Here is a 144,179-nt window from a genome sequence, read left to right as displayed (position 1 = left end):
CTCTTTTAGTGCTTTTAGGTACCCCTCACCCCTAAATAATGTTCTTGAGCTACCTTGGACTTTTTTCCTTTCCTATTCCACTGGCAGGAATCATCCCAAAGGTGCTTTGAAATTTCATTTCTTCATCACATCATTCTATAATTATGTCCTTTGGTTTAGACATGAACGTTTAACATCTTGGGGCTTTTTTCAGCCATGCAACTCCCGTGTTGCTCTAGTAAATACCACTTAGAAACCCAGCTCAAGGAGAGCCTTAGAGGTCCTTCAGTGAGCACTCTCATAGCGAGAAAAGAGCAAACAGATGCTCAAGAGGAAAGGCCTTTAGCCCAAGGGAACAGAGTAGCGTGACTTCAGAGCTCAGACTGGAATCCAAGTCTCCTGAAATTTAGCTCAGCCCCGCCTCTCTGCTTAGCCACACCCACAGGACACATTGCTACCTGATTTCAATTTACCTCTCTTTCCATGCTCCTTGGCTCCAGGGTTCAGCCACAATTCCTCCTGTCTGACAAAGTTTACTAAATCAGCTTATTTTCTGCTTTCATCAGATTTGTTCCCTGGGCACACACTCTCATCCAGTGCCATGAAAAAAATCAAGAATTCCTGGAAGACACCCAGAGCTGGCTCAGAACTCATCCCGCCTCCTTTTTCAATGACCTCCCCTGTACTCGAGCCAGCAATGCTTGATCGGCTTCCCAAAGCCCACTCAGCAGGTTGTTTGGACTGCTCTCTGCCGTTCCTCTCCAGCTCCCCAAATCCCTCTGGAGGAGATGTGAAAGGAGATTCAGCTAGGCACAGAGACATGCTCTCATTCCTGATGGAAACGCAAACATGCCAAAGATGTCAAATCTCTTGTTACTTTCATTGGTTTGATGCCATCCCTGACAACTTCTTAATGGTCCACTATATTATTTATATATTTATCTGGAGAAATAAACAGGTCATGGCTTATAAGAATGTTTTTTTTGAAAAAGAAGAGAAATAAGAGGATATTTTACTTATGAATATCAAAATATTATGAAGGCTCAAGAAGACAGCAGGTAATGAGTTTGAGCAGAAAGTGCGCTCACTGTTAAGATCTGGATACATCCCGGCATGAAGTCTAACTGTGGAATCATCAATCTGGAATATTTTACATGGGGACTGTAATGCAGCTGACCCATGGTGTCTGCCTCGGATTCCAATCTTCCTAGCTAAGTCCCAGGTGAAGGGGCTACAGGCAGCAGGACTCTGGGACACAAGACAAAACAGGGAGGGCTGTTTGGGGGCTCCTGGTACACAGTGGCTAAGAAAGGCCTTCTCTCCTTGTTTAAGAAACATTGCCTGGTTCTAATGCAATGAGGACCACATGGAATGCCAGGGTGCCCCGGCACCTTGCAGCTCAGCTTCTGAAGATGAGATGGGTCCTTTCCACTGACTTAATGCGCTCTCAGAGGGAGTAGCACAGTCAGGCCCCCAAAAGTCTTTATGGAGGATGTGCTGGGACGTTGAGAAGAAGGTGAGAGGATTATTCAAGAACTGGAATGATAACCACCACTGCCTCACGCCCCACCGCAGAGACTCCTAGAGATAAGGGGCTGGAATGTTCTGATTATGGAGGTGGTGGCAGAAGTGAGTTATATCTTTATGTGGGCCCACTGTACCCACAGGCTAGGGAATCCTGGTGAGACTGGAGTGACAGGAGAATTCATTACAAAGGAAGGAGCCCCCATCACTTCTATCACCAAGTATAACACTTAGAGAGAGAGTTGGTGAATCATAGCCATCATCTTACTACGTACTTTGTACTCACATTGTCTACTAGTATTCTTTGATTCAGATAGTTCATTCTTATAGTTTCTTCTAAGGAAAAAAAGAAATATTCATAACACTATAAAATAATAAAATGTAAGAAAAACCCCAAAGTCATCAAAACTGGGTTACCAGTTTCCTAGGGCTGCCGTAACAGAGTACCACAGACTAGGTGGCTTAAAGCAACAGATATTTATTCTCTCATAGTTCTGGAAGTTAAGTCTGAAATCAAGGTGTTGGCAGGGCCATGGTCCCTTTGAGTCTCTAAGTAGAATCCTTCCTTGCCTCTTCCTAGCTTCTGGTGGTGGCTGTCAGTCCTTGGTGTTCCTTGGCTTACGGCTGCATCACTCCCATCTCCGCCTCCATGGTCACATAGCCTTCTTCTCTGTGTGTCTCTGTCTTTATATGGCATTTTCCTCTTATACGGACACTAGTCATATTGGATTAGGACTCACCCTGATGACTTCACCTTAACTTGATTATATCTGCAAAGACCCTATTTCCAAATAAGGTTACATTCGCAGGTACTGGAAGTTAGGATTTCAACATATCTTTTGGGAGGACACAATTTAACCCATAGCAAGTATACTGTGATACATTTATGTATGACGGAATACAATGTAGCTATCAAAAATAGGACTATGAAATCAATCTATGCTGTTAGAAGTCAGGACAGAAGGACAGTGGTTACCCTTGGGGAAGAGAGGTCACAGGCAAGAGCGATTTGGAGGGTTTTGGGGGTGTTAGTAATATTCTTCTTCTTGATCTAATAGCTGGTTACATGCATGTGTTCAGTTGGTAAAAATTCATCCAGCTGTACACTTATGAAATGTACACATTTCTGAATGTACAATATATTTCAGTGAAACGTTAATTAGGACATAGTGCTGTAAAAGTATATTGACTGACATGGAAAGATAGTCATGATACATTACTGAATGGAAAAACATCAGGTAACAAAACCATATTGCAATATGATTCCATTTGTAGGGGAAATGGATGCATCATCTAGAGAAGAAAATGTCTGGAAGGGCAGAGGAAATTGCTAACACTCAACTCAGAGTGGAAAGAAAATACAAGTGTTTTCCCCCTCATTTCCACTATTTGTATTTTCTGATTTTTTTATTGAAGCTATATTATTTGTATAATCCTTTAAATTTCATAAGTTAGAAAAGGGTGAATTAATTACAACAAATAGGAGATTCACCTATTAGGGGAAATCATTAATTTAGATCTTTATTTCACCACTATATTTCAAAATGCAATAAGGAAGGATTAAAGAGTTAAATTCAAAGAATTAAAAACTGAAAGAAAACACTGATAAAAATTTATGAGATTCATGAGATCTCAGAGTGGTAAAGCCTTTACAAAGCAAAAAACAAAAAGGTAATAGATGAACCCCAAAGGCAATGGATAGATTTTTCTACATTAAAACATTTGAAAGTCAGAAAAACCATAAACAAAACTAAAAGATAAATGTCAAACTAGGAAAAATATTTATGGCAAATATTGCAAACAAAAGGTCAAGATCCTTAGTATATGAAGTAGTGTTACTTTGTAATAAGGAAAAAGCTGGTACTTGGAAAGAATAATGGGCAAAATATACAAATAGGCAATTCACAAAAAGAAATGCAAATAACAATAAAATGTATTTTAAAGTGCTTACTCTCACCAGTAATCCAAGAAATTTCATCTAAAAACAATGGGATAAAATTTTGCCTATCAAATTAACCAAGATCACAAAATGTAAAAATGGAAATTGGATCAGTAGCTTAATTTAAGAATTCAAATCAACACTCTCACTTTGGGAATATCTTAAGCTTTCTCTGATTCTTCAGCCTTTACTGCATTCTGCCCAGAGTTGCTTTATAATAAATGTGAATTGATCCAGTTGATTTCACACAACCATATTTCCCCCTTCTGATTTTTAATCTGCCTGACATTTGCTTGAATTTCAGCCAGGAGAACAGCCACAGGCACAGGGCCAAGAAGATGATGTCATTCCACAGAAAGTCAAGTGTCAGAGTTCTGTGCTCCTTGTATGTGTAGAGAAAGGCACAGGAGCAGGCTGCACTCAAATTAAATGTAAAAATGTGTAATTAATCTTTTGCATGGTTTATTGAATAAGTTACAAAACTGTCTTGCATTCAGACCATTTTCAAATTGTGTGTGTGTGTGTGGTGTGTGTGTGTGTAGACGGTTGTGCAGGGGAGTGGGGGGAGGTGGAAGACAAGTGATATGCATGGCAAACCCCTGGAAGCACTTTTATCACTGCCAAAAGCCAGACTATAGTGATATAGCTCATCTAATGAAACTGCTCTCAATGTTGATTAACCAAAAGGCGGGGGAGGGCTGAAAGCCGTGAATATTGAGACAAAGGACTAGGACTTCCTGTAATTTAGGTAAAGTAGAGCAGAAGCCATCACTTGGAAGGAAGGGTCTGAGAAGAGTTGAAGCTGCCCAGACAGAAATGCCACTTTGTATGGCAGCACTTAACCTCCTCATCAGCTTTTTACCTGTTGATGATGTCATCTCATCCATGTTCAGGTGTCTCCAGACTCTACGCTCACCTGCACCTGCTCGTGCTCTCTCTCTCTCCCCACATCAGATACTATTCTCAAGAATAAAGAATATGTGTGTGTGTGTGTGTGTGTGTGTGTGTGTAGTGTTTAATTAGGCATAGTATGTGAAGTATATATTTCCCATGTTTTTAAGTTTTGTCTGTGATCACAAAAGTAATATGTGTTGTTGTTAAAAAAAAACAAACCTCAAACCATACTAAGTATAGAAAATGAAAATTCTCACACTTACCTTTATCCCTAATCCCATTATTAGCAGTTTGGTGTGGGTATTTTCCTAAAAACAGAGTATCTTAAAACAACCTTATATAAAATTTATTAATGTGATACTAGCATATGTCAATGTATACTTTAAATATACAAATAGAGACAATCGACTATAGAGTCACAAATGTTCAAAATACCCACCTCAGGACCAGAGGCTGTTACCGGTGTAACAGTCTACTAGTGGGTGTGGTTCTTTAGAAGACTCTCTGTGTACGTATTAAAGAAACCAGTCAGAATAATCTGTGCTTTGGTAGAATTCCAAGCTCAGACTATTTTCCGTGGGGAGATTGTCTCCTGGAACCCATGAGGAAAAGACAGTAATGCAGCTACTCTGCATCTCAGTCATGCTCAGGCAGGAAATAGGTGAGCCTTGCCCTGCAAGAGGATGGAACTCCTCGGAGTAGGTGGCAGGAGGCGCGGAGAGGCCGTATGGAAGGTCCAGCGGTGGAAGTGAACTGCCCTGGTCTTAGAGAGACAAGATGGTTGTGCGGCCAGACCCTGCTTCTGCTTTTCTGATTGACAAAGGGGACAGCTGTGAGCAAAGGCTTGGCGGTGTGTTGGAGCCCCAGGTGCCAGGCAGCAGGCCTCAGTGCCACCTCTAGCCAGGAAAGCAACTAGAACTGGCCCTAAGCGCCCAGTAGAGGGGAGAGATGCATTCTGGTATCGGAGGCAACAGCGCGGAAGAGAGGCTTCTGCTTACAGTCTCTCAGTTTTGTGGTTTAAGCCGTGACAGTCACAGAACTCAGCTACACACCCCGGTGGAACCAGGTCAGGGAACGGTGTGAAGTCCTCCAGCCTCAAGCTGAGTTCTGACCCCATTAGCTAGACAAGAGCACACAGAACTGGGCTATGGATACCAAAGAGTATCCAAAGCTCCCTGACTCCCCTGCACCATCCTCCTACATCAAGGGCTTCCCTGTAACTTTTCCCCAATTTGCCAGGCTTCTGGATGAGACTGTCCAGGGTGTCTCCTACACAAACTACCCAGACAAGAAGGCATGCAGAGGCTGAAGCCCTGCCCACACACCTCGTGCCAAGCTGATGGCCTTCCTGCGGCCTGAGTCCACCCAGAGGAAGAGGTGCCTTTAGACAAATGAAATGCTAGCAGTGGCCCAGAGTCTGTCTACTGGATCAACACTTGGTCCTTAAAAGTCTTCGCTTTATCAATTCAGCATGCCAGTTGATCATTTGCATCCAACTTTGTATTCCTCCATTCTACATTCTGTTGGGTAAAGAGGCTCCAGGACTAGGCTGGAAGGCTAACATGCTGGGCTCAAATTTCTACCCTGCTGTTGTCTGTGTGGTGGTGTACAGCTTGCCTACCTTCTCTGGGATTCGGCTTTGCCATAATCGCTAAGAATCTCTAAGATCCCTTCAAGCTCTAAAATTACGTGATTCCTTTGGGCATCAAGTTTGAGAGATTTCCACACGGTCAAATTTGCTCCAACTAGTCAGATGATCTCCTTGGGCTTTGAGATCATGGCCTCCACCCCTGAGTGGCTGCCGGGAGAAGCTGGAAAGCGTACCTTTGTTAAGCCGACCACACTCTCACTGAAGCCAGCCACCTTCACTTCCACATCCTTCAGACCCTGGTGCATGTCCCTGAAGATGTCCTGTGGTTGCCATGAGATCCCATCCCACTCCATCTCCCAAAACTTCCAGTGGTAGCACTTAAGCTTCTTTTGTAGCTGGAAGAAGATTTGAGTAGATTTCTGGTTCTTCAAAGACCTGCTTGATGTGGGTGGCCTGCTGCTTGTCTGCACTGCTGGCAAGTTTCAACTACTCATCAGCGTTGTCCTCTGGGATGTTTGTACAACCTCGATCTGTTGTGTAAACTTCAGGTCTTCTGGTGCAGGTGAGCGATAGCAGCCTTTGTGCGCTGAACATCTCGTATTCCATCCATGGAATCCGTTGGATGCTGCCATCAATGCGAGTGGAAGTCTGGGCAAGGCTACTTACTTCCAACTACTCCATTCATTCTTGGTTGAAATGCAGCGGCAACACAAGCTATTTCCGTCACAGTTAAGCTGGTAGAAGCATCAGTCATAGCTTAGAGACTTGGGCTGGCCTGACTATAACAACTGCCATCTTCTGGCCAGATTTCCTATTCCTATTGATTTGGTGACTTCCCCTTGTGGTCTCTGGCTTGCCCCACCTACTATGAAAATTCATCTCTTCCTTTGTCTTGGATGGCAGTTGGATCTGCTGTAGGACTCATTCAGAGCTGTGGGGTGGGTGGAGACACCATCAGTCTTAGCACATGCGTTCTTGCTTTCTAGATCCATTTCAGGCTCGGGTCTACCTGAATTTGCTGCACATCGTGTGGAGACAAGGATGACCTCCTGTGCTGGTGTTGAAAGAGATGCTTCCAGCCTTGGCCCATCACATTATTGTTCTCCAAAGCATTATGGGTCATTTTAACAATGTGTGTTCTGATTCTGTCTGCTTTCTGGCCTCTGCATCCGCAAAGTAGTAAATGTGGCATTTTCTACTTTGATAATTTCTTGATGCTATTTTTCCTTTCTCTCTCTTCCCTCATTAAGGAAGGTTTGCAACTAAGTCACCCTTCCCTGACCTGGGACACTGTACCAACGGTCCAGCCCCTCCACCCTGCCTCCCAAACCATACCTTTTGGTTCTTTACAACACATTGTATCTTTGATGCTGACTGTCACCATGAAAGCTTTCACCTGACTCAATGAAACAACAAGTACTCTTTTGCTAATGACTTAGCTGCGTGATTGGGTGACTAGACTATACTTGGAGGCAGTAGCAGGAAATGACAAGCTACGCTAATTGCAAAATTCTTTGGATCTGTTTTTGATTCCGTGCAAGGGATGTGGTAAAGTAGTGGAAACTGAACTAAATATAGGTTCAGCTCTGGCTCTGCCACTAATTAGCTGTGTGGCCTTGAAAATGCTACTTTACCTTTCAGGTCTCAATTTCCTCACTCATTCAAAAATATCATTTGAGTATCCTTATGTGCCAGGTGCTGTGTTTATCACAGGTAAAGAGAACATGGTCCAGATCCCTTTGTTGGTGTGTAACACAAAGAAAGAAAGAAAGAAAAGTAAGAAAGATAAGAAAAGGAAGGAATGAAGAAAGAGAGGAAAAGATGGAAGAGAGGATGGGGTGCAGGGTGGAGAGATAAATTAGGAGTTTGGAATTAACATATACACACTACTATATATAAAATAGATAAACATCAAGGACCTACTGTATATCACAAGATACCCGGTACTGTATATCTTGTGATAACCTATAATGGTAAAGAATCTGAAAAAGAATAAATATTATATATATATTATATATATATATATTATTGTTGTATACCTGAAACTAACACAACATTGTAAATTAACTATACTTCAGTTTTTTTTAAAGGTCAAAAAAGGGAGCAATAATCACAAATTATAATATAAAACTGAGCATTTTTCAGCTTTTTCTTTATCCATAGAACTATTTACTCAAAGAAAATCTACCAAGGCAGCCCATGAGCTGACCTGGTTGATCTCCACCTCTCTCATACATGGCACTCTGCCCTTGTTCAGCCCATGCCTGCCTTCTCATTCCTTCTGGATCATGCTAAACCCTCTCCCACCTCAGGGTCTTGGCATTTGCTGCTCCTCTGCTTATAACACTGCCCCTACATTCTCAGATGGCCTGATCCTTCGTTTCCTTCATATCTTTGCCTAAATTTCACCTGAGAAAAGACACCTCTGTTAAAACTATCTAAAATAATTCTGTGTCTTCCAGTGCCCTTCCTACCTGACCCTGCCTTGTTTTGCTTTTCTTTGTTTTTCTGGGGTTTTTTTTACATTTAATTCTAGAAATTATATACTCATTCTTTGTCTCACAAATGTAAATTTCATGACAAGGCATTTGTCTTATTAATTTCTAAGTTCTTAGCTACTAGTACAAGGCCTGGGGCAGAGTAGGAGCTCAATTAATATTTGTTAAAAGAACATGGGGAGAAAAAACTAATGTGGAGTTGGTTTTGTTGAAACATTAGGGAAGGAACTAAGTCCTACACCATCCTTTCCCTCCCGATGTAGCCCGTGAGGACACTTCCAGGTCTAACACCGTAGGATTTCATGAATCCATTCATCAGGAAAGAGGTCTCATGTGTTAAACTTTATTCATTATTCTTTTTTTTTTAAATTCCAAAATTTGTACTTTGTTCTAAGAATTATGCTAGTAGTACAAATAGCATTATCTATCCTGTCTTGCAGTTCATGGTCTACCTATGAAAACAAATTAATCACAATTGTAATATGACAGATGAGCTGGGAAGACAGAGTAGCTATATGCAGGGCACCTCAAATTCCTCATCTATAAAAGGCATATTTACTTTTTTTTTTTTTTTTTTTTTAAGGCAGGAAGAGACATGGAATTTTTTTTTTTTAAACAGATGTAACTTTATTTATTTATTTATTTATTTTTGGGTGTGTTGGGTCTTCGTTTCTGTGCGAGGGCCCTCTCCAGTTGTGGCAAGCGGGGGCCACTCTTCATCGCGGTGCGCGGGCCTCTCACTGTCGTGGCCTCTTGTTGCGGAGCACAGGCTCCAGACGCGCAGGCTCAGTAGTTGTGGCTCACAGGCCCATTTGCTCCGCGGCACGTGGGATCTTCCCAGACCAGGGCTCGAACCCGTGTCCCCTGCATTGGCAGGCAGATTCTCAACCACTGCGCCACCAGGGAAGCCCCATATTTACTTCTTGACTTCAAATTTTGTTATAAGAATGAAATGAGAAAATGGATATGAAATTGCTTGAAATACTGCATAACATCTTCAAATGTCCAGTATTGGTATGGTTATTCAAGATCAGATAGGACTTCAGCAAAATGGTAGAGTAAGGAACTCCAAAAAGTACGTCCCTCCATGAAAGCAATGAAAAAAACGTCAAAAACTGTAAGAATCAGTTTTGATAGGAATCTGGAAATTAACCAAAGGCTTGCAATAACACGGGGAGCACTCATTCAAGAAAAACAGCTAAATTTATGTTAGAATGGTTAACTTTGTGGTGTTTTAACTTACCCTAGTCCAACCACCCACTCCCCAGCTCAGTAACAGCCTTGAAAATAACGGTCCCCATTCTCAATACCAGAGAGAGCAGAACAAACCCCATTCACAAAGAATTGTCATTATTTGACCTACTAGTGACTCTTTGGAAGACTGCTTGAAAGGCTATCTTCATCTCACTTGACTCAAAACACAACTAGTACTAAAGCCACTACCCAGGAACATTTGTCAAAAACAATTACAAGGAAATATTTTAGCCACGGCTGCCTGAGGCAATGGATAACAGCTGGACAAACAACAGACTAACCTGGAAGCTTGAAAAGAAAAAGTAAGGAATGAAGAACTTTGAAGAGCTCCTAAACATTTCCGGGAGTATAGAAGGCTACATACATGCCCAGAGCTGTGTACCTGCTCAAGAAAGACCCAAGAAGCCCTACACTCTCATTACTGGCAGACCTTGAGACTCTGCACAAGCATAACGTGAAGCTTAGGACAGAGCTGTAAACTTCCAGACTAGATGCTAAATGTATGCCTCAACACTCACAGAGAGCCTGTTGGCAAAAGCTGTAAGAATTTTTGGTTCTAAGTGTTTAAGGAAATCTCTGTCCAAATCATTAGGTAACCAATAAATGAACAGACCAGAAACATCAGTAGCCATACATGGCAAAGAATACAGACTTTACAGAATTAGTTCAGAAAAGCCACTCAAAAACAAAGACCAAAAGTACAGCAAGCAGCAACAACAACAAATCCTAGGGAGGGAGGATAATCTGATTTCCAGAGTTGCCCACATAATATTCAAAAAGTGCAGTTTTCAACAAAATATTACAAAGGATATGAAGAAACAATACACAGTGAAATATAAAAGCAATCAATAGAAACTATACCTGAGGAAATCCAGATGTTGGACTTACTAGACAAAGACTTTAAATCAGCTGTTTAAAAATATGTTCAAAGGAAACCATAGAGAAAGAACTAAAGAAACTAAGGAGAGTGTCTCATCAAATAGAGAATATTCTGGATTTGAAAAGTACAATAACTGAAATGAAAAATTCAATAGAGTAGCTCAGCAGCAGATTCAAACAGGCATGAAAAGAATCATCAGGCTTGAAGAAAGTTGATTGAAGTTATCCAGTTTCAGAAAAAAAGAGGAAAAAAAAAATGAACGGAGCCTAAGAGACCTGTGAAACACCACTAGGTATATCAACATATGTACAAATGGGACTCCCAGAGGACAGGAGTGAGAGAAAGGGAATGGAAGAACATTTAAAGAAATAATGGTCAAAATCTTCCTGAATTTGATTTTTCAAAATTAAAAAAAAATTAATCTACACATTCAAGAAGCTCAAGAAACTCCAAGTGGAATCACTTCAAAGAGATTCACACAGAGCTGCATTACAATCAAACAGTTGAAAGTCAAAGAGACAATCTTGAAAACCACAACAGAGAAGTGACCCATGTACAAGGGATAATCAATAAGATTAACAGCTGATTTACCACCAGAAACTATGTAGAAATATCATATCCAAAGTGCTGAAAGAAAAAAATGAACAAAAATTAATACAACATATCCAGACTTATGGGATGCAGTAAAAGTACAGTGGAGAGGGAAATTTATAGCTATAAATACCTACTTCAAAAGTAATAAAATCAATATCCTAATCTTTCAAGTTAAGAGACTTGGAAAAAAAGAGCAAACTAAACTCACAGCAAGAAAAAGGAAATGATATTTTAATGGAAATACACAAAATAGAGAATAGAAAAATACAGAGAATCAATGAAATGAAAAGTTGGTTATTTCAAAAGATCAACAAAATTGAGAAAACTTTAGCTACCCTGACCAAGAAAAAAAGAGAGAAAAATACTAAAATCTTGAATGAAATGACTAAAATTAGTAAAAGCAGGAATGTAAAGTGCTAAAAACCACAATTACCAAAACTGACCCAAGAAGAAATAGAAAATCTGAATAGACCTAAAACAAGTATAGAGATTGATTTAGTCATCAATAAGTTACAACAATGAAAAGCCCAGAACCAGATGGCTTCACCTGTGAATTCTATCAGATGTTTAAAGAAGAATGAACACAAATCCTTCTCAAACTCTTATAAAAAATAGAAGAGTAGTGAAAACGTCCGAACTCATTCTATAAGAACAGTATTACCCTGATATAAAAACCAAAGGTATCTTAAGAAAGGAAAATCATAGATCAATATCCCTTATGAATATAGCCATTAAAATCCTCAACAAAATACAAGCAAACCAAATCCAGCAACATAGAAAAAGGATTACACATCATGACACAGCAGAATTTATCCCTGGAATGCTGACTCAGTATATGAAAATCGACAAAGAGACCATATTAATAGAATAAAAGGCAAAAAACACATGATAATATCAACTGATACAGAAAAAAATCTGACAAAACCCAACGCTCTTTCATCATAAAAATGTTCAACAAACTAGGAATAGAGGCAACTTCCTCCACCTTATAAAAGACATCTATGAAAAACTAACATCACACTTAATGGTAAAAGACTAAAGCTTTCACTCTAAGATAAGGAACAAGACAGAGATATCTATTCTCACACTTCTATTCAACATTGTACCAGAAGTTTTAGCCAGGGCAATAAGTAAAGAAAAAAAAAGAAAGAAAAAAAATTCCAAAATAAAATTAAGAAAACAACTGTATTTACAATAGCATCAAAAAGATAAAATCCTTAGGAGTAAATTTAATCAAGATAGTGAAATACTTACACGTTGAAAACTACAAAACATTGTTGAAAGAAATTAAAGAAGACCTAAATAAGTGGAAAGATGTCCCATGTTAATAGATTGGAAGACAATATTATTAAGATGGCAATACTTCCCAAAGGTCTACAGATTCAATGTAATCCCTATCAAATTCCAAATGCCTTATTTTAGTAATGCACCATTATTGTAGCAAAGGCTAACTAAGACAATATATACCCAAGGGAAATGAAAATATATGTTCATTCATTAACTTGTACACGAATGTTCATAGCAGCATTATTCACAGTAACCAAAAACATCCAAATGTTCATTAACTGATGAAAGTATAACAAACGATGTGGTATATCCTTACAATGGAATATTATTCAGCCATAAAAGGAAATGAAATAATTTCTCTTGCTGAAAAAGAAATAACATGCTGCAACATGGGACATCTTAAAAACATTATGTTGAGTGAAAGAAGCCAGACACAAAAGATCACATATTACATTTTTAAGAAATATCCAAAAGAGATATCCACAGGGACAGAAAGCACAATGGTAGTGGGAAATGGGGAGTGACTGCTTAATGGTTACAAGAGTTTCTTTTGAGACGCTGAAAATGTTGTAGAACTTATTACAATGGGTGGTTGCACAACTGCTGTGCAACACTGTATTGTTGCTGCCCGCAGCACTATACCCACCATCTTCATAGGTCTTCAGACTCCTGTTGCTCCTGTGAAAAAGAAGTGTTTCCATCTTTAGCTATATTTTAATTCCTATTCTAGTAACTGCCTCAGAGAAGATAGGATATGACTGTACTAAGGTCCTCTGGCTATGGGCCAAATTCCATTCAATTCAGTTCAAGTGTTTAAAGTACCTCTCTCCCCAGCTAAAGCAGAAATTAACAAAACGTTAAACCATTGGTTATTCTATTTTCTGTAGCCTTACTGCTAGGAAAATGAACATTTAGGTTCTATCACACATGCCAAGTCCTGAACTGAGCCCAGGATAAGGGTTTGTCACAGGGCATGGCCAGTAGACCAGCATTTTCATGGGGCACAAAGGCCTGCTCTGTGGAACCTTTGCAAGAAGGACAGAGACCCAGTTCAAAAGTCAGTAATTTGAGTAATCAGCAGGCAAAAGCTTCAGCAAAAGTAGTTAGTAGATTTTTTCTTTTAATCCGTGTAGTCTTTTATTCATTCAGTTTCATACTCCCTGCCTGGTAGACTTTTCAGATTAAAAAATAAAAATAAACCAAAACAAAACAAAAAACAACAGCATTCACAGTCAATATTTTACCTATGCACAGTGTCTTCGCCTGAGGTGCATTTCCGGAAATGGAGGAGACTAACTCCCAAGGGGAGAATCCAGGTTTTTCTACAGCATTCTTCTCTTCCCTCATGACCTGGTCACCCTTTGGGGCCAGATGCCATGCTTTGTCAAGGAAGGGAGCAAGTGTTCATTGAGCACCTATTATGTGCCAACACTGTACATACACTATTCACTTAATCCTCACAACAACTCTATGAGGTAGGTCCTATCATTAGTTCCTTTTCACACTGAAAAAAAAAAAAAGAGGTCAATGCCCTGAAGTCACACAGGCAGTAAATGGCAGACCCAGAGTTCAAACTCATGTTTCCAGAACTTGAAATTTATGTCCTTTCCATTCTTGTGAGGCAAATGAAGTACTGATTTAGAGAAGAACAGCACTGAACATGGCCTCCCAACTCTCAGGTTTCGGGGCGGGGGGGATTAAGAGGCTTCCTGAAGTTGCATTCTGTTACCTTATTAAACATGATTTTTAATATCTGTCGTGCATCAGAATCACTAGAGGAGTATTTTCACTATACACATGCCTGGAATTCACACACTGGAAGATCTGGTTAGCAAGAGAATAAAATGTGTTTAGATTTTCTTGCAATTTTTAGAAACGATACCAAATAAAAATAGCAAGAGAATGAATTAAGCTCAAAGGAAATGTATCAAATAAAAAAGATTTTAATTAATTGGGGCTAAGTTATTGGCTCTTAAAGACGTCAGAAGATCGCAGTAGGATGGCATTCTGGTTTTCTTGTTTGTAATCCTTGAATCAGACAAGGTTGTCTGGGTCTCCATCAACAGCTATATTCAAAGAGCTGTTCTTTATCCTGTCCTCAATTCAATTCAGTCATTTTTTTTTTTGAATGCCTGTTCTTTGAAAGGCTACTTTTTTACAAGTCACATCAGGAAGAAAAGGTTAAATTCAACCATAAATTTAACAAGCACTTATTGACTGCTTGATGTATGCAAAGCTCCACGCCAGGCAATGCAGGTCTTGAAAGAAAGGAGAAAAGGGGAGACAGAGGTCGGGAGGGCATTTCAGGGAAATCGAACAAAGTGATGGTTCCGAGAACTTCTGCAGATTTTAATTAATACAAATATGTCTATATATATCTTATAAAACAAACAAACACACTTCTTCTAGGCCTTAGGGACTGTGCAGTAGACTGTATTATTTGTTGGTAATTATTTGTTCATACTTGTCTAGGTAGAGTACTTTGCTGACTCCACTAGCTACTAGCCCCACCCCTCCTCAGCTGACTTTGGGCTTGGTCTTAGGACTTGCTTTGGCCAATGGCATGTGAGTGGACATACTCAGTATGCCCACTTGCATGTTTTGACTCGACTTTCTGAACTCGTACTGTCCACCTGCAAACAACAGTGGCTGCTCCTTCAGTCTTTGCCCCAAAACGAGAAGACAGAGAGACCTGGATCTTTCCCACATGCTATCAAGTCCAGCACACCCCAGCAGCATCGAGCAGCTCCACAACCACAGACCCACATGTGAAAAATAAATGTTTGGAATTTAAGCTACTAAGCTTCGAGGTACTTAGTAATGCACCATTATTGCTGCAAAGGCTGACCAATACAGCCTGTAATGGTTTACAAAGACGAGCAGCATGAAATGCTCTAGAGATACTCCCCTAGAGCCCATCTAGTATTAGTTTTCTACGACTCCTGTAACAAAGCACCATGAACTGAGTGGCTTAAAAAACAGAAACTGATTGTCTTGCAGTTTTGGAAGCTCAAGGTCTGAGATCAAGGTGTAGTTAAAATTGGTCCCTGCTGAGAGCTGTGAGGAAGATTCTGTTCTGTGTCTCTCTCTACTTCTGGTGGTTTGCTGGCAATCTGTGACATTGTAGAAGCATCACCCCACTTTTTCTCTTCAGCCTCACATGCGTTCTCTCTGTGCCCAAATGTTTTCATAAGCGTGAAATCTTTTAATAACCAGTCATATTGGATTAGGGGCCCACTCTACTGCAGTATAATTTCATCTTAACTAATTACATCTGCAATGACCCTATTTCCAATTCTGTGGTCCTGGGAATTAGAACTTCAACATATGAATGGGGGAAGGGGGGGGCGGGCACAGTTCAATTCATAACAGTGCTTTTTTATACTTACATTCCTTAAACCAGGGGAAGACCAGAGACCAAACATCATTATGGCTTACACTCCCCCACCTTGGGCCACTGGCCCTTATTGTAATAATTCTCACTTTGAGAGGAGTGGGTTGTTGATGATATGGTATGTGTTTGAGCCTTAGGCTTACAAGGCTTGTAAGTTTCTGGAACCAGGCTGAGAATCCAGGTGTCTGGATATTAGAACATCTTTCCTATTCTATTCTGCCTTTTTAGTGGTCAGTGATTCAGGGAGGTGGCTAAAGTAAACAGAATAAAGAAATTAACAGGAAAGCAAAAAACAACAGTCACATAACATTCAAATCACCTATAAACCTCATTTACCATTACCAAGACAAAATTTCAAAGGCATGAAATCTCTGAAGAAAATTAACAGATCAGTGGTAGAGGATAGCTTTAGCAATCAAAAAAGGAAGTAAATATGGCTGTAGAGGATTTTTTAAAATATGAAAGTAACATTTTATAAACTTGATGAAATGAATCATTTTCTGGAAATTACAGAAATTGACTCGAGAGGTAGAAATCACAGTAATTATAGATAGATGAAAAAGTAGTTAAAGTCTCCTCCTATAAAAGGTAACAAAGCCAGATTTATGCAAAAAGTCTACTGAACTGTGAGGAACAAAGGATGGAAATCTCCCCCAAATATTGGGTTGGCCAAAAACCCGAACAAACATTTTGGCCAACCCAAATATTTACCCATCACCCTTATGAATACAGATCAAAAACTTTTAGTAAATATTAGCAAAACTGGATACAGCAGAAGAATCATGACCAGGATTTATTCCATGAATACAAGCATGGTTCAACATTAAATATCTATTGTGTAATTCATTACATGAAAAGGTGAATGGTGAAGAAATATACTTACCAGAGGCTAAAGAATTTAATAAATTCAAAATAATTTTTTCTTTTTAAAATTCTTTATAAGCTATGAATGAAAGTAAACTTAACTAGAAACTTATTGTGTGAGAAAAAAAACCCAGAAAACAGGCCCACTATCAATAAAACTACATGTCACATATTCCAAATGTTAACCTCTCAGCAAAGAATTACTTAATATTTGACTCCTCTGCACCAACTTTGTGATCTTTTTATAGGTCTTCAGTGTTTTACTCTCCTGGAAAAGATGCCGTGGTACCTTCCCAAATACTCTCCTGGATAATTACTATGTGTGTTATCAATGTTTTCTTTATACAGACCTTGAAGTTTCTAAATTATGACACAAGTGCCACTTTCATCTGCCTTTTTGAGTATCTTGGGTCTTATCTCCCCCACTTGATGTCATGAGACCCCTTTCTTCCTTGCTTACCATAAGGCAATTCTTGAAGAGCTGTTAGGTTATGCTTAGGTTATAAAAAAAAGACCCTGTGATTATTTTTATGTGAAAAAGACTGAATTATTGTGTTTGTTTCCCTCATTTCTTCCTCTAGACAATTATTTAGACAGAGAACAAAAGGTTTGCTTGGAAAATTCTAACTCTATGATCTTTTTTATCTATAAAGGCAGCAAGTCCCATACCTCATGGTAAAACCTTAGAAGCAATCCCATTAAAATCAGGAACAAGGTAAGGAATCTGGCTATAAGTTCCCGTTATTCAACACTTAATGGAACAAGAAAAATAAGTGAAGTGCAAACACTGGAAAAGAATAAACAAAGCTACCATAGTTTGCAGATAGTATCATTGTCTAACCAGAAAAATATCTCAGAATGTGTTATAATAAATACTAAAACTATTAAGACTGTTCATTAAATTGGTCTGATAAAAGATCAGCACAGGAAACTTGGGTTGTTTTCTTATTCATAGAAATAGCCGTAACCAATTAGAAAATGCAAAGGAAAAATATACTCCATTCAGAAAGGCAAAAATAATTATGAAGTACTTAGAAATAAAAGTGGCAAGAAATATGCAAGGCATTATTTTAAAGACTACAATACTAAAGATATAGAAGAATAACCGAATAGATGGAGGGGCTGGTATATTCCTGGATGAGATGAGATGAGAATTTTCTATGTACCCTCCAATTAAATTATAGGTTTTGTGCATTACCATTAAAAATCAGAATAGAATTTTTTTTTGAATTTGACAAACTGCTTCTAAAGTTCATCTGCAAGAATAGCCATGACAATTTTCAAAAAGAACAAGGAGGGTCGTGGTAGGCAGCTTCTAAAGTGACCCCCAATGACCCTTACTTCCTAGTATTCATGACATATGTAATCCCTTCTGCTTGAGCATGGGCTAGTTCTAATGTCTCCCATCTAATAAACATAACATGGCAAAAGTGATGATGTCACTTCTGAGATTAGGTTAAAAAAAGGCTGTGGTTCCATATTAGGCAACATTCTGTTGCTCTCTCATTTGATCTAGAGCCAGGAAGCTGCCACGTTGTGAGCTGCCCTTTGGGGTAAGGGCTCGTGGGGCAAAGAACTGATGTCTCTGGCCAATAAGCCAGTGAGGACCTAAGGCCTGCCACCCAACATGAGTGAGTTTGGAAGTGATTCTCCCAGTTGAGCTTTGAGATAAACACAGCCCCATCTGCCACTTTGATTGCAGTCTTGTGAGAGATCTTAACCCGGAGGCTCACAGCTAAGCCATGCCCAGATTTCTGACCCATAGAAATGGAGAGATAATAAGTGTTTGTTGTTTTGGGTAATTTTTATGCAATAATCAATAATTAACACACCCATAAATATTCAATTCCTTTAACCACAACTGCCTCAATCTCATTCAGCTTCCATTAAAACTTAAAACAGAGAACAGATGAGTCACGGGGCTCTGCAGATACAGGGTCCCATGAGAGTTAGGCTCCTTAGAACTCTTACTCTTACTCCCATGTTGAGGAGTTTTGTGTGGAAAAGCAGGTGCATTCACCGAAGGAATGGCCTGAAGGCTGTCTTACCTTCCCAGGGCAATCTTTTTTTTAGAAACTGCAGTGAATTTATTTTTATTTATTTATTTTTTTAACATCGTTATTGGAGCATAATTGCTTTACAATGGTGTGTTAGTTTCTGCTTTATATCAAAGTGAATCAGTTATACATATACTATATTCCCATATCTCTTCCCTCTTGTGTCTCCCTCCCTCCTACCCTCCCTATCCCACCCCTCTAGGTGGTCACAAAGCACTGAGCTGATCTCCCTGTGCTATGCGGCTGCTTCCCACTAGCTATCTATTTTACATTTGGTAGTGTATATATGTCCACGCTACTCTCTCACTTTGTCCCAGCTTACCCTTCTCCCTCCCCGTATCCTCAAGTCCATTCTCTAGTAGGTCTGCACCTTTATTCCTGTCTTGCCCCTAGGTTCTTCATGACCATTTTTTTTCTTTTTTAAATTCCATATATATATGTGTTAGCATACGGTATTTGTTTTTCTCTTTCTGACTTACTTCACTCTGTATGACAGACTCTAGATCCATCCACCTCACTACAAATAACTCAATTTCGTTTCTCTTTATGGCTGAGTAATATTCCATTGTACATATGTGCCACATCTTCTTTATCCATTCATCTGTCGATGGACACTTAGGTTGTTTCCATGTCCTGGCTATTGTAAATAGAGCTGCAATGAACATTTTGGTGCATGACTCTTTTTGAATTATGGTTTTCTCAGGGTATATGCCCAGTAGTGGGATTGCTGGGTCATATGGTAGTTCTATTTTTAGTTTTTTAAGGAACCTCCATACTGTTCTCCATAGTGGCTGTATCAATTTACATTCCCACCAACAGTGCAAGAGGGTTCCCTTTTCTCCACACACTCTCCAACATCTATTGTTTCTAGATTTTTTGATGATGGCCATTCTGACCCATGTGAGATGATATCGCATTGTAGTTCTGATTTACATTTCTCTAATGATTAATGATGTTGAGCATTCTTTCATGTGTTTGTTGGCAATCTGTATATCTTCTTTGGAGAAATGTCTATTTAGGTCTTCTGCCCATTTTTGGATTGGGTTGCTTGTTTTTTTGATGTTGAGCTGCATGAGCTGCTTGTAAACTTTGGAGATTAATCCTTTGTCATTTGCTTCGTTTGAAAATATTTTCTCCCATTCTGAGGGTTGTCTTTTTGTCTTGTTTATGGTTTCCTTTGCTGTGCAAAAGCTTTGAAGTTTCATTAGGTCCCATTTGTTTATTTTTGTTTTTATTTCCATTTCTCTAGGAGGTGGGTCAAAAAGGATCTTGCTGTGTTTTATGTCATAGAGTGCTCTGCCTATGTTTTCCTCTAAGAGTTTGATAGTGTCTGGCCTTACATTTAGGTCTTTAATCCATTTTGAGTTTATTTTTGTGTATGGTGTTAGGGAGTGTTCTAATTTCATTCTTTTACATGTGGCTGTCCAGTTTTCCCAGCACCACTTATTGAAGAGGCTGTCTTTTCTCCACTGTATATGCTTGCCTCCTTTATCAAAGATAAGGTGACCATATGTGCGTGAGTTTATCTCTGGGCTTTCTATCCTGTTCCATTGATCTATATTTCTGTTTTTGTGCCAGTACCATACTGTCTTGATTACTGTAGCTTTGTAGTATAGTCTGAAGTCAGGGATCCTGATTCCTCCAGCTCCGTTTTTCTTTCTCAAGATTGCTTTGGCTATTCGGGGTCTTTTGTGTTTCCATACAAATTGTGAAATTTTTTGTTCTAGTTCTGTGAAAAATGCCAGTGGTAGTTTGATAGGGATTGCATTGAATCTGTAGATTGCTTTGGGTAGTGTAGTCATTTTCACAATGTTGATTCTTCCACTCCAAGAACATGGTATATCTCTCCCCTCCCAGGACAATCTTTAACTTCCTATGTTCACAACCACTCAGCTATGGTCCTCAACCTCGTGGGCTCAGCAACCTGATTTTGTGGCCAAACAATGTCTGATTCATCCCTTAAGAGTGGACTCGTATTAGTCAAGCACGTGAGACTGAAGAATAAAATCGTTTCCATTTACAAATTTAAAAAGAAAATTCTAACTCACATGGGATCCTGAATACACTGGTCTCCATGAATCATCTCTTCTCTCTGGACAAGTTTCTTGGGCAGCAATGGAAGATGAATAAGGTCAGGAACTTGGTTAAAGGAATCAAATTAAACATTAATTATATTAATTATCGATTGCTACATAAAAATTACCAAAACCGAGCAGCTTAAAACCACTTTGAAACTTTGAAGTGCTTCAGAACCTGAAATGCTTACTGCAGGACCTGGCAGCTCTCAACAAACAGGGATTATTATGGTCATCCAACTCCTGTGTTCTCACCAGTGCTTAGGTACAAGAGGGGCAGCATGGAGTCTTGGACAGAACATGGGCCTTGATATCAGATAAATCGAGGTCCAAGTTCCTGCGCTGCCATTTATCACCTGTACTTTCTACTTCGACTTCAGGAAAGGGAGCAGCAGTTTGCTTCTGTCAGAAGTCCTTGAGAAAGTAAGTAGATGCACAGTAGAGGTATTTGAGACCATCTAGATACAACAAATAATAAATAAGCCTTAGAGATACAATGAACAATATTGTGTAACAAATTGCATTATAATTACCAAACTTGCTAAGAGAATATAACTTAACTATTCCAACTCCAAAAAAGAAAGGATAATTATGTAATGTGATAAAGTTGCTCACTTTCACTACAACGGCAATCATATCACAATATATAAATGTATCCAATTAACATGTGACCCAAGTCAAATATATTTCAATAATAAAAACTAAATTAAATAAATAAAAATAAGACTAGATAATATATTGCCACAAAAAAAGAAAGCAAACAAAAAATCATCTAGAGAAATCCAAGGATTATAAACAAAAATATGCCTTAACAAGGCTGAATGGCAAAAACATTTTAGAACCAGGGCTTACAAACTCAAACGTCTGCCCAGAAGGCAGTGTAAGTAGATGAAGCCTCTAGGGACAGGTAAAGCCAGGTTTGAGGGTCATCTAACTCTTTCAGGTCTTCACCAATTCTGTTCCTGCTGGTTCCTTGGGAAACCAGCCAGTTGTGCCATGGCCCATGTGCTGTGGCCGGCAAGATGCTCCAAGCTTCCCTGCCACTAGCTGTAAGGGTCCCTGGCAAACATGGGAAATGATAGGACAGGTGTGTGGGAACAGAGGCTGAGTTGTCCTGCCTTGGAGTTTATAGAGTAGTCAGTGCTTGTGCTACAGCAGTTTCATCATTTTTGGTATGGTGTAAATCTAGATCTATATATTTATTTTAGTGTTTGTGGGTTGTAAGGAATACTTCTATTACTTAAAATGGTTTTTTTGGTTGATCAGTCTGGTACAGACACAGAATAACACCATAGAGAGGCGCATGAAAATGAAAGAGATTTACTATACTCACAGGTCCCAGAAGAGGTAAACCCAGCACTACATGCAGGGGGCAGCACGGGAGGAGTGCCAAGTGAGTAGACTCAACCAAGCAGGTGGGGAGCCAAGAGAGAATGAGGACCTGTGGACAAGTGCCTATATTGGGGGTCAGAGTGAAGCACATAAGCAAAAAGTGTGAGGGGATTTCATTGGTGTGATTGAACGCCACTAGGTCACAGGGAGGGCAAGAAGGGGACCTTGCAGTGGGGACCAGCCTTATCACACTGGTGCACCTGGTCACCTGGGCAGGGTGCTCACAGCCTATTTATGGGGATGTTCAGGAATCAGAAAAATATGAAGTTTAAAATTTTACAATATGGTTTGGTAGTGCTTTTTAAAATTTATTTTGCAATAAAAACCTCTTGGTAGCAATGAACTTATAGAAAGGAAAGTACTAATTATCATTTTTTAAGGGAAGTTGGTGATAAATGTTCACTATTCTTCCTTTATCAAAAATAAGGTGACCATATATGCATGGGTTTATCTCTGGGCTTTCCATTCTGTTCCATTGATCTATATTTCAGTTTTTGTGCCAGTACCATACTGTCTTGATTACTGTAGCTTTGTAGTATAGTGGGAGGGAGGGAGACGCAAGAGGGAAGAGATATAGGGATATATGTATATGTATAGCTGATTCACTTTGTTATAAAGCAGAAACTAACACACTATTGTAAAGCAATTATACTCCAATAAAGATGTTAAAAAAATAATAAAATAGGGAAAAGAGAAGATAAATATATAAGATAAAAAATATATATAGCTGATAATTGTTAAAAGAGGTTCAAAAAATAAATAAAATAATAATAACAAAAAAAAGAAAGATACTCTGAATAACAGTAAAAGTACCTCTGAAAATATTTTGATTGACATATTGTTCCATTTCAATACAAAACAAAATAGATTTGGAAATAGCCTCCATTTAGCAGAATTGGCTCTAAGTTTACTGGATACCTCAGCATGTATAGATAGAATATTTTCTCCATTAACAATATTATATTCTATGGAGAAGAGACAGATGAAAGTATGAACAATTTCAAATTGATTAACCAGAACAGCAATTTTGAAGAAAATTATAGGAGATTTTATAAAAAAAAAAAAAAAAAAGTAAAAATAAGGCTATATTGAAAAAACTACATTCTTCAGCAAAATACTAGTGTCACATAATAAGACAAAGATATGGCCCTGAAATTGATTAGAGTTCAAGAATATTTATCCAAAATAAATATATTGCTTATGCTATTTTTTAATATTAAAGAAAACCTATAAGGGAATTTTAAATTTTGATCTATTATCACTTATGTATTCAAGTTTTTTAAAAGATTTTTAGTTTTGAAAAATAGTCTTGAATAAACACTTTTGCAGGGCTGCCAATACAATAAAACCAATAAAACCAATATTTTGTTAAATAAATAAATATTTTTAAAATCACTTAATTCTAACAATTTTAGTGTCCCCTTTCACTTTCAAAAATGTCCCAGTGGGGTGGTATATTATGTGGTCACTTTGGCTTTACATAACATGTCTGGACATCCTGCTACCCCACTACAGGCCTCTGAAGTTTATGGGTTTGTCTTTACTTGTCCTTAGACTTAGTTTGGATGAGTTCGTAGAGATGGAGTCCATCCTCTCATTTACAGATGAGGCTGCCTCCTAGAGCTAGCTTAATTCTTGGAGGTGGCATCTTCCACTGTCAGGAGAGGAATGGAAAAATTCCAGGGTAGTTACTTACCAGACAAAGAAAGAATCCCAGGACGTACTGGAAGAGCCAAACCAATGCTGATTAAGGGGGTAGGGGGGATTTTCTCTCAAGAAATTGATTCTCTTTGAAGGATTTGAGAAAAGTGCACAGAAAAAAAAGGAAGGGGGGCAACCTGTAAAGCCCACACAGCTGGAGAACTAAAGATCATAAAGAAGACTCTGGATATGTAAGAAAATAGCAGCAGTTACATGTATCAAGCACCTACCACGGCATGTGTCAAGCACTTGCTGGGCACATTACATACATGGTCATGCCTCATCCTTTCAACACACCTACGAGATGGGTATTAGATCCATTTTACTGTTGAAATCCTGAAACTCACTCAAGCCTGAGGGCTCTTTACTGCTGCACCACCAGGTCTTCCCCAGTAGAGGGGAATGGAGAGCAATAGGGAAACAAAGAAAGAAGGAAAGAACAGAAGATGAAGACAGGCAAGAAAATCAAGGCTACAACTTGAAAAAACTATTCATTCATATAAACCAGCATGAACAAAGACCTTAGCAAAATATGAAAAATCTAGAGGTTCAAAATATATAGGTTTTGAGGGCTCTTGAGAGCAGTGGTCAGCTAGAGCCTTTATTCATCCAATCAGAAACAAACATGCCCTCTTTTGGGTGAAGAGTGTGCAGAGAGCCAAAGCTCAGAATTAATTACGGAGTGGCTACAATACCAGCCATCCTCTGGAAGTCTGCTGTGAAGTGGAATGTAGAAATAGCACGGGTAATCAGATCCACGGGTTGCTGGGGATGATGCAAACACATTATTCTCCCCAAATTAAAGCACTCTATTCATGTCCAGAGCTTGAAACTTCATTTCTCAGTAAAGGTCAAGAAAAGCAAACACTGCTTGAATTCAATTATTAAGCCAGCTGTCAGTCACTGGCAGTGACAGAGACAGGAAGACATATTGAGGCAGGAAATTGGCTGAGATTAGCATGACAGGGTCCTTGCATCTTTAGTCAGAAACTCCTCTTTTAGAAATACTTTATCGCTGAAAGAATGATGCCAAGTTGGCATCTATTATATTCCCTTACAGCTTTATCTCACTTTTTAAGTAGCAAATCTAGCAAGACCTTAGTTCACTAAGAGGATGGATTTCAGAAGGGCTGATAATCGTATTAATCTGTCACTGATTGTCCACATTCAAAGTAGCGCCCTGAAGCAAGATCAAAGCATGAGATAAAAATCTGACCTCCTGGCACTTTGTTTTGTTTATAAGATTAGGTGTGAGAGAGTTGGTCCAGGCATCAGGTGAACCAATTTTATCCCAGAACCCAGCACTACTAACTAGAGGCAGCTTCAGAAGGTAGAAAGGACTCAGTAGGCTGGAAGGGAGTACTTGAACTATTGATGTACAGTGAATGAGAAAAAGGCCTAAATCATCTGCCATCCCCTCCTAGAACCAACCCTGCTACTAAATTTTTCCTCTGTAACTTTGGAGGATTCACTTAACATCTCTTAATTTACATATTATTTGATTTTTACACATCAATATTATTAATATTTCCTTAAGATTAAGTTACTGCCTCGCTACTGATAAATGTTCTGTATTTTTTGATGGTTCTTTATACACAGGGTCATAACAGAGGAAGTAATCCCATCATTGTCTCAAATGATAATGAACGGTCTTCTACAGTCTACCTTGCTTCTCAGTAAACTCTAAAGCTTCTTCCAGCAGTAAAATTAAATGATAATGATACCTTTACTACTTTCAACCAATACATATTCTCCAGTCATTATGATGAAACAGAAATGCTTTCTTAGGCTAATGTCTGACAAGGAGTTAATGAGTTCTATAAAAAAGTTCAGGAATATTAGCTAACCTGTCATCAATTCAAGAAACTACTTAAAGGGCATGATTAGTCACATTTTCAATAGTTATTCATTTTTTTCAGCATAATGATGGCCACAGAGAAGAAATGACATTTTTGAGTTAGATGGAATTAGATAAAAATGACATAACCTTAAAAAGGAAAAGTTTCAAATACACACCTAACACCAAATAAGGTTTAATTTTTAAGTATCTCTTACTTAAAAATAAGTAATTGTGTAATAATATCTCTTACACACATGTATAATTAACACATATTTCATTAATATGTATACAAGGTCCTCATTATTTTCATTTGAAGTTTTTTAACTTTTAATATTTCGGGTGTTATTGATGGTTATAGTAGAAATGTTTATAAGGTTTCTTGTGTTACGGATTTCTCTTTCTTTCAGCTGATATGGATTTGGATTCTGTTGGCTATAGAGTAAGTCAGTTTCTCTTCTAGAGCATTCATCTTCTCAAAGCCACAAGATCTAGATTCAATTCACTGGGAAAAAACCTGAAAATCAGCTACGTATACAGCACGGGGCTAAGAACTGTGTGAGAAAAAGAGAACAAAGGCCCCGTCCTCAAGGAAACTGGACCCACATGACACTCCTAGGATGACCGCCCTTTCCCTGCTGGGACAGGGGCTTCAGTTAGAAATAACGAAACCCCAAAGAGTTCTGAACGCCCTGGTGACGCTTCCTCTCCCCTTCCTCAGGACATCTCAAGCCTCAGCTGTCCACACGCCATGCCCTGTAACTGGAGGCTGCAATTAGCTGCAATTGTTTTCCATCAGATGCGTCTCACCATGCCTCGCACCCGTTTGCCTCAGTCAAGTCTAAGACCATTCCTCACCTAGTATCTTATACCTATGTGTTCAATGTGTACACAAACTTGACTTGGTTTCTTACTCCTTCCCAACCCCCAAACTTACCCTCTGTAATTCACACTCTGTCATCTCCCAAATCTGCTAAATGCTCACCTCTTCTCTGAACATCCCCATGATCTGGCCCTCCGTGATCTGGCTCCTGCCTCCCTCTACGAAAGTGAGAAGGCTCTTATCCCTCCTGACCTCCTCCTACTCCTCCTCTCAGCCTTGCTCGTTCTACCCTAAGCACTCAGGTTTTCTTGATGTTGCTGGAACTCTCTAAGCTCCTTCCTGCCTCATGGCCTTTGTACTTGTTACCTCTGTTGGGAATACTCTTCTCCTAGATCTACACGTGGCCACTGCCTTGCTTCACTCGTGTCTCTACTCAAATATCACTCCTCAGGGACACCTTCTTCTACCACTGATCTAAATTAGCCGCCACCCCTCACACCCACCACAAGTCCCCACCTCACCACTCCCTATCTCTTTTTTTATTTTTATAGCACTTATTACATTGCTATCATCGTCTCTGTTTTGCTGGCTTATTTGCCGTTATCCTGCTGGAGTATAAGCTACGTTTGGTAAAGAACATTGTGCCAAGAACAATGTCTGCCTCAGTTATAGTTACTCAATAAGTATTTGTTGAATGAAGGAGTGAATGAATATTCTAGAATTTCTAGAATGCTCCAGAAAAAAAGTCATGGTTACATAGGTTTCATAAACAGTAAATACTATAAACACAATTTTGAAGATTCACAGAACAAATTTCCTTATGCAAGGCTATGACATGGCTCAGAGTGAGAGACCCTTTTAATCCAGCATTTCACAAACTTACTTCATCACTGTATTCCTTTCTGAGCTTCACCTATAAACACCCTATAGAATCAGAACTCCACTTGGCAAAGGCTGTCGTTGGCTATGGAAATCCATTGAGGATATTTTAGAAGGGGAATGACATCTTCTGACCTTCAAGTAATCCCCTTCCTTCCAGCTCCAATTTTCTAATTTCTTTCCTAGACCAGGAACAGAACCTCAGTCTCAGTAGTCCAGGCTCTTGGAATCTGGGACTCACATGAGAGAACAAAGAGTCTATTTGCTGGTGGCCACCTGGGAGATTTTGTTACCCAAAGAGCCACATGGAGACAAGCAGTGTGACACCCAAGCTTGTCTCACACAGGTCACGGGAACCTTCCGTACGGCAGCATCCAATCTTGCCCAATTCCAGCTTCCTCCCAACACTGAACCACTCTCCTCATTGGTAAGATGTGTGGGTTGAGTGACATTGTTAGGAGAATGAAGATAAATCTACTTGCCATTGCAACTTGCTACTTTCCCCCAGAAGATCATTGTACTGTCTTCCCATGAGCCTTAGTTCCAGGAAGTACTGCAGTCAGAGCCTTCGGGAGCCTTCCATAGGAAATATCTGGATCATGTTACATGCCCCCAAATTTCCACGGGGGCAAAGTGAGTGGTTGAAGACAGAGAAACGCAGTCTAGAGTGCTCTCTTCAACTTAATTCTAACTTCTGATGCTTAAGTGAGAGCCCACCCCAAAAAAACCCTCCCAATCTTGATTGAAGCCCCCTAACAAATTCTTCCTAATTGATTACTCTTCCTACTTTCTCTCTGCTCTGCAAACCCACAACCAGGTTAGTCTACCTGCCTTGGTAGCAGTTTAAACGTTCACCTGGAAATATGAGAAATTTTAAGCATGAAAGTGGTCTCCAAATGTTTGATTGCACACTGCACATGAACAAGAAATTTTGAGCATGTATATTTTTATTTTTTATAAATCTTGAGCAAGTATTCATATAAATACTTGACATAAAGTATTTATATGCACCACCATATTAATATATGCACTACAAAACACACAAAAAATGTTTAATTTTAAAGGATGAGGTCAAATTGAAATAATATTTTTAACAGGATTCTTTTGTCTTCAAATTAACTAGTATAGAGCTATGCATCACTTTCTTTTGTATTTAAGAAATCACCCCCATGTTTTATTTTCTTTGTTCTAAGACTTTTAAAGAAAGTTTTTTCAGACACACAGAAAAGTTAAAATAATAGTATAATGAACATCTGGATACTCACCACCTAAATTCAACATTAATTAACATTTTTGCCACATTATCCGTGTGTGTATATGTGTATAATGGAACCATTTGAAAATAAGCTAAATATATTATGCCACTTCAGCCATAAATACCTCAGCTTGTTATCTCCTACAATTAAGAACATTCTTCTTCGGCATCAAAATGCTATTATTGCAGCCAAAGGAATTAACAATAATTTCCTAATATCATCTAATATTCGGTTCATATTCAAATTTCTTTGACAGTCCTAAAAATATCTTTTATAGCTATTTTTTCCAAAGAAAGATCAAATCAAGATTTATGTATTGCATGTGGTGGTTATAATTTTTTATTCTCTTTAAGTCCAGAGTGGCCCCCCTACAATCTTTGTAGAACATTGTCTTTTTTTAAGAGATCAGGTAGAACATCCCACATTTTGTTTATCTGATTATTTTATTGTGGTGTCATTTACCACGTTCCTCTGTCCACTATATTTCCTGTACCCTGAGAGTTAGGTACAAAGGCTTAATTAGATTCAATAAAATATTGTGGTCAAGAACATCACTTCAGGAAGTACATAAGGTCATATTGGTGGGTGAAACTTATCTCTCCATTGTAAAGCTACATTTTCTCATTTGTAAATTATCTGCAGGATGACACTTTTCAGGATGTGTTGATGGCCCTGGTCTGAATTCATGGTTACATTGCAGGGTTAGAAAATGGTGATTTCCTAGTTCTCTCATTTCTCCTCCTTTTATTAGCTGGCATTCTACTGTGAAAAACAGATTTCTCTCATCTACTGGGGATGAAATACAGTTTTTCCCCAAAGGCAGGATAAATATTTCTTCAAGTTTGCAGAGTAAGAAGTTAATGAGTTTTTTCCTTCTTTCACTTTGTAAGAAATATTATTAATAGTAGTGACAGTAGTATCTCTATATACTCACAAATTTGTATTTATTTAATATTTTGTTATGAATTAGAGTCACTAGTTTTTTGTTTCACTTCCAACTTTGGTAGTTTAAAGCTATACTTAAATCTCTAATCAGCTAAATAAATGCTGGTGCACTGGGATCTGAAGATCTGCAAGAATTTTTTTCCTTTAAGAAGACCCTGTACATATTTGAGCTTAAGAAGCATTGAAATAGCACCTGTATAAAAGAATAAACTTTGAGACTCGTTACTTGACAAAATGCCAAGAAGTTCACCTTAAAGAGTTATATCAGATGTTTTAAAAGACAAACAGTATTTTTTCAACATTTCTACCTCAGTCTGCTTCCTTAAGTACTGACTTTTGGAGAAAACAGGAAAGGAAAGATCATAACAAATATTGATGGCTAAAATTCCCTTAATTAAAAAAAAATTCCCTTAATTAATTGAAAACTGTAGTGTTGATTATATAGCTTAATCACAGTGTACACTTTAGTGTAATAATTAAAAGGGTTTTTGTTTTTTCCTTTTTGCTGGATGCAGCAGACATCAATTTTGGCTAGCTTAAGGAAAATAAAAAAGACCCTGTGGCACTTCAGTCAAAGGTCTGGGGATCTGCTCTCTAGACGGCCACAGTGCAATTGCCCCAGCTCCGGCTCCTCCCTTCTGTTCTTATCCAGGACAAATTCTCTGGAAGGAACACCTGATGGGCCTGTGGGGTCTGGGCTCACCCTGCATCAGTGGCTGAGGTCAGAGAGGTAGGATCCTGGAGCTGGGACGTGGTCCCCAGAGCCACTCTTGGGCATGTTCTCAGAGACAGCAGATCATCACCAGCGGGCAGCCTCTACTAAGGAAACTTCAGATGTTCTTTAAAATGAACTGAGGGTGGCTGTCATTGGCGAGATGGTGTGTTGAGTGAAGATGTGGGAACTTCATTAACTTTGTCATTCTGATTGTGTCGATAGCTCTGTTTTGTTAAAACAAAACAACTTAGGTGACTGTGATTTTTACCATTTAGAGGTACTATAGGTAGGGTGCCAGTTTGGAAAAAGAAGTTTGGGGGAACAAACATGTATCCTTGATTAGGAAAATTTTACCTAAATATCCAGACTGCTACTTCCAGACATTTGTTTATTTCACAGACCAGTAAACGTGCTAAGTCATAAAAGTGTCATCTCTTTATCAGGTGGCATGGTTAATATTTAGGCATAGGTGATTTGTGCCATCTTGAGATGGCAACCATTAATCAGAAATAACAAGTGCTACATCTAAGAAGGAAACAATAGGCAGATTGATCTGTGGCTATTAATTAGACACACCAAGCAACGTGATTTTATCTCCTGTCAGTTAGCACTTAGAGAGCACTGTCCAAAGAATGTAAATCCCTCCAGCATGTAATCAAGGGTGCTGGAAACACAGTTTGCTTCATCTCAGTTTTGGAAGAACAAATTTCTCTTTCAAAAAAGAAGGGATGAATTCCAATTATATGCTTTCATTAAGCTAGCATTAACACAATTAGGGAATATTCTGGACTTCTCACGTAAGCACTGGGATGGGGTGGGGGTTGTTTGGAGTCTTAATTAGCTCACATTCTTCAACCCGCATTTTCTTAGCCAGTGGTCAGTACCAGTAGGTGAAAACCCCCCTGGCTTTTCACCTTGCCTGTTATAATACACAGAATAACAATGATCATGGCTGGGTGCTTGCTGACCTAATGATGCTGACACAGTGGAGGAGCCCAAGCACCAAGACATCTAGGAGAACCCGGGAACTCAGTATTTATGACAGATGTTAAACACCACGGAATGTCCAGAGATTTCCAGGAGGAGGGGTGAAGATTCCTTCCAGAATAGAGGATGAGGATGCAGCACTGAGTGGGTTCATCCCGTTGTACCTTACGATTCTCCTTTTCCAGCTTCCCCAAACTCCTCACCCAGAAGTTATATTGACAAGTGCTTGGAATCTGGAGGGAACTGGGGAAATTTAGCTTAGATTTTTTTTCTAAAATCTATCAGATTTTCTAAAATCTATCAGATTTGGCATGGGGTATGCCTTGAATCCATAAAATCTCTTATATTTCTACTAGCTAAATTGTTTTTGTTTGAATTTATGTTTTGGCAAAACCCCAGGAGCCATGGGCATAGGGGGATTCGTCCTGGTCACTAAAATAGTTTTCATTGACAGAAATGTTATTGACAGCAGCAGAAATAATGCACGTGTCTGAGGACTTTATCTTGAGACTGTACTGCTTATCTCTTTCACTGCCAGCCTCGATTGGGATCCTCAGCAATGATTTTTTTTGGCCACAAGTGGTACTTGAATATATTTTTGTTATAATAATATATTCTGGGAATACATTAGTACATGGGCTGAATTTGACAGTCCACCCTTACTCCCCTACCCCTCCCACATCCATTCCCATTCTCACAGGTAAGTACTATTAACAGTAACCTGTATCCTGCTTTTTTTCTATTCAAATGTAAATAAATATACACAGGTACTTCTTCTTTGCATAAATGCAGTCATACTGGCCTCATTATTCAATGACTTCTTTTTTTTTTACAAACAGCATTTCTTGGAGAGCTCTTCATATTTGTACGTAAGTCAAACACATTCTTCTTAATGGCTGCATAATACTCCACAATATGGCAGCTTCATAATTTATTCAACTATTTCCCTATTGATAGATGGAAATTTAGGTTCTTTCCTTTTCTTTTTCTTATTAGAGACAAAGCTGCAATGGACTTTTTGGAATATTCATCTTTATACTTGGACACAAATTTTTTTGTAGTACTGTTTCCTCAAATATGAACCTGAGTCAAAGGGCTTGCTGTTTCCTCAAATAGGAACCTGAGTCAAAGGGCTTGAACTTTAAATATTTGTAACTATGGCAAAATTGTCTTCCAGAAAGGCTTGACCATTGAACACTTCCTTGTTATCACTGAAAGTTGTCAATATTTGAGATTAAAACTTGGCAGTCAAGAACTCTTTCATCATGTTAACTTGTACCCATGTACAGTGAGGCTGAACGCATTTTCACATACACACTGGCAAACTGCTTATCTTCTATGAATCACCTGTTCATGTCTCTTGTCCATTTTTCTTTTACATTGTTCATAGGAGATTTTTATGTGTATACATTGCATATACTGCAAATATTTTCCCTCAGCCTGTTGCTCTATTAAAACAAAATTTCTTTATTTTTGAGTGATGTGTCGTGTTTTTTCTTTATAGATTCTGAAGCGTGGGTTTTGCTTAGAAGGGCTTTCCTTAACATTAGGTTAGGGAACTATTTTACATTTCCTTCCAATATTTTATTTCCCCCATGTTTTTTCTTTAATCCAACTGAATTTTATTTTTCAGAATCTGAGGCAAGAGTATAATTTCATTATTTTTCACCCCAATTGGTTTAAAATTGCACTTTTATCATAAGTTAAATTCCTATATACACATGGGTCTGTTTCTAGAATCTCTATGCTGTTTCATTCATCTGTTTGTCTCTTCCTGCATTAATAACAATTTTTTAAAAGCACATATACCTCTATTGCTTTGATATAGACATTTTGACTAGGTGGTTGAGTCTTATTGTTCTTGTTCAAAAATTATTGATTTGTGTAGTATATTTTTCTTCAAAGTGAACTTTAAAATTGCAAACTTGTAAAAACTTTAGGTTGTAAAACTCTATAAAAAATACATTCAAAATTTTACTTGAGATTTCATTGAATTTACTGATTAGAGAGATTTATACATTTTTCCACTTCACTGAGGTATGATAAATAAAAATTGTATATAAGGTATACAATGTGATGTTTTGACATAATATGTATTGTGAAATGATTACCACATCAAATTAATTGTCTTTCAACATTGCGTTTTTAATCTAGAAATATAGTGTGCATTTCCATCTATGTCAGTCTCTCATGTCCTATAGAGTTTTAATATCTAATTCTATAGGTCTTACACATTTGTGTTAGGTTTATTACTAGGCATTTTCGATTTTGTTGCTCTTCTGAATAAGATACTCATTCATTACATTTTCTAACTTGTTCCTGCAGATGTATAGGGAAGCTGTTAATTTTTGGTGATCTTGTATCTAGCCAATTTAAAAAATATCCTTGTTAGTTTTAATAATTTTTCAGTTCATGTGTTTCCTAAGTAGCCAAACATGTTGCAGATAGTAACAGGTTTTGTTGGGTTTTTTTTCCTATCCAATATGGAAAACTCTTATTTCTCTTCATTTCTATGACCTGGAGAGGAAGACTGAGAAGAACATGAAACTGTAAAGGTGATCGTGGAGACCCTTGTCTTGTTTCAGACTTCTTCTCTGGGAACACTTCTAATGTTTCCCTATGAACTGCAATGTTTGCTGTAAATTTCAAATAAATACTTTCATCAAGTTAAAGAAGTTTAATTCTACTCCTAGCTTACCAAGCGTTTTCTTCTTGTTAGTTAGTTTTTTGAAGAACAATGTTGAATTACCCAGTACCATTTTTGGCTTTTCAGGAGATCATGATAAGCTGTTCCTTCTTTAATCTGTTAATGTGATGAATCACATTAATAGATTTACTGACACTGAACTACCCTTATATGCTCAGCATAAATCCTGGTATGTCATTGTATCTTAATGCACTGTTGGAGACAGGTGAGTAATTATTTAGGATATTTATGTCTATGTTCAAACTGAGATAAGTCTGTAAGTTTTCCAGTGCTGTCTTTGGCTGATTTGAAGAACTGGAGAGTTTTCCATGTTTTTCTACACTCTGTAATAGTTCTTATAACAGGAGGACTGTATGTTGAATAAAGGTTTAACGGACTTCACTTGTAATCCCCAGCATTTAGTACCACAGTAGGGGCAGATCTTTGAATACTTTCCATTTCCTCTATAGCTACTGATCTATTCAGATTTTTAAATCTATTTTAAAGTAAATGTTGATTAAATTATATTTTTATAGAAAGTCATACATTTATCTAGATTTACAAACATACTGACAAGAAGTTGTACATATTATCTTACAAAAATTTTACAACATTCGTATGTATAGTTCTAACCCTTTTTGTTTCTAATGTCTTTTTTTGCCACGTGTCTATTTTATCAGTCATTTCAAAGAATCTATTTTTGTGTATTATTGATCAAGTCTACTGCTTTTTTGAATCTTTTATTTCAAGTTTTCACTTTACTAATTCTGTCCTATTTTCCTTGGGTTTATTTTGATGCTTTTGTCTTGCTTCTTGAGAAAACTATTTAGTTCATTTACTTGTATTCTTTTTTCCTAATATATACATTTAAGGCTATATATAACTGTAGAGGCCAAAGATTGAAGCAGGGAGCCCAAGCTGATAGCAGTGGAAGTTCAGAGATAGAGTCAGATTCTGGATATATTCTGAAAGTAGAACCATCAAGATTCTGCTGAGTGTGGGAGAAAATGGAAGGTCAAGAATAATATCAGGGCTTCCCTGGTGGCGCAGTGGTTGAGAATCTGCCTGCCAATGCAGGGGACACGGGTTCGAGCCCTGGTCTGGGAAGATCCCACATGCCGCGGAGCAACTGGGCCCGTGAGCCACAATTACTGAGCCTGCGCGTCTGGAGCCTGTGCTCCGCAACAAGAGAGGCCGCGATGGTGAGAGGCCCGCGCACCGCGATGAAGAGTGGTCCCCGCTTGCCGCAACTAGAGAAAGCCCTCGCACAGAAACGAAGACTCAACACGGTCATAAATAAATAAATAAATAAATAAAAGAACGTGAATTTCTTAAAAAAAAAAAAAAGAATAATATCAAGTTGTTTAGCCTGATCAGGAGAGGAAGCTTTGGGGGGTAGCGAGGAGGGCAGTTAGAATTCAGTATTGAACATGTAAAGTTTGAGATGTCTGTCATACATTCAAGCAGAGATGTTGAGTAGACAATTGGGTATGTAAGTCTGGAATTTAGGGAAGAGGTCAGGTCTTGAGATACAAATTTAGGAGTTATCCGTACATAGAAAAAACAAAACAAAACAAAACAAAACAGAAGATTTCATGAAATCACCAAGCAAATGAATGTAAATAGGAAAATGAAGACCAAGGACTCTGCTGCAGGGTACTCAGCATTAAGAGCTCATGGAAAAACTAAATACCCAGCAATGGACACTGGGAGTAAGGCAGAAAAATCTCAAGATACTCTAATTTCCTAGAAGTCAAATCAAGGAAGTGTCTCAAGGAGGTAGGAGTGACTTATTGTTTCAAATGTTGCAGAAAGTTCAAGAAGAATGAGGGCTCAGAATTGATCATAGGATTTTTGATCATTGATGCTCTTGACCAAAGCAGTTGCAATGGAGAGGTGATAAGGAAAGCTTGAGTTTCAAAGGAGTAGAGGCATTGGTGACAACAAGTATAGACAACACTCTTGGGGAATTTTGCTGTTAAGGGGAGAAGAGAAATGTAATAGTAAAGCTGTAGGGAAAAGTGAAGTCAGAGGAAGATTTTCATTTGTTTTCAGGATGGAAGAAATATTCTTTATATGGTGATGGGAATGGTTCAGTATATAGGCAAAAACTGATGAGATGAGAGCAAAAGGGAGGAATTACCAGTGTGATATCCACGAGCATGAAAGAGGTGACTGAATATGGGGGATTGGCTTTAAATAGGAACACAGACAATTCAACTGTAATATCAGGAAAGACAACAGAGAATATGGGAATAGCCGGGAGATAGGTAGATACAGGTGAGTCTGTAAGTTCTCATCTAATGGCTTCAATTATCTCCATGAAGTAGGAAGTCAAATCTAATCTCAGTACTTAGGCTTGTATCCATTCTGTAGCAACTGACAATGTTCGCTACTTTCTCTTTTAATAGTCCCTCAACTTTTAGCTTCTGCAACACAGCAAGTTCCTGACATCTCTTCTCCAATTCCTTTGAAGTCTTATCTTCCTACTCCTTAAATGCTGACACACAAGATCTTGTCTTCAACTCTCTTTTCCATATTTATCACTCACCCCTTCAGTGATTGTAGACATTACTAGTGTTCACTCCATCTGGTTCTCATCTTTTCCGGGCACCCAAACTGTACTTTCCAGGCCCCTTTCAGTGGGCAAGGAGATGTGACTACTTCTGGCCAATGGGCTGTGAGCATGAGTGACACTTCCAGCATGAAGCATTTAATTAACAGGGTACAACCCTCCACTTTCTTTGTTCCCCTTGCAGTCATGATTGGTAAGTTTTCATGTTCCGGTGGTGCAACTACAAGATGACAGAGGTTCTGAAAGCCTGGAATGATGAGTTGCCACATGAAAGACACTGGCCTGAAGTCACCCAACACAAAAACCTTGGCTTATGAAAACTTTCCTTGTGTTCAGGCACTGTGATTTGGGGATTACCCCACCATAACTAGCCTAGTTGAATGGTACAGTGACCTAATTGAGTGGTTCTCAAAACATTTGAGGCTTAAGACTCCTTTAACTCGTAAAAATTATTGAGGACCCTAGAGAGCTTTTGTTTATGAGGGTCATACCTATACTTACCTGTTTTGAAATTATAACTGAGAAATTTAAAATACTTATTTGCAAATGTTTTTAAAAATAATAAATCCATTATACATAAACACAAATATATATTTTATGGAAAACAGTATTTTAATTTCGTGAAATGAGTGGCATTGTTTCACATTTTTGTAATCTCTCATTTTGTAAATCTCTTTAATGCCTGGCTTAATAAAAGACAGATTCTCATGTTTGCTCTCGTATATTGTTTTGCTCAAAGTATATAGAGAAAATTAGGCCTTATACAGATATATAGTTAGAAAAGGAAGTATTTTAATAGGATTTTCAGATAATTGTGACTATTATTTTCAAAATGTCACCCAAAATAGACAGCAGCTTCTGAGATGTTAGGTGCAATGTGTAACCTGAAATCATATTAATGAATTTTACAGACTCTGCTACACTAAGTTTCATTGGTCTATCTTATGCCTTGAATGGATCTTTTTACCCATGCCTGATTTTATAACACACATTGGTCATTTGGAAAATAATGGCTTGCTCAGTTTTGTAGATCTCCTAAATGTGGACACATTTCATTGTATTATATCACCATCGATATCATAAGAGTTTTAAAAGTTTTGGGAAGCTATCAAGCTCACAGTGACATACACAAGTTTTCTAAAATTCTAATTTTTTCTTTGAAAGCTCAATTTTTACAACTACAAAATATACTGTTGGTTGTTTTCCTTGAAAAAATAGGCTAAGTTCATTTTTGAGGAACTGTCTGCCACATACTCAAATTTGAATAACCACAGTATGTCTGCCAGTCACTCTTGAAGATAAAAATTGTGTTCCATGAAAAAAATCTGCTAGTTCAGATTGTAACTCAATCAGACAAAGGCTCTGCCTCAAGAATGAGACTGTATTTCAATATACAGCAAGACAGGACATTTAAATTATACTCCAGCATTGCTTTCTTGGACTATTTCATTTCTACCCATTATGCTATTTGCATACTTGCCTCACTGCCTTTGTGAGCTCTCTGACTGTAGACCCCGTGTCCTTTTCTTCCTTGTATTCGCCACAGTGTTCAGTAGTCACTGTTACTGAATGAATAAATATCCTATCTTCCCAAATAGACTGTAAGGACATTGAAAACAGAAACTCTATGTTATTCTTCTTTGAATCGCCAGCACCTAAGACAGGGTCTTGGGCACAACAGAGTACAACTGTGGTTGTTTATGATAATCAAGTTTATTATGCATATTATATCAAGATGGCCGGTAACGATCTCAGCAATTATTATCATTTTTCTTTCAATACCTACTGTAGAGCGGTTTCATAAGTTAGGTTTGCAGATTGGCAGGAAGAAACCAAACACACACACACACACACACGAAAGAGAAATTAATGGAACAAGGTGGTCACACAGAGCAGGGTTGGATATAGCATGTTGGTGTGTGGTTTCCGCCTCCATGGGCTGTGTTGGCGACACTGAACTCTGCATAGGTAAATCAGAAGAAAGTCACTATCCAGTTATTGTCAGCTTTATATCACCATTCTGGAAAAATTATGCTCACAATCTATTTGCTTTCATTACAATGAATGTTTACAACCACTAGGATCTTCTAGTTCTAGAAACCAACAGTATCAACAAAGCCATCCTCAACCTGGGAGAAATGCAGAATCAGCGCCCATGTGTCACTGAAAAATCTTCATGTCTCCAGCTTCCCAAGGTCCCAGAAAACCCACCTCCCTTCAAGAAGTCAACAAAAAATATCTGCCTTTAGAATTAAACATGTAGGTGAGAAATGTATCTGTGATCATTTTTAGCTTGAAGGAGGAGGCTGGGATATAGTTTAAATTCCATGAACACCACGATAGGGAGAGTTGGCTCTTATCCACGTTCAGGACAGCAATTAACTAAAGAATCAAGTTTTTGTTAATATTGCTTTTGAGCCCACAAATGTCATCAGTTTTCCCTCTATTTTGAGAATCATAGACTTAAATATAGTCCAATTACAAGTGGCAAATTTTTCTTACACCTTAGTCAATTGAGTTACATATTTATACCTTTGTTATACTCAGAAGTGTCTTCAGGATGATTATGAAAGGCACATCAAACTATCCTTAAAAAAAAACTACCATGAGTTATCACATTACTCTACTTCCAGGAAGAATATATTCTGATATTGAATGCTTTTTTTTCTTTCTAAAAGACGAGTGTCACCTTTTGCATTCTTTTTTTTATAATACCCTTATTGAGATATATAATTCATATGCCATAAAATTCCCCCTTAGAAAGTGTATAATTCAGTGGGTTTTAGTATATTTACAGAATTTTGCATCATCACCACTAATTTTATGACATTTTTATCAATTCATAAAGAAAGTCTTCTATGCATTAGGAGTCACGCCCTACCCCCCTCCCTCCTCTAGACCCTGGCAACCACCGATCTACTTTCTGTCTCTATGGATTTGCCTATTTTGGATATTTCATATAAGAGTTTATACAATTTGTGGCCCTTTGTTCTGGCTTCTTTCACTTACCATAAGGTTTCCAAGGTTTATCCATGCTGTAGCATGTTTCAATCCTTCAGTTCTTTTTTATGGCCAAAAAATATTTGGTTGTAGAGAAAGACCACATTTTGTTTATCCATTCATCAGCTAATGGATATTTAGGTGTCTCCACTTTTTGACTATTACGAATAATGCGTCTATGGACATTGTGTACAAGTTTTTACATGGACACGTTTTTAATTCCTTTGGGATAGATCTATGAGTGGATCAAGGAACACTTTAAGGATTAACTTAGTGCAAAATGAGAATAAGTTCAAAGAATTTTCTTCACAGGTTTTTCAAGCCCCCAAGACTAAAGGGACATTAGGAAAGAACGTTAGTTCCTAAATAACAACAGAGAGAAAATCAGAATAATAGACAATAGAGAAATACTTACCTTTTCCTTGCTGTAATTTAAGTAAATTTTAATATTATACAATTTCTTGAAAACAAATTTAAAGACACTAAGAAAACAATTATAAATCTGTCTTGCTCTTTTTAGATATACATTTTTAGGTTCTTTTAGAATAGAAAATATTAGTGTTTAACAAGGAAACTTTTGGTTTATGATTTATGATTTCAATACTGTATCTACTGCGTTGTGCAGATACCCAAATTAAAGATTCTAAACTATATTTCAAAGATTCTAAGTCATCTAAAATGAAGAGCATTACAGAGCCTAAAGTAGTTTAAGAACAGAGATACAGGGACTTCCCTGGTGGCACAGTGGTTGGGAATCCGTCTGCCAGTGCGGGGGACGTGGGTTTGATCCCTGGTCCGCGAAGATCCCACATGCCATGGAGCAACTGGGCCCGTGCGCCACAACTACTGAGCCTGCGCTCTAGAGCCCGTGTGCCACAACTACTGAAGCCTGCACACCTAGAGCCTGTGCTCTGCAACAAGAGAAGCCACCTCAGTAAGAAGCCTGTGCACCGCAACAGAGTAGCCCCCGCTCACCACATCTAACGCAGCCAAAAAAAATTAATTAAAAAAAAAAAGAACAGAGATACAGAGATACACTACATAAAATTGGAGAAGGAGTTTCTTCTTGAAATAAAAGGCCAGCATCTTGAATGCTGGCAGACAACTTGCTACTTTCATCTGAGGATAAAAGAACTAATATCCTTTGAGAAAATTATGGTTAAAAATAATTTCTTTATTCTTAATGTAAAGACAGCACATTGAGAGCTAAAATAATCAGGCAGGACTTCAGTTTGAAAAAGAAATGGTCAAATTCTTTGAGTTTTCCTAAATACTTTTAAACTCAGGCATACAGTAAATTACAGAGTTGGGACACAAAATAACATCCCCAACATGGTGGACATTTCTCTTCTACAGTCTAGTTGAATCTATTTGCAGTATCCATTTGGTACTGATTTCCCTGTTTCAAAGAATAAAAGTGGTAAATGAAATTGCAAAGCTCACATCTAGGGTTCTAGAAAAAATAACAGCCATTATATGATGGCTGTTATTTTTTAAAGCCTGGTTCTGCTTGAAGAATTACTTTAATAGGAATGAAAGCAGCATGCTTTCCCACCAATTATGTAATCTGCCTGGTTATACTGGCATAAGTATTCTATATAAAGACAGAATCTTTGGAAAAAAGAAGAGACCAATGTTGTGTGCAACCTATGGCTTTTACTTTTATTATAAACAAACAAAGTACATGAAAAATATCAATTATTTCTTTTTAACTCTCTGTTTGCTTATTTCCAGATGCTTTAAATAGGATAGAAAAAGCAAAGCAACAAAACAAATTCCATCCACTACACTGAAGGCTGACATTTTAGTGTTTCACTTGTAAAGAGTCAATAGTAAAGTCATAACTATAAAAAGAAGGAAAACAATTATCACTTAAGTGCTTCCTTAGTTCCTGAATTATTTTTCCACAAAGAAATGGTAAATATGAGCCACATATTACTGCAGAGAAGAGTTACTTTTTTCTTTTCATAAACTTTTTTGCTTCTTTCAAAAGCCCTTCCATATCTTCCTTTTCTAGGTCTTCCTTTCCTGGTTCCCAGTCGGAATCTTCATCTGTTGGCTCATATTCTTCTTCCTCATCATCTATAATGCTGTCATTCAGGTTGTACTCACTGGGTTGCCCAACACTGTCATCTTCATCTGAAATGTTTCTCACTGAAAAACAGTTTAGTACATAACACATCAATTGCCACTCAACCTGGGATTAGAAACATCTAACTGTAAAATATCCTTTTCTGCCAAGAAGAATTAATTTTACTTAATACAAAGCTAACTACTACAAATTTCTAGAAAGGGGGCTAAAGCTCTCATTTGTTATAATTCTAACTTTTTTTGAAACATTTGCTTAATTCTAACTTTTCCTACCATGAGGCTCCCAAGACTAAAATGTCCTCTGAGATTCATCATAATGGTTCCTTAATAATATCATAATCATATTCATGCTACCCTACCTTCCACTGTGGTAGAATATATTTTTGTCCCAGTAATCCACTGTCGCTCCCTGTGATGTGATTCTATTTACCCACCCCCACTGACATCAGACTTGGCCAAAGAAAAGTGAGTGGAAATAACAGCTTCCATGGAGAAGCTTTAAGGGCCTTTCTGTGGTTCTGCTATTGCCATTTCCCCTCTGCTAGGAGAACAGTGTGTCCCAGATAGAGGCTGGTCCTTCAGCCTGGATTCAGGATGAGAACACACATGAGACAGAGCCACAGCCAACATGCAGCTACATGCATGTAACATGAAGGAGAAATACACCTATTTATTGTTGTAAGGCACTGAAATTTGAGGACTGTTTGTTATCGCTGCAAACCTAGCACAATCTGATTGACACACCAGGGTTGTGACCAAATGAGGAAATATAAGCTTACATACCTTGGAAAATTTAGCTCATGCTTCAATAAGATTAGGATTACTATGGTAACAGCCATTAGAATTTACAGATTTCTAAATAACATTATAATAGAATTACAATTCTAGAATTCTTCTGTCTCAAAACTCATTTCTTCCCTCATCCCCCTCTGTTTTATTTTCTTTCCACAGTGAGCAACAGAGTTGGTTTAAAATAAGGCAGTGAGAGACTCTAGGATGATGTGGAGCATTTAAGAAACAGGTAGGAAGATTCTATCTGGAAATCTTCTGAATGGCAGAGGACAATCCCTGTGATGAAGAGCAAATGTATGGGTTAAAAATGTTTGTACTTTTGTATATGCTTTAGCTAACTTCTTCCTAAAACGTTCATATGTAATAGATATAACTTAAATGAAAGTTAAGAAGTTTGATGGGGAAAAAATCTGATGGGAGAATGATGACAAAGGAAGTAATTTATCTGTCTTCTTAACTTCCATAGCCCAGACAGTTATATTTTTCTTAATAATCACTACTCATTCCAAGAGGATTTGAGATAGCTTATAACAGTAATAATGAGACAATAAAAATACAAATAAAAGTAGAAACTAAGAACAAAGAAAGCAGAATATATGTCAACCTCAATTTTTAACATTATTCATATAAATTGAGCATCAAATTTCTCCCCGAGTTTCTCGGTAGCCAAGGCTAAAAAAGGCTACATAATAATTTGCACAATTCTCATTAGCATAAGAAGCACACCAGTTCCTTAAGGGAAGTCTGGCATTATATTTATTTTTGTACACTTCTTATCTCCTGTAAGCATCCTGAGGGCATGTTTTATGTCTAACTAATCTCGACTCCCCATATAACTTTTATGATAGAATACAATTGAAAAACATTTAGAGGGTAGTTTGCAGATGGGGAAGGGAGTGAGGAGGGAAGAACAGCACTATTTCTGTTCTTGTCCATTTTACCCTTGGAAGTATCTCGTATATATAACTAATGACATCTCAATAAAGAGTTTCCTTTCAAATTCTGAAATTATCTTAGCAGATTTATAAGAAAAATATATATGAAGCTGAAACAACTTTAGGTTCTCCTACTTTATTGGCTGTTCCTTCTCCACTTCCTTTGCTGGATCTTCCTCATCTTTCCAACCACTAAATTTTGGAGTGCCCAAATTTCAGGTTGGGTCTCTTCTCTAACGTACTCCTTAGATGATTCCACCTAGTTATATATCCTAAATTCCCAAATTTATTACACCTTAAGCTCTGACCATTGCCTAAAGTCCAGACTCATTTATCTCACTGACTATGTATTATCTCTACTTGGTGACTAACAGAAATCTGAAACTCAACATTTCCAGAACAAAACTCTTGAGGTATTTCACCCAAATCTGGTCATTCTCTTATCAATCCTGAATGTATAACTCCTCCAACTTTCTAACCTTCCAGCTGCTTTGGCAAGAAATCTTGGAGTTACCCATGAATAGCCTCTGTAATATTTAATATGTCAAAAGATCCTATTGGCTGTACTGTCAAAATACATCCACCACTTCTCACATCACTCCAATACCCCGGTCCCTATACCACCATTTTCTTCCTGGTCTAATCCAATATCCTCCTAACTGGGTTCCCTACTTCCACTCTTATCTGTTCTCCACAAAGAAGCCAGAAAACTTTCCAATAGCTTTTTATCTCACTCTAAATAAGATCTGAAGTCCTCATTTGTAGCTCTTGGCCTCCAAGACCCTACAAAACTGGCTCACTTCTAGCTTTTCTGATCTCATCTACCATTCTTCACTTACACTTTGTTCCAATCCTACCCTCTCTTCGTTGCTCCTTGAATAGTCCACGCAGGATCCTCTCCAGGGCTTTTGAAGCACCATTCCCATTGCCTGGCATACTCTTCCCTCAGAGAATCACCTGCTTGCTCTCTCCTTCAGCCCTCTGCTCTGATGTCAAATTAAGAGAGTCCTTCTTTTACTGTTCTATCTGAAATGGGACCTGCCCCCCACCCTCATGCACACCCTTGCCATTCTGTCCTCTTACAAAGCTTTATTTTTCTTCTTAGCAATTATCACTACGTGACATAATTGTTAACATGCGCACTGTCCACTTTCGTGAAATACTACAAAAGCAAGGCTTTGTCTCTATTGTATCCTCAGCTCCTACAACAGTGCCTAACACGTATAAGGCACTTTATATACATATATTTGTTAAATATATGAATGAACAAATGAACCATTTGCAAATCAACTGCTGAACATCTTTAGTTTACAGAAACCCTTATTTCAACCTACACTTTTAATCACGAGCCTGCCTGTCAACACAATGTATTACATTAAAGACTTTTATTTAAATCCTGCTAATTGAAGGAGCTTTAAGCCTCAATGAACACTGGAAATCTTTAGCAACTTACTGGGTAGGCTCATTTGTTCAAGCGATAAGGATGTATTAATCAGAAGACTTACACTTGTTTCATCAAAAATTTGTTTTTCTCTATCAAATCATCATTACACTTGATGTTTACGTAAACATCACATTAATGTTCTTTTAACAGGAGGTTCAGAATCTGAAAAAACCATAGGTAACAGAACTCAATGTAGCTGGTAGTCAAATTCCAGAACGGGTACTTTGTGCTTTAAGTGAAAGCACCTGAAGAGCCAAAGTCATGATAAGGGCAAGTCAGTCAGTGCCAGAACTCAGCTCTGTGTCCTTTGTTAGTGGTCCCAGGTCGACATTTCAGGATTTTGAATGCTGACATCTTTGTGGAATCAATTAAGTGGGCCCTCCTGTAGCAAATTCTGTAGTAGTGACTTTAAATATTCCACAATACAAATGCCATCCGGATGGGAGGGGTTTTTTTTTTTTTAAGTGCTGAAGGTATTTTTAGAGAAATAAGTTTCTGCCTTTCAGTGTAACTGGGCCATAGAGATAACGAAACTTTACTTACTTGGAAAATGCCCTGAATCAGCGCACCTGTTGATCTGAATTATTTCATGACTTCCTGAATCGTGGGAATAATCTCAGGAGGCATGGTTCTGAAATAAATATGACTAGCACCTAACCTAGGAATAAAATGTCTGTCTTTACCATAACAATTAATAAGTTTTTATGCAAAGGGAATTCAGAGAAAGCAAGAGAAAACACCCGTGCAAGTATTTTCTGAGCAAGCTGAAGCATGGTATCTGAATATCTGGATTTAAAGTGATGAAGCCAGTAAAGTTCATATAAACCCTCCTGTTTGCTACACACAAATTTCAAAGAAAGCCTCTCAGACAAGGAAGCTTGTTGGTTAGAAAATCAGACAACTCAGTCATGGGAGTCACATCATAGAAGATCCCAAGCCAAGACCCCAAAACTGTACACACAACACCACGGTTAGTGAAAAGCTTATTGAAGTACAAAAATAACAGGAGAGGGAGTAGTAGCTGTTTAATATTTTTAATCAATAGCAAAAAATAATTTTTGTAGCTTTATTTTTTGTAGTTGTGACTTCCAATAGATTTCCACAGAATTAAATAGTGTAATACTGTTTTTAAAAAAAATAAGAGCCTACATTTAGCATTTTCTTACATTGCAGCTACCTTATTTGAAATATAATTGTCGAGCATGTCTAAGAAATCAGAAGTGAGCTTGTTTCTTCCAAATCAAGGTGAGCTTGGAAGGAATAATTTTTCCTCTATCTTCACATAAGTCACTTTTAAGTTTCTAGCTGCTAGTTTTTGCTGTTTTTATGTGGTGTTCCATTCCCCTCACCCAACAAGAAGTCTCTTCAAAAAATAGCATGGTTTAAGAAAAAGAGATAGACTAGGAGGATAGAAGTATAAAGACCTGCGTCATGAAGCCCATGACAATGAACAAGGCATTTAATGGAATTTATCTTTTTATCTGTGAATCAAAGGATGTTGATTAAATGACCTCAAAGATCCTTTCCAACTCCAAAGTTCTAATTTTAAGGACAAAGCAGGAATTTTCATTTTCTCTACATGAATATGAAATGTAGAGACAGGCTGACAGCTTGACTACTTGAAAGCAGCACAAGAGAAATAAGCTGTCACTTTTTAAAAAAAACTGATGGGTGACACTGTTCTACCATAATAATGAAAAATAACAACCTCTAGAAAAAGTAACAAACTCTTTAACATATTTGAAACAACATGCTATTAACTATTTGGTATTAGGATATGGTAATTTCTGACTTTTCTATTTATGCAGAGGAATTTATAATAATTTATAATAACAGAATGACAATTCTGAAGTTTGTATCCAATGTTTCCTGTACAATTTAAAATTCCACCATCAAAGTCTTATCCCAAGAACCAAGTCTGCAGAGCTACTGAAGAGTATACTGTGTCACATGCATGCTGGAAGATTTTTACATGGAGAAAAAAATCTTTCCAAATTGCTGATTTTAACTTCGGGAGAGCAGTTTGTGCAGGTCTGATCCACTTTATTGTACATTAAGTTTATTTCTTTTTTAAAACACCATTGCATTAGCCTTTTTCATATTCCAAAATCTCTCAGGTTTCCCCACAGTAAGCAGCAGTTTACAGAATCTCATTTAAGTTTCACCAACCTTCCTTAATAGCTTTCTTTCTAGATCTTTTAATTTCTACTTCTGAAAAGAAAAAAGTCTACATAAGCACATGTGTGCATACAATTGCAGAACTAGAGAAATATGAAAATAGCTATCAGTAGGACATTCTAAATTTTGAGCCATGAATGGTACTGATCACCTAGAATCATGACTATCACATAATAATCAAAGCCAGAAAGAATGACTCCAATAATCAGGTAATAAAATGCTGATGATGATTTCTTTCAAATGCTGTCAACAAGTAAGGTAGCTAAGAAAGTTTAAAATAAAATTTTCCTGGCATTGATTACTCTTGTATTCAATATGTTGTGCTAAAACTGCAGCACTGTGAAAAAGTGTGGAAAGTTAGTGAAATTTTAAACCAATTCGATATACAAGGAGCTTAACAGATGATAGCAGTCAAACCTACAAAAATCGGAATACACTGCATGAACTGTTACATGTGTGGACGAACTTTACAAACTGAAGTGTTTTAGCAGTGCTACAAATCAGAAATTAAATAATAAGAATTTCATGTAGTTATTTTGTATTATAAAATTCTATAGTATTTGGTATATAGTATATGGGTCTATATTAACTTTTATTGTTTTATTATGTATTTATGATACCCCCACCTCAAATTTAACATGTGTTAAAAAAAAATCCCACAAACTACCTAGTTCTTCCTCCCGATCTCTATTATCATCTCCAGTCTCCTGATCATTTATACTTTAATTTTCAGTCATTCCTATTTCCTTTACCTCATCCCACCCCCCACACCACAACCAATCAGTTGGCAAATCCTATTGACTCTTCCTTCAAAATCTCACTTGTATCCAATCCTATCTTCCTACTCTCATGGTAGCCTAGTTCTGGTCCTTTATTCAACTACCTAACTAATCTCCAGAAGGCTTCCCCTACTCTAATTCAGACTGCTCATCACCAGGGGTAAAATACTGGCTCACCACTATTTGTCAGTGCACATACCTCTTTGGTCTAGCTTTCAAGAGCTTCTATAATCTGACCTCAATACATCCCTTTAGTACCATTCACAGTAACTTCAGAGACTCTCCCTGTCACTTAAACTGATCCACCTTCTAACTCCAAACACAACTTTCCATTTTCTACTCAATGTCCTTGACTGATCTATTATTCACTTTGTCTGGGATGTCCTATACCCACCCACGCAAAGCTAAGAAACAAAGATAACTGAAATCCTACCATCTTAAAGACCAACTTAAAATTCCCTTATCAAGTCTACCCTGATAAACCCTGGCAAAAAGTGCTCCATCCCTTTCCTCCAAGATTTTAGAGCATCTCACCCCAAGCATGCAGAGCCAGAGCTGGTTCTCATGTATCTCTGTAACTCTGCTCACTTGGAAGACACATAATAAATGAATAAATGAGTGAATGAGTAAATGAATTGTTACATAAATCAGATTAAGACCTTGGGTAATGTTAAACTTTAAGATTTGGGAAATAAGAAAAACAAGTATGTTAGAATTTTATTTTAGATATCTCTAAATTAAGAAATATGAGACCTCAACATTTAATATTTTAAATACCCCAGACACCTTAATTTATAGGTTTTTAGAGTAGGAAGAGATATTCTGACTATATTACCACATAACGACTCTTGAAAGTATATTAAATGTATAAGGCTAAACTGTTACATTAAAATATCATACTTAAAAAAAAAAACTGTCTTTCCAACAAAATAAACAGTTGTTCTTAAGAAAAGTTAATTGTTCTAAAAATATGTTCTTCCTTCAGAAGACACTTCAATGATAATTCAAAGAGATTTTTCAAAGAAAATTCAGATACTTTTAACTATGCCATATGATGAATATTGACGGTTTTAGGAAAATAGTTCCTAGTTCTGTAAAGATATACAAACGTGTCAAATGCTCTTTCATGGGGCAGTGTTGAAATTTGTCAATAAAATAGAGTTTTAATCAAATATTATTACATTATTGTTCAAAGGAAAGTTAATTTAACAACCATAAATGCTATAGCTTTAGATACAGCCCCAATAAAGAAAAGTATAACATATAAACTCTGTACCATATTAGCTCAGATAAAGTGATTAAATCTGTATCTGGAGTATTAAAGCACTGAAGTGTGTTTCAATAAGAAAGAGCAAATAGAATTCCCTTGTGGTGAAATTAATTATTTTTATCACTTGGTTACAAGTTGGCTGTGTTTATACATATACAAAGGCAAGTGGGCATAGCCTGGATAGTACATTTTATTCTCTCACTCTGTGGGCAGAAATACTGGATGCTGAATTGGCCTCTGCATTATATAAATGACACAAAGAAGCCAGAATTTGTTAAAGGGAAAAAATATTAGAGTTCAGAAGCAGGGGAAGCAGAAGGTAAAACAGACTGATGTAAACAGGACTGACGGTCATTCCATAGTTGCATCTCCGGTGCCTATCTCCCCTTCTTCTTCCCCAAAACTAGCTTCTACTGGGGATCCCTGTGGTTCTGAAGAAAGGGACTCTGCCTTGGTTCCAAGGGTGGAACAAACTAATCAGTGGTCACAGTGATTAATTCAAGAATAAGAATGTAACCTAAGCCAGTTTAAAAAAAGTTAATTTTATGATTTTTCCTAGGAATAGCGAGAGTCAAAGTTGTTCTCTCTCTCTCCTTACGTGTAAACATGGGGAGTTTACCATGTTGAATGGGGTTTAGCCAGTTGAATAAGGATGCATATAGTTCCTTGGTGGGGAGAGGAGCCAGTCTTAGGATAAAAATCACCCCTCTAAAGACAGGATGATGGAAGGAAACTGGGTTGTTGGTGACATTACTGACATTATTAATGAGCCAAAGCAACAAATCTTGTCTAATCTAGCCTTACTTCTGGACTTTTCAGTTATAGAAGCCAATATGATCTCTTTATCATTTAGGCCAGTTTGAGATTTTTGTTTTAAGGTACCTGCAAACAAAAGAATCATAACAGATACCAAGGCAAATATATATTGTTGGACAATGATTGTAGAAAACATCTGCTATACAAAAACTCATCAGTTATTAAATCTAAGAAAATTATTAAAATCAGCAATTCAACAAATTCACAGAAGCAGAGATTTAAAAAATTCACAATAACTGGAAACTGTATCTAGGTTTAACAGGAGAATCCATTTGAAGGTTTCATTTGGAGTTTCCTGAAGTAAAATTACTTACCTGGAAATGTACTATGTCTATATTCTATCTTGTGCTGGGGATTCTTCCTTAAAAAAAAGGGAAAAAAAAAGAAAGAAAGCAAATATAAGGTCTAGTTTGACAATCACTGAAAAGGAATAGGACTATTTAAATTAAACTAGAGCACTCATTAACCTATGAATAAAATTAGCAGTAAACCTCTTATTGAAAAGCATTTGCTCTGTTATTGTTGTTGCTGTTAACTATAGTCCCCGAGCTGTACAAAGCATTTGCTTTTTAATTACAACATTCACTGAGTGTCTACTCCATGCCAGGCATACTTCTAGATGCAAAGACAGAGTGATGAACCAGATAAAGTGCTGCCCTCATGACTGACATTCTACAGAAAGGCAGTATGAGACAAATAAAATATAATACAATATACTGTATTTCTAAAATGTCAATGCCATATATCACATATATAAAGATATGAGGTAAATTAGTAAAGTATATAACACAAAATATCAAATTGTGTGTGTGTGTGTGTGTGTGTGTGTAATATCTAAAAGGATACTTCTAAGGCTCTTCTAGAATCCAAAGACAAAAGCATGTAAGTCATGTCTCTCCAAAGAACACCAATCAACTGTTATGAGAAAACAAGAAAGTCAGTTTGCATCAAGAAATTTATAACAACATATCCCAAAGTCAAACAGAAACTACTGTTTGAATATCTACTTTTGATTATATATATTGATGATCGCTTCTATCATTTCATTAAACAAATGTTTGGGTACACTGTGTATACAACACATTCTCCACAAAGTACAAAACGACCCAGGCAGCAAAACCCCAAAGCAGCAACTGGTTGATCATGACCCACTTGGTGGGTACCTTTCTCCTAGGGGACTGACAAAGGAGAGCCGGGGAGCGCTGACGGTAGACATGTGCTGAGGTATACAGTTCATATGAAGCTGTTGTGAGGATTCAGGAGTAATACACAATAAGTCCTCAGTTTAAGGGCATAGTAGGCAGTAAGTAATTAATGTTAGCCACTGATTCATTCATCAGTGGTCCAAGAAATAGGCATGGGCCACTTATTACATGCCAGGCTCTGTGTCAGGTGTCAGCGACATTTCTTATTGCTAATATCTCTTCTTTTGGGGTAACTTTTCCTACGATATGAGCATTAAACACAGTACGAGAGTGTAACCACACAATTAACTGGGGTCATAACTCAATAGTTTTGAAAAGTGGAAAAAAGATTCCCCAAAAGATTGTGTGTTTGGGGTAATTAACCCAAATTTGACCTTTTGATGGAAAAGAAACTTCAAAGTTGAAAGGAATAAACTGGATAACTTAAACGTGATGAAGGGAGCTGCAAATGAACAAAGCTGCCATGATGCTCTGTGGGACGATCTCTCCTTACTGAACGTGCTGGCACAGGTCATTAACTTGTTTAACTCAGTCTTTATTAAAGTACAATTAATGTTGGACATCAGGGGAGGTAGAACAGAAAAATGGGGGACATTAATACCAAAGGTATTTTTCATCAACAATCTGGAAAAAATTGCTGATCCTTTGAGATTGTTTTTGGTAACCTTTTTAAAATCTTTTTTTTTTAATTGTGGTAAAATATACTAGTAACTTTTTATTTTGAAAAAATGTCAAACTACTGAAAAGTGGCAAGATTAGTACACAGAAATTCCATATATCTTCATCAAGGTTCTTCAAGTGTTAACATTCTACACAGATGCCTCACTATTAACTATTATCTATCTGCAGTCATTTGAGATTTAAAGGCTTTTTCTCCTTCCTTTTAATACATGTTTGCTTCAGGTACCAAGAAGTCCTAACCTTTTCCTGCTTTGCCCTTAACAGAGCAGGATTACTGAAAAGTTCAATATGGTCTTAATTGTTTGCTACTGGAGCCTCCTTCAAAAGCTGCTTTAGAAACTTTCAAGTAACTAAATGTCAGACTTTAAAAACAAGTATAGAAATGAAACCAAGTGAGTTAATGGAGACAAGTACAGTTTGTGTACCAAATACCAGTTAAAAGACAGTGGACATCCACTGTCAGGCTAGCAAGATCGAAAGGAAGAGTAACTTTTTTAAAAGGCCAAATGAAGACACAGTATCAGGACTGACATGTATATATTAATATGTATAAAATAGATAACTAATGAGAACCTGCTGTGTAGCACAGGGAACTCTACTTCACTGTACAGTAGAAACTAACACAACACTGTAAAACAACTATATCCCAATTAAAAAAAAAAGAAAGAAAGAAACCATGGTGGGGATGGAGGTAATGGTTCAACCCAAAAGTTGCAGAAGGTGGTTCCCCATCATCTTGGTACACATCCACAGGTGCGCTCATATACTCCATTTACATAATCTAACCTCACACACTACCTAGGAAAAGGCAAGCCATTTCAGAATAAACGAATAGGGAAAAAAGTTTACACTGGTATATTGCAAAAAGGAAGAGCAGAAATATGTGTTATGAAATTTTGTGCTCAGAGAATTTCAGCTCCATGTGCAGATTCCCATCTGCCTTAGAGGGGGAAAAGCTGTTTCTCTGAGGTTCTGCTAATAGCTTCCATCCTTTCCTAAGAGAACTTGCTATTTTCATTAAAAGGCAGATGTTAAGACTGCAATGTAGACCAGAAGAAACTAGCTGAGTTGGTACTTTTCCACATTTAACTTAGAGATCAAACTTCCAATTTAAAACAAAAGTATTAATTAATTAATATCAATAGAGATTCTGCTGGTTAATTCATTGAAAATGAAGAAAAAATATCCTCTGGGACAGGTTCAAAAGTTTCCTGTTTTGGGGTATTTTCAAAAATACTTTATTCTTTCTTGATGCTATAACTCACAGAATAGATAGACTTCAGTAAGAAAATGAGCCAAAGCAGAAACAAAAATGTATCATCACATTTATGTGCAAAAGCACATACTCAACAACAAATTTTAGGCATGTTTTGTTCACACAGCAATTTAAATGTAAAGTACTTAAGTGTTCTGAATGTTAAATTATCCTCTCCTTCAAGGTCCCTCCACCTTTATTTGCAGCCCAATCCTTCATTTCTACTTTGGGAAAAAAGTTTTTTATTTTTTGCCATTTATAGGCACTTGCTGACAGCCGTTTTTTTTTTTTTTTTTAACATCTTTATTGGAGTATAATTGCTTCACAAATGGCATGTTAGTTTCTGCTTTATAACAAAGTGAATCAGTTATATATATACATATATCTCCGTATCTCTTCCCTCTCGCGTCTCCCTCCCTCCCACCCTCCCTATCCCACCCCTCCAGGTGGTCACAAAGCACCAAGCTGATCTCCCTGTGCTATGCGGCTGCTTCCCACTAGCTATCTATTTTACATTTGGTAGTGTATATATGTCCATGTCACTCTCTCACTTTGTCCCAGCTTACCCTTCCCCCTCCCCGTGTCCTCAAGTCCATTCTCTAGTAGGTCTGCGCCTTTATTCCCGTCTTGCCCCTAGGTTCTTCATGACCTTTTGTTTTTTTAGATTCCATATATATGTGTTAGCATACGGTATTTGTTTTTCTCTTTCTGACTTACTTCACTCTGCATGACAGACTCTAGGTCCATCCACCTCACTACAAATAACTCAATTTCATTTCTTTTTATGGCTGAGTAATATTCCATTGTATATATGTGCCACATCTTCTTTATCCATTCATCTGCTGATGGACACTTAGGTTGCTTCCATGACCTGGCTATTGTAAACAGAGCTGCAATGAACATTGTGGTACATGTCTCTTTTTGAATTATGGTTTTCTCAGGGTATATGCCCAGTAGCGGGACTGCTAGGTCATATGGTAGTTCTATTTTTAGTTTTTTAAGGAATCTCCACACTGCTCACAGCCTTTTTGCCAAGAATATTCTTCTAACTCTACACTGCTTGTCTAAGTACCTTGTGCAGGAAAACAACTCTGATAATTACTGGGAAATATCTCCGGAACATCTTGTCCATATCCACCGTTTGGTACTTACCACATAATTTTTTATACTGTCATCTAAATTTTCAACACAAATGTTTGTGTGTGTGTGCGCGCGCGTGTTATCTCATCATCTGTCAAATGAGCTGCTGGAGGTCATGGGTTTTTCTTACATTTTTGAATATCTTTTATAGCACTTACAAGAGTACCTTTTACAAGGTGGCATTCAACTATATTTTTCATAAATTAGCTACCTACTACAATATCATCAACTCTTTTCCTTCAAAAAGAGTTTTTTTTTTAATTGAGCTTTTACATGAGTTTCCAAAATGATCAAATATTTTCTATTTTCCTATTTAAGAGGAAAAAAGACACTTGTTTTTGCTACCTATAGTATTATCTCTTAAGAAAATGATTGTTGAAAAAAACTTGAAAGAATCATTTGCGGGACTTCCTTGGTGGCGCAGTGGTTAAGAATCCACCTGCCAATGCAGGGGACACAGGTTTGATCCCTGGTCTGGGAAGATCCCACGTGCTGCAGAGCAACCAAGTCCGTGCGCCATAACTACCGAGCCTGCGCTCTAGAGCCCGTGAGCCACAACTACTGAGCCCACGTGCCACAACTACTGAGCCTGCGCTCTAGAGCCCGTGCTCCGCAACAAGAGAAGCCACCGCAATGAGAAGCCCGTGCACAGCAACGAAGAGTAGTCCCCGCTCCCCGCAGCTAGAGAAAGCCCGCGCACAGCAAAGAAGACCCAACAGAGACAGATAAATAAATAAATAAATAAAATAAAAATGCCAATCTTTAAAAAAAAAAAAATCATTTGCAATACAAACCAAAGTTTAAAATTCTCATTGGTTGGTACAAAACACGATTTCTAATAACTTCTAGACTGATGAGTTTTCTTACATCAATGTTAATTTTTTTTTTTTTTTTGGAAATTGTAATCCATGGATCGTGATGCTTTTAGAAGTCTATCCTTTGAAAGGCAGTTTTTCTGTTGGATATAAGCCAAAGAATGCCTATTCTCATTAGGCTGAAAAGAATGTCAATGTGCTGAAATTGCTCTGCATTCACACCTACAAAGTTAATAATCAAAGTACTCGCGGAAGCTTTTTACACAAACCTAGGACTAAAATATGTTAGAATTTCCTGCCATTAACAATTCATATTACTTCCGCAGGAAACAATGAAAATCCGACAACCATATTAAGCAGACTCCACTGCAATCAGGTTCCTGAGATACTGACTGCTCAGCATCATAGGACACTTAGCTCTAGTCAATCAATCACTCCGGTTAACAGGAACACAGAGTGTCCTTCACAGACGCTTAAGAGACAGATGCCACTGTGACTTGGACTAGTTCTCATCTGGCTTGTTAAACTTTAGATCACCAGCATTATGCTGTGGAAGGGGTTCAGGTTTCGAGATCAGAAGAACCGAGTCTGAATTCAAACTACACTGTTTACTGGTTATGTGATTCAGGGCAAGTCCTGTGACCAAGTCTCTACTTCCTCATCTGTAAAGCAGGGAAAATACTGCCTACCTCACACAGGGTTGTTTGAAGCATTAGATGAAGTGATGTGCATAAACATTTGTAGGCCATTAAGCATTTTACAGGTGTCAACTATTTTTATAGAAACAGAAATCAATTTTACTTTAAGATAGCCAACAATGTCTAAAAATTCTATGTGCCAGTAAAAGTAATTGCCAACTAATACTAGAAGCTGAATTTTTCCTTCAATAATACATATAATTATGATTGTTGAATATTTCCCCAATTGCATTTCACATATTTATAGAATATTTTATAACATTTGCCCATGCATATCCTATTTTTAAAAATCAGTTATTAATAATAAAGCAGAAAGTCTTTTTCATATAACCCTGGGTTAAGGCTAAGTGGCAATACTGTACAGCTCTTTGGGGACATATGAACATCTGAAATAACCTTCAAGGACAATGCAAAATTCCACCCAGGACTTTTTCCTAATAATGAATGGAAATACTTAGAATTCATTCATAAAAGATTTACATCAACCTTTTCCACAAATAGCATTTTCTGTAACTCAGCAGGCCTCAAAATCCTGTTTTTTGACTTTTTTTAAATCTTTGGGTTCTAAAGATAGACGTATACACCCATAACTACACCAGGTTTTTATGAGCTGTTACATTTTAAAATATACATTTTCCAAAGCATTTCTGGTCTTAATGATATAGACACATGAATAACAAATACATATCTGAAGGAAGAACACTCAGTAAGAGAAAATAAAAAATGTCTTCAAATTTGCTATGGCCCTAGGGTATTTGGAAAAACAGAGATTTGTATAGCTCAAGGAGAATGAGGGAGAAGGAAAAGAGTAGGCAATGAAGTCAGAGAAGAACTTGTAAGCCATGGTAAAGAGTTTTGTGGGAGGCTATCGGATGATTCTGAGTAAGAAATCAACATGATATGACTTATTTTCAGAGAATTGCTCTGGTTGATGCGTGGAAAATGAACTATTAAGGGGCAAGAAAAGAAACAAGGATATCAGTTAAGAAGCTATTGCGGTACACCAGGTCAGAGATGATGGTGGTTATGACTAAGACGACTGAAGTAGAGGAAGTAGGAAATGGTCAGGTTCTTAATGTATTTAAAGGTTGAAATGGCAAGAACTGCTGATGGATTGAATGCGTGATGTGAAGAAAAGAGAAGAATCAAGGGCACGTCTTGGTTTGGGGCCTAAACACTATGTGAATGGTGAAGTCATTTACAAAGGTGGAGAACACTTGGGAAAGAGTTGTTTTCATGACAAAAATCAAGAGGTCTGTTTCTGATATAAGTTTGACCTATTTTACAACCAAGTGCAGGCATTTAAACATTTGAGTCTGAAGCCATTACCCTGAATTAGCTCACCTAGGGAGTAAGAAGGGAAAGGATCAAAGAACTGAACCCTGGGCTCAGCAATAATTACAGGTGGGAAAAAGGAGGCAGCAAAGAAGGCTAAGGAAGAGTAGCCATGAATGTAACTGATCTGACTTTATGAATATGACTATATTTCTCTCTGTTCTAGATTTCCCCACTATTGAATGGAGGCTCCCAGAGCACAAATGATCCAACCTTCTTGTTTTCATGAGGAACTGAAGCCCAGGAAAATCAAACGACATTCAAAGTTTTGCTACAGAATTGGCATAACCATAACTAGAACCTAAGTCTGCTAATTTAAAAACCCATTATCTCTCCATCATAAAGAGCTACCTAAAGATTAACTAGGCAGTGACAAGAACAGAATAATAATTTTTATTTTTGTTTACTTCCAAAAATTTGATAACTTAATACCAAACCTACCACTCAAAATTTTAAAATGAACCTAAAGTACTGTTTTACATCAACTTCTACAAAACTGACTAGTACATCAGATGCTCAATATCCACTCAATTAATAAATGATCATACTATATGTTTGTTTTCATTCCAAAATAATTTATCTTGCACTTCTGAAATTCAACACTTATTTTAAAACCTAAAGCAAAAACATGAATCCTATGTTTTCAAATATTTAAGTCTCAAATTCAGGAGAAAAAGGAAAATTAACAAATATGGTCTGTATTAAATACTGAAAGAGTAAGCCAGCATAAAATAAGAGAAAGTAGTCAATCTGCTAATTGAAAGTCATTACAATTTACTATCTCTGCCAAGAGAGCTCTGAAAATTTGTATACATGTGCAATTAACACTAAATATAAGAAAAACAAACATTAATATGAAAGAGAATGTATATTCAAATAAAGGAGAAAGAAAAACAAAACCACAGAAGACACTCCAGCACATTTTGTCAAGGCTATATGACACATTACATGTCAAGTAGCAATGTTGTTACTGCTACCTCTTTTTTGTTGTTGTTACTGCTATTTCTAAATGAAGTTAAACAAAAATTTATAGCCAAGTCTCAGGTAAAACTGTGCAGCCAGCGATTAACATTTATTGTAAGATACTTTCTTCTAAGATTGTATTCTTACACATGATTAAAAAACCGTAAGCGTGGCAAGTGATGACAGGTTACTTACTTCCTATATATGCAGAGCCTATAAAAATGCGATCAACTTTGATTATTCTTAACTACAAATAAAATAATCGACAGTCTCACATGACTGATTCTGGGAATCTCAGCTACGAGGCAATTAGAGTTTCCCTATTAAAACCTATTTATTTTGCCTCAAATAATATAATATGAATTTACACTAAACACACACATTCCTATTTTTTTATTAAGCAGCTTCTAAAAATCAGTATCTTGTAGTTTAAGGTGTACATTTGCATATAGGATCAATTAAGATAACACTGCAATAACTTGAAACACTTTGAAAATAAAAGAGAAAATAGCAAAAGACTAGATCATAGCTATAAATCTGGATCAACAAATAAAAAAAGACAGTAATTTTAATATCAACGAATTATGCTTGTGGCAAAAACACTTATGTTTTTTCACACTATACAGATCATATTGCAGATTCACTACAATCAGAGCACTTATAGTTGATCACTGATAACACTTCCTTACGTCACCCCTCTTAGAAGGTATTATAATTAATAAAAAAAAAATTGGGCATTGGCTTCTGGAAAACATGAAGGCAACAACACTTTCATTTGTATAATACATGCCTGCCTAAGGTTTTATAAATCTAAGACAATATACGTGTTTGACTTTACATTTTTACACTAAGCTGGTTGAAGATGGATTCTGTTCATTTTAGTGTATACATATTCTAAGTTTAGTGCTTAATTTAACAAATAAGAACAGGAGTAACGCACTGAAAAAAACCCTATTATGCACCAGAGGAAGTGAGTCAGAGGCAAGCACAGCAATCACTGCATTATCCTGGACATTAAGTATCTAATGTTCTAATTTAGACAAGTACCTTAAGCTAATCAAATGCATTAAACAGAACGAGTCTTCTGACAGGCTGCAGTGTACAGCGCAAAGGGAAAAAAACTGGTTAAATGCGTGAGATACTGAAAATGATAACAACTAGTTCTTTCAAATTATCATTTTTCAAGTTGATTTAATTTTGTTAGATTTTTAGAAGTATAATGTCAGAGAAAATATTAATAATGCCTGTAGTTTTAGGAAAAATAAAATTTAATAATTAAAGATCCTTTTTTCAACATCAACCTCCTATATTATATGGGCTATGGGAATCTTTATTTTTACTATAGAATACATTTATTAATATGTGAGCCATATCTGTTTTTCTATTTTACTCATTGGATGAAATGTCTGAAAATCAGGTATACCCATGTATGTACAGTTTTATGTTTGCATATTTGCTCTCTAGTGATAAAAACTCTGACCATAGATGACAATACTTGTAACTACAAAACAATACCATATAAATTTAGGTAGCTGATACAGTATAAGATTATTTAATGTATTATACAACATTTGAGATCACCTAGATTTATCAAAACGAGAAACTGACTTGGACACATTCAAGGGATTAGAAGGTAAGATTGGGAAGCAAACAAATTAAAAGCCAACCTAGTATTTCACTTGGGAGAATACTTGTTTTTACTTGAGAATAATTCTTATCCTGTTTTGTGAAGGCAAATTTTTAAAGATAAAAAGCAAACAAAGATGTTTTAGCTCATGAATTTCATCTCTCTTCCAAATGTGTCAACCATCATGGAATACACGCTTATCACAACTTTACTTTTAGAACATATATATCTTTACTTTTCTAAATATATCAATTTCTGGATGATTTCGGTGGGTTATTTTATGATCAGTGAGGCTTCAATATTTTTCTTCTATGGCTACAGGAAAAATCTGGCATGCATTTACATAAAAACTTGCTTTTAAGCAAGCTAATTTAGAACATTTTATCATTCTGATACAGTAGGCTTATATTCTAGCGCTGTTGAAACAAACATCTAGGACCAAGATGGAGCCACTCCTGCCTAGGGTGCCATGTCAGCAAACTGAAACATAAGATAACTTTCAGGTCCCTGTAAATGCTCTGCTTGACCAGAGACACCGTGTATCCAGTCAGCCAATCCCCACAGGCCAAACCAACTCTGGGCTCTATACTTATTTCTTTGTTCCTTCTCACCCCAAACAAGGTTGACTATGGGGCCCCAGCCAATCAGACATTTTCTATTTTCCTCTTCCTTGTTCTTTATTCTTCATCCTATAAAAACCTCCTGTCTTCTGCCCCATGTTGCACTTCTCCAAATGGAGACTGTCTGCTTCATAAAGTGTTAAAGTTAATTTGTATCACCCAAACTGTCTTCTTTAAATCATTTTTTAACAGCACTAAACAGTATATGGCTAAAAAAATAAGTTATTCTTGCAAATCAAGATTGTTAAAGAAAAAATAGCTCACAACATTATATCAATTTAGTTATAGAAATGATACAACATAAATTTACTAGATGTGTTTTTTGCCTAACTAAAAATGATAATGTGACAAGAAAGGATATATAAATATATATCATGCTTCTATAATCTAGTTTCTAGTATCTTGTTGATTTGAAAAATTCACGATTTCTTCAAAGTACTTTATCTGGGTTTTGTTTTTTTTTTTTTAACTCCAAAATATTATTTTGCCATGTGGCTAAAAAGGCAAGCACTATCAATACTTTAGAAGCGCTAACAATGGTGGAATCAGGCCACAACACAGAGAAATGCTGGACCGGAGGAGGGAGGAGACTTGGTTTTGAGCTCGATAGCTTTGCAGTCTTAGGCAACTCAATCTTCCTTTGTTTCCATTCCCTTATTTGTAAAACAGTAGTCAGAGTAAGCAATCATATCTAACATTCTCCAAGAGTCTCTCTGAACTGTAATTAAAATTAATGAGGGAGAAAAAAATCTTAAGATTTTATCTTCAAGTGGAAACAAGGACACCAAGCAGCTCAACAGATGAAAAAGAAAAACACAATATACATACATGTAAAATATATTTAGATATAGATATGAAAGTTTCTACTAGTACATGTGAGTCACTGGCCTTTGAATAATTTCTCTTGACTACTCCCTACTCTGCCCCCATTTAAAGAGATTGATGAAATAAAGGCAGCAATTTTTGACATCATTATTCTTAGCAAGGCTTTGCATTTTGTTTTTATTCTCCTCGAGAATAGGCATATTTGTATTTTGCTTCTGAAAAGGGTGCAGGACATCATGGCAGACCAATACTCTTGTTTTAACAACTAGAAAAAAAACCCTGATAAATGGTTAAAAATATATTTATGAGAGAATTGTGGGAGCAACGAGAATTTTATATTATCTAAAATTCCAAAGAGGAAAAAGTGCTTCCTAGGTGAGCTGACAATAACTGACTCCTTTCTTCCGTAGAAGCCTTTGACAATTCTTAGTGTGGGCTAAGGATAAGATTTGGACCAAGTGGAGGCGCACTATTTTAGGAAAGAGAAATTAGTACAGCTTATCATGATCTCATGGGGTTGTCACAACAGTCTAGAAACCAAAGGAACCCCAAACACAAGGCTGATTTTTCCCAAGAAATATTTGCTGAGTTCCTGGGAGGTCTGAGAGGCTTAAGTTCTGAATCTGAATCTGCAAAAAGGCAGAGTGAAATCTCTAACTCAGGTAGTGTTTCAGAGACAAAGTACTACTAGAAGTAAGAGATCTGTAACAAACACATAACTAGCTTCTAACCATCAGTTATGAGGAAATACAAGGGAACATAATGAATGACAATTTGGTAATGCAATCAGCAAAATCCAGACTAAGGGATACTCCTCAGTACAAATGGTCAGCTTTCTTACACAAATATATTGCAAGGGAAAAAACAAAGAGGAACCTATTGATTAAATAACTTAAGAAACATGGCCACTTTTTGTCATACATGGACCTTAACTGGATCTGGATGCAAAGATACAAAACGAAAAAAAGAATATTATGAGACTATAAGGGAATTGGGATACCTGACAGAATATTGAGATATTAAAGATTTATTTAATAATGGTATCATAGTATTGGGTTGGCCAAAAAGTTCATTCGGTGTTTAAAGTAAAAATAAAAGACGTATTTTTCATTTCCACCAAGAACTTTACTGAACAACATATTCACTGTTTTGTTCCACTACCATCTGGCATTTTTCAGGCAACTTCATAATTCTATCTTCTCAAAACTTTTTACCTTTTTGAGCAAAGAACTGTTCCAGGTGCCTCTTACAGTCTTCCAGGGAACTGAAATTTTTTCCATTAAGAGAATTTTGTAAAAACCGAAATAAATGGAAATCTGAAGGTGCAATGTCTGGTGAATATGGCGGATGAATCAGAACTTCCCAGCCAAGCTCTAACAGTGTTTGCTTGGTCATCAAAGAAACATGCAGTCATGCATTATCCTAAAGGAAGATTATGTGTTTTCTTGTTGACTAATTCCGGATGCTTTTTGTCGAGTGCTGTTTTCAGTTGGTCGAATTGGGAGCAGTACATGTTGGAATTAACCGTTTGGTTTTCCGGAAGGTGCTCATAATAGAGGACTCTCACCATATACACAACATCACCTTCTTTGGATGAAGACCAGCCTTTGGTGTGGTTAGTGGTGGTTCATTTCACTTGCCCCACGATCTCTTCTGTCCCACATTATTGTACAGTATCCACTGTACAAAAAAAGTGTACAGTGTACACTTTTCATTGCCCGTCACAATTTGTTTTAAAAACGAAACGTTTTTGTTACATTTAAGTAGAGAATTGCATGTGGAAAAAAGGTCAAGGAGGATTTTTTCGCTTAACTTACGTGGAACCCGAATGAGGTGACATATGGTCACCTTATCTTTGATAAAGAAGGCAAGAATATACAATGGAGCTCAATAACAAAAAAACAAACAACCCAATCAAAAAATGGGCAGAAGACATAAATAGACATTTCATCAAAGAAGACATACAGATGGCCAAGAGGCACATGAAAAGATGCTCAACATCACTAATTATTAGAGAAATGCAAAGCAAAACTACAATGAGGTATCACCTCACACCAGTCAGAATGGCCATCATCAAAACATCTACAAACAATAAATGCTGGAGAGGGTGTGGAGAAAAGGGAACCCTTCTGCACTGTCGGTGGGAATGTAAATTCAGCCACTATGTAATACAGCCACTATAGAGAACAGTATGGAGTATGGAGGTTCCTTAAAAAACTAAAAATAGAACTACCATATGACCCAGCAATCCCACTACTGGGCATATACTCTGCCTTCTTATTGAAAACCAAATCATAGAAATAGCAACAATTTCAAAAACGGCAGTAGGTTCAGTAACCTGTATTCCAAAATTATCTAAGAAAGACAGTTGTCTAGAATTAAAGCTCTCTAAGAATGGAATCCTACTTCTTTCCTTGGTAGTTTGATTTATTTCAAGTTCATTCATTCATTCAACAAAGTTGCAGATAAAAAAGTCGTAACTGGAGGGACTTCCCTGGTGGTCCAGTGGTAAAGAATCTGCCTTCCAATGCAGGGGACGCGGGTTCAATCCCTGGTCGGGGAACTAAGATCCTACATGCCACGGGGCAACTAAGCCCACATGCCATAACTACTGAGCTTGCGCTCCTCAATGAGAGAGCCCACGTGCTGCAAACTACAGAGCCCATGCGCTCTGTACCCTGCGTGCCACAACTACAGAGCCCACACACCCTGGAGCCTGAGCGCCACAACTAGAGAGAGAAAACCCGTACTCTACAACTAGAGAAGCCCACGCGCCACAAGGAAGAGCCCGCACCGCAACAAAAGATCCCGCACACCTCAACAAATACCCCACATGCCGCAACTAAAACCCAATGCAGCCAAAAAAATAAAGAAAATAAATAAATAAAAAGGAAATAAATTAAAAAAGAAATAAAGATGCTTAAAAAAAAAAAAGTCCTTACTGTCAAGGAACTTACTGTCTGGAGGAGAAGCCAATCCAGGAAAGAACTAAACACAATCTCATGAGATAAATTCTACTGTGCACGATACAGACGAGTACAAGATGCTATGGAAGGAGAGAGGGGAGGTCCTGTTTCCTTTTAGGATTGAGTTTCATGGGCTGGCAAGAATGGTGGACTGGCAGGCGTTGAGGGAGGCAGAGATAACATCCTGAATTGATTTATGTCAAACTAAGGAGTCTGCATAGAAGGTATAATGGGGTAGCACTGACAGCTTTTAAATTATCTGATTTACACTTTAGAAAGTTAGAAATGAGGAAAAATTTTAGGCATTTATAACGTTAATAACTTCAACAATTTAGAATTATCTAAAAGAAACATTACAATCCTACCTGTTAACAAAATGAAAACCTATTACCTACGGAAGTTTAAAAACTAACAGTTAAAGGCTTGAGATGAGAAGCTTGCCTGCAGTTTCTCCTGAATAAGTAACAGAGATTAAGCAGAAAAGGAGTAGAACCAAACACTTCAGGTTTACGTACCTATAACAAGATGCTCCATAGGGACATTCGGGCCGGTCATCAGCCTCACCTTGACACGTGATGTGTACACCTCCATAATCACTATCACCAGGGTGACTGAAGTGTTGAAAATGGACAGGATTCTTCCTATGAGAGTGATAAACATACTGTCAGAAAAAATAATTAATAGGATATAGTAGACTTCTAGATAAATTAGAAAAAAATAATTAATAGGATATAGCAGGAAACCAAACAATACACATCTGATTATTCTAGAACGTGAACCAACATGCTACGTGACAGTTAGTCAGTGCGGAACTCTCATGGTAGCAAAATAAATTTCTGGTGACATGGGGAAGACCATGAATGTCAATGGACAATCTGCAAACAGTACTTTATATAGGCTACATGCAACAGAATATACAGGATAATATAAATAGTATAAGCATACATAGCTTTTAAAGACTTTTAATAAAGTGAACACATCTACACTCCCTCTGCTAAGATAAAAAACAATATTACCAACATTCTAGAAGCCCTGCATGTCCCCTTCGAATCATTAAACCCATTTTACTACCCAAAGGTAACCACTATCCTGTCATCTGCAACAGTGTTTCTCAAACTTTTAAGTCTCAGGAAAAAAACTATTAAAACTCCAGAGAACTTTTATTTATGTGGGTTATTTAACCTATTAGAAATTAAAAATGAGAAATTTTTAAAATAAATTTAATTTATAATAGTAATAAACCCTTTACATATTATCATAAATAGCACATCTTAATGTAAATACCTATCTTCCAAAAAAATTCGTGGAGACATTGTTTTATACTTTGGAAATTTCTTTAATGTCTGGCTTAATAGAGGGCATCTGAATTCTCCTCCTATCTGCTTCTGCATTCAATCATTAACACGAATCATGTAGCCTCTGGGAATACTGTACACTTGTGAGTGAGAGAATCAGAGTGAAAAAGGCACACACACACAAAGTATTATTATGAAAATGGTTTTGGCCCAACAGGTTTCCTAAAAGCATCTTGGGGACCAGGACCTGCAAGGGCCTCTGGAACATACTTTGAGAAGCAATGTCACAAACAACATATTAGTTTTTCCTATATTTGAATTAAAATGGAAATATATAGTATGTACCTCTTTGAGAATGACTTTTTATGTTTGTATGATTACTCCACGTTACTTCATGTAACAGCAGTATACTTTTATTACTGTGTAACATTCCACTGTATGAAAGTGCTATAATTTATTTGTCCATTCTACTATTAATAGACTTTTGGACTCATTCTAGTTATTGGCTTTTATAAAGAATACTGCCGTGAACATTCTACTTTTGGCGTACTGTTAGAAGTAATAAACTAATTCAGCAAAGTTGGAGGATACAAAAATCAACACCCAAAAACCAGTTGTGTTCCTATATAACTGTAATGAACAATCCCGAAAGGAAATTAAGACCACAATTCAATTTACAATAACATTTTAAAATAAGATAGGAAATAAACGTAAGGAGGTGAAAGACATACACAGGTTTAATTTCTATTAAAGAAGACACAAATAAATGGAAAGACATCCCATGTTCATGGAATGGAAGACTTAATATTGTTAAGATGTAAATACTACCCAAAGCAATCTACAGATTTAAAGCAATCTCTATTAAAATCCCAATGACATTTTTTTGCAGAAATAGAAAAATCCATCCTAAACTTCATGTGAAATCTCAAGGGACCTCAAATGGACAAAACAATCTTGAAAAAGTTGAAGGTTTCACACTTCCTGATTTCAAAACTTATTACAAAACTACAGTTATCAAAACAGTGTGGTACTAACATAAAGACAGGCATATAGACACATGGACGAGAACAGACAGCCCAAAATAAACTCTTGCTTATATGGTCAAATGATTTTTCAACAAAGTTGCCAAGACCATCCCAAAAGGAAAGAATACTCTTTTCAACAAATGGTGCTGGAAAAAGAGGATATTCACATGCAAAAGAATGAAGTTGGACGCTTCCCTTACACCATATACAAAATTAACTCAAAATGTATCCAAGACATAAAAGTAAGACCTAAAATATAAAACTTCTAGAAGAAAACAGGGGGAAAGCTTCATGACATTGGATTTGTCAAAGATTTCTTGCCAAATGCAAAGGCAAGAAATGTAAAAGTTGCCTAAGTTCCATGAGACTGCCCAAAACTCTGCCTGTCCTTTTAGCCCTCAGTCTGGAACACTAAAAAATTGGCAAATGTCACAAGAGAAAAAGAAGCCTCAAGGTCCTGACTGCCTCTAATGTTCTCAAGCATGAGTGTTCCGCTTTGCTAGTTGTTTTCAGTGGGAGCTTTGGTCCTCAATAAGACACATTACCTTTATTAGAGATAAAACCCTTATTTTACAGACTATTAACTCATAATTTATATGACCTTATGGAGATAAAATCTACAAGTTTTAATTAAGGTATAAATTTCTTACAAGTTAATAAGAGACATTTCAATTTCTGTCCAATTTTTAAAAGCAGTTTACTAATGGAACCATATGCTCTTAAACAGAAAAACTATATGGCCCCAGAAGAACAAAATTTTCAAAAAGAAGTTTTTGGAAGCAACAGTTTCTATGAAGTTAAATGCTATTTTGTTGTTTTTTCGTTTCACAAAGGATTGAAATAAGATGTGACTGCTTTAGACAGGTTGAATTTGAAGTGCCTGTGATTTAAGTGGTGATTATCTGGATGTAAAATTTAGTACAGAAACCTGTGTTGGAGATACAGACTTGGGAGTTAATACCGTAACATCAAGGGAGTGAATAAGACTACCCCTGAGCAATAATTTTCCATTAAGACAGAACATGTAAATAAGTAATTAGGAATCAATGATTAGATAGTAAATATCAGATCTAATATCAAATATTAGAAAGTGTACGAGGAAATGTTGTGTAGAATAGAAGATGAGCAATTTAGGGAAGAATGAACATGTTAGAAAAGGACTAAGAAAGGAACTGAATGTGTCTTTAAGCAGGACAGGAGAGAGGAAACGGGAACAGCACATCCAAAGGACTTAACAAGAGCATGACAGCATGGTGCGTCCAAAGAATGACTGGGAGTGCAGGGTCTTCTAGACTATGCTAAGAAATCTGGCCTTTAGCCACTGAAGGATTCTGTAAAAGAGAGTAATATTGTCAGATTTTTTTCTCTCTCTTCTTTCTTATCTTTGTTTTTATTTTCTTAGCCAGATCATTCAGGCAACAATGAGGAAGGAATATGAACCTGACAGAAAGTTTAGAGACTTAGGAGATGATTCACTTGTCCCAGAGAGATCATGGCATGAGCTAAAGCAGTAGCATTGAGGCTGGAGAAAAGATACATTTAACTGATTGTTAAGATGGATGTATATAACAAGAACTCAATGTAGGTTATTTTCCCCCCTTTGTTACAAATATAAACATTTTGTTTTAAAGATTTCAGTGGCAAATATTTCTCAGGTATTAATTACGTATATCAAAATTAGTGAAAAAGTAAAAAAACTATTCATAAGCTATGACTGGTTAAAACTAACGTGTATCATCATCAAATATGTATGAATTCATTATGATCTTGATAAAACATTCAATCACATTTAACAAAGACAAATACCAGCCAAACACTGTTATGGACTGAATTGTGTTCCCTACCCCCAAATTTATATGTTCAAGCCCTAACCCCTAATGTGACTATATTTGGAGACAGAGCCTTTAAAGAGATAATTCAGATTAAATAAGGTCATGAGGGTAGGGTTTTAATCCAAAATGACTGATGTCCTTATAAGATGAGGAAGAGACTCCAGAGATGTGCATGCACAGAGAAAAGGCCACGTGAGGTCGCAATGAGAAGGCACTGTGTGCAAGCCAAGGAGAGAGCCTGCACGAGAAACCCAACCTGCCAACACCTTGATCATAGGCTTTCAGCCTCCAGAACTGTGAGATAATAAATTTCTGCTGTTTAAACCACCCAATCTGTGGCATTTTGTTATAGCAGCTCTAGTGAACTGATACAGATACCAAACAGGATTTTTCAAAAATCCAAAATAATAGAAGGTTTATATACTTCCATTTCACAAGTTTATAAATTATGTTCCATATGCAGGACTAAGGCCATTGCAAATAGACAAAATTGTGAATAAACGCATAAATTATAATTGTTGAAATTGAAAAATATAATTATTCAGGTGTTATAATGGCACTGCATTTTAAAGAGAGATACAATGAATGAGAAATTAACAGAATATGTGATATAAATATGCTATCGAATAGAAGACAAACTGTACTAGAATGTACTCATAAGATACTTGGTTTGATAAGTTGGAATGGCAAAGAAATACTTCTGAAATAGGGCTGGGTAATTATAAACATGCTAGAATAAACAGAGAGAAACTATAGCCTAAAACTAATTCACAAAGCATGAAATTAGAAAATATGGTACAGTGTTATCAAATGAAGTAAGTATAGGAGTAACCAATCAGTCCAGAAAATATATATTCAGTTGTTTTAGAAGGCATCACAGTGACTCAAAAGCACCATTAGAAAAATATAAAGGAAAATGCACAAATATAAGATGCTTAAACACAACTTAGAATTCTCTTGAGAGTTATACTGTACACAGCAACTCTTTATGAAGCCATCTTTCCAACATCTAAATAAGACATTACATAAGCAGGTATTTCGACCTGAGTGATTCTGTTTTCAAGTCTGGATTCCCCAGGTCAGATCCCTGTATTAATCAGTATATCTACAATGAAACATTTAATCCCCCACAATATTTTAAAAGCCCCTAGCAGGATTTGCCAGAATGTATACTGAGAAAGTGCAAACCAGGAGAAACATGATAAAGCTCCTAACCTTTAGGCCAATGGGTTTTATTAGGCTTTTAACACACTATAGCATGTATCTACATAGCTATTATGCTGTTGAAGTAATGGAATTATATGCTAGCTGTAATTTCACTTCATACCTGTAGCAGTTTGCCCCATACATGCAGGATGTCCTCTTGACCTTGTTTTCTTCAGAACCCTGTGGAACTGAACCAGCTGCCTTGGCATGCAAAGTTTCAGGATCGGAGGGATCAGAGCCAGACTCAGGATGAGATCTTTGAGGCTCGTCATGGAAGGACTTGCCTTGGGCACTCAAACAACTCTCAGAACAACTCCTCGCCTTGCTGTCTTTATTTGCTGTTCCCTTAGTGGTGATTTTATGTTCAGGAACCTTACCAAGTTCCTCTACTGGGATTTCATTTCTCTGTGCATTAGTCATCATGTTATTTACCTCTGTGTTATCTAACGTGATTGCAGAAAATGACTGTGACATTTCCTATAACACAAATCAGAAAGTAAATAATAAATAAGAAAGCATGTTTCAAAAGAAATATGTAAATTTAAGCATAAAAGTGTGAAACTACAAGGTTCATGCAATATGTATATTTTAAAACGTTAAGATTCACATTTTAAAGTTATTAAAAATACCATTATCTCTGTCTCTAATTTAATAACTTTGAAATAGTCTACTGTTATTAGAAAAGGAATTTATAGCTGTATCAAACCTTTACAATCATGTCAAACATTCAGTGAAAAATAACCAGAAAAATACAAATGAAACATAAGAGAACGCAACAGTTGCTTTCATTTGAATATAATCTTTCCCAAAAAACCTACTAGGCTCTTAAATTTCCTGTTCAAGAATGTGTCACCAGGGCTTCCCTGGTGGCGCAGTGGTTGAGAATCTGCCTGCCAATGCAGGGGACACGGGTTCGAGCCCTGGTCTGGGAAGATCCCACATGCCGTGGAGCAACTAGGCCCATGAGTCACAACTACTGAGCCTGCACGTCTGGAGCCTGTGCTCCACAACAAGAGAGGCCGCGAGAGTGAGAGGCCCGTGCACCGCGATGAAGAGTGGCCCCCACTTGCCGCAACTAGAGAAAGCCCTCGCACACAAACGAAGACCCAACACAGCCAAAAATTAATTAATTAATTAATTAATTAATTAATTATTTTTTTAAAAAGCAACAAATGTTCAAGTACAATTGGTGTCTTAAAAAAAAAAAAACAAAAGAATGTGTCACACTCTTATGCCCTGTTCTTATAATTTCTTATAAATTACTGTAATACTTTATTTCTACCCTCTAAATATAATCATGATTTTTCTTCCTACAGCTGAATGATGAAATTGCTCCTCCTTCACAGAAAAATTTGCATTAAGTTATGAGCAACTTAGAAAATAAATGATTCCTTTGAAGTGGTAGGAATAACAGTTTCAGTTTAACCAATTAAAGGCATCTTAAATCAAGTAAATATTCTCATTAGCGGTACAGGACCTTTTTTAATGTGCACTTACCACCAGTAAGTACAAAGAGTAAGCCTAGTCTTATCCTATTAAAAATGACCTTTTAATTACTTATACTTCCTGTGGAGTGAAAACATTGCTCAGATAAACCTCAGTCCTCCTGGTAAGGATGTGATGACCACGTACTAGATACACGTGAATGTTCACTCCCATGTATAACTAAGAACTCATGTATGCTGGCTGTCTTCCAGAAAAAGCTGGTTTTAATGTTATGTGATATCTAACAGCTCAAATTTCTTGAGAAGGTATCAGCATGACTTTTTTTTAGACTAATTACTTAGGTGTTTTGATAGGTTTTTCTTTTCTAAGAAACACAGTATGCCAACTTTAAAATGTTATCCAAACTGACTAAAGACCTTGCAAAAAGAATCTAGATCTAATCATGGCTCTCGTATAGCAGGTAATAGATAACCAATCACGTGACCACCTCTTGGAGCTGGCCTTCAGCTGGTGGCTTTCATGCCACATCCCGCTAACATATACACTCTTTCCTCCGAAGCTGCTCAAGTACACCCCAATCTCATCTCCCTCTGCTACAGGACCAACTAACACATGCCAGGATCTGGACCTGGCGGGGGTGGGGTAACAGAGCAATTCTGACCCACCTCCCCACTTGGCAGCCCCCCCACTGGGTCATCGCTCACCAATTTTCTTTTTTTCTGTTCAGACAGTAATGGGGTAAGTCAGCAAATCCACTGGCTAACCAGGTCCAATAAAATGTCAGTCTCTTTTTCCTGTTGGCGTCTCAAAATGCCACAATAAATTCTCTTAGAGCACATCTCTTCTCTTGATTCTAGAAAGGGAGAAAATAACTTCTTCCCCCAAACACAGCCCTCTCCCAGATCTTAAAACCTCCTTGTCTCTCAGTTCTCTTTGTATAAAGCCTGGGGGTGGGACAGTGAATACTTCTCACCCCTTCCAATAAGCCCCACAGGGAAAGTCTAGCTCTCACTGCTGGGGGGCTCCTTTCAAACATGAGCTACTTAACAGTACTTCTGTCCTCAGTGTTGGGCCTCAGCAACAGTTTTGTTGACAATAGGGAAAAATATCCCATTCAACGTCCTGTCACATTTAGTATAGGGGAAAAAAACCCGACACAACTAGGGAAATGGCTAAATAAAGTAGAATACATTCTTACTATGAAACACTGTGCAGAGGTTGAGAAGAATGAGGTAGATCTATATATATCTAAGGATTTTTAAAATTAAACAATATATATATACTATGATTCCATCTAGCTTGTAAAAAAAAATTCCCTATATATCTATGTGAGTACTTACTTGTGTAAATCCAAATGAAAAGATTTAGAAGGATGCAAACCAAAATACCAGTAGGCAATAAGACTGATGGATGAGGCAAATCAAGATTTTCATTCTACTGCACATGCGTCTGAATAGTCTAATTTTTGACAATAAGCATCTACTATATTACCACTTAAAAAATGAAAAGCAAACCAAAGAAATGAAATAAAAGATATGAAATGTAAAGCATCATATTTCAACTCCCTCTACCTCCATGAAATGTAAAGAAGGATTTGTTTTTTTAATATCTTCACGAGGAATATGTTGAACACGTTAATTTATTCCAAAAGAGAAAGGAGTAATAAAGTCACAGATATCAACACTATGGATCAGGGGTTCTCAAATATTTTAAGAGGCATAAAAACTGGAATTCATAATGTTCTTTATGGAACTCCATGAAATATTGATATTCAGTAGGCCCTTGGCATTCAAGAATTTAACATTTGTGGTTTCAATTATTCATAAACGGTCTCAAAAATCTATTACATGCAGTAATTTGTAAGTTTGCTGAGACATAAATTCGTACTGTGCCAATTATAAAACTCATGAGCCAGAGCAAGTCACTGAACTGGCAAATGAGAGATGAGGAAAGATGGAGGGTGCTCTGTACTTGGAAGAAGTAGGGGAAGGCAGAGAGCTCCACATTTTATGGCACCCACATGGCTTATGTCCTAGATGAGATGAAAATGTGAAGAATGAAGTGTGGGAGGCTACAGATTCATGACAGAAGAGGCAGATCTCCTACACTTTGTAAAAATACATGCTAGAGACCTCAGGGATCGGGGAGCATGGAGCTAATGGAAGGTGACCCTGGTGCTTGAAGGTGGCTAAAATGTACCATATTAAGGCTATTAAAGTAGCCTGTTAACTTGCCCAATAAGCCCTCCCTCGTCCCTCAACCATCTGAAGTTGTGGGTTTTTTTGGCCCCGCCATGCAGCCTGTAGGATCTTAGCTCCCCAACCAGGGACTGAACCAGGGCCCATGGCAATGAAAGCACAGAGTCTTAACCACTGGACGGCCAGGGAATTCCCCATCTGAAGTTTTAATACACTACAAGGGACAGGATAAAGAACTTTCCTCGATACAAGTTCAATGAAGTAATTTGTTGTTTCCAAGCTGCCCTTGGAAAGAATGTCTGTGCTAATAAATTGCCTTAAAACTCCTGCATCAATCCCATTAGCACCCACATGCTAAGGACTAAAAAATCCTAAACTCCAGCCCCAGCCTCACTCTTGAGCTTCAGACTCATATATTCAACCACTAGCTAGACATTTCTTCCTCAATATCCTATGCACCTCAAACTCAAAATGTCAAAATTGAAATCCTCCCTCTGTATTCTGTATTCTGGCCATAGTTTTGGCCAACATAATTTATCTATTCGTTCTAACCAGAACCTTGGAAGTCTATCTTTCATTTCTTCTTTCCTTCACTTTCCCCAGATCTAAGCAACAAGTGCTGAAGTTTGTTTCTTAAATATTTCTCTAATCCAATGCCTTTGTATCATCCTTAATGTCAATGCCTTGGGTCAGATTCTCTTCATTTCATGACACTGTCAATGCCCTTATCCCCCATTTTTATCTTATTCTCTTCCAATCTCTCCTCTGAAGAGCTGGCTTATGTAGTCCTCCTCAAGGTTCCCATAAAAATCAATGTGTTGTCGCTTTATTTTAGGATTTGAATCATGTCCCCCGTAAGACTATTTGCTTCTTATCAACTATATCTTATTCATCTTTATTCATTTAATCCCATACTCGGGCATACTGCCTTACATATAACAGAAAGACTGCTTTAGTGTAATGATTATTGGAATGGTCTTTGAAATAAAAGATTCAGATTTTGAATATCAGCTTTGCTATTTCCTAACCTTTGACCTTGAACAAGTTGATTTAAACTTTCAGACTCCCCTGGTCTGTAAACCAGGGATATTATCAACCAACTTTACAGGATTTTCTAAAAATTAAATGACATAAGTATATCTTAGTACTGGGTCTAGCCAATAAAAAGGGCTCAATAAATGACTGTGGGTGTTTTTTCAGTTGTTGTTGTTAATAGCATTATTTAATGCCACCATATTACTACTATTTGCTTAATGAACACTTGTTAAATGAATGAATGATTGCATGAATGAAAAGGTGTTTCTGTGGGACTGATCAGAGACATGCTATAAATGGTACAACCTAAATGGCCGATCAGGAGCAAAGGATATAGGATTCTTTGATGCAGTAAACAAGCACTAAGGAGCTCTGGGGGATACAGTCTTACTTAAGAGATAGCTATGTAAATAAGAGTTACACTCTTCACCTCTCTGTGTTATTTTGGTCAGCCAAGCCAAGAATCTAGTGTACTCAAGACAAATGAAGATACTCTTAAAATATCACCTCCCTACCAGCTTTCAGGAATAAACAACCTATTTTTGGTAATGTTTCAAAGATTTTATTGAACATCTAGATCTTTTGATATTCCTGATAACTTAAAATGTTTTCTTTCTGAATAACCTTGATTGCAGTCCTTACAGTTGGCAGAAAAGGTCTGACCTTTCTTAAAGGTTCACTTGTGACTATCAAACTTTATGGGTTGGTATAAACAGGAATACATGTATAGTACAGATTTTCCTCTGAAAAAAAATTTCTCTTCTTGGAAAAAAAAAAAAGGGCAGTTATATTGGTATTGCAAAAAATCAATAAAAAGAAACCTCAATTAAATAGAGTCAGGATACCAGAAGACAGAGCTCTCATGCCCTGTGATGAGAGCAAAGCCCAACAGAAAGAAGACTCCTCTTCTTTCCTGGCAATGATTCAGCCAATAAAAAGCCATGGACTCTTAGTTTACTATAGTCCGCCAACCTACTTTTCCTCTCTATAAAAGAGCTCTCCTTCCCTTGTAAAGGGAGAACTTGCAGCACATGGCTTGCCATGGTTATAGACCTCGAATTGCTGATCACAAATAAAACCATTTCTGCTGAAGAAATATCTGGAAGTCCATTTGTTTTAGGTCAACATTCTGGTGGCCTGTACGGGGATCAGAGAAGACCCCCAAAAGCTCCAGGGCTGGTGAGCAAACAGGTGCAGTCCCCACAATTGAGTCCACTGTGCTCACTGATTTTTCTCGCAGACCGTGGAGTTTGAAGGTACATGTTTCTCCAGGATCCGAGCTCATATCCTCTTTGCATTTGAAGCTCTCCAGGCTTTATCTGGAATCTATTTTAAGATTCTGTCTTCCAGGTTAAGGCCTTGTTCTGCATGAGGGTACTCATTTGGCACTTTGGTCTGATTTTGAGATCAGATTGTTTTAACTGAAGCTGGCTGAGAAGCCTCTGGCCTGGCTTCTCCAGGACCAAACTGTTTCCTTAGAACTGGCTGGTATTAGACCTGCGAGCTCTTTGAGTTGCGAGCTGTTTGAATTGAGCTGTTTAAGCTGTAAGTTGTTTAAGCTGTTTGAAAATTGTTCTTTTATTATAGAGAAAAACCTCTGAGAATTGGGATCCCAGTTATCTAAATATTTTGAGGGCAACCCACCCCCACAACAGGTACTTCAGCTGATTTTGTGTTTAAAAACCACAGTCCTTCCTCACAGGCATTTCTAACTAAATGGACCAACCTGACCAAAGGCAATTTAGAATATAAACGGCCATTATGGGAAACTTTTGAAATCCCCAAATTAATTTTCTTAAAACCAAGCTGGATTACAATAGCTCAAAAACTTCCAGAACTGAATGGAATGACTATTTTGATCTGAAATTTTGAGGCTTCCCAATGCTATCAGAAGTCTAAAATGGCCTCTCTGCAAAATAAGATTTTAAGAGTAACTGAGGCAAATGATTAAAGAAAAACAAAATAGCTTCTGAAGCTTCAGGCTCTTCTTCCTTAGCTGCTTCATCTCAGGCTCCACCTCAGGTGCCATCTTGTCTTTCTCCGTCAGCTCCTACGGTCAGACTCTGCCTCTGGCACAAACTTCCTCCTTCCTTTTATACTGTCTACACCTCCTCTGTACCCTCAGTGCCCCCATACTAACTCTCTTGCTAAACTTCCCCTTTTCTCTGAAACTCTCCCTACTCCCTCTTCCTTTGAAATTGCCAAGAACCTGTTGCTTTAAAATTAAGCCTTCTGAGGAGCCAGAGGCTAAACCCTTAATTTCTTATATTCCCTGAACTAAAGCTGAACTGTGAGGAATAGTCAAAGATTTTCCAAAAGTAACAGAAGATCCTCATAGATTTACTGAGGAATTTAATATAGTCATTCAAACTTGACAACCTGGTTTCTCTGACTTACATCACCTAGTTCATATATTTGTCAGTGAAGGCCAGGCCCAGCACTGGATAACAACTGCTAATTGGGAAAATCTTGAAAGGTCTCTAGCATTACAACTGGGAGACCAGCCCAGTAACTTATTATATGATCACACTTAAGCAATCATGAGGCGACTTCATCAGGTAATTCCTACGGCTTTTCCAAAGCCTGTTGATTGGAACAAAATTCAGGCTTGCACACAAAAATCTGATAATCCTGTTCATGACTATTACAATCAACTTCAGATTGTTTTAAAAGAAAATTCTGGTCTTCTTTCAGATGTAGATTCCACCTGGGTATCTGTTAACTCTATGTTTATTAATGGGCTGAACTGGGTCCTTTCCTTTCTAGTAAAAAGGACCAGGATAGAACGGAAAACGATGTCCACTCCAGATTTAGCTAACGTGGCAAACCAGCCCACTCAAACTCTAGGTGGGTAACCGTGCCCCCCCCCCCAAAAAAGACTACTAAAATTCTTAATCTTCAAATCCAGCAACTAAAAGACTCCTAAACAAAACCAAAACCCTCCTAGTTTCTGCTATTATTGTGAAGAGCCAGGACATTGGAAAGAGACTTTTACAAGTGTAAGTACTTCAGGCCTTCAGCCCTCTAACCAGCCTTTCCAACATCTGCCCAATTCTCAATGACAGGACCCTGATAAACTGCAGGGGCTCTTCCCAATCCTCCCTCTCAATCGACTTGGAGAAACATTTCTCCAGATTGGGGATGAATCTCTTCTAGTCTTAACTGACCCTGGAGCCATACTCTCAGTGCTCAACCCCACTACTATAAAGCAGTCCCTAAAACAGCTCAAATAGTGGGATTTCTAACGAGCCTCAAGAGTTTCCTCTCTCTGAACCCATTCCCTTTTGTTTAGGCCCTTTGAGAGATGCACACCCTTTTCTCCTTAGTTCCTCTGCCCCTATTCATTTATTAAGCTGAGACTTCTTAAAGAAGTATCATGCTGGAATTTCTTTCTCCCAAAAGGGGGAAATAATTCTAGAATTTGACAACAGTCATCAAAGTAACCAATCAGGTGAATTAAATGATCCTTTGACATTTTTTATTTGTTTTGCCTCTGATGGCACTAGAGCTAATTCTGGAAACACTGATCATTTGTCCCTAGTGAATCAGCTGCCACCCTCCTTATGGGCAAAAACTCCAACTGATACTGGCAAAATTCACAGCGCACCTCCCATCAAGATTCAAACAGAGCCCTCAAAACCACTTCCAGAATTAATTAATATTCCATAAGAAAAGAAGCCCTTAAAGGCATAAAGCCCATAATAGAACATTACAAGGCTCAGGGTCTCATTATCCCTTACACCAGCCTGGTAAGAAAACCTAACGGCTGAAGGTGGAGGTTCATCCAGAATCTCTGAGCAGTAAACAACACTGTTATCCCTTGACACCCCGTTGTTCCTAATCCCCATACATTACTAACATCCATTCTTACTGGAAGTAAATTCTTTACTGTTACTGATTTATGTAGTTCATTCTTTAATATTCCAGTTGATGAAGCTGGCCAATACCTTTTTGTTCTCACTTCGGAAGAAAAACAATTCCCCTGGACAGTAACGTCCCAGGGTTTTGCTGAGAGTCCTTCTTATTTCTCACAAATCCTAAAGCCTGATCTGGATTATATAAAGTTCCCTAGAGGTTCTACTTTGTTGCAATATGTGGATGATTTGCTTCTTTGCTCTCCTTCTCAATCATCCTCACAGGAAGACAGTACTCACTTGCCAAAGTTTTTAGCCTGAAAGGGACATAGGTCGTCAAAGAAAATTGCATTTTGCCCAAACCCAGGTTCGATATTTAGGGCATCTGATATCAGACAAAGCTACATGTAGATCCAGATACACTTCATGATGTCCTAAGTTTTCCCAAACTCCAAACTAACCGACAACTGCAAAGTTTTCTCAGGATAGTTGGTTACTGCCAAAATAGAATTCCAAATTTCTCTCTATGGCCAAACCTCTGTATGCTTTATTAAACAATACCAACCATGACTCAAACTTATGGGAAGAACCAAACAACATAGCCTTTAAGGCCTTAAAGTTGAGTCTGATGAACCGGCCTGCCCTTGAGAATCCCAATTATCAAATTCCCTCTTTTCCTTTTTGTATATGAAAAGGAAGAGAATGCCCTTGGGGTACTCACCCAAAACCACGGGGTCCACCATCAACCCACACTGCATTATAGCCAGTAACTGGACCCTGTGGCACAGGGATACCCTGCTTGCCTTAAAGCCATGATGGCCACTGCCCTTTGGGTTAAGGCCACCAAGAAAACTGTGGGATCCCCTCTAACTATTTTTGTAGTTCATGCAGTAGAAGCCCTCCTGAATTCTCATCACCCTCAATATTTCTCAGCCAGCTGCCTCACCTCCTATGAAGTCCTTTTGTTAACTGCTCCTCGCATAACTCTTTTATGCTATAATAACCTTAACCCTGCTACTCTTCCCCCCTCTGTCACGGAAGAAGTCCCTCTTGACTGCTTAACACTGACCGATCACCTCCTGACTCCTCATGATGATTTACAGGAAAGATCTCTCAGTAACATCGACTTCTCATGGTTCACTGATGTCCTTATTTAAAAGGTAACAATGGCAAATATTATGCTGGGTATGCTTTGCAACTCCTTTTGATGTTGCTGAGGCAGCATCTTTACCAATGGCTACTTTGGCCCAACAGGCTGAATTATACACTCTCAAATGGGCTTGTACGTTAGCTAAGGGCAAAACTGCCAATATTTATACCGATGGTACACACTTTAGGAGTAGCTCATGATTTTGGAATACTGTGGAAGCAGTGTGGCTTCCTTACTTCCAGCGGAAATAAAATTTTAAATGGCTCTTATGTTCAGGAATGCAATATTTTTATCTGCCACTTTAGCTATTACTAATATTCCGGGGCATTCTAAACTTGACTCTCTGGAAGCTAAGGGAAATCACTTTGCTGACATTTCTGCAGGGAATGCTGCCCTGAAAGGGGCTAACAGCATTCTGTTGGTCCAAAGGAACATTTCCCCAAATGATAACTTAGAAAAACTGGCTAAAGAAGCCCAACAGCTGGCCTCAGAAAAGGAAAAACAAGATTAGAAATTCAAAAATTGTTGGTCTGATAAAAAGAGAAAGCTCTGGTTTAGACTAACTAACAACCCAGTCCTACTGGAGACTCTAAAATCCCCACTCATCACCCCTGTACAAGCATTAAACCATTGGTCTACCGACAAAATGATAGCATTCATGAATCAATACTGATGGGGAAACATTGACAAATCCACCAAAAGTATCTACCTCACTTGTCCCACCTGTCTGAAATACAACCCGAAGAAGTCTGTTGGTACTGCTCCTAAACAATTTAAACTGTCCAATGGACCACTCAAGGTCTGACAACTTGCTCTGGCTCGTGGATATAAATATGTTTTAGTAACGGTCTATGTGCTTTCACATACAGACAGGCCTCCATTGCAGACAGGCTACTGCTTCTTCTGTGGTTAAGGTCCTTTTAGAAAAGACTATCCCTACCTGGGGAATTCCTCTCAAATTTCATGGTGATCAAGGAACACATTTTACTGATCAGGCACTTCAACAGATCTGCTATTTAGCCAGTTTTACAACACTTCCACTGCGCTTACCACTCTCAATTCTCATTCAGGTGAATGCACTAATGGCATTATTATGACTCAATTGGCAAAATTTGTAAAGGCCCTCCAGATACCTCACCATTGGTCCTTCTAAATCTCAGATCCACCCCTTCTGGAACTCATAAAGCTCTCACCCTTTAGGACAGCCACAGGATGCTCAATGCACTTGGCTCTTGCTTCTTCTGACTCACAACTGACAAAAGGAGAGGTACTCCAATATTGCAAAGGCCTAACTGCTTCTATTACAAATAACCATGTTTTGGTAGAGCAATCTTTTCATAGTGTACTTGTGGGAGATGATGACCTTAAACATCACCTGGCAACCTGGATACTTCGTCCATTGGAAAAAAACACCTCCAGAAGAACTCTCTTCAACCTCACTGGAAAGGCCCCTATCAGGTACTGCTAACCAGCCCTTGTGCCGCCAAACTCCAAGGAGTGGACTCTTGGATTCATGCGACACACCTAAAAACTGCACCGAACCCTGACTGGCCCTGCACATCATCTGATGACCTGCAAGTAAAGATTTCCCATAATTGAAGCCGCATCTGATGAGACAGCTTTCCCAAGATATCCAGACCAGGCCTGTTGGAAGATTGTCTGCCAAACCTTTGATGATGACATAACACTTCAGATGCTCTCCAATCTCTATGATCTTGATAACATAGAGACTTTAGATTAAAAGTGCCTGAAAGTTCCTCCTCCTACCTCTCCTTGATACTTGAATATGACTGCAATAGGTTTCCAATCTGTACTTTCTCTCCAATGTGAGACACCACACCCAGCAAAGGCCTCTCCTGGCATTAAGGGACAAAAAGCCACTGAAACCAGAAAACCTGATACTTGATCAGTAGTGCTTTCAGAGAAAGATCTTGATCAAAGGGGGGAAAATGTAAAAAATTAATAAACAGAGGCTTCAATTAAATAGAGTTGGGAGACCAGAAGGCAGAGCTCTCATGCCCTGTGATGATAGCAGAGCACAACATGAAAAGGAAAGACTCCTCTTCCTTCCCGGCGAGGACTCAGCCAATGAAACACCGTGGACTCTGTTTACTACAGCCCTCCCAACTTCCTTTTCCTCTCTCTAAAAGCATTCTCCTTCCCTTGCTGTGCAGGAACTTGCACGTGGCTCATCCATGGCTGCGGACCCCAAACTGCACCGATGATCTTAGTAAGTCTTTACAGTCAATATATGAGTCAGAATACATTTTGTTTTCATTTATTAAACTTGACTCCGTAAGTAAGCAAAGGAGTTGAGCCTATAGTGATTACACCCCACGTCTCTAGCTTGAGGAAAGGATCTTCCAGTGAAGAGCAGGATCTTCTCTAATGGGAGAGGAGGCAAGAGTGAGGGGAGAACTATAAAAGGTCTGACTCTCTGTGATAGCTGCTGGAATTTCCATCAATCCAGTGCATGCTATTCTAAAACCAATCCTATTCTCATGGCTCTCAGTGAGACTAAATAGATGGGGACCCACAAAGCTTAGCCACAGGTCTACAAGGATCATGAAAACTGTCAGCTAAGGCCACCCTACTCCTGAAAGGAAGAATACCTGATCGTTTTGTCCGAGGGCCATCTCTCTCTTTTTTTCCCCCTTCTCTCTCTCTTTTTAAATTCATCCAATAAATAGGCCTCATTTTCTTAGAGCATCCAGTACCAAAGAATGCTTCAGTCAGCCAAACCATTCTAGTGACTTAGCAAAAACTGAAAGAGGAAAGAAAAGATTTAAAAATACTGCAAGTTAGTCCAGAAGTAATCCTGCAACAGGCTGTTAAGAACTACCCATTTGTTGTTCCTCTCTTCATACTTATCAAGAAAAAGGTAGTTACAGGCAGTCTGAGAATGACCAATAGAAGAAACCAGATTTTCAAAATGGAGGTACCAAATTATGACCAAAGCCAAGTGTTCTCCACCTTTTTTTCAGTCTGAAAATTTCTAAATTAAATAGCTTTGTTTTCTACATTGCAAGTGCTATATTAAAGATTAGTTTCAGTAAGCCAAAAACCAGAAACAAACAAAAGAAAAACTGGGGCTGGTTTTTATCTTGATAAACTCAATATAAAAAGCATTTTTGCTTTTTCCTTGATATATACAGCATATGATTATTCCTAACTAGAACACCTGATGAAGAAAATAAACAATCAAATTATGAATTTTTTAAAAATCACCTTGGATGAAATGATAGACTCTTCCTGGTCAGCATTTCTGCACTTTTTTCCTGCGTCTTGCTCTGCTGATATACTTTCTGTACTTCCTGATGAAATTAATCGCTTTCTTCCCTGCTGTGTGATGTTTACTTGGGTTTTGTCTTTGCAGATTCCTTCTTTTCCACTTTCCCGGATTACATTATTATCTTAATCACACACAAGTACATAAACACAAAGAAAAAGAAGAAGAAAATTATCTCCTGTACCTTCAAATGTCAATAATCCACACCAAAAAAAAAAGACAGAAGGAAAGAAAAAAGAAAAAGGATAAAAGAGCACGTAAATTTAAAGTTCTATTTATATTAAGGCCAATCTCCAATCTGAAAATGCATATTTGCAAATCTCAAAAAGTATTAAGCAGCCCCATGGCCAAGAGCTCCAGCCCTGAAGTCATCCTGGCCAAGATGCTAATGTGGGCAGGCTTCATCCTTTAACTGTTTCACCTCACCTCTCTCAACTTTGGTTTCATCATCTAGAAAAAGGGAGTTATAATAATAACTGATGGAGTTATTAGGAGGAGTAAATGAGGTAAGATATATAAACTCTCAGAGTACCACATGTATGTTAGTTATCATATACATTTTTTAAAATTTTGGCATTGAATTTCTCTAAGAGAAAATCTGACATATAGCTATCCAATGAATTTTACATATACTTACTGAGCCTCTATCATCCACAGTGAGGAATACAACTTATGTTACCTTAAATACAGATTAAGTACCTAAAATAACTGAAAAGAGCAACCTCTACAAACTTCACTGATAAAGAAGACAAGTCTCAATAACAATGGATACTGCATTGCCATAATACTTATTCAAGGTTCAATGTAGTGGGGAAACTTAAATCAGCATCATATTTTGTTAACAAATTCATGAATTGTCTAATCAGAAAAGAAAAAAGATCTACTTATTTTAAGAGGAAAATCTTCATGGTTAGTTGTCTTTCTCCTCTACTTCATGAGGACAGAGACTTTCTGTGCCTTGTTCATTGTTCCCCATTTTGTGTCTCTAGTATCTAGACCTATGCCTAACACAAAACTGATACTCAATGAATATGTTTGAGTAATTGAATTGTTAGCATAAACAGAAATTGTCCAAAGATCCTTTGAGAGACTGGATACAGGTATGTAAGGCAATCTGTAGTCACTATTTTAATGTTCTAAAGCAAAGGTTAGCAAACTTCTGTAAAAAGCCAGAGAATAAATATTTTAAGCACTGTGAGCCATGTATTTGTCACAACTACCCAACTCTGCCTTTGTAGTGTGAAACCAGCCATAGACAACACATACATGGATGAGTATGGCTATGTTCCAATAAAACTTTCTTTACAGAAACAGGCAGTGGGCTGAATTTGGCTCATGGGCTGTAGTTTGCTCACAGCTGTTCTAAAGGATATTCAAGTGCCCTGAAATAACACACTCTCATTAAATTCAGAAGAGAAATACTAATATAATACTGTCCATATTACTGAACAGAAAAATCACTGAACCAATATAAAAGTAAAGTATTTATCAAAGGAAACTTATGAAAAAACTATCTAATAACTAAACTCAGCTTCAATTATTTAAATCTTTGTTTTGAATCTAAATTAGGGAACATTTCACATCATTTTAGAAACTGGCAGAAATAGGACTAAATAAAACTGACTAAACAGTTTGGTGAAGCAAATGACCAAATATTACAACAGTTATGAATTAGTGAAACCAAGGGAAATAATCAACTATGATACTGTTTACTATGCTAGGAACTAAAAAACTGTATATTAAATAAGGCACAGCTTTTCCATAAATGACAGTTCACCACATTCCAAGTGTCACAGATGTATATAAAATTCTAAAATTAAATATATGTATATTTAAAATATTCAATTCTTTAAAATTCCAAATGATATACTATAAATATTCCTTCTAGGGACCAGAGCTCATTTTTTTTTTTTGCATAGGAAGAAGTCATTTTGATATTGTTAAAATGCTCTTCACAAAGCGTATATAAAATATATAAGTTAATTGGCTCATAACAATCTTTATATCTGGCATATAAAATATTTTTCTAAATCCAGGATAGGTATACTTAAATGATAGAAATATAAAAGAAATTAGCTATTAGAACAAATCAGTTTATTTTAAACAATTACTAACTGCATTTATTTACATGAGCAGTTACACTAATACTATATGAATGCTAGCTCAACTATATGCATATATGTCATTAAAATCACAACCATCCAATTTTATCCTCCAAAGAAACCACTCCTAACAGTTATAGTAACAATTTGATGCGTATCCTTCTCAACTTTTTCCTAAGTATAACCAAATATATTTACAAATACATATATATATACAGGGCTAAAAGTATACATGCTATTATTTCTCTGGGATAAATACCTAGAACTGGAATTTCTGGACCAAAATGTGTTATACATTTAAAGATTTAAGAGATATTGGCAAATATCTCTATTTAATGTCTCTAAGTAACTTTAAAAGGCTATGCCAACTTATACGCCCACCAACCATGTTTGCTGATACCCATTTTGGTCAGTACTGAATATTATCAATTGCTTAGATTTTGATGAGCTTAATAAACAGAAACTGGTATCTGGCTGTTTTAATTTATATTTCCCTATCTGATAGTACTCGTATATTTATTGGCTTTTTGTATTTATTCTTCTGTAGTACAGCATATAAAATGCCCAAAATTTCTACCAAGTTCTTTCTTTTGTGTTACTAAGTAGACAATTATTAAAAGCCTTCTATCTATTTTTATAACTGTGACAGATAATATCTCCCAGTATATTGTCAGTCTGCTATTTGCCTCTGACTTTGTTTACAGTGTCTTTTGCATTAAAATGTTTTTTTTACCTTTAATCTAAATAGATCTGCCAAATTTTCCCTTATGGTTCTAGGCTCCCCATCATCTTAAGACAGTCTCCCAGAAGTAATAAAAAATATTTCCCCCTTTTTCTTCAAATGCCTTAATAGTTTCAATTTTTACATTGGTTATTAATTCACTAGAAGTTTATTTATGAATATGGCATGAGCAGTGAGTGCTCTATTATTATTTCTTCCAAATGGAAAGCTAATTCTCCCAACATCGTATTTAATAATGATGCATCCTTTCCCCATCAATTTGAACTGATAATTTCTTATATATTAAATGTGTGTTATTCTAATCTGCTTTGGGGTGTTTCATTCTTTTTTACTGGTCTAACCTACCTATTCCTATGCCAGAACTATCAACTACTAAAAGTAGGCACCAGCCCAGATTGTGATAAAGGAAAGTTCTTTAAAGAAATGGATATTTCTGTTATTCAAACTGTCCTTGAGCATATATAAAAAATCTCCTAATGCACTTTATACAATGCTGACATAGCTCTAATGTCAAAATCTGACATGGATGGCACAAATGGAGAAAAATACTGACCACACTTATGAATATAGATACAAACGTCCTAAACTAAATATCAGCAAATCTAGCACAGCATAAAAATAATAAGTCACCACAATAAAATTAACTTATTCCAGGAATACAAGCATGGTACAACATTAGGAAATCTACCAACATCATTAATTATATTATCATATGAAAATGCAGGACTGTTTCTGTACCAAAAATTTTTTTCAAAGAATTCAACAGTTATTCCTGAAGGAATCAATCACCCTAAATATGATGAGTATCAGAATCAAATACCAATCATATTAAATGCTGAAACACTAACAGAATTACTGTTAAAATCAGGAATACAGATGCCAATTTTATCCATTTTTATTTAAAATCTATAGGATCTAACTTATAAGAAATGTTTTTAAAAGCAGTAAATAGATCAGAAGAGCCAAAATTATTATAATTCTGTAGATATGACTATACAGCTAGAAAATCCAAGAGGCTAAAAAACGATTAGAATTAATTAGATCATTTAACAAGGATGCTTAAAATAAATGTAAAGAATAACTAGAGCTTTAAGTAAACTGAACCATAATCAAATTAAACAATGTCACTTAAATATTTATAATCTGTATTGAGTTGTCATACAGAAAATATTCAGAGTACAAAATTAAGTGTAAACTAAATGGTTTGGGGACTACTTACTACTTCAACCTTTATCAGCATGTGCCACTTTTCATAACTCCATGTTGGAGGGTTAGAAGATGGGGAAAGAAGAATACTAAAGGGTAGCATGATAACCAGTGAAAATATAAAAGCTCCCTTTTCAATCTAGCAAGAGTGTCATACCCTAGGAGTTCTAACTTGTCCTGGGGTCTAGAAGGTTGAGGAAGCAAATGGAAGCAAAGAGAGGGGAGGTTCTGATACCCTTTGCCCAAATATTTATATTCACTTACCAATCACTAAGGGACATGGAAAAATTTTAGCCCAGGCCTGAGAAACGCATGATAACATCTAAGGGCTAGTACCTGGGGACCCAGAAAAGTAAATAAATTAGAAGTATACTGGCTGAAAAACAGAAAGGATAGCCTGATCACAGCAAACATCCACATACATATAAGAATTAAACTAACAGTTAAACTGAGAAAAGATCTAGGAGAGAATGCAAGGGCATATTAATAAAATAAAAAGCAAAAACAAAACAAAACCAAACCCCCAAAGCATACAGAGGGTAAATTTAGGTGGCCATCCAGGTATAGTGATATGGCTCAGAGCATGGGCTTTAGAGTCAGACAGAACTAGTTCTCAATTATAGCTCTGGCATTTATTATGATCTTAGATAAGTAAGTTAACATCAATTAACATTATTATTTGGCCTGTAATTAATGTCACAGATGGTTCCAAAATATCAAGATGGTTTCAGATAGTCTAAATAAAGATCAATGAACACAACAGAGTACTAAAGCTGCAAAAGACGTAAGAAAGTATCCTACATCTAAATGAGCCTAAAATGCATCTTGGAAATTGATTTTTCAAAATCATTAGCATTGGTCTATTGACCTGGATGATATATTACTTAAACAAACAGAACAATAACAATAATAAAAACTACACAGCAGAAAAAGTCAAATTATTCCAACCTTTAATTAGCTAGATTCAAGTACTAAACTGTCCTTTACTTCTAAATCTTTCTGTCTTTAAAGGAGTTAAGTAACCTAACTTTGTTTTTGTAAGTATTCTCCCAAAGTCTGAATTTATAAGACATGCCTGAATGCAAAGACTTTTTTATCTTATTTTGAAGCTTTAGCATTTTAAGTATATTATGTACTATATAATATTCCTGTCCAAATCAATGTCAAATTACTCTCATTTGTATTTTCAAGGTGAGGTGCCCAAAAAAGTGCTTCTTATTTTATATGGTGCATTTATCAAGTGAAAATTAATGGATATTTGCTTCAAATTTATAATTTGAAGCAAATATATTTTAGACGATTATAAGTCATGTAATAATGGTAGTACAGAAGCAGATACAGTACAAAATAACTCTGAAAGAAAAGAACTTGTTTGCAAGGAGGCAGTTCACACCGGTCCAATTTTTGGTCAAATAATATTCTTTCTATATTAGAGAAAAGGTTCTACTGAGGGAAAGTGCTGCCCCCTCTCCACTACCATCCCCATTCCCTTCCTGCAAACTGAGAAGAACCACACTTAATAAGAAATGTTACTGATAAAAATATATTATACATGTAATGATGGGGGGTGGGGGATTGAAAACCACTGTCCTGGAATAAAACACTTAGCAGGAAATCTTAGATTTAAATATGAAAATTCTCTAGATTAAATCACATCTCCCTCACCACATGATATATAAGCTATTTTTGCCACAAGATCACTCTGATCCTACTACAATCTAAATTAGCATTAAATAAGGAATATTCTGTACACAACATATTTGATCAAAAACTTTAGAGGACTTTTATGACCACTATGCTGAACACGAGAAATAGTAAGAGTCAGAACATTCAACTAACATATATTGTGCTGTCAATTGTGCTGTTAATTTATAAAAGACAATGTTCAAGGTAAAAAGGCAGATTGACTGAACTGATCATCCCAAACAAAACCATTACAAATTTTAGACAAAGTATTTTTTAAAAAAAAAACTATTTGAAGGCACTAGAGAGTAACCAAAAAGGCAGAAATGAGGAGTGTGACCTTGAAAACTTAACTACAGTCTGTGAGGTTTATCAATTTGTGGCTTTTTTCCTGAGGGCATCCCCCAATTCGCAGGTGACAGAAAGCTGCAGCCTTACTGGCTTAAGTGGTCAGAGGGCTGAGTTTGAGGCTAACAGAGTAGGTAGAAAGTTAAAGACAAAATTCCAGAAGGAAGAAAGGCATAGAGAGCCAAGAACCAAAATCTACATGTAAAACTGACCCAAATCCCTGGCTGGTTGCTAAACTACATGCGCAGAGACTGCAGCTGCTGTCCACACGGAGGAAACAGAGTTTAGGGCCTGAATTAAATGCCCATTAAGAAAACAGGAAGTAAATTTCCTATTAGGCCCAGTTAATTGCCTATTAGAATAAAAATATTTATTCAGAGGGATACAAAATCAAAGTCTCTATCATTCATAACATCCAATAGCATAAACAAGAAAATGTGACCCATATAAAGGAAAACAAGCAGCCAATAGAAACTAAACCTGAGATGACTGAAAAGTTGCAAATAAAATGCAGACTGAATAATACAATGTAGCAAACATTTTAATAATCTTGAATCAATGGGAATACCCAGCAGATGACATAAAGCATTGTGGTATCTGCTATGACAGTGAACTATGCTAGGACACTGGTCTCATCTTCTTTGACTCCTTCAGCACATATCATTGTGTGCCGGTAGTTTTTTGTTTAATTAAATTAATTTTAAACACTCTTACTGTGCTTGTCTTTTACCTTAGACATGACCCCAACAGGTCTGTTTGAAAAGCTACTTTAATAAGTCGTCTGTATAGCTTTCAGTAGTAAAATGAATAGTATTTTTCTATTTTTTTACATATATAAATGGCACATATTGTAATGGGTGAAACCTAGAGTTGACCAGGAAACAATTTTTCGAAAGTTTTTTTTTCCACTGTAGTATAAAGGGAGTGCTTTAGCAACATATATCATGATCCTTTAATATTTACACTTTTTGATCAACTAATTTCCTTTCTACAATTTATACCATAGTAATAATAAGAGTATACTTCTAAGATACTCACAGTTTTTAATTGCACTTATTAATGACACTGCAATTTGGGACAGTGAATAAATGTTCAATAATAAGATAATTCTTAAATGATGATGTATTAAGAGAGTGGACAAGTACAGACATTACTGTGGTCGGCAGGATTCTGAAATGAACCCTCCCCGAGATTTCCTGCCCTAATCCCCAGGACTGTGAAACAAATGAGATATCATGCCCAGGATTATGTTAGGTTATATGGCAAAATAAATGTTGCACCTATTTTTAAGGTTACAAATCAGTTTACCTTGGGTTAATTAAATGGGAGATTATGTACATGGGCTTGATCTAATCAACAAATCCTTTAGAGCAGAGAGTTTTCTCAGCTGGCCACCGAGGGGAAATTAGAGAGACGCAAAGCTGGAGAAAGGTCTGTTGTGCTATGCTGGCCTTGAAAATGAAGTGCAAGAACAGAAAAATGCCCTCTAGGAGCAGAGTGAGCTCCAGCCAACAGTCAGCAGGAAAACAAGTCCTTTAGTCCTCCAACTGCAAGGAAGCAAATTCTCCACAACTGGAATAATCTTCTAAGGGGATTCTCCCATGACACCCAGGTCAGAACCCAGCCTGACAGACACCTGGATTTCTCTTGTGAAAATCTCAACAAACAACTCAGTTGAATCTGCCCGGACTCCTCATCTTTAAAACTGTGAGCTAGGGCTTCCCTGGTGGTGCAGTGGTTAAGAATCCACCTGCCAATGCAGGGGACACGGGTTCGAGCCTTGGTCCGGGAAGATCCCACGTGTCACCGAGCAACTAAGCCCGTGCGCCACAACTACTGAGCCTGCGCTCTAGAGCCCAAGAGCCACAACTACTGAAGCCCACATGCCTAGAGCCCATACTCTGCAACAAGAGAAGCCACCACAATGAGAAGCCCGCACACTGCAACGAAGACCCAATGCAGCCATAAATAAACAAATAAATAAATTTTAAAAAACCCTGCGAGCTAATAAATGGGTACTGTTTTAAGCCACTAAAAAATAATCATAATCATAATAATTAGCAGAATGGTGTTTGATAAATGGCATAAAATAGTTTATGTTTAAAATTAGACTTCATGAACACATCTAAAGAAATGTTAGGCTAAGTTATACACTTACATAACTGCTATTTCTGTCTTCATTTGTTCAGAAAAACTTTCAAATTCTGTTAAATATTTTCTTGAAACAAAACCTACCTCCACTGATGACTGGTACTGAAAGGTTCTGATCACTTAGATTTTCTGTTAACATCCACGCTGGAAGGATTCTTTTCCTCTGGGAAGGGTTTGGCTGTTGCTTACTCAAGTCTCTACTTTCATCTAGGAAAGACTAAAAAGGCACCTATATATTAATTGCTAAAAATAATCCTGCATCCTTAATAAAACCATAAAAATTATTTACTTTGCAGAAAACTACCATTAAAAAAATCCATCTGCAACTGTGGACTGAGTTGGTCAAAGTTCTCAAAGAAAGAAATTCAATATCGCTATTAGTTGAAGTGTTGGTCTAGTGTGATAGTCTCTAGAGCTTAACTTAAAAACAGCAAAAGCAGATCAATGCTAGAAATTTTGTCATGATATGTCTAATACCAGTTGTCTTTTCTTTCCTTAAGGAACATGTTATAAATGGATGAGATCTTAAATTTCTTACCACACTATTTGCAGCGGTCTGGGTCTTTCCTATTTCTGTGCTTCTTTCCAGCTGTGGGGCACCAGGTGTCTCATCAGGCAAATCAATCGAGGAAGATTTTGGTGTTTCATTCAATATACCATCTTCATCAAGTATTTGACTGTTTCTATGAAATACAATTGAAATTCATTTATTAATCACTTAAATTTAAAACATTTCTATTGCCTATCATTCCATTATGTGATTCTCCCTAGTACATCTAACTAATGGGTTATGCTACTTTTCTCAGACTTAGGAAGACAAAAAAGCAGATTATAGTATGCTAGAATAAAATATATAGACTAGAATATGTTCTTCATCTTCTGCTCACTCTATCACCATAAAATACAGTAATCTTTCCAAAACATGGGCCTAGAAACCACAGCTATTTATAAGGTGGGCAGTGGCCATCTCTATGAAGGCTTAAGAGTTATTTACTTACTATATAGTATTTGTTCAGATTGTCCATAGAAGTTAAGATCGCCTCCAAGTATCCAAAAAGAAAATGCAAACTGTAAGAACATCAGCTAAGCTAGTTGGCTCTTGAAGAAAAAAGAAATAAAATCCTGAGGTCAAGTTCACACACAGCTGCTACTGGGGTCCTGGCCAGTGCAGCCACTTGTGAAATCTCCCCAAACTTGTAGTCCGACACAGGAGCTTCCATGGTCACATGTGGAACATACTAGCAGAACCAATTACCTCCTACTTGCTGCAAAGTGTGGTTAAGATCATCTAAAGTTCTGGATCATTATTCTTTATGTATGCATCGAGATGATCCAACAGACTTATCTTTTTGAAAATTTGAAAATATAGATGGAAATACCACTCAGAAATAAAAAGGAAAAAAGTATGATATGTACAACAACTTGGATGAATCTCAAAGGCAGTTTTCTAAGTGAAAGAAGCCAGACACAAAAAGTACATTTCGTATGAATCCATGCATATGTCATTCTGAAGAGGTAAAGCTACAAGGACAGAAATCGGATCAGAAGTCGCCAGAAACAGTGGGTAGGGGAGGGGAATGACCACAAAGAGGCAGGAGGGAATTTTCTGGGGAAATGAAAATGTTCTATATCTCACTGTGGTGGTACTTACATGACTACACAAATTTGTCAAAGTGCATTGAATTATACATTTAAAGGGGTGAATTTTACTATTGGTAAAATGTTCCTCAGTAAACGCTAACGTTAAAAAATTTGTCTAGCTGAGAAAAGAATAATTAATGGCTTGTTTTATTTGTTTTAGTGTATCTTATAGGAATAACCTCCTTCAAAGGCAGACTCGAATTCATGGCAGGAATCAGTCAAAAGAGAACAACTTACATAGACTAAATTTCCCTGCAACACCACTGTTTTTGTTCATTCAATAAATATTTTTAAAATACCTAGGGTGTGTCAGACACTGTGCCAGGCACTGGGGACTCAGAGTTGAAAATGTATGATTGCATGAAATTGCACTCCCATCACAATATTCAAATCCATTTTACTCACAACACACAGGTGTGCTTCCAAATTCTGATTTTTTTTCCCTCAAATTTTCTTAATATTTAATTTGAAAAATATTAAGAAACACTCCAGAGAAATGCAATGGCTTTTCACAACTTACAGTGTTAGAAATTAAGTAACATCATCCATTCCATTTCTAGTTTTTCTATTCTGGCATACATTCAAGACTAATACACACACATCCTATAGCCATAGGGAATTTTTATTAATATTTACCAAGAATAAATATAACAACAAAAAAAATCCTATCCCAGAACAAAATTCCAACATTTAGTTTCAGATAGGTCAAAGTGCAAATTATTCTACTATACTTTTATTTAAATATAAATACTGTCACTGTGATATGGACATATTCTTATATTATCTTCAAATACTTCCTCAAGCAATCAACTATCACAGATTTATAATACAGTGTAACCAGAATTTGTTAAAAAATAAAAATAAAAACTTGGAATTTAATCTAAATACAACATAACAAAGGTAAATGAGTTACCCTTTTCTTTGGTAATAGCTATCAAGACATAATTCACATAATCATGAAATTCATGCTGTTAAAGTATAAAATTCAGTAGTTTTTAGTATATTCCAAAGTTGTACAACGATCACCAATATCTAACTCCGGAACATATTCATCACCTCAAAAAGAAATCCCATATACATCAGCAGTCACTTCCCATTCTCTTCTCCAGCTCTGGCAACTGCTAATCTACTTTCTGTCTCTAGGGATTTACCTTTTCTGACACTTCATATAGATGGAATCATACAAGTTGTTTGTATACAGATGTTTTCAATTCTTTTGGGTACATTCCTAGGAGTGGAATTGCTGTGTCACATGTAATTTTACGTTTAACATTTTGAGGAACTGCCAGAATGTGTTCCAAAGAGGCAGTAACACTTTACAACCCACTACCAAAGCATAAGAGTTCCAATCTCTCCACAACCTCACCAACACTTGTTATTATGTCTTTTTTACCATAGCTATCCTACTGAATGTGAAATGGTATCTCATTATGGCTCTGATTTGCATTTCATGTTGAGCATCTTTTCATGTGCTTATTGGCCAATCAGGTATTTTCCCTGAAGAAATGTCTACTCAAATTTAGTATGCATTTTGAAATTGGGTTGTCTTTTTATTACTGTGTTGTAAAAGTTCTTTACATATTCTAGACAGAAGTCCCCTATCAGATATATGACTTGCAAATGTTTTCTCTCGTTCTGTGGGTTGTCTTTTCACTTTCTTGATGGTATCCTTAGAAGCACAGAAGTTTTTAACTGTGATGAAGTCCAATTTATCTATTTTGTTTGCTTGTGCTTTTGGTGTTATATCTAAGAAATCATTGCCTAATCCAAGGTCACAAAAATTTATACTTGTGTTTTTTTCTAAGCATTTCATAGCTTTAGCTCTTATATTAGGTCTCTGGTCCATTTTAAGTTTATTTTTTCTATGTTGTGAGGTAGGAGTCTAACTTCATTCTTTTGCATTTGTCCCAGCACCACTTATTGAGAAGACTACTCTTTTCTCCATTTAAATGTTTTGGCACTCTTCTCGAAAATTAATTTGCCATAGTGTAAGGGTTTATTTCTGGACCCTCAACTGTATTCCACTGACTTGTATGTCTTTCTTCACACCAGTACTACACTGTCTTGATTACTGTAGCTTTGTAGCAGGTTTTGAAATTACGAAGTGTGAATCTTCCAACTCTTTTCTTCTTTTTAAAGATTGTTTTGGCAATTAAGTTATTCTTAACTCCTAAAAATATATTCCAAGTTATATTTAAATATAAGTTATATATTTTGTCTTTAATACAAAATGTACTACTAATATGTATGAGCTGGATCTAAAAGTAAGTTTTAAAATAATTATAAATGAATTGTCAACATGCACGCTTTCATATTCAATGGCATTTTCATCAACATTTTATTGTTTTGTCCTGTCCAAAATTAAAGTGATTAAAATTACCTATTTATATGGAATCTAAGTATTAAGAACTTTAACAATTTGAAAGAAAAAAGTAATTTGGTACAAAAGATTTACTTTCCTTTCCTCAACAGTGTTTTAAAGAAAATAATCCCTCTAGAGAGAGAATGTTATACTTCCTTATCAGCAATGAAATTCAGATAAAGAAAATGTTATATAATATTTCATTCATGTATTCAAGAAACCAATGCCTGCTAAGCACCCACTACTGGGGAAGCAATAGGAATGGAAAATTAATGTTGGTCCTTCTATATGAAATATGTCAAAATTTAATTAGCTAAAATCTAAGACTTTTTTTTGGCTTTCTCTTATTTTGACTTCTCAAAAAAGTATGGATTTTAGTACTTCTCACAGAATAATTTCATAGAAACATATACAGAAAAGAGTGAAAAATGAACACACTAGAGCTGATATGTATAGACCCATATGCTGTCATTGAGTTCATTATGAATGGGATTGATTTATTATACAGAATCTAAATAATACATGAAAAGCATGTTGACATGAGTGAAGTGAGAACCTAAAGAAATGACAAGCTTTTGTACTGTTGTTTTGTTGTTCAAATCTCTTTCTTAAATTCATAACTGGTTGGAAGAAAAAATTTACAATGATATCAGGGGTCCTTACAACTGACACAAAGCACATAGGTTTTCTTTTCTGTTCTTATTCAAATTTAAAAATATTTCAACATGTAGAAATATAGAGAGAATATAATATATGTATTCTATCTACCTATCTATTAATATAAATACTTCTGTATCCACCACCCAAATAGAAACATTTTGTCATATTTGCTCCAGATTAATTATAAATACAATCAAAGCTTCCTCTGTGTCCAGCCTCAATCTTGTTCCTCTCCCTCTCATCCCTTCTTTGAAGGAAAATTATTCTGATTTTATTATTCACATGCATGTCCTTATACTTTTACTACTGTATGTATATATCCATTACTTGTGTATATATATATACACATAATATATATATTATTCATGAAATAATCCAAATAATCCATAATACACATGTATAATATGTAATATATATCTGTATACAAACAGTGTATGCTTTATATATTTGTAACCTTTTTGTTTGTTTTTTTCCTCAACATTACATTATGGAGATTTATCCACATTTTAACCTGGAGCTCTCTCTAGTTCATTCACTTTCACTCCATTTTAAAACTACACCAAATTTATTTAGCCACTCTCCAAGTGTCTTCACTATTAGAATGACTGCTATAGTAAGCTTTCTTGTACAGTCAGGGAAGTCAGTAAGAGCTATAGTCCTAGTCAGCTTGTGTTTGAATTCTCTGCCACATATTAGCTATGAGACCTTGGGCAAGTCTCAAACCTTCTGTGTCTCAGTTTCCTAATCTGTAATATAGGGATTTTAACAGTACCTATTCCTTATAAAGATGGTTGTGAAGATTAAAAAGTTCATACATGTAAATCTTATACACAGTACAACGGTGTTTTTATGAGGTATACACTGCAAAATGGAGCTAGTTCTAAAATATATGAGAATCCCAATGGTATCAAAAAATGTCTAAAATATATTTCAATACTTCCACAGTCTAAGTAAGACATGGTTCACTCCCCCTTGCTAGAGGATAGTAGCCTTTCTTTGTCTGGAGACCAGGTAGCTGCCTCCTAATGGTATACCTGTCATGATGATACTTGCCTTCCTCAAGACCTGCCCTCCCACCCCTCGTGGCTTCTATTCCAATAACCAAGGTCAACTCATCATTACCTGACTAGAAAAGTACTGTCCCTACTTCAACAGGAAAGCAAATATTTACTAAAGAGCTACAGGACCTGGCTAATATGTACTGACAGAAACCAGAAGAGCATGCCCAAGAACAGATCTTGAAGATGCTAGAACAGGGGATGCAGAATAAAACTGGATAAAAAACACTGCCCTGCAACCTAGGATTTAAGGTACTGGCAAGGACACCTAAAGCCAGTCCTAATATACAGTAGAAATGGCTTGTTCATGCTTGGAAAAAGAATATGTTTACAGTAAATATGGTAGAAATAGAGAATGCCCTGGCATGATATTGAAAAGGGGGTCAATAGGCTCTAAGAGGTGGGCATGCTAAAATGGACTTATTACATGAGACTAGAGAATCCCCCACCTGACCATGTTCCCCAGAAGGGCCCAGAACACTAAGCTATAAGGTACACACTAGTGAGGCAGTGTTGAAGAGCTCAATGGTAACTGCCTCTATAGGTCAATGTTGATGGTAGGAGAGGCTGCGAAGAACAAGGCTCTTTAGCATCAATGGAGAGGACAGCATTCTAGAATTGTAGAGGCCAGGTGGTTAGCATTTAACCATCAGAGGCTAAGTGGACATTATTTGCATAACAGACAGCAAAGTTGTAATGGCACTGATCTATAAGCACCTTTAACAATGGCTATCCACCCAGCTGGAGATTACATTGCCCAGATTTCCTTGCAACTCCGTGTAGCCATGTGCCAAACAACCCGATCAAAACGAGGGCAGAAGACCTAAATAGGCATTTTTCCAAAGAAAACATACAGATTACTACCAGGAACATGAAAAGTTGCTTAACATCACTAATTATTAGAGAAATGCAAATCAAAACACCATGAGATATCACTTCACACCTGTCAGAATGGCTATCATCAAAAAGCGTACAAATAACGAGTGTTGGTGAGGATGTAGAGAAAAGGGAACCCTTGTGCACTGTTTAAGAATATAAATTGGTGCAGCCACTATGCAAAACACTACAGAGGTTCCTCAAAAAACTAAAAATAGAACTACCATATGATCCAGCAATTCCACTCCTGGCTACGTATCCGAGAAAAAAACACTAATTAGAAAAGATACATGCACCCTGATGTTCATAGCAGCGCTATTTACAACAGCAAAGATATGGAAGCAGCCCAAGTGTCCATCAACAGATGAATGGCCTGTTGTTATACAAAGATACATACATATACACACACACACACACACACACACACACACACACACACACACACAATGGAACATTACTCATGCATAAAAAAGAATAAAATTCTGCCATTTGCAACAATATGCAGGGACCTAGAGAGTTTTACATTAGTGAAATAAGTCAGACAGGGAAAGACAAATACTGTACATTATCACTTATATGTGGAATCTAAAAATTACAACAAATGAATGTATATAGCAAAACAGAAAGAGACTCACAGATATAGAAAACAAACTAGTGGATACCAGTAGGGAGAGGGAAGGGAGGATGGGCAAGATAGTGTTACGGGATTAAGAGATAAAAACTACGGTGAATAAAATGGATAAGCGAAAGGATATACTGTACAGCACAGGGAATTACAGCCATCTCTCAGTAATAACTTTGGATATACTGTACAGCACAGGGAATTACAGCCATCTCTCAGTAATAACTTTAAATGGAGTATAATCTATAAAAATACTGAATCACTATGCTGTACACCTGAAACTAATATAATATTATAAATCAACTATAATTTTTAAAAAGACAGAGAATAGGGCTTCCCTGGTGGCGCAGTGGTTGAGAATCTGCCTGCCAATGCAGGGGACACGGGTTCGAGCCCTGGTCTGGGAAGATCCCACATGACGCGGAGCAACTGGGCCCATGAGCCACAACTACTGAGCCTGCGCGTCTTGAGCCTGTGCTCCGCAACAGGAGAGGCCACGATGGTGAGAGGCCCGCGCACCACGATGAAAAGTGGCCCCCGCTTGCCGCAACTAGAGAAAGCCCTCGCACAGAAACGAAGACCCAACACAGCCAAAAATAATTAAATAAATAAATTTAAAAAAAAAAAAAAAAAAAAAAAAAAGACAGAGAATATATCCATCACCCCCAAAAAGTTCCCTTGTGGCCCCCCTTCCTAGTCAATCCACCAGAAATAAACATTGATGGATTTTGGCCCCCTGTCAGTATAAATTAGTTTTCTTATAATAGAATATAATATAAATGTAACTATACAGTAGGTATTGTTTTGTGCCTTGCTTCCTCAGGGTTTTCTAAATAGACAATCATGTTATCTGCAAATAAAGACAGTTTTGCTTCTTTCTTTCCAGTATGATGCACTTTATTTCTTTTTCTTGCTTTACTGGACTGGCTAGGACCTCCAGTAAACATGGAATAGAAGTTGTGCAGATGGATATCTTTGTTTTGTTCCCAACTGTAGGGAGCGAACTTTTCAACACCCCACTATTAAGTATTTTTTTATAGGAAGGAAATTTCCTTCTTTTCCTAGTTTTCTCTAAGGTTTTTTTAACAGGTATTAAATTTTTGTCGCAATTGTTTTTAGGCATCTACTGGAATGACAGTTCTTTAATCTGTTAAGTGAATTTCACTGATTGTTTTTTTTAATATATATGATAAATTCACCTTGCATTTCTCAGACAAATTTCACTTGGTCATAGTGTATTAAAATCTATTTCACACATTGCTTGCTTTGACTTCTAAATATTTTGTTATGAGGAATGTGGGTTTGTATTTACTTTTCTTGTAATATTCTTGTCTGATTTTGGTATCAGGATTATGGAAGCCTCATAAAATGAGTGGGGAAGTGTACTCTCTTCTATTTTGGAGAAAAAAGTATAATATTGGTATTATTTGTACCTTGTAAGTTTAAGAGAAATCACTAGTGAAGTTCCTTGCAGGAAATTCTTAAATTGGGAACTCAATTTCTTTAATGGACATATGATTCATCAGATTTTCTATTTCTTCCTGTATCAGTTTTGGTAAATTGCGTTTTTCAAGGAATGCATCCATTCATTTAGGCTATCAGTTTTACTGGCATAAAGTTTTAAATAATTATTTCTTTATTATTCTTTTAAGGTCTGCAGGATCAGTAGTGATATTGCCTCTTCCATTCCTGATATTGATAATTTGTGTTTTCCAGCTTTATTTTCTTGGTAAGCTTTGTCAATTTTATCAATTTTATTAGTCTTTTCAGAAAACTAACTTTAGGCTTTGTTGATCTTCTTTGTTATTTGTCTATGTTCTATTTCGTTGATTTCTAGTCCTATTCTTCTTATTGTTTCCTTTTTTCTGTCTATTTTGGGATTAATTTACTCCTGTTTGTCTATCTTCTTAAAATAGAAGCAAAGGGCATCAGTTTTACCTCTTTCTTCTCTTCTAATATAGGCAATTAATATAAATTTCCCTCAAAGGACTACTTTAGATATATTTCACAAATGTTTTTGTTATGTTTTCAGTATTATTCTGGTCAAAATGTTTTCTAATTGCCCTTGTGATTTCTCTTGGATCCAGAGGTTACCTAGGTGTGTGTTGTTTAATTTCAAAACACTTGAAGGTTTTCCTAGATATTGTATTTTTATTGATTTTTAAATTTAATACCAGTGCAATCAAAGAACACACTCTATATAATCTGTCCATCTACTTCTATATGTCCAGTTTAAGTATTCTATAATTTAAAAGCTAAAACAAAGGCAAATAATCCTGCTAATGACTGCCTCAACAAAACTAGTGCATTAATTTCAATTTTATATCAGCTATTTATTGTAACCTCATTTCATCCGTTTCCCTATTCTATATTTTCTGTTATTCTTATAAGAAATAAGAGTTATACAAGTATAATCTAAAACAGAGGTTAATACCTTAAGAAAATTTTAAAAACTAAAAAAAAAGATTAAGAAAATGTAGTCAGTTTCAAATTAACTATCCTGGTTATTGTTAGATGCAAAATATATTCTAAATGCAATGGTAAAAGATACAACATATGGAAGCAATCACTATTGAGGCATAAGTTTCCAAAATCAAATGTTTTCTAGAAAAACACACACACACACACACACACACTCACCATGTAAGACCTATCGCCAATATAGTTTAATTCTAGAGTGGTTTCTACTGAAGCTTTTGTGGATGACTGAGGAATTAGATTACAGATACCATTACTTAATTGCATTTTATCAGGCAATCTTACCTTAAAGTGCATTCCATTTCCATTTCAGAATGTGTAGACAAAACACGGAAAATGTATTTGTCAACTAATAAAGAAAAACTATCTCCAGGATTCAACCAGTGCCATAGATTTGTCTTCAATGGTAAGAGCTGGCTCTTCTCAGAAGACTGATAAAAGCATGGATTTGTATGTATCTAGCAAATTAAAGAAAAAGAATACAGTGATGTAGTAACTCAAAATCATGACAAAAATACAACTAAATACGAACTGATTCAACATTTGTGTCAAAACAATTCTAAGTATAAGCTTACACTTAAAAGTCTAATAAATCTGGCACTTCTAAGTATCATAATTATTATCTAAACGTAAAAAAAATAGTTGTAATATACCTCCCATTTCTCTAGGAATCAAAGAAAAAAGCAAAGTTATCAATTAACTGGTTAAAAGATACTTCTATTTTGTTTGAGAGATGACTGGACATTGGAAAGAGAAACATGAAAAATAATTTTCAGTATGGAAACTGAGTCCCCCAGTTTTGATATCCAAAATTCACTAATCCCTTGAAAATTCTCTTCTGCTTATTTTCCCCTAATAATTTCTTACTATGATTAAAAAATGAGAAACTATGGGAAGGAAATTCTTGATCAAATTTCTCAAGCAAACAACATACCTTTTCTCTTTACTCCTCACAGAGGAATCTTCTTATTTTGTTTAAATGAAATTCCCCTCTGAAGATCATCATCCATATTCAAATTGCAAGAGGTAAATATATCTCAATGTCAAAACTATTACAATATCCCCTATTTTGAATTATGTTTCCACTGATTACCTCATGTTAGCAAAGATAATGAGAGCTGCCTCCATAATTAATACCTATTGAAAGGCATCTTAAAAATTCTAACTAAAATCAAGCTGAGTTTAGCCATCTCCAGAATAGCCTTCTTGTCATCTAAACCATTGGGTCTTTTAATAAGCTTTAGCATATACCAAAGCAATCCACATTAATGCAGATCTTCAGTTTTTTAAAAAAATTTTACATAGAGCAACTCCCCCTACCATCCATTCATCTGTCTACTTCATCAGTTTAAATGACATTTTTTTCTAGAGACATCAACCATCTCTCCATTTATAGCAAGGTAAATGCCACCCTGAGACTGGACATATATGCCAAACATTCTCAGTTTTTCTATTTATACTTCATTAAAGTATCTTGAGATACAACTAAATTTTTTTTTTTTTAAAAGGACTTGATCATTTTTTTTTTTTAATTTATTTATTTATGGCTGTGTTGGGTCTTCGTTTCTGTGCGAGGGCTCTCTCTAGTTGCGGCAAGCGGGGGCCACTCTTCATCGCAGTGCGCGGGCCTCTCACTATCGCGGCCTCTCTTGCTGCGGAGCACAGGCTCCGGACGCGCAGGCTCAGTAGCTGTGGCTCACGGGCCCAGTTGCTCCGCGGCATGTGGGATCTTCCCAGACCAGGGCTCGAACCCGTGTACCCTGCATTGGCAGGCAGACTCTCAACCACTGCGCCACCAGGGAAGCCCACAACTAAATTTTCACACATCAAAACCTTTTCTGATCCCAACCATTTAATATATCTATAGGTGTTAAGATACGTTTTATTCACCCTGAGTTTGAACAGACTAGAAATGAGTATAAATTCAGCAGGTAAAAACTTCTGTTCCTACTGTAAAAAATATTCATTATGGAAAAATTAAGGAAGCTTGTAATAGTCCTCTTTTTAATGTATTTTGAAATTCTAGAAATGCATCAGTATTTTTTTTTCTTTTTACCCCTCAAAAATTTTCTTTTCATTGGGAAACTTGGTTAAAATTTTTATTAAATATAGTTACTGTCATTTTTTTAAAATCTTAATCATTTATGGAATATAAACTAAGTAAGATATAAACAAGTCTAGAATATTGTTATAAAACATGAAGCAAATAATGTTGTTAAGTTAGGTAGACTACTTTGCATTATAATTTATTTTTCATGTTTTTATTTCTTAAAATGCCTATTTCTATGGAAAAAGAATAGGGTATTTCAAGGGTAAATACAAGATATTCTGATTTAGTTTCAATTATATATTAAAACACACCAAAATATCCACAAACTTTTATTGAACATCTACAACATTCTTTCATTCCATTCAAATGTCAAGCCCCAGATCATTTACCTCTGAAGTATCCCGAGTCCATCTCTCTTTAGCATTTGCAGTCACTGCCCTAGTTCAAGCTCTTACCCACTGCTTGCATTTCTTGCTTGTGCTAACATCACATCAAGTCTCCCTGATTTCCTTTACCTCACTGCTTCCTAAGTTATTTTTTTACATTGCCCTACATAAAGCCTCTGATGCTTCTCCAATATAAGCAAAGCACAGCAGTGAAGGCTCTTCATAAATCTACAGTGGTTTGCAACCTCATTTCTCACCTTCATACACCAAAATCTTCACCCTATACATACAATCTTTGATCCAATCATTGAGACCTACTCAAAAATGCTCTTTTGTTTACTACAGCCTCAGTAATGTCTTATCTCACCCCACCTTTCTGCTTGAACTATTGGAACCAGTCCCTATCAGTTCAAAGATTACTATAGTCATCTGATAAATCACCACTAGACTCCAAGGTCCATGGGTGCAGATAACTACCTAACACAGTTCTAACAGTCTATGATTAAAATGACTACAGAAGTCTCTAGCAGCAGGAAGAATCAATGATATTTCAACTGTCAGCCATTAGTGAATAATCTCAGGAACGGTTCCAAATAGTTTACTATAAGAAGTGAGGCTTGAAGCCTAATGTACTTAATAAAAATGCTACCTGTTGAGTCACTTAAATAGATTCACCCCTAAAACTGTTTAACTGCATTCTCTATATCATATTACATGACTTTTAAAAATTATAAATGGTACAATTAGGTAAACTAAATTTTAAACAGAATCCACTTTCATCCGCCAAAAAGCTCCTGGTAGCAAGCAGCTCAGCACATGAGCTTACTGGCTTTCAAAATCCCAAGAAAATCACAAAAGTAACTTCAGTTGTCACTTCACATGACTTCATCTGATCAAACACCATAATATACTTCCTTTAAAAAAAGTTATTTATTTATTTATTTTCACTGGATGACTTGAATAATACATATATATGTATTTTATACAGCAGGTTCTTATTAGTCATCCATTTTATACACATCAGTGTATACATGTCAATCCCAATCGCCCAATTCATCACACCACCATCCCCACCCCCCACCGCTGCCCCCCCTTGGTGTCCATACGTTTGTTCTCTACATCTGTGTCTCAATTTCTGCCCTGCAAACCAGTTCATCTGTACCATTTTTCTAGGTTCCACATATGTGCGTTAATATACGATATTTGTTTTTCTCTTTCTGACTTACTTCACTCTGTATGACAGTCTCTAGATCCATCCACGTCTCAACAAATAACCCAATTTTGCTCTTTTTTATGGCTGAGTAATATGCCATTGTATATATGTACCACATCTTCCTTATCCATTCATCTGTCGATGGGCATTTAGGTTGCTTCCGTGACCTGGCTATTGTAAATAGTGCTGCAATGAACACTGGGGTGCATGTGTCTTTTTGAATTATGGTTTTCTCTGGGTATATGCCCCGTAGTGGGATTGCTGGATCACACGGTAATTCTATGTTTAGTTCTTTAAGGAACCTCCATACTGTTCTCCATAGTGGCTGTATCAATTTACATTCCCACCAACAGTGCAAGAGGGTTCCCTTTTCTCCACACCCTCTCCAGCATTTGTTGTTTGTAGATTTTCTGATGATGCCCATTCTAACTGGTGTGAGGTGATACCTCATTGTAGTTTTGATTTGCATTTCTCTAATAATTAGTGATGTTGAGCAGCTTTTCATGTGCTTCTTGGCCATCTGTATGTCTTCTTTGGAGAAATGTCTATTTAGGTCTTCTGCCCATTTTTGGATTGGGTTGTTTGTTTTTTTCATATTGAGCTCCATGAGCTGTTTATATATTTTGGAGATTAATCCTTTGTTCGTTGATTCGTTTGCAAATATTTTCTCCCATTCTGAGGGCTGTCTTTTCGTCTTGTTGATGGTTTCCTTTGCTGTGCAAAAGCTTTGAAGTTTCATTAGGTCCCATTTGTTTATTTTTGTTTTTATTTCCATTTCTCTAGGAAGTGGATCAAAAAAGATCTTGCTGTGATTTATGTCAAAGAGTGTTCTTCCTATGTTTTCCTCTAAGAGTTTTATAGTGTCTGGTCTTACATTTAGGTCTCTAATCCATTTTGAGTTTATTTTTGTGTATGGTGTTAGGGAGTGTTCTAATTTCATTCTTTTACATTTAGCTGTCCAGTTTTCCCAGCACCACTTATTGAAGAGACTGTCTTTTCTCCATTGTATGTCCTTGCCTCCTTTGTCGTAGATTAGTTGACCATAGGTGTGTGGGCTTATCTCTGGGCTTTCTATCTTGTTCCATTGATCTATGTTTCTGTTTTTGTGCCAGTACCATATTGTCTTGATTACTGTAGCTTTATAGTATAGTCTGAAGTCAGGGAGTCTGATTCCTCCAGCTCTGTTTTTTTGCCTCAAGACCACTTTGGCTATTCGGAGTCTTTTGTGTCTCCATACAAATTTTAAGATTTCTTGTTCTAGTTCCGTAAAAAATGCCATTGGTAATTTGATAGGGATAGCATTGAATCTGTAGATTGCTTTGGGTAGTACAGTCATTTTCACAATATTGATTCTTCCAATCCAAGAACATACCATAATATACTTTTAAATTAACCACAGAATCATGGAATTTGGGGAAAGGAACCAAAAACTACTTAGCTAAATTAGGAAAGAAAATGACTACATTTTAGAAGCTAAACCATCCAAACAGTACATTTAACCAAGGCCTGGGGCAGGCTGGTGAGACTAATACAGAATAGGGAATATTAAAGCAAAAGCTGCCAGGAAAATAAGCACTGTTACCTACATGCTCAAATTAAAGAAAAAGAAAAAAAAAGACAATTCTGAAAGCTGCAATGAATATAATCTATCTAGTTCTGGCAATTAAAATTCATGAGGATCTGGCCTTAAGTCCTTCCTAGGTGTTTCTGCAATTGGAAACATTTCTATTTCCTTTAAGTCTGTGTTAAAAGAAAGCAGTAAACTAAAATTTGGAGAGGAAGGGTAGAAGTAGAAATTAAAAACAGAGGCTATATAAATTTGGTAGGCAATTATTTCATTGGTTAGTCATTTTATAAACTATATTAATATAAAATTTTATAAGCAAGATGGCATAAGAACGGAGATGCAGTGTAATTTATGCAACATCATATTCCTAAAAAGACCTGTGAATGTTTGATTTTTAAGTTATAATTGAAATGTAATGTTTAGAAACCTTCATTATGTTATCAGCCACCCCTAATTTATCTCTCAGTGTGGCTCTCTGGCATATGGCTAGAGCTTTTGAGTGTTTTTGCACGTTGCTGGGCTTGGAAATGCTCCCTGTTACTCCTCAGCCTTTTAAGTGAAGCCTCCCCTTCCTTGGGTATATGCCATGGTCACCAGTGAGGAATGGTGGGTAGCAGGAGGGACAAGAGTCAAAACAGGAATATACATATCTTCTGCCTGAACCCTGAATATTTTCTAAATGAGGTTCCCTTCTTACAGGCTAAGAGAAGACCATGTTCTTATTCATGAGTATTTTAAAGATTCAAATGAATCTCTAAACAATATTAAATAATGATATAGTCCTAAGTTTATAAAAGCTAAGATGTTAAATACAAAGGCATAAAATTGTAAGAGAAGAAAAGGTAAAATACTTAAGAAAGGAAACTGATTACATTTCTTTAAAAAGACATCACAAACCCAAAGTCAAGAAAACAGTCAGTTTGAGTATTTTTTCCTCAGCTGAAAGCACTTAATATTTAAAAGATAGGTGGTTAAATATTAGGCATTTAGCAAATCATCCACAAAGAAAGTGGACCAATCTGTGTGGTCCGTGATCATCTTTTTCTTTTCCTAAAAATGTTCATACAGGAGATCCCAGAACTAAGAGCAAAAATGACATCTCAAGAAATCTATGTTTACTCCTAAAACTCACATCTAAATAAATATTACTCATTGAGTAAGCTCTTTAAACAAATCTATGTCAAACTATATACACTCCAACTAAAAAGCCACACATACAAGAAGTCCAAAACGTTGTTTCTTAAGTTATAAAATAGACAAAAATTTATCAAAAAGGAGAAGACAGACACAACATTTGGAATGAAAACAATGACATAAGTACACATAAAACTTTTGAAAAATAATAGAATACTATAAATACTTTATTCCAATATATGTGTAAACATGGCCAAAACTGACAACTGTCTTAAAGAATATACACAACGGACTTTTAAAAAGAAAATGGGAAAAAGCAGCCCTGTTATTCCGTGTCACCAGAAGAGAAACATCAAGAGCTCTGAGAGTTCCTTTATGTAGAAGTCTCAGTCTGCCCCATAGGGGAGGCAACCTGGTGCCCAGCAGTATGTGACCAGGTGATACTCAAAATGCATTAATGGATTCAGGGAGCCAAAAACCAAGTATTTTTATCACAGAGGAAAAGCTTGATTTACAAGGTTTTTACTGAGAAGAGACCTTCAAGATGGAGGAGGAGTAAGACGTGGAGATCACCTTCCTCCCCACAAATACATCAGAAATACATCTAAATGTGGAACAACTCCTACAGAACACCTACTGAACAGTGGCAGAAGACCTCAGACTTCCCAAAAGGCAAGAAACTCCCCACGTACCTGGGTAGGGCAAAAGAAAAAACAAAAAACAGAGACAAAAGAATAGGGATGGGACCTGCACCTCTGGGAGGGAGCTGTGAAGCAGGAAAAGTTCCCACACACTAGGAAGGCCTTCGCGGGTGGACACAGGGGGCGGGGGGTGGCAGGGGGGAAGCTCTGGAGCCATGGAGGAGAGTGCAGCAACAGGGGTGCAGAGGGCAAAGCGGAGAGATTCCCGCACAGAGGATCACTGCTGACCAGCACTCACCAGCCCAAGAGGCTTGTCTGCTCACCCGCCAGGAAGGGCGGGGGCTGGGAGCTGAGGCTTGGGCTTCGGAGGTCAGACCCCAGAGAGAGGACTGGGGTTGGCTGCGTGAACACAGCCTGAAGGGGGCCAGTGCACCACAGCTAGCCGGGAGGGAGTCTGGGAAAAAGTCTGGACCTGCCACAGAGGCAAGAGACCATTGTTTCGGGATGCGCGAGGAGAGGGCATTCAGAGCACCGCCTAAACGAGCTCCAGAGACGGGCACGAGCCATGGCTATCAGCGCGGACACCAGAGACGGGCATGAGATGCTAAGGCTGCTGCTGCAGCCACCAAAAAGGCTGTGTGCAACCACAGGTCACTCTCCACACCTCCTCTCCCGCGAGCCTGTGCAGCCCACCACTGTCAGGGTCCCGTGATCCAGGGACAACTCCCCGGGAGAACACATGGCATGCCTCAGGCTGGTGCAACGTCATGCCTGCCTCTGCTGCCGCAGGCTCGCCCCGCATTCCATACCCCTCCCTCCCCCTGGCCTGAGTGAGCCAGAGCCCCCTAATCAGCTGCTCCTTTAACCCCATCCTGTCTGGGTGGGGAACAGACGCCCTCAGGCGACCTACACGCAGAGGCGGGGCCAAATCCAAAGCTGAACCCCAGGAGCTGTGCGAACAAAGAAGAGAAAGGAAAATCTCTCCCAGCAGCCTCAGGAGCAGTGGATTAAATCTTCACAATCAACTTGATGTACCCTGCATCTGTGGAATACCTGAATAGAAAACAAATCATCAAATCATCCCAAACTGAGGAGGTGGACTTTGGGAGCAACTGTAGACTTGCGGTTTGCTTTCTGCATCTAATTTGTTTCTGGTTTTATGTTTATCTTACTTTTGTATTCAGAGTTTATTATCACTGGTAGATTTGTTTACTGATTTGGTTGCTCTCTTCCTTTTTTCTTTAATATATATATATTCATTTTTCTTTTTTTTCTTTTGGTGAGTGTGTACATATATGCTCCTTTGTGTGATTTTGTCTGTATAGCTTTGCATTTACCATTTTTCCTAGGGTTCTGTCTGTTTTTGTTTTCTTTTGTTTTTTGTATAGTTTTAAGCACTTGTTATCATTGGTGGATTTGTTTTTTGGTTTGCTTGCTCTCTTCTTTCTTTTTTTTCTTTATTACTTTAAATTTTTTTTATTTTTAATATTTTAAAATATTTTTTATTTTACTAACTTTATTTTATTCCTTCCTTCCTCCCTCCCTCCCTCCCTTCCTTCCTTCCTGTGCTCCGGCCAGGTGTCAGGCCTGTGCCTCTGAGGTGGCAGAGCCGAGTTCAGCACATTGGTCGACCAGAGACCTCCCAGCGCCATGTAATATCAAACGGCAAAACCTCTCTCAGAGATCTCCATCTCAATGCTAAGACCCAGCTCCACTCAACGACCAGCAAGCTACATTGCTGGACACCCTATGCCAAACAACTAGCAAGACAGGAACACAACCCCACCCATTAGCAGAGAGGCTGCCTAAAATCATACTAAGGTCACAGACACCCCAAAACACACCATGGGACGCAGTCCTGCCTACCAGAAAGACAAGATCCAGCCTCATCCACCAGAACACAGGCACTAGTCCCTTCCACCAGGAAGCCTACACAAGCCACTGAACCAACCTTAGCCACTGGGGGCAGACACCAAAAACAACAGGAACTACGAACCTGCAGCCTGCGAAAAGGAGACCATAAACACAGTAAGGTAAGCAAAATGAGAAGACAGAGAAATACACAGCAGGTCAAGGAGCAAGGTAAAAACCCACCAGACCAAACAAATGAAGAGGAAATAGGCAGTCTACCTGAAAAAGAATTCAGACTAATGATAGTAAAGATTATCCAAAATCTTGGAAATACAATGGAGAAAATACAAAAAACGTTTAACAAGGACCTAGAAGAACTACAGAGCAAACAAACAATGATGAACACCACAATAAATGAAATTAAAAATTCTCTAGAGGGAATCAATAGCAGAATAACCGAGGCAGAAAAATGGATAAGTGACCTGGAAGATAAAACAGTGGAACTAACTAACACAGAGCAGAATAAAGAAAAAAGAAAGAAAAGAATTGAGGACAGTCTCAGAGACCTCTGGGACAACATTAAATGCACCAACATTCGAATTATAGGGGTCCCAGAAGAAGAAGAGAAAAAGAAAGGGACTGAGAAAATATTTGAAGAGATTATAGGTGAAAACTTCCCTAATATGGGAAAGGAAATAGTTAATCAACTCCAGGAAGCGCAGAGTCCCATACAGGACAAATCCAAGGAGAAACATGCCAAGACACATATTAATCAAACTATCAAAAATGAAATACAAAGAAAAAATATTAAAAGCAGCAAGGGGAAAACAACAAATAACATACAAGGGAATCCCCATAAGGTTAACAGCTTATCTTTCAGCGAAACTCTGCAAGCCAGAAGGGAGTGGCAGGACATATGGAAGTGATGAAAGGGAAAAACCTACAACTAAGATTACTCCACCCAGCAAGGATCTCATTCAGATTCGATGGAGAAATTCAAACCTTTATAGAAAAGCAAAAGCCAAGAGAATTCAGCACCACCAAACCAGCTTTACAACAAATGCTAAAAGAACTTCTCCAGGCAGAAAACACAAGAGAAGGAAAAGACCTACAAAAACAAACCCAAAACAATTAAGAAAATGGTAATAGGAACACACATATTGATAATTACCTTAAATGTAAATGGATTAAATGCTCCAACCAAAAGACTGGCTGAATGGATACAAAAACAAGACCCGTATATATGCTGTCTACAAGAGAGCCAATTCAGACAAGGGACACACACAGACTGAAAGCGAGGGGATGGAAAAAGATATTCCATGCAAATGGAAATCAAAAGAAAGCTGGAGTAGCAATTCTCAAATCAGATAAAATAGACTTTAAAATAAAGACTATTACAAGAGACAAAGAGGGACACTGCATAATGATCAAGGGATCAATCCAAGAAGAAGATATAACAATTCTAACTATTTATGCACCCAACATAGGAGCACCTCAATACATAAGGCAAATGCTAACAGCCATAAAAGGGGAAATCGACAGTAACACAACCATAGTAGGGGACTTTAACAACCCACTTTCACCAATGAAGAGATCATCCAAAATGAAAATAAAAAAGGAAACACAAGCTTTAAATGATACATTAAACAAGATGGACTTAATTGATATTTATAGGCCATTCCGTCCAAAAACAACAGAATACACTTTCTTCTCAAGTGCTCATGGAACATTCTCCAGGATAGATCATATCTTGGGTCACAAATCAAGCCTTGGTAAATTAAAGACAACTGAAATCATATCAAATATCTTTTCTGACCACAATGCTATGAGACTAGATATCAATTACAGGAAAATATTTGTAAAAAATACAAACACATGGAAGCTAAACAATACACTACTAAATAACCAAGAGAACACTGAAGAAATCAAAGAGGAAATCAAAACATACCTAGAAACAAATGACAATGAAAACACTAAGACCCAAAACCTATGGGATGCAGCAAAAGCAGTTCTAAGAGGGACGTTCATAGCAATACAACCCTACCTCAAGAAACGAGAACCATCCCCAATACACAACCTAACCTTACACCTAAAGCAATTAGAGAAAGGAGAACAAAAAAAAAAAAACCCAAAGGTAGCAGAAGGAAAGAAATCATAAAAATCAGATCAGAAATAAATGAAAAAGAAATGAAGGAAACAACTGCAAAGATCAATAAAACTAAAAGCTGGTTCTTTGAGAAGATAAACAAAATTGATAAACCATTAGCCAGACTCATCCAGAAAAAAAGGGAGAAGACTCAAATCAATAGAATTAGAAATGAAAAAGGAGAAGTAACAACTGACACTGCAGACATACAAAGGATCGTGAGAGATTACTTCAACCAACTATATGCCTAAAATGGACAACTGGAAGAAATCGACAAATTCTTAGAAAAGCACAACCTTCTGAGACTGAACCAGGAAGAAATAGAAAATATAAACAAACCAATCACAAGCACTGAAATTGAGACTGTAATTAAAAAATCTTCCAACAAACAAAAGCTGAGGACCAGATAGCTTCACAGGCAAATTCTATCAAACATTTAGAGAAGAGCTAACACTTACCCTTCGCAAACTCTTCCAAAATATAGCAGAGGGAGGAACACTCCCAAACTCATTCTATGAGGCCACCATCACCCTGATACCGAAACCAGACAAAGATGTCACAAAGAAAGAAAACTACAGGCCAATATCACTGATGAACATCGATGAAAAAACCCTCAACAAAATACTAGCAAACAGAATCCAACAGTACATTATAAGGATCATACACCATGATCAAGTGGGGTTTATCCCATGAATGCAAGGATTCTTCAATATACACAAATCAGTCAATGTGATAAACCATATTAACAAATTGAAGGAGAAAAACCATATGATCATCTCAATAGATGCAGAAAAAGCTTTCGACAAAATTCGACACCAATTTATGATAAAAACCTTCCAGAAGGCAGGCATAGAGGGAACTTACCTCAACATAATAAAGGCCATATATGACAAACCCACAGCAAACATCGTTTTCAATGGTGAAAAACTGAAACCATTTCCTCCAAGATCAGGAAAAAGACAAGGTTGTCCACTATCACCACTATTATTCAACATAGTTTTGGAAGTTTTAGCCACAGCAATAAGAGAAGAAAGAGAAATAAAAGGAATCCAAATTGGAAAAGAAGAAGTAAAGCCATCACTTTTACAGATGACATGATACTATACATAGAGAATCCTAAAGATGCTACCAGAAACCTACTAGAGCTAATCACTGAATTTGGTAAAGTCACAGGATACAAAATTAATGCAAGAAATTTCTTGCATTCCTATACACTAACGATGAAAAATCTGAAAGAGAAATTAAGGAAACACTCCCATTTACCATTGCAACAAAAAGAATAAAATATCTAGGAATAAACCTACATAAGGAGACAACAGACCTGTATGCAGAAAACTATAAGACAATGATGAAAGAAATTAAAGATGATACAAACAGATGGAGAGATGACCGTGTTCTTGGATTGGAAGAATCAACATTGTGAAAATGACTATACTACCCAAAGCAATCTACAGATTCAATGCAATCCCTATCAAACTACCACTGGCATTTTTCAAAGAACTAGAACAAAAAATTTCACAGTTTGTATGGAAACACAAAAGACCCCGAATAGCCAGAGCAATCTTGAGAAAGAAAAACGGAGCTGGAGGAATCAGGCTTCCTGACTTCAGACTATACTACAAAGCTACAGTAATCAAGATAGTATGGTACTGGCACAAAAACAGAAACATAGATCAATGGAACAGGATAGAAAGCCCAGAGATAAACCCACGCACATATGGTCACCTCATTTTTGATAAAGGAGGAAAGAATATACAATGGAGAAAAGACAGCCTCTTCAATAAATGGTGCTGGGAAAACTGGACAGCTACATGTAAAAGAATGAAATTAGAATACTCCCTAACACCATACACAAAAATAAACTAAAATGGATTACAGACCTAAATGTAAGGCCAGACACCATCACACTCTTAGAGGAAAACACAGGCAGAACACTCTATGACATATATCACAGCAAGATCCTTTTTGACTCACCTCCTAGAGAAATGGAAATAAAAACAAAAATAAACACATGGGACCTAATGAAACTTAAAAGCTTTTGCACAGCAAAGGAAACCATAAACAAGACCAAAAGACAACCCTCAGGATGGGAGATAATATTTGCAAGTGAAGCAACTGACAAAGGATTAATCTCCAAAATTTACAATCAGCTCATGCAGCTCAATATCAAAAAAACAAACAACCCAATCCAAAAATGAGCAGAAGACCTAAATAGACATTTCTCCAAAGAAGATATACAGATTGCCAAAAACACATGAAAGGATGCTCAACAACACTAATCATTAGAGAAATGCAAATCAAAACTACAATGAGGTATCACCGTACACCAGTCAGAATGGCCATCATCAAAAAATCTACAAACAATAAATGCTGGAGAGAGTGTGGAGAAAAGGGAACCCTCTTGCACTGTTGGTGGGAATGTAAATTGATACAGCCACTATGGAGAACAGTATGGAGGCTCCTTAAAAAACTAAAAATAGAACTATCATACGATCCAGCAATCCCACTACTGGGCATATACCCTGAGAAAACCATAATTCAAAAAGAGTTATGTACCACAATGTTCATTACAGCTCTATTTACAATAGCCAGGACATGGAAGCAACCTTAGTGTCCATCAACAGATGAATGGATAAAGAAGATGTGGCACATGTATACAATGGACTATTACTCAGCCATAAAAAGGAACGAAACTGAGTTATTTGTAGTGAGGTGGATGGACCTAGAGTCTGTCATACAGAGTGATGTAAGTCAGAAAGAGAAAAACAAATACTGTATGCTAACACATATATATGGAATCTAAAAAAAAAAAAAAAGAAAAAAGAAAAAAAAATGGTCAGAAGAACCTAGGGGCAAGACGGGAATAAAGATGCAGACCTACTAGAGAATGGACTTGAGGATACGGGGAGGGGGAAGGGTAAGCTAGGACAAAATGAGAGTGTGGCATGGACATATATACACTACCAAACGTAAAATAGCTAGCTAGTGGGAAGCAGCCACATAGCACAGGGAGATCAGCTCGGTGCTTTGTGACCACCTAGAGGGGTGGGATAGGGAGGGTGGGAGGGAGGGAGATGCAAGAGGGAAGAGATATGGGGACATATGTATATGTATAACTGATTCACTTTGTTATAAAGCAGAAACTAACACACCATTGGTAAAGCAATTATACTCCAATAAAGATGAGAAAAAAAGAAAAAAAGAAATGGTGTAAAGGATGCATTATCCCTGAAGGACTAGAACTAAAATACAAATCAATTTTCTATAGCTTTCTCTTGGAATTATCATTAAACATTAAACAAAGATTGATGTATACCGAAAAAAAGAGCTCCTCTTATTCTGTGTTTTTTTAATTTGGAAAGCATTTTTTTTTAAAACAAAATGAGTTGTGGAAAAGCTATTTTAGTATTTTATAGCTGTTTTACAAGTGCACCCATAATTTCATGGGAAGCAAAACAATCACAACTCAGAAATTTCATTGTGCAATAGAAAAGATACAATCACCCAAAGCTGCATATTTTGAGAATCAATACCAAATGGCAAAAAAATACATATCTTTTGCAATTTATACACAGTTATAGAACTACTCTCTCAATCATCCAACAACCAAACAGTAAGTTTTTATTAAAATGAAATAAAAGCATTGACAGCTATGACTTCACCCTGATGACATAACTAACCACTGGTGATACAGTCATTTACAAAGAACATCATCATTTTGCCTTTAGAATGCATTTTCTCCCTGCTGATACCAGACTGTACATTAAATTTAAACGACACACAAAAAAGCTAACATCATCTCCTCATGAGCTAATATTATCTCCTCATGCACTATTTCCAAGAACTGCTAAGAGCTAGAGCCTTTTCTAAAGGGAAATATTAGAGCAGGAAAAAAAGACAAATTCATCCAATTTAAAAGCCCAACTTAGTTACTGCCCTAATTGCATTCATCTATCATTGTCAAAGCTACTTTTTTATTTACTTAGATTTCTAATTTGAGGGAAAGCAAAAAAAGATTTAATTACTTAAACATAAAGTGGAGTATACAGCATACAGAAGGGGTCATCAAAACAAAATATCTGCTATATTTATTTATATAATTTTACAAAGTTTTTTAAACTAAATCTTCTCTCTCAACACTTTATTACAGTTGTATATATAATTTGCTTTAGCAGATCAAATAATTTTGATTGACTAGAACAGAGAATAAGTGATATTTAGCATACATTATGATAAAATGAATAAACTGGAAGTTATTTGTCTATCTCATACTCATTATTTCTCATCTTAAACTTCCATTAACAAAGTCAGTGTTAGAACTCCTCTAAACTTCTCTAAATTGCACCTTGAAGGTGCAGCTACAATAAGATGCTGATTAAATAAATAAATCTATTTCAAGGGGATAGGTATTTTATTGAAACTATATTAAGATAAACAAGAAATCAAGCATTACATAAAGCAAAGAACCCATACGTATATCACTAAGTCCAAGAAGCAGCTTTCCTTCAACTAATATAAAGTGAATTTCATAATTCTTGGAATAAAATTCAAAACCCAATTAAATATTTTTCTAAAAGAGCAATCAAATTCTAGTACGAGAACTAGCACATTTCCTTAAAAAAACTTTTTTTATGTCTTCCAATGTTTGGTAGTTTGGCATTACAGAAATAACTGCAATATACTGTACTATTCTTTACCACTTTTTCATGTTATAAATATTCCATAATAATTTTTTAGAGACATAATACATGTAAGATATTATGTGTGGACCCACCACCCAGTTTAAGAATATTACCATTACCTTTGATGTTCCCAGTGAGTCTTTACCTAACCACTCTCTTCTCAGTTTCCTCAGATGTAATTATCCTGATTTTTGTGTTTATCACTTCCTTGATTTTCTTTATGGTTTCACCACCTATGTTTATGACCCTGAATATATTGTTTACTTTGTAGAATTTTTAATCTTACATAAATGAAGCCACACTGTAAATATTCTTCCAATGCTTGCTTTCATCATTCAGTATTATGTTCCTGATTTTAATCCATGCTTTTTCAGCTTTCACAGTAATGTATCTTCACTGTTGTACTACATTTTATTAAATGAATATATCACAATATATTTATTGATTTTACTGTTGGTGGAAATTTATGTTGCTTCTAGTGTTTTGCTATCATATAAACAATTTTGCTCTTCAGGCTCTTGTACATATCTATTGGTACAAGTGTGTACCAATACACTTGTATACACACACTTGTGTGTGCGTGAGGTCTGCTTTCAGGGAATACAAGCCTTCATCTTTAGGAAATAGCGTCAAGCTACTTTCCAAAGTGGCTGCACCATCTAAGCTCCCACCCACAGCTCATAACTATTCCACTTGTTCTACCGCTCCCCCAACACCTGACATTGTTAGACTTTTCATTTTTGCAAATCTGTTGGGTGTGGAATCATATCTCATTGTGGTTTCATTTATTTCTCCATCTAATAAGAAGGCTGAGCACCTGCTTTTCATGTTTACTAGCCAGTCAGGTTTCCAGTTCTGCAATGTGCCACTCAAATCTTCAGCCCATTTTTCTATTGGATTATCTTCTTCTCATTGACTGAAAGCATTTGCTATAAATTTTGGATATCATTCCTTTGTCAATTATATGTGTTTTAAGTATCTTCTCCCCGTTGTACTTTTCATTTTCATTATAGTGTCTTTTGATCAGCAGAGGTTCTTAATTTTAATGTAATTGGCTTTTTTCCAATCTTTCTTTTACAGTTTCTGCTTTTTATATCTTATTTAAAAACCTTTCCCTACTCTAAGGTCATAAAGGTTTTATCCTACGTTATCTTCTAACAGTTTTACAGTTTTGACTTTCACATTAATCTATCTGGAATTGATTTTTGTGTATGGTTTGAGGTAGGGGTCTAATTTTTTTTTTTATTTTTTTGCCCAAACAAACAACAAACCGTCCCAGTACCATTTATTGATGAAAAGTTCTCTTCTCCATTGATATGCAATGCCAGCTATGGCCCAAATCAAATTCCTACATACAAAAGCCTGAATCTAAGATTGTTTTCAGTTCTAAAGTTCTACTCAACTGAAGGCACTAAAACGTCTTGTGAAGATAAGTTGAAACAATTAGTTTTAACTTCAAGAATTTTTTTTAAAGAAGAGAACATGGCAAAAGAATCCTGACTTGGAAAATGTGATGAAAATAAAAAAATACTGCAGAGGGTTCAAAGAACCTGAGTTCTAATTCTCATTTAACAACTTGCTGACTATGTAGAATTAGACATTCTAAGTTGTCAAAAATAATAGTACCAAGAAAAGGGTAAAAACACCTTTTTCCCATGTGTATACGGTCACATACTAAAAGTTCATAAAATTATACTAAATAATATTTAAAAGATAAATATAAACAAAGGTATAGTTTAAATAAAATGTTACCCTCTTAAATTTTAGTTTTAAAAGTCTATAATCTAATGTGGAATTTTTGCTCTAACTTCTAATTTTGTATCTACCACAGTTTGGTGCTCAAAAGACACTTGTTGACTTATATCAACACAATCTAATTAAAGACCAAGCAAGGTAAAGAATGTTTTCTAAAAGGTGTCTTCTTTGATTGAACATTGTTAAACACCCATACAGAAATCAGACCCACTTCATAAAGGATAAAGTTTAACCTGAAGAAAGAATTTTCCATTAATAAAATCACCTTTAAGTATATTTATTTTATATTATCGATACTCTTTTAAATAGTCACAGAAGTTCAAAATACACCTGAATACTTTTCATCCAAGTATAGACCTGACTCCAATTAAGCATCTCTATTAAGCCAATTTGGAAAATACTCTAGGTACAGAAATCTATTGAAACAAGCCTATAACACTTAAGTGACTTTGGTTGCTAACCCATCCCCCAAAAGCCAACCATTACACAGTTATGGACTTTCTTATAGAATCTTATTTGTAATACCTACTCATGAACAAAATCATAATGTACACATGAACTGGTAGTGTGACCTTTCATTAAGATTCTAACTACATAAATGTAGCAATGCCCCATGGGAAAAAGAAGTAGCTTAAATAGTTTAGATCTTTATCTCCCAATTATCTTCTGGCAATAAGAAAAACATATTCCGACATTAATTCCCTATTTTCACAACCTGAAAAATAAGCCCGTCCAATCAGGAGCTGGAAACACGTAAGAGAGAAAATGTTAAAATAAATCATTAATAACATATTTACCGGTTTGATTCGAAGCTGACCACCCACCACTTCAAGAATGGCATGTCTTCTGGACACTCTCTTATCTGTTATCTACAGGAGGAAAAAAATTAAAATTTCAAACACGGCCACCTCCCTAAAAAACAATAACAACAACAACAAACCCCACAGCAATGTTTATGAAATTAGTAGGCTAGATATGAAATCTATTATTCATTCAACAACTGTATCTTGAAATGACTATCCTCACTGAACAAATAATGAAACAACTCAGAGATTAAGGGACCTGCCCAAAGTCACAGAAAAATAAACAGTGAAGCAGAGACTCAAGGCTGGAAACTAACAGATCCCAAAACCTTTCATGATGGTTTCCATTCAAGACAGACATTTAGTGGGGATTCTTATCAATAAAATTCATAAAATGAGAAAAAAATCTATATAATATGTACTTATCAGGAAGCATTCCAAATACAGATAAGATACAGTATGTTATAATGACAGAAGGTCTCAAAAAGCAGCAGTCTGGTAAATGTAAAAGGTAAGACTACAAGCTTTGGGGTCAAGCAGACCCAGGTCAGGCAGACCTGCATGTGAGCTCAGGGCCATTAGCAGTAGTTAAGAGAACAGGAAGGTAGGAGAGGGAGCAGTGAAAACCAAGTATTTACAGTGAAGAAAAAATTTTTAAATATATATTTGCTTCCTGTTTTGAGCCAACACTGTTCTACTTACTCCCACAATCACTTCCGCACACCAAAGTTTAAAAATTGGGGACTTCCCTGGTGGCGCAGCGGATAAGACTCCACGCTCCCAATGCAGGGGGCCTGGGTTCGATCCCTGGTCAGGGAACTAGATCCCATATACATGCCGTAACTAAGAGTTCACATGCCACAACTAAGGAGCCCGCCTGCCGCAACTAAGACCTGGTGCAACCGAATAAATAAATAAATATTTAAAAAATAATAATAATAAAATAAATTGCAACCTTCACTTCTGCACTTTCTATCTCCCCTCTCCACAATTTAAAAAAAAAAAAAAATCGCTTGCACTTTCAACGTTGAAATTGCCAATCAGGCCTTCCCTGCATGGCTATTAACAGAACAGTTAAGATTACCTTTGTAATTTGTGACTTTATGTAATGAAAACATTTTAATCACCAATTTTACTTAGCACCATAATTATCTGGCCTATCTCTTCATTACCTTAGTATCTATCACTTCATCTCTGACCTTATCCACATCAGGACCAAAATTATCAGTAAAAGCAGACTGTAGCAAAGCCTAAATTCAAGTAAACCCATTAGTTCTACAAAAACTTGCAAAAATATGAAACTTCCAGGAATCATTACTCATTTTTTTAGCCAAAGACTAATTCCACACTTAAGGCTGTGACTATATAAAAACAGTAACATCAAGCATCGCAGTGGAATAAATTCCACATAGTGAATATTCCACACAGCTACAGTTGATTTTTAGAACACTTTCTGAAATAAAGTATCTTAAAGGTAGCCTATTTAAAATATATCCACTATTAGCCACAATGGCTATTTCAGAAAATTAAATATAAACTAGTAGCCTATTCAATCAGAAAAGAGAGGATAGAAATTTGGAGGTTCCTATATTCTTCCCATAATGTGCCTTAGTGGGCCCAAAACAGCAGTTCTCTAATAATCCACTTTACCATTTGCACAGATTTTATCATTTGCATAGAACTTTCACTTAAATATTGAGCTTCACCCTAATACTGTCATAGCTATTATTCACATTTCACATATTTGGAAGCTGAAAGTCCAGAGAATTTAAGTTGCTTGTGTAGGTAACTCTTCAAGCAGGTGGGACTCCAAATCCATACTTACTAACAAAAATAAATACCTGAGAAAAACAGTCATATATTACTCTATGCCTACAGGTAATCGTTCAGAAGTAGTTTCAAGAACTGCAAATTATTCTGTGGTGAGGAGTAAGAAGTTTCTATTTGTAACCTGGAGAGTAATATCTCATTGTTAACTTCAATAATACAAATTGATTTTCTAACCGACAGAGTAAGAAACTGTCCAATATAAAACCATGACGTATAAGGATGGTTCCTGTAACAGTCCAGGTTGGGTTTCTTTCTTTTTCAAACCATATTTTTGCAGGAAGCAATAATATAAAAGTATAATGTGACCTCTAGCGGACACATGTTTCTACAACAATGTAATTTCATCGCAAGCTGTGCATTTCTATAGTACCCACAAAAGTGTTTTAAAGAGTCTTTGAAATTAACATCATTCAGGCATTTAGCTATACCTGTCCCTTTTAAACCACACCTCTAAATAATGAGTAAGTTACAAAATAATAATTTATGCTTTTTCAGTGGAAAGTTTAGAGATTTAACAAATTATCATTAAAGCTTATTTGAATTTCAGGATGTGGATGGTGAGAAGCGGGTAAGGTCACAAACAGATCCTGAAGATCTGATGACCTGCTTTATGTAACAGCAATCACTGCTCCTTGTGCAGAGTAAACATTCATACATTCTTATTACCATACTAACTGTAATGGCAATTATTTATCAAGACCAAGGCACTGCTCTATATTTATCACATATATCTTTTTTCATCTTCACAAAACCTGTGGAAGATACTACTATCTTTATTTTTCAGGTGAGAAATGGAAGTGCAGAGAAGTTAAGCAACTACTTAAACTACTTAAAGTTACACAGCCAATAAGCAGCAGGACCAGGATTTGTGATTCTAAAGACATCTTTGCTCTTGGTACTGTACTGCTTCCCTCATTATCATTATGTAAAATATCATTTTTAGATGATTTAACATCAGCTTGAGTGTCTAAACTAAAACATACTAAAAAACTGGAAATAAGGAAGAATGGCTATTTATTAAGCAAATAGACATTGTAAGATAACTCAAGCCCTAAATAAAGCTCCAAGAGGCCTTCAGGCTTTCACGTGGTCCTGTTTATTCTAAGATCACACCCAAGTCTAATGAGATGAGTTATCTGAATTCCCAGTTGTCTATTCACAGCAGATAATAAAGTGCATAGGGTTTAGTAGTCAGTGCATTAACAGTGATGTTGGTCTGCAGGTGGAAAGAAAAAGGCTGCAGAAAAACAAAGAAACATAAAGACTCAAAGGAGTACACTGGCTAGAGACTACTGGGAGTAGGACCAACGGCATAACATCCTTCTAAAGGTACTAAAGGCTTATCTGAGTTAACTTATTGATTACCAAGAGTCACCAGGTTTAAACAAAAACTTCATTTGAAAGTCAGACATTTCGCATCTTAGAAAACCATAAAAGTAGTTAAAATAGAGGAATTCCAGTGTCCTACCAAATAATTGTAGCCACCTAACTTCTAATCACACCACACATCCTCCAAAAAATCAGAGATCAACAAATACAGCAAATAAAACCACCTATTTTCCACATCTAAAGCACAACTAGGAGACAGATTACCACTAACTTTAATTTACATGTAAGAGGGGAAAGAAATGCCAAATGTGGATGAAGCTTCAGGATCTATGCTGGAACAGAATTTAAGTGGCAATTCGGAGGAAGAGAGAAGACAGGGAGCGAGAACCACAAAAAAGTCACCCCTTGAGTGGGAAATGCTGAAAATGCATCCCACATCCAAGAGTTCAGAGATCCAGCAAAATTGAAGATAATTTGGGCATCAATATGAATAATAATAATAATGGAATATAACACACTCAATACAAAATAATCCATGAGTTCATACTGAACTCAAGAAAGGGGCTGGGGGGCTTCCCTGGTGGCGCAGCGGTTGAGAATCTGCCTGCCAATGCAGGGGACATGGGTTCGAGCCCCGGTCTGGGAAGATCCCACATGCCGCGGAGCAACTAGGCCCATGAGCCACAATTACTGAGCCTGCGCGTCTGGAGCCTGTGCTCCGCAACAAGAGAGGCCGCGAGAGTGAGAGGCCCGCGCACCACGATGAAGAGTGGCCCCCACTTGCCACAACTAGAGAAAGCCCTCGCACAGAAATGAAGACCCAACACAGCCATAAATTAATTAATTACTTAATTAATTAATTAATTTAAAAATTAAAAAAAAAAGGGGCTGGGGTCAGGGCTGGGAGAAAAAGCCTTTCTTTATAAACAAGTGACAGCTAACATAGAAGAAATGATGGAATGAGGAAATCACAATTTTGTAACTACTAACATTAATTGACTCAGTAAAGTATCAATGGATGTTAATTTTCAGGTGAAAGCTTGATGGGAAGCAGAATACTCCTGAAGTCTCAAAGCATAACTCACAGATTACTCACAAAAAGAATAGCATCTTCTCTGGAGAAGTCTGATAGACACCACCTTCCGCAAGTGATCACATTTATAACCACCAACAACAGGACAAAGAGAGAGAGACCTGGGCCTCCTGACATGCTGCTCTGAGTTCATATCACCGATGGGATGTTCTTGCCCAAAGTGTTTAACCTGAATTAATTATGTGGAAACAATCAGACAAATCAAAATTCTGGGCGTTCTATGAAACAACTGGCCTGGACTGCTAAAAGCATTAATGCCATGAAAGACAGCTCTAGATTAAAGAAGATAATATATATTTGATTGGATCCTAAATTTTTTTAATGTTGAAAAGGGCATTATTTGAAAGTTGGGTAAAACTGAATATGGAATATTAAAATGTACTGCACAATTACAAATTTCTCGAGTATAATTTATATAACTTACACATATAATGTATATAGAAATGTCCTTGTTTTTAGGTGATACATGTTGGCATATTTAGGGATGAAGTGCCATAACCCATGCAATGTACTTTCAAATGAGTTCAGGAGAAAGAGAAAAAAAAAATGTATATATATATATATATATATATATATATATATATTTATACATATGAGAGATAGAGAAAGAAAAAGTAAATGTGACAAAATGTTAACCATTAACTAACCTAAGTTAAGGATACATAGGTGTTAGCTGTACTAGTCTTTCAACTTTTCTGCAGGTCTGCAATCTTTCAAAATGAAAAGCTGAGGCAAAAATAGTTAAAATTTCAAAAATGTTGGTACATTTTTGGTTGGTACTAAAAGGGTTATCAACAGGTAATGGAAAATGTAGTGTACACGATTGCTAAATAACATGATAATTGAAGTGTGATTTAATTTACACCTGTTCCAGTGAAATTAATAACCCTCTTTCTATTTTCTATATGCTTTTTCTATTTTCTACATTTCTATACGCTGTTTTAAAAAATTTCTTTGATTTAGACTAAGCACCACAAACTGGTAGCCAACACACCACAAATCACTCAGACAGTATCTTTTTTAATTTTTACTTTGAAGAGTGTTATGTACCCTCCACCTCCCCAGAGTGCCCAGCACTCCCTATAATCTTCCACTTAGCCCGCTTCACTCTATTGCATACCTGGCCTCTGCAGGCACGTGAATTTGTAACTCATGATTTAAACTACACCTATACTTTTTAGATGCTAATTCTTCACACATGACACTGTGCACCAGATGCTACTAGTTGCTTAATCAATATCTATTCATTTCTTCTTTCATACTACTATTACTTCAATTTTGTTTAGGGTAACAATGTACCCATTTAAAAACATCCAAATGCCCAGAATTCCTCATAGCTATGGATGGCCGAGACACAATTCTAGCCAAGCACATAAGAAAGAGTGTGTATTAACCATGTTTTCCAGTTTCTGTATCTGATGCTTTGATAGCTAAAACTTTCCTGACTAGGGAAAGACTACCCCTCCCAGGGTTACTGATTCTAAGAAACAGTAAATGACTCACCGGCAAGTGCACCTTTCATATGCAAATGAACCCATCCAAAGCCACACCCCCAATGATGGCCTTACCTAGTTCTTACACTGCCCTAACCACCCTAGGACTAGGCATCAGACAACTAGGGGTGGCCCCTAAAGCCCAGAGCCCCATAAAATTATTCAAACTAGATCATCCTCTGTTTACCCTGCCTTGCCCATTCACTCCAAAGAGAACCACAATAAAGACTTTCCTGCAGTTCCCCTAGCTCTCTCTGCCTTCCACCAACCTTGTGTGGCCCTGTGTGGCATGGTGTGTCCTTACTTCTCTCCGGAACTATGAGTAATTAGTTTTTCAACAATAATCATCTCCTGGTCCGTTGGCCTCACCATACCTAACAAAACAATAAGACTGCATTTCAAAATATAGTGGAGCTTCTGGGAAGATTAGTGTCTCCCTGATAAAAAGGAACAGGCTCAACTGGCCTGCACCTTTTTCCCTCTGCCTTTCTCTTTTTCTTCCTGCTTATGTGTAACACCTCAAGGTACAGCAGCCATCTTATGAGTACAGAGGCGAAAGCAATTCGCAAAGGATGACCAAGGAGAAGCACAGAAAAGCCTGTTCCTTGAGCAGCTGCACCCGCCCTGGACTGACTGCCCAAGATTCTGTTACAGAAGAAAAGTTAATTTGATTAAGCTGCTGTTTGTCACATTTCTGTTACTTGCAGCCGAAGCAATTATGATTAACGCACACTACTCTAACAACTGTTATTATTGATACTGGACACCAATAGCAAATTCATTTATGCTCAGCCAGTGAGAGAAGGAATATTAGAAAACAGAAAAGCTAACTAAATTAAGCATTCAAATACAAGAACATTTAACATTAAAAGAACTGCACAGCATACAGCAGGAGCTTAGAAAAGAAATTCTGAAGGATACACAGGCTGAAGAATTACGCTGAAATCACTCCTATCTCTTGTTAGCAACAGCTAAAATGACAGTAATTTTTCGCCAGATACTATAGAAAAAACCCTTTTTACTTGAATTCTTCAGACTGTGTCTTGAATGGGGACAGGGAATCTCTGTTTTTATATGACTTTTGTATTAATACAATGTGGATCCGTTATCTTTGATTTTCTGGTTTTGAATTGGATATTTCATGTATTATGACACATGTACAAGTTTTCTCCATTTTTAAGACATGGAGTTTGTGGTAGAAGAAAAGACATGAAAACATAAAAGAACTGTTTGTGATTTGTTTGCCAAATATTTATTTTTGGCATTTACTGAAGTCAAACAAAATGAAGATTTTCTTATGCTATCAGCAGAAATGTTTAGATATTTTGAACCAAGGTCTCTGACCTATTTGTTTATTATGTCCAAAATCCTAAAAGTAAAAAACAAACCTGAATAAAGTAAAAGTAGAAAAGCTACTGGACCTTTCATTTCATTTTTGTCCACATATAATATTTACTGAAAAACCAACATCAGTTAATTTTTCTGACAATGTTTTCCTAGAGAAATTTCTGAATATCACAGACAGGAATAATATACCTCATGAATTCAGTGTTCCCATTTAGCCTGGTTCCTATAAATGGAAAAACAGAGAAGAGGAAAAATTTGTTTTTTTCAGAATAAGCTACATAACAAACCACAGGCTAAGATAATAAAAATTTTCTTGTACAATACTTTGTTATCACATAAGATTATCTGGTTTGCTCTATCAACAACAGACAAATTCAAACTTTCATAGTAGAGAAAAATAGAAAATTATCTGCTATGGGATTTAAGCCTGTATTATGAGAAAAAGCCTAAACCTAAAGAAGCATGGGATCTATTTTAGGCATAATTTCCATAAAATTCTTTCCCCAAACTTATATTTTGTGGCAAGTAAGCAAAATCTAAAATTAAGACCTGAAAATCACAGCAAGATCCTTTTTGGCCCACCTCCTAGAGAAATGGAAATAAAAACAAAAATAAACAAATGGGACCTAATGAAACTTAAAAGCTTTTGCACAGCAAAGGAAACCATAAACAAGACCAAAAGACAACCCTCAGAATGGGAGATAATATTTGCAAATGAAGCAACTAACAAAGGATTAATCTCCAAAACATACAAGCAACTCACGCAGCTCAATATCAAAAAAACAAACAACCCAATCCAAAAATGGGCAAAAGACCTAAATAGACATTTCTCCAAAGAAGATATACAGATTGCCAACAAACACATGAAAGAATGCTCAACATCATTAATCATTAGAGAAATGCAAATCAAAACTACAATGAGATATCATCTCACACCGGTCAGAATGGCCATCATCAAAAAATCTACAAACAATAAATGCTGGAGAGGGTGTGGAGAAAAGGGAACCCTCCTGCACTGTTGGTGGGAATGTAAATTGATACAGCCACTATGGAGAACAGTATGGAGGTTCCTTAAAAAACTAAAAATAGAACTATCATACGATCCAGCAATCCCACTACTGGGCATATACCCTGAGAAAACCATAATTCAAAAAGAGTTATGTACCACAATGTTCATTACAGCTCTATTTACAATAGCCAGGACATGGAAGCAACCTAAGTGTCCATCAACAGATGAATGGATAAAGAAGATGTGGCACATATATACAATGGAATATTACTCAGCCATAAAAAGGAATGAAACTGAGTTATTTGTAGTGAAGTGGATGGACCTAGAGACTGTCATACAGAGTGAAGTAAGTCAGAAAGAGAAAAACAAATACTGTATGCTAACACATATATATGGAATCTAAAAAAAAATTAAAAAGGAAAATGGTCAGAAGAACCTAGGGGCAAGACGGGAATAAAGATGCAGACCTACTAGAGAATGGACTTGAGGATACGGGGAGGGGGAAGGGTAAGCTAGGACAAAGTGAGAGAGTGGCATGGACATATATATACTACCAAACGTAAAATAGATAGCTAGTGGGAAGCAGCCACATAGCACAGGGAGATCAGCTCAGTGCTTTGTGACCACCTACAGGTGGGATAGGGAGGGTGGGAGGGAGTGAGATGCAAGAGGGAAGAGATATGGGGACATATGTATAACTGATTCACTTTGTTATAAAGCAGAAACTGACACACCACTGTAAAGCAATTACACTCTAATAAAGATGTTAAAAAAAATAAAAAATAAAAAATAAAATAAAAAAGATAAAAATAAAATTAAGACCTGAATTGAAGAGAGACTGGTTACTGTAAACCAGTTGGCAAACCATAAACTTTTCTTACCTAGAGTGATCCCCAGTATTGGGTCCTTCCCACACTCCAAAGCTCAGACATCAACACTAAGGCTGCCATGATATTAGATGATAAGTAGACCTTATTTCTCAACAGAGCAAAAGCTAGTTGATACAAGATGTTTAATGTCATCCCACGTGGAATGTACCAAAGTGCAACTGCTGATACTAAGAAAAGACAAGTTTGAGGAAGTGGACTTGATTTTGGCCAGAGGCTCTCTAGGCAGACTCCAATTTATGCATGATCTCTCTTTATAATATACTTTCTCACATGAGTAATGGTGTAAATAAGAGGTAGGTTACCAGGCTACCTCACAGACACCCATGTAATCCACAATACTAATGAAATATGGATCATTTAGACTTTTAAAAGTAAAATCCAATACTTTCTGAGCTCCTTCTTCAAGGTTGCCGAATTGTTAGCCAGTATGATGAAACTGTGCTGACTCACTGCCATTGAAATTTCAACTCACTCAGTCCGTTTGGCTTGCAATTCTGCTTGCACAGTGAATGCTATAGAAATGTGACCTCATCTTTAATATATTATGACAGAGGCAACATAGTGAGTAAAAATATAAGCACAGCTTAGTAAGATACAACTGGGTCTAAATCCCCACTTGGGACTTTGGTAAATGAAGCTTTCTAAATACATAAGTACAGGTCAGCAGACATTTCTTAAAGACCTATTCTGTGCCAAGCATTCCACTTAGTGTGTCTAAAAGTGGTTTTCAAATCTAGTTTCTCGTATTCACATTAAGTGGTACCCAGGAGATGGCAATTCAAAGAATTAAATTTGAAAATACATATGAAAAGCAATTTACCACACACCTGCTAGAATAGCCAAAATCTAAAACACTGACAACACCAAATGCTGACAAGGATGTGGAAGAACAGGAACTCTTATCCACTGACAGTGGGAATGAAAAATGGTACAGCCACTTTGGAAGACAGTTGGCAGTTTCTTACAACACTGAACACACTCTTGCCATACTATCCAGCAATTGTACTCCTTATTATTTACCCAAAAGAACTGAAAACTTATGTTCACACAAAAACCTACACATGGATGTTTATAGCAGCTTTATTCATAATTGCCAAAATGTGCAAGTAACCTAGATATCCTTCAGTAGACAAATGGATAAACTGTGGAACATCCAGACTGTGGAATATTACTCATCACTAAAAAAACAGGAAAAGACATGGAAGAACCTTAAATACATACTACTGAATGAAAAGAAGCCAATCTGAAAAAAAGTCTACATATACATACTGTATGATTCCAACTATATGATACTCTGGAAAAGGTAAAACTATGCAGATGGTTAAAAAGTTCAGTAGTTGCTAGGGGTTGCAGGGGAGAGGGAAGATGAACAGACAGAACACTGAGATTTTTAGGGCAGTGTTCTATAACACTACAATGGTGGATACATGTCATTTACACAGTTGCCAAAACCGACAGAATGTACACCAAGAATGAACCCTAGTGTAAACTGTGGGCTTTGGGTGATAATGACATGCCAATACAGGTTCATCAAATATACCACTGTGGTCGGGGATGTTGATAGAGGAGGTTTTATTTTTAATAAAAATAAAAAGCCTATTTTTAAAAAAGAAAGAAAACTAGTGCATGTTGTAAAAGCAATGTCTGTAAAAGTTAAACAGAATCACTGATGTAATGTGATCATCCCACAAGTCTACTCAACGCTTATCCAATTATCCAATGTGCCTTACACTTTCCAACCTTAGAGCCTTAAATCATTCATTTAGCCTTAAGGGCCCTTCCCTTCCTATCTACTCTCGACCTATCAAAATTCCAACTGTTCTAACACTTTAAAGTCAGCTCAATATGTCAGTGAGTTCACGAAGCCTTCTCTGACCCCTCATCTTAATTGTGGGTTCCTTCCTACACCTCTCTGTATCACGTCACACCCTTCTGTTTGGCTCAAGGTATTGAAACAAAACTTTTAATGTGACCTTTTAAAAATCAGAGGTTATATCTAAAAATCTAAATTTCTTATTACTTTTGAGAAAAATGATATGACACTTACTAGGTAGGAATGGGGGTGAGTAGCAGAAACTGCATTACGCAGTCCTCTCCTTGTGGCCTCCTCAACACTGAGGCAGTTGTCATTTACGACACCGCTGTCATCTATCAGTGTGTCCCTGTGTTATTTTTCTTACTCTCTCCCACTTCACTCACTGGAGGTGCCTGCCTAGCTCCCCTTTCTAGTTACTTGCTTCTATGTCTCTCATACCTACTAACTATAAGCTTCCTGAGAGCAAGGAGTTATTTCTCCTTCATTCCTCCCATCTAACTATAGTATATATTCATTAGCTATTTTCTGAATTTACTAATTAGTCAATAAAATAGAAAAAATGCTAACACAATCCACCATGAATGTTGCTCCTTAAGCTTTAGCAGTTGGTAGCACTGCCTCGTTACTTTATTTATATTCACTTCAAAACTCTACGCTCTCCTTTTTACACCTAAGTTGCAAGTAGGCTCTTTATGAGGGTTGGAAGAGTGAGGCTGAGATGCAGAAAAGGAAGAGATCATGTGTTGAAGGCCTACTATGCATCAGGAATTGTACTAGGCTCAATAACTGAGGGCAGGGCAAAGCTAGGAGTGCTTGGCACGTCCCTAGGGACAAACCTTGTCAGACCAGACAGCCGCAGCAGGTGAAATCCGGCAACAAGTAGGAACAGTGCAGAGTTGCCAGGCCTGGGAGTGCTTCCTTTGTATAAACTTTGTGGGACACTTACAACAGTCTTAGAAGTGGTGAACTGATGCCTGGTGAAGAGTCTGCACTACAGCCCAGGACTATCCCCATCCCCACCTGAGGGCCCTTTCTCTTTTTAATTAGAGCAGTAGCTTCAATTACATCTGCCTTCAGGAAATCGCACTAGATACCTGGTGCTGTCCTATTTCCTTGGAGGAAAATAGATCATAAAGGAATGGGTCCTATAATCCCTGCTATCAAAACAGAATAAGGAAAATTTGAAATCAGAAAGCGTAGTTTACATTTAAGAGCAAAATCGGATTTAATTAAAGAAAAACCATAAAGCAAATAATTGGGCCTAATGGTATTTTGTTGTTTGAGATGCTGTAAAATCTTTTTTTAAACTAATTTTTTTACTTAAGATAGTTGTAGATTCATGGTTAAAAGATACATTACAGAAAGATCTCTTGTACTGTTCACTGTTTCCCCCAGCAGTAACATCTTGCAAAACTACAGTACAGTATCACAACCAGATATTGATATTGACACAGTCAAGACACAAAACAAATCCCTCATTGTTGTTTTACAGGCATACCCAATTCCCTCCTGCTCCCCTCACCTCTTCGTTAAGCCCTGGCAACCACTAAGTTGGTCCCCATCTTTATAATTTTGTCATTTCAATAACATTATGTAAATTAAATCATACAATGTGACCTTTGGAATTGTTTGTTTTCACCTAGGATAACTCCCTGGAGATTCATCCTGCTGTAAAACCTTTTAAATGGTGATCAGGAAACAGAATCACAACTTAGTAAAATAAAGACCTTGGGTTCCCTGATGACTTACACTAAAGCAAAGGGAACAAGAAAATGAAATTTCACTGTGCTCTGTTGTCTACAAGTGTTCTCTGTAAGGGTTTTCCTGCCACTGTAAAGACATGAAGGCATTCCCACGGTCAAACTGTTTTACCACAAAGAATGCTTTACACATTGGAATTATAAACCTAAAGGTTGTGGCCATGAAGGTTCGTGAAACTTGTCTCCAAAAGACATGGCTAGTTAAGAGAGTTCAAAAATCATCCTGATTATAATTAATCACTTCAGATAGATATGAATTTACAATAAACTCCCTGAGTTTACTAAGTCTGCTCTCTCACACACTACAAACAAAACAGAACAAAACAACCAACTCACTGGAATTGCTGTTGTTTGAAACAGCAGCCCTCAGGTGGAGTTTAAACCACTGCCAAGAAGAAACACCTGTCTGTCAGCTCCAAAATCTTGAGAACCACATGGTAATTTGTTTTTCAAGGTTTTCCTTCCACACATCTAGGATCGTTGGTAACCACTTCTAATAACCTGCCAAACTTGGCAACAGAATCTCATCACTGAATGACTATTCAAAAAGGAAAAGCTAAATCCCGACCAGATAATTGACTTTCTATTCCTTACCATTTTTAAAAAGAGAAACCAAATAGGTTCCTCTCGCATTCGCAAGCCTATAACACAAAGATCAAGCTACAAATAATGAATCAGTCTGTGACCCGATGCCAAGTTTATAAAACAGAGGCCTAAAATTCATCCATCATTTAACCAGATCCTCAGCACTCTGTGTTAGTGATACAGTATGTTAAGGAAATTAAAACTCATTAGTAATCAGATGTAAGATTTCTAGATGAAGCACATACTCTGTTTCTAACTGAGATAAAGTGAGAGAGAGAGAGAAATAGGGGGAGGGAGGGGAGGAGGGAGGAAAAGGGGAAGGAAGGAAGAAAGGAAGGGAGGAAGGGAGGGAGGAAACCTCCCAGGCAGTTCCACCAAACGTTTGTATAGGTTAATAAACTATGAAGAAAAATAACAAACATTTAAGTAAAAACAAAACAAAACAAAAAAACCCACAAACAAACCAGCAAGTGAACTTGGAACTTTCTCAATAATCTTACCACATACTTACCACATACACATATACATACACACACATACACCCACACCCCTTTAGAACTGACTTCCCCATCACCACCTTGAACCACCACTCCTTTTCCTGCTTGGAGAGGAGTCCTAAGGCTAATACCTACGGTTCCATTTAGACACTGGAGGTTAACCAGGGTAAAAGAGCACGCTTCTTACTCCCTGGTATTGGCTCACTGACACAGGTGTGTCTGGACAGTCCAAGAGAAAACTGGAGGGCAAGGACTCATTCATCTCTGTGTAACCCACAGTGCTAGGGTCTGCACGACATGCTGCGCAAAGCAGGTACTAAACAAAACATGCTGAATGTTGAGAAAACAATATATATGTATTTAGGGAGAGATCTACAAAATTCCAGAATGGTACAGGCAAGTTTTCTAGCTCCTAAACATCCCAGAGGAAGGATACATAGACCAGTGGCACTCTGCGTCCGAAAGCTTGTGTGTGCCCTTTAAATAACCAATCCATAGCTCAATTTTCTCATCTGAACAATGAAGATAATAAGAGCACCTAATTCGTAGGGTTTGGAAAGGATTAAGAAGTTGGTACAGGTAAAGTCCTTACATCAATGCCTGGAATACTACACACTACAGAAGGGTGAGCCACTGTTGCTGAAAAAGGCTACTACAATAAAAGTAAAGCCGACACAGTACCACCGAAGGAGCCAAAGCTTAAAAGACATTATTCTAGAAAAGCTAAGATCAGAGGTTGGCAAACTTTTTCTGTAAAGGGCCAGAAACTACTGTAAACATTGCGGCTTATCAAGCCAAGAGGCAATATCCCCAACCCTTAGAGCAATTATTCTCCCTGAAACGCTTAATATGGGTTTTTTGGTAACGTTTTACATTTTAAAATTTGAGAACCATTCTTAGTATGTGGGTGCAAACAAAAGCAGGCTGGATTTGGAGCCAGAGCCACAGTTTGCCGACCCAGGGTAAGACTGTAATGATGATAACCCAAGTCAAGCTGACTGAAAAACGTGCTGCCCCCAAACTTCTAAAATCCAGACAGGCCTGGCCGGCGCGGTGGGGAATCGGGGCAGGACCCCGAGTAGGGCCTCAAGAGCCGGCCAGGATCTCGCGGCTCTCTGGGGCCGCCGAGCCTCCGCCACACTTACTCTCAGCAGCGGCCCGCGGCCGATCACCGTCTCCCCCGGCGCCAGGGCCACCCGGGGGCCGCCATCCTGCGGCTGCAGCTCGAAGGCCCGGGACATGGCGGCGAGGATTAGACCCCTTCGCGAGGAGCCGGACCCCGCAGCCGTTTCCGCCTTCCATGGACAGGCGCGGGGCCTACGCAGGCCCCCGGAAAACACAGGGGGAGGTGGAGCAAAGACTGCCCCTGAGTGTGACCAGGCCGCAAGGAGCTGAGGCCCCGGCGCGCGTACAGAGTCCCGCCCCTCCACTCCGACCAGTGACGAACTCAGGGATTTCCCCCCCTCACACCGCCTCCAAACTATTGTTTAAAAGCCCCGGTTAAACACCCCCCACCAGCCCTTCTCACCGCCCACCTGGCTCGGAGGACACCGGTCCTTGTAGTCCGTGGCGCCTCCACTTCTCCTCGGTTGTCGAGCTGAGACGCCCTGGGAAAACTACCAATCCCAAGAGGCAATGCGCGCTCCTCTCTGCGCCTGTGCGAAATACTAGTCAGCAGGGCGGGGCTAGAGTGGGCTGGACGTGAGGGACTTGCAGGGGAAGGATTCGAAATCCGGAAGATTTAAATCGCTGAAGGAGAGGTCGCTACGGCACAGTAGGTAGGAGGGTCTTCGCTTCCGGCTGACTTTGGGCGGGCGTGCTCGGGGGCGCGGCCCTGGCGCTAGCACAAACTTCCGCTTAGCCGGCCGGAGCTGTGGTGACAGTTGGTGCTGACGGTTGTTATTGTTGTTATTTACTTGTCAGTGCCCCGTGTGGTTTGGACTCCGGCAAATGCAGTCTGGGCGGGACACGCCAGGAGGTTGGCTCAGAAAGGACGTGGGGCCATTCCTTCCGACCTGCGGGGTCCGCAGGGGGTGAGGGCTCCCCGAGAGCCGGGCGTCTGCGCTCCCTTCCGATCCCTGCCTCCGTGTGACACCCGAAAGAGGGGCGATCTCTTACCTAACTAGAGAGGTAATTCAGCAAAGTTTGGTTCAGAAAGAAGAAGGGGCAGAAGAGGATAGGTTTCTAGGCATCCAGGCAAAACTGGACTTGAAAGAAGAAAAATGCCTAGTGGGATTTTAGGAGCCTCACCAAGGCACCCCCATCTGTTAAATTCAAAAGCTTTCATCTGCCTTCTGTGGTATAACTGTAAAGGGAGGACGCATTTTATCCCCAGTGAGATCTTGGGAGAAGTAACAAATGTGCATTTAAATGCACAGTAACTTTTTCCTAATATGAGATAGAGTAGTTTGGCTTTGGTTTATATTGATGGGGCAGGAGGGTGGGGTGACAAAAACTTGACTCATGAACTTTTTTTACCAGTTTGCTTTCTTACTTACCCAGACTCTCAAGAGGAAGTCCTCTGCTGAACTCAGACATTAAAATCCTAACCACCAGAGCTAATTTGGATCATAAACCACCAAATGAATGGGAGCGTCTGTGGTCTTGGCAAGTACAGAAACATACAGGTGAGTAGCACATCTGGAAAGGGGAATTTGTCATTAACTGAGCTAGAAGAAATATTTAGCTGTATCTGAAACCCCTCCTGTGATGCCACCCCTCATTATAAAAGGAAGTGCAAAATGGAATAAACTGATTTTAAGTAAATATGAACTGTCTTTATATGCCAGAATAGCTCCATGCTTTCAACTGATTTCAGAAGCCTACACCATGCACCTTAGGTAAATTAGCTGAAACTGGACTTTAAATTTTTAGTCACGTGCTATACCTCGATGAGTTATAAACATTGTTTATAGTTGTTAGTCACTGTTGCTTGATGGCCTCAGTGACTGTTATCTTAATTCATAATTGACTATGCATGTAGTGTAGCTTCAAAAAGCCATTTCTAGGGGCTTCCCTGGTGGCTCAGTGGTTGAGAATCTGCCTGCCAATGCAGGGGACACGGGTTCGAGCCCTGGCCTGGGAAGATTCCCACATGCCGCGGAGCAACTGGGCCCGTGAGCCACAACTACTGAGCCTGCGCGTCTAGAGCCTGTGCTCCGCAACAAGGGAGGCTGCGACAGTGAGAGGCCCACACACCGCGATGAAGAGTGGCCCCCGCTCGCCTCAACTGGAGAAAGCCCTCGCACAGAAACGAAGACCCAACACAGCCAAAAATAAAAAAATAAAAGCCATTTCTAAAACACTACTCTTATTGAATATTTGAAATTTTGTCAGTATAACCCAGACCTCAACTTCTTGTCTATTTCAGATAGTATTTGTGTCAAATGTGAGCACCTACCCATTAGATATAAGTAGATAAACAATTCTTATATAAACTACTAAAAGTTGATCAGGTTTATGATTAAGTCACAAACTGTAGATGAAGAATTTAATGACAAGGCATTGGTTCCCACAGACAAATATTAATGGGTTAAATAGAATCGAACACTTTTCAAAAGTATTTTCCAGTCAATACTTGGAATCGAATGTGTTCTCACAATATTCATTTCTACTGCTAAAAATAAATTATAGTCTGTGAAGAATCACTTCTCTTTTTTAAGATAATGTTCTTTGGGAGTAAAAAAAAAAACCCAAATATTTAGAAACAAACCCATTTACCAAAAATATCTAAAAAGAAGAAAGGAAGTAACATGTGTTGGGTGCCTCCCACGTGCAATTCAGATGTGGGGCTAGATGTGTTACACATTATCCCTGTTCATCCTTGCAAGAACACACCCCAGAGAAGCATCATTGGCCCCATTTTACAGACTGAGAAGCTCAAGTCAAGAAAGTTAAAGTTCATTAAATCATACCCAGGGGCTTCCCTGGTGGCGCAGTGGTTGAGAATCTGCCTGCCAGTGCAGGGGACACGGGTTTGAGCCCTGGTCTGGGAAGATCCCACATGCCATGGAGCAACTAGGCCCGTGAGCCACAACTACTGAGCCTGCACGTCTGGAGCCTGTGCTCCGCAACATGAGAGGCCGCGACAGAGGCCCGCGCACCGCGATGAAGAGTGGCCCCCGCTTGCCACTACTAGAGAAAGCCATCGCACAGAAGCGAAGACCCAACACAGCCATAAATAAATAAATAAATAAATAAATAAATAAAATTAAAAAAAAAAAAGAAAAATCATACCCAGAAAGTATCTGGCTCAGAGTAGGATCTATAGTCTGATCTAAAGGGAGTGAGTATTTTTAACTTTTGCCTTTTAGGTTACTTATGAGGATAATTCACTAAAACATCAAGCTATGAAGAAAAACTCCAAGAGGAACCACAGTTCAAGGGTTTCTGACCTAGAATTGAACTCTGCGGATGCTGAGAAGGAAAAAAAAGAGCGTCAAAATAACTTTGTTGAACTGCTGCCTCCAGAAGTTACTTTTAAAATTTTCAGTCAGCTGGACATCTGGAGTTTGTGCAGGGCTTCGGTGACGTGCAGGAGCTGGAATCACACAATAAGACACAGCGATGCCTTGTGGAAACCTCATTGCCTGACTGTGAGAGCTGTATGCCAAAGAGAGATAGATGATGATCTAGAGAGTGGTTATCCCTGGAGGGTAAGTTTAACCTATGGAGTCTGCAGTGTTCTTGACAATATGGTGGTCAGTTTGAGCCCAAGCCTACCTTCTGCTTGGAAGAGGGAGGATTTCATATACAGAATGACATACAGAGTGTGTTGGCTTTGGGAGTTAAAGTTGAATTTTTTTTTTTTAATTTGCATTGTCTAGTTTATTTTGAGTCTATAAACTTGATATAAGTCCCTGAATAAGTTATTTATCATTTTATCTAAAGTTAAAATCTTTCCACTAAGTACACAGCACAATTCTTCTTTAAAGTGAGCTGAAAATTATTATTATACAGACCCAATAAATGCAATATATAATACATAATACTTAATACACAGTAACTGTCATTAATAATTTTTTTGCCATAACGGCTTTCGAAGAGTTGTATCACGTTTTTTTTTTTTTTAATCAGTCATCAATTTTGTACACATCACTGTATACATGTCAATCCCAATCGCCCAATTCAGCACACCCCATCCCCACCCCACCGCAGTTTTCCCCCCTTGGTGTCCATACGTTTGTTCTCTACATCTGTGTCTCAACTTCTGCCCTGCAACCCGGTTCATCTGTACCATTTTTCCAGGTTCCACATACATGCGTTAATATACGATATTTGTTTTTCTCTTTCTGACTTACTTCACTCTGTATGACAGTCTCTAGATCCATCCACGTCTCATCAAATGACTCAATTTCGTTCCTCTTTATGGCTGAGTAAGTTGAATTTTATTATTCTTTTCCTGCAAACCACACTATCTCCCATCCATCCTTTTACATTTTGGGGGCATTTACCTCTGTTAACCACAATAGCTACTTCATTTCACTCTACTTTATCCAAAACCCCCAGCAGACTCTGTGACTCACTCTGTTCTGTACACACACACGCACTTATTAGTATATGTGTATATCGATGTAAATACTTAATCTTTTCAGCCCTCTCAATCAGCTTCTCTAGTTTCAAACAAACTCACTCACCAACCACTGACTACCTTCTTTAACAATGGTGGTTTACCTCTTTCAGGTAATACTACTGAGGAATTACCAGAAGAGTAAAGTGAAACATGAATGGCTAAGTGGCAGATATAGCAACATACGTTCTCCTATCAGCCTACCAGAAAAAATCATGTACCCAATGGATGCAGACACATGGGGGGAAATTCTAGAAGCAGAACTGGAAAGATAAGCAGAAAAATCACACACAGATCTCCTAACTTTGAGAGTTTAAAACTAAAATGACTCTTAGTTTATAAAAGGTATATCTTTAGCCGTCCATATTTTTGTTTGCCTTTTTACTATTTAACATTTAAAAGAAAACTAAGTAGAAAATATTATAAAAATAAAGCTTTGATTTTATTTTGCACTTTAGTAAAAAGTACGTTTCTGGTTTTATTGTAATGTGGAAAAATCATGAAATGCTATTTATATAAAAATACTATACTGATAGAGTGATTTCAAAATGTATTGTTTCATGTATTTGTGTTAGTCTGTTGCAGTACTTTAATGACAAGAGAGTTTGATTGGTATTTTCTGCTTAATGATAATTTGAAAATGCAGGAAACCATTTGAAGAAACTGACTTAGAGATTTATTAATTAGTAGACATAACTAGGCTCATGGGGAGACTCCCTAAATGAAATTAATAGCAATATGTTTAAATGTATAATAAACTTATACTTCAATAACTTTAAAATTTCCATTTCAGTGGAATGAGATTGAATTGTCAAACACTGAAACCATTTTGTGTTAAACTTGTGGTTTAATTTAAAATGAATCTGACCAGAGGGCTAAAACTTGTGAGATTAAGATTCCAGTTACTTGCCTACAAACCTAGAATTGCTCTCAGGGACTGAAAATATATGGCAAGTTTTCAGCACACATAACGGCCATCAGAACCTCCACACTATTTTTCTTGGTGAAACTTACCTTCTTTCTGACAGTCTTATAGCACCATCTAGTGCACTCCTTGTAGATAACCAAGACAAAGGACCAGCTCCTTTCTGTTTTCTCCACATTGAAGAGAAAGAAAAATATTATTTTCGAGAAACCTGTATACTTTGTTGAAGTTTAGAGCTTTATAGGCGTCTTTAACTTTTATTCTCTTTCTTAAAAGTAGATGATATAATATTCACAGTTCCAAATTCTTCATTCCGAATCTGTGATCAGCACCATAGATAAAGTGTCTACAAAACCTTTTAGTTAGCATGGGATTTTCTTAAATGGTGCTCTATAGCATGAAAAAATGAGTCCAGGAAATCGGTATTTCCCGAATAGGCAAATATCAGGGAGATGCCCCACTCTATACAAATTCCCTTTGTTGGATCAAGTAGATGATGATTGATTGTCTCCTACTGTCTTCTTGGGGTTGGAAGGGGCCTTGAAGATCGGGCAGTCCAATCCCTGGGACTATTCAGTCATCCCTGCTATAGGAATGTTCTTCTTCTCACCCACCATTAATTCTTTTCTTGGCAAATTCTTTCGTAAAATATATCATCCTGACCTGGAAACCATCTCAAACTTCTACCATTCTGGATTAAGTGACCCTCTTAAGGTTCCCATAGTTCTTTGCCCATACTGTTCTCAAAGCTGCATACTACATTAAATTGTCTGTTTTATTTGTCTATCTATCTCCCCTTTTAGGCTGTGAGCTTCTTAATAGCAGGGTCCATTTATTTATTTTTGTGTTCCCAAACCTGGAACATAGTAGGTACTCCATAAAGATTTGTTAAATTATTTCTATATTATTTATTTTAATCCTACCCAGAATGTAAAATAAAAATAATTTAACATATTGTTAGTGGGTAAGATTGTATTGAAATGCAATGTACAACTCATAAGATATATGGGATGCTTAATATTAATGCTAATATATGAAGAATTATTCTTGTTTTCTCAAAAGCTGTGAGAGAAAAATAGGAAAAGTTGAAATATTTTTTTAAATTCTTTGAATAAACACTTGCAAATAAACTTCACCCGAAAGTTTCACTTATTTTTAATTATTGGGTCACCTCAATCAGTCTTAAGTATTATTTTGTTATATAAATACTCTTTAGTTTGGTTTTTGTTTTAGTATTATACCACTAAAATAATTCTCTGTATAATAAGTTATAAACTATGATCACAGTCTACACTGAAAGGAAAGTTTTGGAACTTAATGACATTTACAGAATGGGCTTAGAATGAATTGTACATTTATCAGACCAAGCCATTAGCATCTGAGGACATGTGTGGGTGGAGTAGAATGAAAGGAAGGAGTGCTTTCACTCAGAGATAAATAACATGTCACATATACGCAGTTTGTAAAAAGAGGCAAGGTTATTGGGGATAGAGGATTAAAGAATTTCCAATGTTGTATAATGTTTGATCAGCTCAAGACCTAGTTTCTTTGTTTGTTTTTAGAAACCTTTCTTTAGTTGCTTCTAGTTTATAACCCAATCTTAAACCAGGATAATCACTAATAAAATCTATGGGAATATAAACTTTAGATCTTAGAATAGTCATGTATAGAAGCCTAATTTGAAAAATATACCCCTAACCACTTTAATTTCATCTTTGCTTTGACTTTACATGATATCTTCTCTCCAAAACTTCCAGTGCCCTAATAATATTAACAAAAACAAGATGAGTAGTAACACTAGGAAATGGCTTGGGAAGAATATATAAGATGGAAGATCACACATTTTTATTTAAAGTAGAGTTGAAAGAACAAAACCATCAAATGGATGAAATTAGGTCAACAATGGACAAAGTTGATTAATTACAATAGCCAACATTTATTGAATGCCTACTCTGCCCCAAGCATTGTGCTTATGTGGGGGGTACTCTAACTCTATATCCATTTTATGCATGAGGGAGCTGAAAATTAGAGAATGATCTTATCTGTCTAGTTCAACCCCACTCCTCAGCACCTATAAGAGTAATACATAGTAGGTGCTCATTAAATTTTTATTTTGAACAAATTAAAAACTAATCTGAGAACAAGTAACTCAAATGATAGAGCCAAGACTGTTCCTTCAACTTTTTATTTTGAAAGATTTCAAACCCACAGAAAAGTAAAAATACATGAGAAAAAACTCTTACATGTAACCTTCACCTAGATATACCAGTTGTTAACGTTTCCACATTTATTTTATTATTTATTTTTGCTGAAACATTTGAAAATAAGTTGCAGACATGATACTTCACTCCTAAATACTTCAGCATGCATCTCCTAAGAATAAGTACAGTCTCCTAAGTACAATTTCATTAGCACATCTTTTTTTTTTATATTAATTCAATAATATCATCTAATTTACAATCCCTATTTAAATTTACCCAATGGTTCCAAAAATATCTTTTATAGATTTTTTTTTTCCCCAATTCAAAATCCAGACAAGGTTTACATATGCATATCATTTTTTATGTTCCTTTAATCTCTTTTAACCAGAAGCATCTCCCTGCCCTTTGATTTTGTTTTTTCAGGATATTGTGTTTTTTTTGTTTTTTTTTTTTTTAAGAATTCAGGCTGGTTATCTTATAGAATGTTCTGTAATTGATTTGTCTTATTGTCCCTTCATGATCTGATTAAGGTAAAACACATTCAGCAATTAGACTACATAGGTGATGTAATATACTTCTTATTGTACTACATTAAGAAGCACATAATGTCCGATCACTTTACAATGTGAGAGGGTAATCTGATCATTTGCTTGAGATGATAATCACCAAATCTCTCTATTTAAAGGGTTATTTTTTCCCTGGAGCTAAGATTTCTTTTTTCAACAATACGTTTCTAGATTATTCCCCCATGGCTACCCTATGCTAAATACTTTATAATTTCATCTTCACAATTAATTAGACTTTTAAAGAGCATAGGAAATCATCACCAAGTTCTTTGCCAGGTAATCTAAAATATAAATATAAAAAGAAAATGAAAACCCACTATTTAAACATAAATCTCTGATTTCAGAGACCAAGCTTTTAACCACTAGAGTATAGTGTCTTTTATAAATTCAGCACTTTGTTCTTATGTTGAGACAACATGACAGACTAAGACTAACACGAAACATCTCCCATTACAAGTATAAAGAGAATCTATGGGAAATTAATATTAAATATATAGAACTTACATTTCTACTAATGGCAGAACAGATAATTCTGACAAGATATCCTACTCAGGACAACTCAAAAACCTGGGGGGGGGGAAATTAATCTATTTGAAGGTATCCCAGAGCTAATAAGATAGAAAAGAAATATTGGACCAGTTTCTGGGGAAAGAAAGAGAACCAAAGAGGTAAGTCAGTAATTGAGGTTACTCTTGCCATGAAGCATTTGCCAATTTCTGCAGGAGCAGCTGAGAGATTAAATAGATTTTGAAAGCCTGCAAGGCTACGAGGACAATGAACAGAATCTAGGACTCACTAAGAGAAGGGGAACCAGTAACCCCTCTACTTAGTAATCCACCTTCTTGTGGTTTGGGACCCAGAAGGACAGCATCCTAGGAATGGAAGTGACCTGGAAGTACATAGTACCTCACAGGAAAATCATGCACCTTCAAAACGTCTCAACCTCTGAAACTGGAATGAGAGGATCCCAGAAGAATAATGCCCTAGACACCTGGCAGAAGCAAAAAAAAAAAAAAAAAAAGTCCTCCCTGGAGAAACATATCAACATTTTAGGCTTTATATTATCTCTACAAGCATTTTAAAAAATCAGTGTCCGATGTGCATACACACACACACACACACACACACACACACACACATATGAGGAGACATTATAATGAATAAAATCAAATAGAAAAGACACACAGTTGGAATTATCAGATGAAGTCTCCAAAATAACAAAGCTTGAGGTAACCAATGACATAAAAAGCAAGTTGAGAATTTCATCAGAGAAATAAAAATAATAAAAAGAGCCAAATGGGAATTATACAACTAAAAACCAAAATGACATGCTAAGAAAGCAATAGATGGATTTAACAGCAGATTAAGCACAGCTAAGAGAGGAGAAAGTATTAATGAATCTGAAGATAAGTACAAAGAAAATATCCAGAATGAGGCAAAGAGAAGAAAAGGATGAAAAATACAGAAAAGAGGATAGTGGAAAAACATTTATAATGAAGTGAGAAGCTCTATACATGTGTAATTAGAGTTCAAAAAGACAAGGAGAGATAGAATGAGGTAGAAGCAATTTTGAAGCAATGACAGCTAAGAATTTCCCCAAATTTTTGAAAGACCTTAAGTCACAGATTCAAGAAGCCCTACAGTCTGCAAACATGCTAAATAAAAGATACACCCCCCCCCCTTAAGCTAAATATGCTGAAAAGTAAAGACAAAGAGAAAAATGAAAGCAGTCAAAGAAAATGGACAAACTACCATTGGCTGAACAATAATTGAATGATTTCTTCTTTTTTTTTTTTTTTCATGTAATGTCTGAAACATTTATATTAACATATTTCCATACATATTTCCATACAAATACAAATATAAGATTTTTAGAAATTTCATGTAATGTCTGAAACATTTATATTAACATATTTCCATACAAATAACCCAATGAAAGTTTAGTATTAGTTGTTTTGTTTGTTTTTTTATACTGCAGGTTCTTATTACGCATCAATTTTATACACATCAGTGTATACATGTCAATCCCAATCGCCCAATTCAGCACACCACCATCCCCACCTCACCGCAGTTTTCCCCCCTTGGTGTCCATATGTCCATTCTCTACATCTGTGTCTCAACTTCTGCCCTGCAAACTGGCTCATCTGTACCATTTTTCTAGGTTCCGCATACATGCATTAATATACGATATTTGTTTTTCTCTTTCTGACTTACTTCACTCTGTATGACAGTCTCTAGATCCATCCACGTCTCAACAAATGACTCAATTTCGTTCCTTCTTATGGCTGAGTAATATTCCATTGTATATATGTACCACAACTTCTTTATCCATTCGTCTGCTGATGGGCATTTAGGTTGCTTCCATGACCTGGCTATTGTAAATAGTGCTGCAATGAACATTCGGGTGCATGTGTCTTTTTGAATTACGGTTTTCTCTGGGTATATGCCCAGTAGTGGGATTGCTGGGTCATATGGTAATTCTATTTTTAGTTTTTTAAGGAACCTCCATATTGTTCTCCATAGTGGCTGTATCAATTTACATTCCCACCAACAGTGCAAGAGGTTTCCCTTTTCTCCACACCCTCTCCAGCATTTGTTGTTTGTAGATTTTCTGATGATGCCCATTCTAACAGGAGTGAGGTGATACCTCATTGTAGTTTTGATTTGCATTTCTCTAATAATTAGTGATGTTGAGCATCTTTTCATGTGCTTCGTGGCCGT

At 37.1% G+C, this 144,179-nt stretch overlaps 2 protein-coding genes and 1 pseudogene across 3 annotated transcripts; 1 reads left to right on the top strand and 2 right to left on the bottom strand.

Moving 5' to 3' along the window:
• Window positions 1-6,085: 6,085 nt before the first annotated feature.
• LOC137777370 (transmembrane and coiled-coil domains protein 1 pseudogene) lies at window positions 6,086-7,311 on the bottom strand (annotated as a pseudogene).
• Window positions 7,312-40,828: 33,517 nt separating this feature from the next.
• On the bottom strand, window positions 40,829-133,640 carry APLF (aprataxin and PNKP like factor). 2 transcript variants are annotated; one of them, XM_068564899.1, is made up of 10 exons: window positions 133,343-133,640; window positions 118,543-118,614; window positions 100,606-100,778; window positions 91,162-91,306; window positions 90,708-90,840; window positions 82,331-82,515; window positions 69,541-69,896; window positions 64,577-64,702; window positions 50,246-50,288; window positions 40,829-41,780 (listed from the first exon to the last, which is right to left on the bottom strand). In XM_068564899.1, the coding sequence occupies exons 1-9, from the start codon at window positions 133,436-133,438 to the stop codon at window positions 50,270-50,272; spliced, it is 1,305 nt and encodes a 434-aa protein (XP_068421000.1). In that variant the 5' UTR covers window positions 133,439-133,640; the 3' UTR covers window positions 40,829-41,780; window positions 50,246-50,269. The 2 variants fall into 2 exon arrangements, with proteins under 2 accessions (XP_068421000.1, XP_068420999.1); XM_068564898.1 differs by having other exon boundaries at window positions 40,830-41,780; window positions 50,246-50,292.
• Window positions 133,641-133,893: 253 nt separating this feature from the next.
• On the top strand, window positions 133,894-138,138 carry FBXO48 (F-box protein 48). Its single transcript, XM_068564699.1, has 5 exons — window positions 133,894-133,975; window positions 134,121-134,327; window positions 134,700-134,824; window positions 136,511-136,852; window positions 137,880-138,138. Exons 3-5 carry the CDS (start codon window positions 134,780-134,782, stop codon window positions 138,039-138,041), a joined length of 549 nt encoding a protein of 182 aa, XP_068420800.1. The 5' UTR covers window positions 133,894-133,975; window positions 134,121-134,327; window positions 134,700-134,779; the 3' UTR covers window positions 138,042-138,138.
• Window positions 138,139-144,179: the final 6,041 nt, after the last annotated feature.

This window comes from Eschrichtius robustus, chromosome 15 (genome assembly GCF_028021215.1).
Source record: "Eschrichtius robustus isolate mEscRob2 chromosome 15, mEscRob2.pri, whole genome shotgun sequence".
Lineage (NCBI taxonomy): Eukaryota > Metazoa > Chordata > Mammalia > Artiodactyla > Eschrichtiidae > Eschrichtius > Eschrichtius robustus.
This window is presented reverse-complemented; position numbering and strand designations above follow the sequence as displayed.

Excerpts from the sequence above, each read along its gene's own strand:
- FBXO48 (XM_068564699.1), top strand. The coding sequence starts at position 134,780 with ATGAATGGGAGCGTCTGTGGTCTTGGCAAGTACAGAAACATACAG. Across the intron at positions 134,825-136,510 it reads GCAAGTACAGAAACATACAG|GTTACTTATGAGGATAATTC; the intron begins GTGAGTAGCACA and ends TTTGCCTTTTAG. Across the intron at positions 136,853-137,879 it reads AGAGTGGTTATCCCTGGAGG|GTAATACTACTGAGGAATTA; the intron begins GTAAGTTTAACC and ends TACCTCTTTCAG.
- APLF (XM_068564898.1), bottom strand. The coding sequence starts at position 133,438 with ATGTCCCGGGCCTTCGAGCTGCAGCCGCAGGATGGCGGCCCCCGGGTG. Across the intron at positions 90,841-91,161 it reads AGACCGCTGCAAATAGTGTG|TCTTTCCTAGATGAAAGTAG; the intron begins GTAAGAAATTTA and ends GTGCCTTTTTAG. Across the intron at positions 41,781-50,245 it reads TAGACATAGTACATTTCCAG|TGAGAAACATTTCAGATGAA; the intron begins GTAAGTAATTTT and ends ACTGTTTTTCAG.